The sequence below is a fragment of the Crinia signifera genome, chromosome 4 (assembly GCF_055691185.1).
Source record: "Crinia signifera chromosome 4, ASM5569118v1, whole genome shotgun sequence".
NCBI lineage: Eukaryota > Metazoa > Chordata > Amphibia > Anura > Myobatrachidae > Crinia > Crinia signifera.
In genome coordinates, this window is record NC_139220.1 from 210,972,879 (window position 1) to 211,117,057 (window position 144,179).

The 144,179-nt window shown below is 44.0% G+C and overlaps 1 protein-coding gene and 1 long non-coding RNA gene across 2 annotated transcripts; both read right to left on the reverse strand.

Moving 5' to 3' along the window:
- Positions 1–59,162: 59,162 nt before the first annotated feature.
- Positions 59,163–78,935, reverse strand: RBPMS2 (RNA binding protein, mRNA processing factor 2). Its single transcript, XM_083183710.1, has 8 exons — positions 78,514–78,935; positions 66,824–66,901; positions 65,633–65,671; positions 65,480–65,542; positions 64,905–65,055; positions 63,643–63,785; positions 60,492–60,565; positions 59,163–60,083 (listed from the first exon to the last, which is right to left on the reverse strand). Exons 1-7 carry the CDS (start codon positions 78,562–78,564, stop codon positions 60,503–60,505), a joined length of 588 nt encoding a protein of 195 aa, XP_083039836.1. The 5' UTR covers positions 78,565–78,935; the 3' UTR covers positions 59,163–60,083; positions 60,492–60,502.
- Positions 78,936–88,153: 9,218 nt separating this feature from the next.
- Positions 88,154–111,302, reverse strand: LOC146072524 (uncharacterized). The gene is made up of 3 exons (XR_014473167.1): positions 111,168–111,302; positions 110,741–110,917; positions 88,154–88,466 (listed from the first exon to the last, which is right to left on the reverse strand). It is a non-coding gene; the product is annotated as an uncharacterized LOC146072524 (long non-coding RNA).
- Positions 111,303–144,179: the final 32,877 nt, after the last annotated feature.

Here is a 144,179-nt window from a genome sequence, read left to right on the forward strand (position 1 = left end):
GTGAGTCGTACTCCCACATCCCCCTCCCCCTGGAGCCCGCCCCTGGGTCAGCGGTAATCCACCCCAGCAACCGCAGTGTCACCCAGCACCAAACCCCCCCCCTCGTGGAGTGAAACGGCCGCATCCCCCCCCCCGGACCGTGAGCACCGGGGCGCCACCCCCCTCCCCCCGCCTGGGGTGCTCCGGTGCATTGAACCGGCCCTGCTGGTGGGCATTCTAATGTGGTACAGTGTGAACTAGGGATGTGCGATTTCGGATTGGGGGAATCCGGACACCCCCCAATCCGAACTGCTTTCCAAGCCTGTTTGGGTATTCCAGCCGAGACTAGGAGCACGGATCTCCGGACCTCGCAAGATCCCGCTGTCGGATCTCGCGAGATCCTGACCCTTTAAAAGGGAAGGCAACCGGATACCATCTTCACTCCAGACACGGAGAGTGAAGAGGCAGCGTGTCCTGGCCGTTCAGTCCAGTGATAGTGCTGTCAAGTCCAGTGATACTGGAGGTTATTCTGATCGTAGCGGCCAAACGTGCGTACGTTCGCTATTAACGTACGCTATCCGTACGCGGCCGTTGGGGTTAAGTCCACCCACAACTCAGCCGCATTCGTACGGCCAGAAACATCGGCAAAGGGGAGTGGCGTACAATTGAGCGTACACCAACGTACACGGACGGGCCAGCCCTTACACTCCGACAACTGGCGTACAATTGAGCGTACACCACTGTTTACGGACGTCTCTCGGCCGTCTTCCCACCGACTTCTTGCGGCTATCTGAGCGTACGCCAGCTTGCACGGACGGGTCCCTATTGTTTTCAATAGAAAAGTCAGCTTATGTCACCGCTCGTGAGAGTGAGCGTACGTCCGTGTACGCTGACATACCCTTCACATATATGGACCTGCAAATCTTGCCTTTCAACTATAATTATGAAAATTAATTAATTGATTGAATTAATTAATGTGCAAAATAGTGGCCATGGGCTTAAAACATTGCTGAAACATCCTTTGTAGGTGTTAGATGTGGTTTATGTTATTGTATCATAAATACAAAACCTATGTTTGTATTAGAGTGAACACGTTGACACATGTCGACTTGTGTAGATTGAGTGTGCTACTGTGTAAAGTCTATGAAAGCACGTAGTGAATGTGTATAACTGTTTAACAAATACCTACCTTAGCATATATAAGCAGGTCTTACAAAGATTCTTACCTTAAATTAAACAAACCTTTAAATGTAGAGAAGTATAGAAAGATAAGCTTCCAATGTGTTTGAGTGCTGTGTGTGGCTTGCAGGTAGTGAAATCATGGTTTGGACTTAATAGACTGTAGCATTGGTTATTACATTCAGGTGTATGTGTTTGGTAGTAATCAGCGTAAATTAGCTAACCCAGGCGCACGCTGGCATGCGATATCTGTAGGGGTGGTTTGAGATGGCGGTTGGCGGCCGCCTGTTTTGTGTCCGAAATGAACGGTGCTTTAGTCGATCGTGCCGTAGTAGCACCGATCATTTTTGGTGCACACCCCCGTGTACACCCATATTTACGCCCATTTTCCCTCATTATTTCGGCCGCTCCCCTCATCACGCCCCTATGCCGCCCCCAATGCCCGTACACTCGCGTACAGGTTTTTTCGCACGTAGAGACCCGTCCGTAAGCGTTGTGGAGTGTTCGCGCCTGCGCATTAGCGAATGTACGCATGCGCAGATCATTAAAACCCCCGGGACATACGCGTACGGCCCGGCCGCACCAACCAGAATAAGGCCCACTGTGTTTTTACTCCACACAGTCCAGTTATACGACTGGTGCATAATTCCAATCCAGTTATACTACTGGTGCATAATTCCAGTCCAGTAATACAGCTGTAATTCCAGTCCAGTGATACAGCGGGATACGGTCATAGGTCTACAACTAGGTCGACAAGCATTGGGTCCTTGACCTTGGACCTTGACCCATGTCGACCTTGACCCATGTCGAGCTTGCTGCCTGTCGACCTAGTGGTGTCAACCCAAATCTTGTCGACCTAGTTGGTGTAGACCAAACGATCCACACCCGATACAGCTGCATAATTCCAGTCCAGTGATACTACTGGTGTATAATTCCAGTACAGTAATACTACTTTTGCATAATTCCAGTCCAGTGATACAGCTGCATAATTCCAGTCCAGTGATACAGCTGCGTAATTCTAGTCCAGTGATATCACTGGTACATACTTCCAGTACATCTATACTACCTGTGCATAATTCCAGTCCAGTTATACTACTGGTGCATAATTCCAGTCCAGTAATACTACTGGTGCACAATTCCAGTCCAGTAATACTACTGGTGCATAATTCCAATCCAGTTATACCACTGGTGCATAATTCCAGTCCAGTAATACAGCTGTAATTCCAGTCCAGTGATACAGCTGCATAATTCCTGTCCAGTATTACTACTGGAGCACACTGTAATTCCAGTCCAGGTATATTACTGGTACATAATTCCAATCCAGTAATACAGCTGTAATTGCTGTCCAGTGATACAGTTGAGTAATTCCAATCCAGTGATACTACTGGTGCAAAATTACAATCCAGTTATACTACTGGTGCATAACTGACAGCTATGTTGGTGTTAGATGTGTGCGTCCGGTGTCCTCCATCAATGGAGTGGGATGTGGATGATTGATGGAGGTATTATGCCCGGGTACCAAATCACATCTAGATTTCACTTCGCTAGGCAGGTGATTCAGGTGATACCCAGGATGTACAGAGACATCCAAAAAAAATTCCTCAATGTCCTGAATAATGGCGTTGTACCCACTGTCAACTTAACCATGGACATGTGGACAAGTGGCACAGGGCAAACTAAGAACTATATGACTGTGACAGCCCACTGGGTGGATGCAACAGCAGCAGCATCTCCAAAACGCCAGCTCTTTCCAAGGCAGGCTATGCAGTGTATCACCGATTTCAGTAAGAAGCACAATGCCTACAACCTCTTAGAGAAACTGAAGGAAGCCATTACGCAATGGCTTAGACTCTTCAGCGGATTTGTGGTATCGGACAATGCCAGTAACATTGTGCGGGCATTACATCATACCCTCCAACAGGGGGCATGGCCTCATGTAAAGGAGGTGTGGCATCACAAAAGGGACGTGGTATTAAGCATTATACCACACATTGTATTGCCCATTACACATTTAGTAAACGCTGTAATGCCAATTACACATAAGGCCACACACCGTAATGCCTAGTAAACATTGTGCCACACATCATGATGCACATTACATACTATATAACAAACAATAATGACCATTACATACTTGACAACTAAATGCTGCTTACCTACATGCTCATTGCTAGGCGGTTCTTTCTTGATGCCAGGGGTTTCATCATGTTCGATGCCAGGGGCATCATGTTTCATGCAAAGGGGGCTTCATGGTTGTTGTCAAGGGGGGGGGGGGGGTAGTGCTCATTGTCAATGGGGAGGGAATTGCTAATTTCAGAGGGGTGGGAGTTGCTTGTTGTCAAGGGGGAGGGAATTGCTCATTTTAAAGGGGTGGGGGTTGCTCATTGTTAAGGGGGAGCCGACGGACTCACACAGTTGAAAGAAATGGCAGCCGGGCAGAGAGTGCACTGCTGTCTGTGCGCTGCCTGGCTGTATAGTCAAAGCAGCAGCCTGGTCCGTATCTATTTTCAATTCTCCCGCCGCTGGACGGTCACAAGCCAATAGGAGCTCGTGATCCGGCAGCCGCTCCTGATTGGCTGCCGGACCGCAAGCTCCTATTGGCTCGCGGCCGTCCAGACTAGGAAGAATTGAGGTACTTGTGTATTATCACGGCGCCCATCGCATCGCATACCACTAATTAAGGTATGCAATGGCATGCGATGGACCCGATTTCAGCCTTTTCCCGGGCTGAGTATACAATTTTAAAATCGCATCACATCACATGCCATTACAATGGCATGCGATGCGATTTCCCATTGAGTCCCATGTTAAATGGCACCCCCAGACCCGATTTCTAATTGTATACCCACCCTGATGGGTAATAAATATTTTTAATTGCCCCCACATTGTTAACTAACCCCCACTATCAACGCCAACCCGAAGCGTGGCGAGCGCAGCGAGCCCGCGAGGGGCAGCGGTACGCGTCTTCCGACCTTTTCATACCCCCACTATCCACGTCGTCGTGGAGTTGATTTTATAAAGTGTGGTGAGCGCAGCGAGCCACCGAGCCCGAAGCGTGGCGAGCACAGCCAGCCCCACGAGGGGATGCGCATTACTTCACAGGTATACTTTGGGCTCGGTGGCTCGCTGCCAGTGGCGTAACTATAGAGGGTGCAGGGGATGCAATTGCTATGGGGTCCGGGGCTTGGGGGGGCCCGGGCCCCAGCAGGCTATCCCCTGCACCCCCTTGATCTTCTTTTCACTAGTTCATTTTAATATTGCAGCGCGGGCAGTTGCCGCGCTGCCCTCTTGTACGTAATTCAGAGGGGCTGGGGAAGCAGTGGAGCTCAGAGCCAAGAAGCAACATATATTGGCTCTGTCCAGGGAGCAGTGGAGCCCGGCGCCGCCTGTGACTCTGGAGAAGTAAAGGTCGCCTCCCGTGGAGCAATATAGAACGGCGCCTCTCGGGGAGCAGTAAATCCCGGCGCTGCCGCCACCCAGGAAGCAGTAAAGCTTGGCTCAGTGTCACGGAGGGGAGCAGAGGACCGCGGTGCTGTGGAAATGGTACAGCCCAGCACAGAAGAGCAGGAGAGCCCAGCAGTGAAAGGAGCAGCTGGTGAGTGCATTTGCAGACCTGCCACTACCATGGGGAAGCCTTTCAAAACCTGCCCCCCCCCCCCTTTATCCCCGCCATGTTCTATCTCCCCCACCCCCTGCTCTCCTCCCCCTGTCCCCTCTTTCTCTCAACCCTCTCTCACTCCTCCACTGTCTCACATCTCTTTTTCTCTCTCTGCCCCTTGTCTCTTTCACCTCTATCTCTCTTCTACCCACATCTTTTCCCTCTCCATTCCTCCCTCTCAGTCTCACTCTTTCTTTCTCCCCCCTATCTATACACTTGGCTCTGTCTCTCTCTCTCTACCTGACACCCTCTCCCCGTCTCTCCTCCTTTCTCTCCCTGACACTCTAACTCTTTTCTTCCTCTCTCCTGCTCACACTCCTCCCTTTCTGTACCCTTTCTTCCCTGGTACCCTTTACCTCTCCCTCTACCCACTCTTTCTTCTGTGGCATTGTAGTGACAATGGAGGGGGGGCCCTTCCAGGATTTTGCTATGGGGCCCACGATGTTGTAGTTATGCCTCAGCTCGCTGTGCTCGCCACACTTTATAAAATCAACTCCACGCCGACGTGGATAGTGGGGGTATGAAAAGGTCAGAGGATGCGTACCGCTGCGCTCGCCACGCTTCGGGTTGGCGTTCATAGTGGGGTGGCGTTAACAATGGGGGGCATTTCACATACTCATGACCCACGAGGGTGGGTATACAATTAAAAATTGGGTCTGGGGGGGCATTTAACATGGTAATAAGGCATCTGGGTGCCTGTACAATTAAAAATCGGGTGAAATCGCGTTGCATTGCATCGCATGCGATCATATCGCATGCGGTTTTTCATTGTACAATGCCCTGCGATGGAAATCATGGGCGCCGTGATAATACACAAGTACCGTAATTGATAATAGCGACGAAGCTGGGCACAAGGCTGCTGCTGATTTAACTAAATGGTACAGACGAGATCCAGACGGGCAGCGCGCACAGACAGCGCTCTCTGCCCGGCTGTCAATTCTTAAAAAGACCGGTACATTCGGTACAGGTTGAATTTGCCGGTACAGACCGTTAAAAAACGGTACTGTACCGGCAAATTCGGTACTGTTGGAGGGTATGTTACATATGGGCAAATTCCTACATGTTTTGCTTACAGCATTTCCTTAAAAGTGACAGAAGTGTGCAGGAGATGCTTGCGGTGGCCCGAAAAATTGCGGAACACTTTCGCAATTCTGCCGCCTGCCATCAAAATCTTCTGAACCTGTCCAGCCATCACCTCAAACAAGAGGGTGTGAGGCACTGTAACTCCACCCTCTACATGCTGCAGAGGATGGAGGAGCAGCAAAAGGCCATTCAAGCCTACACAGCACCTGACTCAAGCACAGTGGAGACTGATTTCCATGTTGTGCAAGGTTCTCCAGCCATTTGAACATGCCACACATGGAGTCAGTTCTGACACTGCCAGCGTGAGTCAGGTCATTCCCCTGATAAGGCTGTTGAAGAAGTAGCTGAGAAAGTGAAGGAGAGCTAAAGCATTGCGATTTCACAAAGGATGTAGCCAGTGGCATAAGTTTGTCCCGGTTACCCGGAGGCAAGATATACATACCCTCCAACATTTGAGGGGCAGAATTCGGTACACATTTAGGAAGGGGGCGCGGCCATGAGTAAAGGGGGCGTGGTCACAGGTAACGTGGGCGTTTCCGAATGTGTGTTGGGCAGTTTTTTCCCCCACATTTATAGTTTACCCCTCCCCGCCCAGCACCTGATGCAGCTCATGTCACATGGAGGCTTGGTGGGCTGCTGGCATATTAAAATAAATAAGTATATTTAATATACTTATTTAATAAATAAGTATATTAAATATACTTATTTAATATACCAGCAGCCCACCAAGCCACCATGTGACATGAGCTGCAGGCCAACAGGTGCAACACGATGCTGGATATAGCAGACACAGCTGGAGTGATTTAGTGCACCTACTTGCTGCACTCTGGATGAGATCTCTGATGTGACATTCAATGTGTGGCAGACTCCGGACGGAAACCTGTAGATGGCCTCCTGGAGATCATCCCCCATGCGTGCCGGGGCTGGCCACCGCACCCCTCTCTCCCTCACAGAGATTTGCGCCCTCAGTTCTCTGCCTGCGCATGCGCAGACAGTGATGGCACAGAGACATCCTTCCCTTGAGTGCGCAGGGTGCGTTGCGGTGCTGGTGCCTGACATCATGGCGCCATGCCCGCAATGCACTCATGAGAATGGAGGGGGAGAGCCGGCGCAGGGCAGCACGCACAGGAACTCTGACAGCCAGGAGCGGAGGAGGAATGATTTGCAAAAAAAGGTACATTCGGTACAAACTGATTTTGCCGGTACCGTTAAAAAACGGAACTGTACCGGCAAAATCGGTACAGTTGGAGGGTATGGATATATATATTGGTGCCCACCCCCCCTCTTCCACACACCCCAAACCTTAAATAATATATGAAATATATGTGTTCTATATATATGTGTAGCTATATATATTTAGAGAGAGAGAGAGAACATATATTTCAGAACTCAGCTACAAAGGCCATATTGACGGTTTTCAATTAACTGATTTAGCAGGGTAGGAGTGGTGCCCCCTTGGGAGCAGGAGCCCGGCGGCAGATGACTCCATTGCCTCCCAGAGTTCTGCCACTGGATGTAGCTCTTGTAGATGAATCCTTTCATATGTTTTGCCAGGATACGAGGGTGGTCAGTCTATTAAAGTCAAAGAAATACATTCTGGCCACCGTGCTCGATTCTCGGTTTAGAGGGTATGCTGTGTTTACGTTTCGGGCACACACAAGTCTACAGCGGTGCAAAGACCTGCTGGTCAGGATATTGTCATTTGAAGCGGACTATGACAAGGCAACAACTCCTCCTTCATTTTCTCCCACACCTGTGGCTGCGAGGAAACAGCTAAAATTTCCTACCTGACCTGCTAGCGGTGATGCAGAACAGGCAGGAGATATTTTGCACATCTGATCTGGACTGAAGGACCTGCCAATGATTGCTGACACGTCTACTATCGCTGCATGTGATGCTGTCACCATTGAAAAATTGTTGGAGGATTACATTGGTGACAGCATTCAAGTAGGCATCTCAGACAGTCCTGTACCTGTACTGGCAGGTAAAAGAGTCAACTTGGAAGGCCCTGTACAAACTGGCTCTATTTTACCTGTGTTGTCCCCACTCAAGTGTGTACTCCGAAAGAGTTTTTAGTGCAGCCGGGAACCTGGTCAGCGAGCTACGTAGGAGGTTGCTTCCGCAAAATGTGGAGAAGAAATTATTCATCAAAATAACTGATAAATTCTTCAAGGAAGACCAGCAATTGGTTCCAGAGACTACAGAGGGACCTAGTGGGACAAATTGATAATCTGTGAGGATGAGGAAGTACACACTGAAGGGGGTGAGGAATCGGATGAGGATGAGGATGACATCTTGCCTCTGTATAGATGGTTTGTACAGGAAGAGAGATGAATTGCTTTTTTTTTGTGGGGGCCCAAACAAACCAATCATCACAGTCATGTGGCAGAGCCTGACGCTGAAATGATTGGTTTGTTAAAGACAGTGTGCATGGCCTATTTACGCAACATAAGGGTGGGTGAGAGGGCCCAAGGACAATTCCATCTTGCACCTCCTTTATTTGTCATTATGTGCTCTTTGGGGCCTAGTCTTCAAACTGCCATCCTGTCTACTGCTACAGTGCCACTTCTAGATTGGCCACGTGTTTGTGCTACCCACTTGTGTCGCTTAGCATAGTCATCCATCTACCTCTGTGCAACCTTTTGGCCTAAAAACAACATTGTGAGGTGTGAGGTATTCAGGATAGACTGGAAATTAATGTTATTGGGGTCAACAATAGCGTAGGCGCAACAAAAAACTATTTCCGCGAATTTAGAGGTTTTAATGTTTTTTTAAAAGAAAATACAGATCCAAAACATGAAACACAAACACGAAACATGGAAGGTCGGTGTTTTGGAACAGATCCAGACCCAAAACATGGCCGGAGAAACAGACCCAAAACACGAAACACAAAAAGTGTCCGGTGCACACCCCTAATGTGAACAGGGGGCACTATATGAACTGTATGTTATAATGTGAGATGTGTGGAATAATGTGTACTGGCAGACCTACAATATCCTGTCATGTAGACTAGGGACAATGATTGCTATTGGCCATAAAATGAATAACTGCTATGGAAAAGTGTCTCTCAAGAAGCATTTGGATAGGGGCCCCTTATTTATTTATTTACAGTTTCTTATATAGTGCAGCAGATTCCGTTGCGCTTTACAATAGTAGACAGTGATAAAACAAACTGGGTAACAACAGACAGACCCTTGAAATTGTTGTAGGGCCCACAAACTTTGGTTATGCCCCTGCTCCCAAGTATGACTGACATGACAAGAACATGATAGGTAATAAGCTTTATACAGGCAAACAGATTGTATTGCATATGTGGATCTCCACACCGTCCCACTATGATTGTTAATATTTATTTTTCTTTTCTTTTACAAAAAAGTATTCAGGTGAGCATTCCGTAAAAATAAATATATATATATATATATATATATATATATATATATATATATATATATATTATATATATTGTTAAAGTTCTTTAAAAAATATTTAATAAGACTTAATGAGTATTAAATTATAGTTCCCTTAGTTCAAACTATAACACACAGTGGCCCTGTTCATATTATGCCACATTGTGGTACCTTCAGTTAACAATATGCCACATAGTGCCTCCAAGTTAGTATTTTGCCCCACAAGTGCCTCCATTTTACAATATACCACAGTGGCCCAGTTTATAATATGCTTTAGTATGAGCAGTTCACAATGTGCCTAAGTGCAATATGCCACAATGTTTCCAGTTCATATTGTGGCACCATGCCCCCTTTAACTTTTGTCTTACTTCTATTTGCATCTCTGCTTTTAGATTTTTGTTTCTTTCTTCTATCCTTAGTTTTCTTTCCAAACAAGCTTGCTTTATCACTGGAACCGCTTCTGCACTTGAAGTATCGCAAGGAGTGGGACAAGGTATCAAAATATTATGGTGCCTTGTGCACTGCGAGAAAAGCATCTGAGAAGATACAGTAGGTAAGCATATCTCATAGCAGATTTCAACGCTATTAGTTAAAATGTTTCGGCAGTACAGACAGGATTTGAAAAGTTCACAATAAAGAAAGCATCCTACATTTCTATTTCTCCCATACAGTATTATAATTTATGAAAAATGTAAAATTGACAATAATGAGGAGATTTTTTAATATTGTTATCTGGGTCGTACCGGGATGCATGGGGCAAAAGATCCCTATAGAACAAGGCAGTGAAGCGGCAGATTAATTGTATATCATTATACTTAAATCAATATTGGAATAATCCAGGGTTGCCGACCCTCCCGGAATTTCCGGGAGTCTCCCGAAAATCCGGCCCCCCGGAAGGGTGGGCAACCCTCCCGGATTCAGGGGGGACCCACGCTGACCCCCGGATCGCGGCATTAAAATGCTGCAATCCTCGGGTCTCAGAGGAGGGGGCAGAGCTAAAATGTCACAATCGCGTCATTTTAGCCCCGCCCCCTCCACGGAGATCCATGAATTAGCTGCTTTAACAGCATGAGGCGGGGCTTAGTGATGTCACGCGCAAGCCCCGCCCCCTGAGTGGCTGCTGAATCTCTCCTCTCCGGGCTTCTCCCGGAGAGGAGAATCTTAAAGTCAGCAACCCTGGAATAATCTGTATAATGTATATGATATAATAGGTTATATAATACTATATGGACTGATGAAACCATACGTTAAACCTTTGACTGCAAAGTGAATTTTTCAAAATTGGTGTGAAACTTGGCAAGCAAACATTTTTATTCATCATAATCACCTGTAATGTTTACCTTATATAGGAAATATAAACTTTTTTTCCACAACATTTTTTATTTGAATTTATAGGTACTTATGTATTATCTGGACTCCCATGTTAAATGCACCCCATTTTTTCATACCCCTACTATCCAACTACGCATGGAGATGATTTTATATAGTGTGGCGAGCGCAGCGAGCCACCGTGCCCGAAGCGTGGCGAGCGCAGCGAGCCCCGCGAGGGGACGGGGTCTCATAAGAAAAACGGGAGCCCAGATATTACATAAGTACCAATTTATATAACAAATGTGAGCGACACTGGCATTTTTACTGGATATTTTGTATATCGCTCCCAAAGATATTGACATTTGTGTGCTCATCTCACAGAGACGCTGGCATTTTTAGCAGATAACTCAAAGGGTCAGTACTTGCACCCAAGAGTTTTCTTTTCATCCAAGTCAACATAGAATAAATGTTATTCATGCATACAATTTAGGAAACAGCACCCAGGTAGAGTTTTCACGGTGGATGAATAAGCTGTCGTTAATGCTGCCTGTCTTACTGATGCTAACTAAGTTGGATGCATACATAATACTATACTAATGGTGCTTATAAAAAAATGTTTTTTTTTTTTTTTTTTTTTTTTTTTAATTGTGCTAAAGGCCCTAATTCAGCATGGATCACTAATCAGAGAATTTGCAAATTAAGCGATCATCGAATGACTGGGCATGCGTACTGTATGCATTGCACATATACGATGGGAAATAGCTACTTAAAATGCGTATGGATTGCAAACGCAATGAGAGCACAGTTTGACTGATAGGAAACTGTAGTCTAAGGGTGGAAACCTGATATTTTCTGTGTGCGTCTGAAAAAATGTATACGTGCCCAAGCATTTTTGAGGAGGGTCTATGACGTTAAAAATGACCACTTCCAGCCTGTCTCTGTTGCATATTAGTGGAAGCCTCAGACCTACTCACAATTGCACAGATGGCAAAACTCTTTGATGATTCAGGAATTGTGCATGGATTTGTGAATGGATAGCGATTAGCGAACCATTCACAAGTGAGCAAGGGGCGTTTTCTCTTTCTGTCTGGCGGCAGCTTTCTCCTTGTAGTCCACTGTGTAATTCTCACATTAGCAATTCATGATGAATTAGGCCCAAACATCTATGTGCAGTTGGATGGTACTATTTGTTGATCTCTAATGTGACCAGAAGATGGCACCGTTAGACTTAGAGTTGGAATGCTTATACAGGAAAAATAAAAGTGTACTTCAGTCTTTTCTATAACAGGAAAAAAAAATCTATAAATATAAAATAACCAATGAAAGAGTTATTTTTTCATATTGCCCTCTGTACATAGTATGTTCTTCATAGGCTCTATTTGTAGTTTAGTGAAGAGTCCATTTTTTGGGGGCAAAATCTCTGTAAAATAGCCTTTTAACTGTGTATTGCTGTTGGAGAAGTCGCTAGGTAGTGCCATTTTGAGATGGCATTATCTGTACTTGGCAACGTGGACTAGCGACTCCAAGTTATACAATTGTATCCATAAAACATTTCACATTAACCCTTTGCTGGCAACATTAGGCTGACAGAAAAAAAAGACGGTCATCTGTTTTGGTTACATATTTGTGATTTCTATCCTTGTGTATATGACACGTCATTGCACCCTATATTGTTCGTGAACAGGGTAATGGCACTTGCACAATTATTACTAGCACTACTGTGTGACATACTGTCATACACATTCATTACTCTGTATCATGCTAATGATACAACTATGATTGAGGTAGAGAGAGCTTCTATAAAAGTCAATAGAACATTCCCCTATAGGTAGAAGGCAGCTATGTTGAAGTGCACAAAATAGTAGCCTCTGTCAAATCTGTGAAGCATGACTGCCATTTAGTGATACCTGTGGTCACGGTGAACATACCTGTAAGGAGTGCAGAATACACAATCAAAAAGAGCTATGGCTCTATAGGAATAAGCATCAGACAAGAGGGCAGCATCTAATGCACGGGTGTCAAACACAAGGCCCGTGGGCCAAATCCGGCCCGACAGACCTCGTCATGTGGCCCGCGCAGCCGCCGCCAGCCTTCACCTTTTATTCTCTTTTTTTAGATCTTTTTTGAGAGTTTTTTTTTGCACTGCCGGCGGCCATGTTTCTGTGGTCTTTTAAGATGTCTGCGGCCACAGGAACATAGCCGCCGGCCTCCACGGCTACGTGGAGGAGGGCCCGGCAGCCTGTTCCCTCTTATCGAGGCAGTGGCAGACGCTGGGTGAGGACGTCATGACGATGACGCCTCCCACCCACGCGTCTGCAGAGAGGAAGGAAGGCAGGCCAAGTCGGGGGGCCGCAGCAGGGCAGGCCACGGCGCAGAGAGTGGAATTGAAATTACTGGAGCCGCATCAGCAGCAGCAGTAAAGGAGCCTGAGGGATAAAATACAGTAAGTTACATAAAAAAACAATATATCTGGTGGTGGTGTCATGGCATTACTTTTATATTATACAGGGGGAGCAGCTTGTGGTGTCATTATTATTGTACAGGGGGAGCAGCCTGTGGTGTCATGGCATTATGCCATGACACCACAGGCTGCTCCCCCTGTATAATAATAATGCCATGACACCACAGGCTGCTCCCCCTGTATAATATAAAAGTAATGCCATGACACCACAGGCTGCTCCCTCTGTATAATAATAATGCAATGACACGACAGGCTGCTCCCCCTGTATAATAATTTGTGTCATGGCATTACTATTGTTATATTATACAGTGGGAGCAGCCTGTGCTGTCATTGCATTATTATTATACAGCGGGAGCAGCCTGTGGTGTCATTGCATTATTATTATACAGCGGGAGCAGCCTGTGGTGTCATTGCATTATTATTATACAGCGGGAGCAGCCTGTGGTGTCATTGCATTATTATTATACAGCGGCCCTTTGAGGGTGACCAAACTGCTGATGCGGCCCCCGATGAATTTGAGTTTGACACCCATGATCTAATGGATTATCCCAATCCAAGGGAGGCAGAAATAATATAACCATACTGGTGTAATATTGGGCCTGTAGAAAAGCTGAAGTACAGGATTGTAAATATTCATATTTTGTAAAGGACTGCTCAAACCTTAACAGACTTGTAAGTGAGGAATCAACTAAATGTTTGATAGTGCAGAGGCCTTGGGCATTCCATATTCGGAAACATTCTGGAAATTGGAATTACCCAGCAAAGGTAGGTGTAATGAATAGGAAGCAGGTATAGTAAACTTGTTTGTTGTTGACCAGGTTGACATTAAAACTGAATCGTCAAGCAGATGAGTCGGGATATTGTGTTTGGTCATACAGTATGTGAAAAGCAAAAGCAAATTACATCCAAACCAGAAAATAATTTTTTTTCTAATGTATAATTAGCAATGAAATCTCTGTGCAAGATCCAGTCTTTGATGTATCTACAGATTGCAGCATGATTATGAAGGAGAATGCAAGGGAAGTCGATTCTCCCCTCTTCCTTTGTACAGTACGTTGGAGAATTTTCAGACTCAGGGCGAAATGTAATAGGGACCGAGCATAACCAGCACGGGGCTCTTGAACCGATCCTGGTTCCAAAAATAGGAGGACAACATTTTTTAAGGGTCCCCTATATTTTGGAACAGCACTGGGCTCCAACTGGCTGTTCCCACAGCCAGGGGTCACTTTTTATACAAGTTCCCCCAGCCGTACCATTCAAACCCTGGCTGGACAGCCCTGGACGGGGTAACTGTAGTAGTGTTGACCCTCCCCCAAAAAAAGGGTCTCACCAGGCTACATCCATCCAGGGCTGAAGTCCGGGGCTGTCCCCGCCACCCGTGGTCTGTGGGTGGTTGGCTGATTGTTAAGTGTTAATATTAGAATAAGAAATTCTGCAGGAGAAGAGGACAGACAAGCGTTGCAGTCGGGGAGGAAGTGAGTATGTATGTTTGCGTATGTGAATGTATGTTAATAAAGCTCTACTTTTCTGGTTGTCAGTGTGTATTATTGTAACATTGGGCATGCTGTCAAATCCCAAATCCCATCAGGCCCTTTAATGCCCTCATGCTGGGACTTGTGGTTCTCCAAGTCCCTGTACAACCCAATTCTATTTTTTATTCTATTTTTAACACTCAACAATCAGCCCCATTTGTTAGCATTTTTTTGTCATGATAGGTGACCCTATTACATTTGTGGGTTTTATGTTTTCTATGGGAAAACATCTGGATGTGATTTTGCTAATTTTTGGTCACAGCAAAACGTGATTTTTGCTGCAAATCGCACACTACTACATGCAGGATTTTTGATAAACTGGAAATTCTGCAGTTTTTTTAACAAAAATTTGAATGTTCAAAAAAGATCGGAAATATGATCCTGAAATCTTGGAAATGTCTGACTAGGAAGTATCATTCCTGTATAAGGATCATACTGTCAGTTTGGTAATATAATGGCTTTTTTCTGTTGGTGTGCTAATACTACCAGTTTTACTGTACTTACATGTACTAACACTTCTAAAAATGAAAAAGGGTTATTTTGCCCATAGAAATCAATCAGATTATGGCTATTATTTCTCTATTGCATCCTAGAAAATGATGGACAAAATCTGATTGTTTGCGATGGACAACATAACCTGTTTTCATTTTAGAAGCTTTAGTAAATTTGCCCTATTGTTGTAGTATCAAAAAGGGTCCAGGGTCTCTCAAACTATTTTGCTTGCTCGTCAGACAATAAACATGATTACAGGGCCCCAAAAAGTTACCGTAGAATGACCGCCATGCATCTAATCAGCAGACCACACATGCATGGCAGCATTGCGCAGGCACAAAACAGAAGTGAAGTCACTGCTAATGGAATCACTTAATATCTTTCACAATTGCAGAGATCAGCTCCTTTCGGAGTCCCTGCCCTGCATAAATATTTTAATATAGTCATGTGAAATTGTAAAGCTTATACCTGCTACAAAAGCTTTAGGGATGTCAGGGAGGCATTGGGTGAAAATAGGAAGCTGGTGGGTGACAGGGGGAGGCAGTGGGTGACAGGAAGTCTGTCCGATGACTCCTCAGATCTCTAAGCCAGTGATGCCAGAAGTCAATTAGTAAATTAGTCAATCAAGAAGTAACAGACAAATCATCTGAGTTTTCAGACTTCTCTGGCTGAGATCAGAGAATTCATCAGCCTGAAGGTCAGCAACATTAAGTCGCAACCACATACTGAGAAGGTCGTGACCCACTTTGGGGTCAGGTCCCACAGTTTGAGAACCGCTGGTCTAAACTAACACTTTAAAAAGCCCGTTATTGATACTGGGCCTGATTCAGCCCTGATTGCAAGTCTGCGAATTAACACAGCAGGTGATTATCGAGACATGTGTATGGCCCATAGTATGTATGCATGAGGCCATCCTGTGCTGAAGTCCTGCAACTTTTTCCGTATGAATGCTGTATGCAAGGTGTAGACGTCATGAGGAAATTATCATGGGAACACCAAGCGGTTGCATGGGAACGACCATGAAACACTGGGTGTTCCCATGGGCACAGCCCGTCGCTGCCGCCCCACGTCCCCCGCCCGCACAAACAAGCAATTCGCCTTGCCGCTCGCACCAAGTGGCTGCACATGAACATAAAAGTATATGCAAATGCTCATTCATAAAACATACGCAGGGGTGCGAAAGGATCAGAATAAGGTTCTATGTGTATAAGCGGCACTACTACTGTGGGAATTATGAATAAGTGGTGGTACTAAATTGGCCATTATTTGTAAGCTGCACTAATATTATGGGCATTATGGGCCTAATTCAGACCTGATTGCAGGAAATTTTTATCTCAAAATGGGGAAAACCATGTGCTCTGCAGGTGAGGCAAATGAGCAGAGAGAGTTAGATTTAGGTGAGTTATTTTGTTTCTGTACAGAGTAAATACTGTCTGCTTTATTTTTACATTGCAATTTAGATTGTAGTTTCAACACACCCCACCCAAATCTCTGCACATGTTACATCTGCCCCACCTGCAGTGCACATGGTTTTGCCCATTTGGGAATTATGTGTAAGTGGTGTTACTCCTATAGTCACTATGGGTCTGATTGTGTTTGACTGGGTAAGCTGCGAAGATCGCAGTTTACTGAGTGCCAGAAAGCCCTCCCCCGCCAAAAATCTGCCCCCCCCCATGCCGTTTCCCCTCACAACCATGCAAGGGGATGTGTACCGAAGGCACATCCCCTCGCATGCCCCTCCTGCAGGAGATCATGTGATGTCAGCCGCCCATCCCTGTCAGCCATCGACCCGCTCATGTACCCATGGGCGTTCCCATGAAAACGCTGGGCATTCCCATGGGTTCCCATGGCCCAGTGCCACCACCACCCCATCCTTCCCTCCCCTCTGCGAACTGCCGGTGACTCGCTGCAGCCGTTCACAGTCAGGGTTTGCACATGCGAAAAGTGCATGCGCAAACCACAAACATTGGGGCAGGGGCCGAATTGGGATCACTGCGTGTGATCCAGAATTGGCCCCTAATTGTGTAAGTGGTGCTAATACTGTGGGAATTATGTGCACAAATGCACAAGTTCTTGCAAGTAAAGCAGGACCTCACATGCAGCCTAGATCCGGCAGCCGCCACAGCCAGGGACATTACTGTACCTGCTGCAGTGAATGGGCAACAACACTGTCAAAATCAATATCAACAGTTGTTGGAAGCGGTCATTGCTACTGACAGCTCATACCTTGCCCTGCAGATCGATGTGCTAAGCACACATCCCTGAATTCTTACAGTACATGGGGGAGAAGTGGTATTAGTGCAGATGGTGCTTCTCCCTTATTACAAACCTTCATACATCTACCCCCTTGTTTGCTACATAATAAGGTAGAATTTTAATTGCATGTATGTGGTTATGCAGATTTATACAATAAACAGATACAGCGATATCACAGCAGCACAAGTGATTACAGATTGAACGCAAACAGTGAATTCCCACCATAGCCCTAACTGTGCAGAGTTTGTATATTCTCCCCGTACTTGCGTGGGTTTCTTCCGGGTACTCCGGTTTCCTCCCACAATCCAAAAATATACTGGTAGGTTATTTGTCTCCTAACAAAATTAACCCTAGAATGAATATGTGTGCATGTGATAAGGAATATAGATTGTAAGCTCCACTGGGGCAGGGACTGATGTGAATGTTCAAATATTCTCTGTAAAGCGCTGCGGAATATGTGTGCGCCATATAAGAAACTGTTAATAAATAAAGTCAATGAAAAGTAAACATGTAGGGAGGAATCCTACTTCCTGCGAATGGTGCAAGTTGCTTTGCCCCTTCATATTTTGTACACTTTTTCACTGCGGCTACATTGCCTCCAGTACACTGGGTACCCTAAAGTGAATTGCCTTATAATGTCCCCATCTACTCATATCATTAGGCCAATCAGTGGGATGGGAAAGAATATCCTCCTTTTCTGGATTCCGAAAGAATGTCACAACAAAGAGTCTCCCAACATTGTGGTAGAGAAGGGAAGTATGCCTTATTCCACACACTCTTCTCCTCCAGTTTAAAAAAATGATATTATGTACAATTGACCCCAAATTTTACTTACAGTCCTCCAATGTGGCAAGATATAGGATAAATTGTTTTTATTCTGTTTTTTTTTTCACCTGCATCAGATCTCATTAGTAACTAAAGAGGTGACAGTTATCCGAAGATGTCTGTAATAATGTAAGAAGTTAATACAATTTATGTCAGTTAAATCAGCCACATTGAACCTGTTAAGTTGAGCTAGGCGTATTATTTTCATGCTTCATGTCTGAAAGTATCATTGTGTAGTCATTAGCTAATGGCTAATGCATGTTTCTAGAAGCACTGTTACATAAAATGTTTGGAGCTGTTTTGCCTAGATACCGTCTCCATTTTCAGCCAGTAGGTTACATTTGACTGAATTATTCTACCATAACGGGACAGATTTGCGAGTCAGGCCAGAGTAGTGGATAGTGTAAGGCCTACATCCTCTTACATCATTCCATTGCTTCAGGTGCTTTAATTGTTCCTGTACTGTGACTTTGAAACTCAGCACTTACTAAGTCTGCAACTCTTAATCTTTAACTTTGTAAACTAACTGAGTAATTTAATAACTTGTCACTATAGAAACATCCATTAAAAACAATATCCTTCACTTGCTTTAAATGACAGAAAATCCGGTACTCTTTACCTAGAACGGCGCCCGCGATTAGAATCGCGGGCGTCGGGGGTAAAAAATCGCGGGCATCGCGGGTACATAAAAAACGGGTGCGACGCGATGCCCGCGATGCCCGTGATTTTCCCATAGGGATCAATGTTAAAAGTCAGATTGGTCGCGATTTTAGTGTTAACCCCTTCCCGACAGAGCCTGTTTTTGCCTTCCTGACAGAGCCCTTTTTTTCAATTCTGACATGTCTCACTTAAGTGGGGATAACTTTTTTTTGCTTTTACTTATCCCAGTGATTTTGAGATTGTTTTTTCGTGACACATTGTACTTCAAGTTAGTGGTAAATTTTCGTCGATACAGTCTGTGTTTTTTTGTGAAAAATACCAAAATATCGTGAAAAAATGGAAAATTTTGCGATTTGCAAAATGTTAAATTTTCTGCTTGTGAGACAAATAATCTTACCACTCAAAATAGTGAATAACTAACATAGACCATATGTCTACTTTATGTTGCCATCATTATTTCAACCTCATTTTCATTTTTTTGGACACTAGGAGGCTTAAAATATGAATAGCAAATTCTCAAATTTTCAAGAAAATTTCAAACACTGATTTTTTTAGGGACCAGGTCAGTTATGATGTGACTTTGAGGGACTTGTATGTGAGACACCCCCATAAATGATGCCATTTCAAAAACTGCACCCCTCACAGTATTCAAAACAGCATTTTGGAAGTTTGTTAACCCTTTAGGTGTTTCACAGGAATTAAAACAAAGTGTAGGTGAAATTTCAAAATTTCATTTTTTTTCGGATTTTCAATTTTAATACATTTTTCTAAGGAACACAGTAGATTTTACTAGAGAAATGTGACTAAAAATTGATTCCCCCAATTCTTTGGTTTTCATAAATATCCTATATGTGGCCCTAGTATGCACGGTGACCAAACCACAGGCTTCATAATAGAAGGAGCACCTACTTGATTTTGGAGCCTCCTTTTTATGAGATTATTTTTTAGGCACCATGTAGGTTTCTAGGCACCATAAAATGCTAAAAGTTAGGTACCCCCCCACAAGTGACCCCATTTTGCAAACTACACCCTTCAGGGAATTCATCAAGGGGTATAGTGTACATTTCAAACCCCCAGGGGTTTCACCAATTGTGGTACAACTGGGCAGTGAAAATGAAAAAAATAAATTTTTCATTTTCACAGCTCAGTTGTATCAAAATTGGTGAAACCCCGGGGGGTTTGAAATGTACACTATACCCCTTGATGAATTCCCTGAAGGGTGTAGTTTGCAAAATGGGGTCACTTGTGGGGGGGTTCCACTGTATGGGTGTTTCGGGGGTCATTCAACCAGAATCTGTGCTGCAAAATCCAAAAATCACTCCTTCCCTTCTGAGTCCTGCCATGCACCCAACTGGTATTTTTTGGTCACATGTGAGGCATTGCCGTACTCGGGAGAAATTGGGGCACAGATTTTGGGGTGCTTTTTCTCCTTCATACCTTGTAAAAATTAAAAATTTTGAGCCAGAACTGCATTTTTCTGTAAAAAAATGTAATTTTTTACAGAAAAATGCAGTTCTGGCTCAAAATTTTTAATTTTCACAAGGAATGAAGGAGACAAAGCACCCCAAAATCTGTGCCCCAATTTCTCCCGAGTACGGCAATGCCTCACATGTGACCAAAAAATGCCAGTTGGGTGCATGGCAGGACTCAGAAGGGAAGGAGTGATTTTTGGTGGTGGAATGAATGGTGGGTGCTATGTCGCATTAGCAAGACCCCCGAAGCACCAATACAGTGGAACCCCCCCACAAGTGACCCCATTTTGGTCACCAGCTTTGGGATGGGGGCTGGCGCTGCGGCTGGCGGGGGGGTGGGAGCGGTGCTGGCGCTGCGGCAGCCGGGTGGGTGGGAGGGAGGGGGGCTGCCGGGTGGGAGGGGGGGGGGGCTGGCGATCGGTGGTGATCGGTGCTGTACAGCACCGATCACTGTGTTACCGAGCGGCTTAGCCGCCGGTAACACAGAAAACGCTGCAATTGGCTGTTCACATTTGAACAGCCAATCGCAGCGATCGCCGCGAGGGGGGATGTCTGCTGTCAGGGACAGCAGACATCTCCAAACTGTCACCGCGTCTATAGACGCGGTGACAGTAAAACCATGACGTATATATACGTCTTCGGTCGGGAAGTACCTCCCGACCATGACGTATATATACGTCATATGTCGGGAATATCTATGTATATATATGTGTGTGTGTGTGTGTGTGTGTGTGTATGTATATGTATATATGTGTATATATGTGTGTGTATATATATATGTATATATATATATATATATATATATATATATATATACACACATATATATATATATATATATATATATGTGTGTGTATATATATATATATATATATATATATACACACACACACATATACACATGTGTATATATATATATATATATATATATATATATATATATATATATAAAATTCAGCTGATTTCATTTTATTTTATTTTTAGCAGCTCATGCTGCTGCTGCTGCTGCTGCTGTGGGTACGGGGGTGGGCGGGGCTGCGACTGCCGGGTGCTGCTGCCCTGGACGGTGAGCTGCCGGGGGGGTGGGAGGGGGTGTCTGCGGATCGGTGGTGATCGGTGCTGCACCGATCACCACCGATTTCTGTGTTACCGAGCGGCATAGCCGCCGGTAACACGGAAATAGCTGTGATTGGCTGTTCACATTTGAACAGCCAATCACAGCGATCGCCGACCGGGGGGGGCACCCCTGCCCCCCCTGGGCGACGAGGGGGGATGTCTGCTGTCAGGGACAGCAGACATCACCTAACTGTCACTGCGTCTCTAGACGCAGTGACAGTTTAAACACATGACGTACATTTATGCCATGTGTCGGGAAGTACTTCCCGACCATGACGTAAATGTACGTCCAATGTCGGGAAGGGGTTAAATGCCTCAATGCCCGCGATTTTTACATAGAAAACAATGTTAAATGGGCCACAGAGCCCTAATAGTCCCCCTGAAGTCTTAAATGGCCCCCACAATTTTTAACGCCACCCCACGATCAACGTGAACCGTGGCGAGCGCAGCGAGCCCGTGAGGGGCGGCGGTACGTGTCCTCCGACCTTTTCATACCCCCACTATCCACGTCGGCGTGGAGTTGAGAATAGAATAGTGTGGCGAGCGCAGCGAGCCACCGAGCCCGAAGCGTGGCGAGCGCAGCGAGCCCCGCGAGCGGACGCGGATACTTTCACAGTTATATGCGTCCCCTCACGGGCTTCACAGGTGTCCGTGGCGACGCGTTTACCTGTGAAGCCCGCGAGGGGACGCGTTTACCTGTGAAGGTATCCGCGTCCCCTCGCGGGGCTCGCTGCGCTCGCCACGCTTCGGGCTCGGTGGCTCGCTGCGCTCGCCACACTATTCTATTCTCAACTCCACGCCGACGTGGATAGTGGGGGTATGAAAAGGTCAGAGGACGCGTACCGCCGCCCCTCGCGGGCTCGCTGCGCTCGCCACGCTTCGGGTTGACGTTGATCGTGGGGTGCCGTTAAAAATTTTGGGGGCCATTTCAGACTTCAGGGGGACTATTAGGGCTCTGTGGCCCATTTAACATTGATTCCTATGGAAAAATCGCGGGCATTGAGGCATTGAACACTAAAATCGCGTCCAATCTGACTTTTAACATTGGTCCCTATGGGAAATCGCGGCCATCGCGGGCATCGCATCGCACCCGTTTTTTAGTGCATTCGATGGTCGCGATGGTCGCGATGGGCGCCGTTCTAGGTAAAGAGTACCGAAAATCCTTTAGGAAACAAATACTGACATTAAAATAATGTTGAGCGGGAATGTGTAATTTTATGTCAGATTTAGGATTGATAGTGATTACACAATTGCTATAAGTTGGCCATTGTCACTGTTTCAAGACCACTAGAATGAAGGTGGGGTATAATGTAGCACTGCACCTTTACTTAGTACAGTGCAGGTTGAGAGGAAAAGCGACGGAACATTTTTTTTGATTACTATTATTAAGTAGAACCTTTCTGCATACTGTATGTGACAGATGTTTCCATTGAAACATGTCATCATTGTGATACTTATAACCCTCATCGTTACATAACAATGAATTGAATCATTCACATACATCAAGACGTGCAGCTTATACGATTCGCAGCATCATGTATATTTTGGAAACTTATACAAAAACCAAGCTGAAATACAGCTGTACACATTATTGCATAAACGGCCTTCCTAAGAATGAATAGATCTTGGTAGAGAATCCGGTACTTATGCATTAGCAGGGCGCCCTATTTGCATACGTAGGGCACCGTAGGAAAATCGCATCGCATGCGGTTTTTTGCATGCAATGGGATTTTCCTATGTCATTTATTCACTGCTTTCTCCCCTCAGACCGTGCGATGTGATCGCATAGCATCTCACACAAAAAGTGCATGCGATCGCATGCGATTTTATAGGGTGCGATCCCACTATATACATCTATGAGATGCAATGAGATTTACGCACCCCCTCAATATCCTCATCCCCCCGAAGCGTGGCGAGTGCAGCAAGCCCCACGAAGGGCAGCGGACCGTGTCCTCCCGACCTTTTTATACCCCCACTATCCACGTCCACTGAGCCCAAAGCGTGGTGAGCGGACGTGGATTACGTTAAAAATATTCCGCGTCCCCTCGCGGGGCTCGCCACGCTTCGGGCTCGGTGGCTCGCTGCGTTAGCCACACTATATAAAATTAACTCCACGCCAACGTGGATAGTGGGGATATGAAAAGGTCAGGAGGGCGTGTTCTGCCGCTGCTCGCAACGTTTTGGGGTGCCGTGGATAGTGGGGGGTGCGTTAATCTCATTGCAACTCATAGAAATGTATAGTAAAGTAAATGGGATCGCACCCTATAAAATCGCATGCGATCGCATGCGATTTTGTCGGAGGTGCGATGAGATCGCATCGCACTACCCGAGGGGAGAAAGCAGTGAATAAATTACATAGGAAAAGCGCATCACATGCGATCGCATCACATGTGATGCGATCTCCTTACACAGAATTTGCTTAGTGGGCGCCCTGCTAATACATAAGTATCGAGAATCCAAATGGATTCACTATAGTTGGAATGATAGTTCACTGTAGTTGGAAAGGTAATCTTAATTTAAAAAGCTGGATCTGCCTGGTTGGCCAGTGTACAAGTGTAAAGACATTTTACAACAAAAAAAGTTATTTTTAAACCAATGGTTGCTAAGCAAAGCAAGCCACCAGCTGAAAAATTAACAATCTCTCTGGATTTTATCACTGACCTCCCCAGAAAACAATCCAAGTGCTAATTGATTGAATTGTGTCTTCAAGCATGTCTAGTTAATGGCCTTGGATAACCTGTTGGCATTCCAATTTACACAGATTTACCAACAAATTTTCTGCTGCACACATTTGTATATTGAGTAAACCAGTGATCCAGTTAGTGGTTACCTTTCGGAGGGCCTCTTTCAAGGATATGTGAATTTCACCTCAATTCTCATATGGGTACCATTCCCAGTCAAATGATGTAGCATGCTAATCCCTTGATAGATTTCTACACTGTTTTTCAAGGATACCCAGGACAATTGGCCTCAATTGCTTGCATATACTGTGCTATCATGGTACAAAATGAGAAAGGACTCCATGGGGTTTTCCCACTATACCTCAACCATGGTTTCTAACATCCTGTTTGCAGGGGTTGCGGTCAGGATGCTGGTGTTCACTATTCCAACACTGGCACCGGACACATCCATTTTGGTGCTGGAATCCGGACTTCCGGGATGCCAAGCATAAGCATGCCAGGTGGGCTTGGGTTAGGCCGGAGTAGGGGGGGTTGAGGGTTAGGTTTCTGTACTAGTGGAGGAGCTTAGAGTTATGTGGTGGGGGGAGGGGGGGGGGGGTTAAACTGTGGTGAGAGAGGGTTAATCTCTTAGAAGGGTGGGTTAGGCTGTGTGGAGAAGGGGTTAGGTTTAGGAACAGGGTATAGAAAATAGCAGAGATGGGGTGCGATGGCCTTATCATTAGGAAATAAAAGTGAGTTCCTTTGCAAGCAACTTCCCCCTGAAGAAATCCTCATTCAAATGGGTCCTACGTACATCTAAGTTCAGTCTGGATCATCCTATATTTTACGTCTTCTTTCTCTTACGAGAATAAAGACTTTGGGCCTAATTCAGCATGGATCGCTAGATACAGAAACAGCAGCTGCCTGTGGTCAAAAAGTCACCACCCAGACAGAAAGAATAATATCTCTTGCAAAAGTAAAAATGCATCACAAATAGGGATGCTTTCGCAGATCCATTTGCAAAAACTGGACCATTGAACAAATTTTTCTACTTGAGTAAGTCTAGGGTTTCCACTAATCTGCTAATGAACCAGGATGGAAGTAGTCATCTCTGACATCAGAGACAGACCCAAAAAAGGCCTGGGCATGCTTGTGTTTTTAAAAACACCCCCAGAAAACACCATGTTTCCACCCCTGTTAATCAAACTGCAACTTCTATGCAACTGCTATGCCTACAGATATTTATTGGCTAATTACCACCGCATATGCACAATGCTAATGCTGCGCACATGCAGTTGTTCAATAATCAAATGGATGACAAATTGTGATTAGCGATCCACTCTGCTTTAGGTCCTTTTGAACTTGACATTTCACAAAGATCTGCCTATAAAATTATAGGTAGATCATTATAATTATATCAAGAGATGTTAGTAGAATCAGATAGGCCCTAAAATGAAGATGTATCTCAAACAGAAGATAGATATTATTTTATTTTACATTTATCTTCTTTTTAGTGTGTGGATATTGATTTTATTTTTTTTCAGAGTGCCCAAAGTAATATTTTTCCACACCTGCATTTGATGAAAAGAAAGAAAACCACTCTTGATACACATTTATCATATTCAAGTAAATTAAGTTAAACATATTTAAGTACTTTGGGACAGATTCTCTAAGCTTAAAAGTGATAAAATGGAGAGTGATAAACAGCCAGCCAACCAGCTCCTACCTGCCATGTCACAGACTGTGTTTGAAAAATACAAAAGAATAGATTTTCCAAACTTTCTATGGCGCAATCAGTCTGAGAGTTCTCCGACCGTCAAGAATGTTAATGTTGTTCAATCTTGCTGTTGATTTGATGATTTTTCTCAAAAATAAAGATGAAAAGGATCATTGGTTAGATGCGAACTCAGTCAAAAAGTGATCAAGTTTCTTATTATAGGGAGTGAAGCTGGAGGGTATAGATGAGCGTACCCTACTCACAGTATCACTGGCGATGTAAAGACACGTAGCGGGTACTTGTTCTGCTTACAGGTCCTCAATAGCCTCCTTCTTGACTCCCAGTGCAGCGGATATCATAAAAGATAAGGGTAAATAGCAATGTGTGATTTCTATAAGGATAACCAAATCTTTTAAAGTGTACTTTGAAGTACGATGGAGGGCATGAATGAGCGTACCCTACTCACAGTGTGACTGGTAACGTATGAGCACGTAGCGGGTACTTGTCCTGTCAACAGGTTCTCAATAGCCTTCCTCTCGACTCCCAAGTATCGTGTATATCGTGAAGAAATGCAGAAGATAATAATGTGTGATTTATTTGTTAATGATCAAATATCACAATGTGTTTTGAAGTGGGAGGGCATAGGCAAGCGTACCCTACTCACAGTATTACTAGCGATGTACAGGCACGTAGCGGGTACTTGTCCTGCTGTTGGATCCTCTATGGTCTCCCACTCAACTCCCGGTGCAGTGTGTACCGTGAAAAATACAAAGATAAATTCCAATGTGTGACTCTATTTACTTGTGAACAAATGGCGATGTGATTTTGTGGGCGCACCTCACTCACTTTATCTCAAGGGTGAGGCACATATATAACGGTTTCTTTAACACAATACTGTGACAGTGTGGAAGAAAAAGTAGGCGTACCCCACTCACGGTTAGTCTGGGGAATTCCAGGCCCGTAGCGGTTTCTTTGCCTCTGTTATAGTGCGTGATTTTATTCGGACAATCTCCGTCCCAAGTGTATATACAAAAAGAAATAAAGTACAACAATGTGTAGTTGTGTAACGAATATAATCCTCTGTGTTAACTATGAACACATGGGAAGAACAATTTATTCGGTCAGGGGAATCGTGATGGACTTGATAAATTTTCGTACCAAGACTCACACTAGATGGTGTTTTTTAAAGGTGCATAAAGGTATCTTTCAAGGTGTTTTTTTTTTTTGGACCTCTTCCACCTTCACCAAATAAGAAGTTTGTGTCCCAGGAAGACAGAGTAGATGCAAATTGTAATGCTGGCGTACCCTAACTTACGGTTAGGCAGATCTTTATACTCCCATAGCGGTTTCTTTGGCTCTGTACTGCTGGTCATCTATTTTGGGGATTTTTTCTCCCAGATGTGTACCCGGCATATACAGAGTAAAAAGAAAATGGATCTCAGAGGGGTGCCCCGTAACCAAAAGGGCCTTTTCACAACAGTTTCAATGTAGACTTATTTTCTCCATAAAAAATTTTATTACCACTTTAAAAACCTTCCATCACCATGATGGTTGGATACCACAGGTAAAAACAGTTCATGAGACCCACCGTGGTCAAAATACAATAGTTGAAACACATCCGGAAAGATACAAAAATACAAAAATACAAAAATTCTTAAAAAGTTAAAATTTCATACATACATCCAATGTTGGGCATAAAGATGTGATGGCTGCTCACTCTCCACACTGGCTGTCGACGCGTTTCGGTGCGGACACCTTTATCAAGACATGCCAGAGGAGAGTGAGAGGCCATACCTTTATACCATGAGCAGCCAATGATTATCAAACAGGAAATGATGTCATCAAAAAATTCCCGATTATTAAACTTTAGTTAAAAATGAATATTAAAACACACAATTCATATTGCCTTATTATGTGTCTCCAGATATTGCACACAGGGTTAGCTTTCTTGCATTTTATATATTAAACAGTCCGTTTTTCGTTTCCGGGAGGCAGCGGTTGTCATGGCAACTGCCTACATACATCCGGTTTAAGTGGTGTGCCTGCCGCATCATATATTCTGCTTTAAAGGGAGCTTGAATGGTGGGCGGTTTAGCTGGAGAGGTACACCGGAGTGTGGTTACCGGCTCCTGTTGCCGGCATCCATCTACCGATCGTTATCTGACTGCGGCGTGTATGGTCCGGGTGACGCTTAGTGGTCCCGGCCTGACGTAGCTTCCGGTTGCTGGAACGCAACTACGGAAGCCTGGTAGGGTCAGGTACAGGAACATAGTTGTCCGACTGTGACTCGCAGACGGAGGCGACCATTTGTATATATGCCGTTGCCATGACTCCACGCCGTTCTAGATAATAGAGAATGGTCGCCTCCGTCTGCGAGTCACAGTCGGACAACTATGTTCCTGTACCTGACCCTACCAGGCTTCCGTAGTTGCGTTCCAGCAACCGGAAGCTACGTCAGGCCGGGACCACTAAGCGTCACCCGGACCATACACGCCGCAGTCAGATAACGATCGGTAGATGGATGCCGGCAACAGGAGCCGGTAACCACACTCCGGTGTACCTCTCCAGCTAAACCGCCCACCATTCAAGCTCCCTTTAAAGCAGAATATATGATGCGGCAGGCACACCACTTAAACCGGATGTATGTAGGCAGTTGCCATGACAACCGCTGCCTCCCGGAAACGAAAAACGGACTGTTTAATATATAAAATGCAAGAAAGCTAACCCTGTGTGCAATATCTGGAGACACATAATAAGGCAATATGAATTGTGTGTTTTAATATTCATTTTTAACTAAAGTTTAATAATCGGGAATTTTTTGATGACATCATTTCCTGTTTGATAATCATTGGCTGCTCATGGTATAAAGGTATGGCCTCTCACTCTCCTCTGGCATGTCTTGATAAAGGTGTCCGCACCGAAACGCGTCGACAGCCAGTGTGGAGAGTGAGCAGCCATCACATCTTTATGCCCAACATTGGATGTATGTATGAAATTTTAACTTTTTAAGAATTTTTGTATTTTTGTATTTTTGTATCTTTCCGGATGTGTTTCAACTATTGTATTTTGACCACGGTGGGTCTCATGAACTGTTTTTACCTGTGGTATCCAACCATCATGGTGATGGAAGGTTTTTAAAGTGGTAATAAAATTTTTTATGGAGAAAATAAGTCTACATTGAAACTGTTGTGAAAAGGCCCTTTTGGTTACGGGGCACCCCTCTGAGATCCATTTTCTTTTTACTCTGTATATGCCGGGTACACATCTGGGAGAAAAAATCCCCAAAATAGATGACCAGCAGTACAGAGCCAAAGAAACCGCTATGGGAGTATAAAGATCTGCCTAACCGTAAGTTAGGGTACGCCAGCATTACAATTTGCATCTACTCTGTCTTCCTGGGACACAAACTTCTTATTTGGTGAAGGTGGAAGAGGTCCAAAAAAAAACACCTTGAAAGATACCTTTATGCACCTTTAAAAAACACCATCTAGTGTGAGTCTTGGTACGAAAATTTATCAAGTCCATCACGATTCCCCTGACCGAATAAATTGTTCTTCCCATGTGTTCATAGTTAACACAGAGGATTATATTCGTTACACAACTACACATTGTTGTACTTTATTTCTTTTTGTATATACACTTGGGACGGAGATTGTCCGAATAAAATCACGCACTATAACAGAGGCAAAGAAACCGCTACGGGCCTGGAATTCCCCAGACTAACCGTGAGTGGGGTACGCCTACTTTTTCTTCCACACTGTCACAGTATTGTGTTAAAGAAACCGTTATATATGTGCCTCACCCTTGAGATAAAGTGAGTGAGGTGCGCCCACAAAATCACATCTCTATTTCAAATCACTGTGCCATTTGTTCACAAGTAAATAGAGTCACACATTGGAATTTATCTTTGTATTTTTCACGGTACACACTGCACCGGGAGTTGAGTGGGAGACCATAGAGGATCCAACAGCAGGACAAGTACCCGCTACGTGCCTGTACATCGCTAGTAATACTGTGAGTAGGGTACGCTTGCCTATGCCCTCCCACTTCAAAACACATTGTGATATTTGATCATTAACAAATAAATCACACATTATTATCTTCTGCATTTCTTCACGATATACACGATACTTGGGAGTCGAGAGGAAGGCTATTGAGAACCTGTTGACAGGACAAGTACCCGCTACGTGCTCATACGTTACCAGTCACACTGTGAGTAGGGTACGCTCATTCATGCCCTCCATCGTACTTCAAAGTACACTTTAAAAGATTTGGTTATCCTTATAGAAATCACACATTGCTATTTACCCTTATCTTTTATGATATCCGCTGCACTGGGAGTCAAGAAGGAGGCTATTGAGGACCTGTAAGCAGAACAAGTACCCGCTACGTGTCTTTACATCGCCAGTGATACTGTGAGTAGGGTACGCTCATCTATACCCTCCAGCTTCACTCCCTATAATAAGAAACTTGATCACTTTTTGACTGAGTTCGCATCTAACCAATGATCCTTTTCATCTTTATTTTTGAGAAAAATCATCAAATCAACAGCAAGATTGAACAACATTAACATTCTTGACGGTCGGAGAACTCTCAGACTGATTGCGCCATAGAAAGTTTGGAAAATCTATTCTTTTGTATTTCTCTGTTTTTTTGGTTATTGGGTGATAACCAGAGATTAGTACGAACTGTAGGCAGCACTGCGCCATAGAAAGGTCTTATCCTATATTTGTCTTGTGTTTGAAAAATGTCAAACAGGAGCTGATTGGCTGGCAGTTTATCACTCTTCACTTTATCACTTTGAAGCTTAGAGAATCTGGCCCTTTAACACTCTGAAACAAAAGCCCATTCCACTGTTATATTGCACACAACAAACTTTATATTTAGAATACCCTGAGATAAGATTAGTGATTAATGTGGAACTGTGTGCAAAGCAAGGGTAAAGGTGGCCATACACACGCAGATTTATCTTCAGATCTGGCTGGTTGGAACAAAAACATGGTTATGGATGAGAGCAAATGACAGTTGACCATTTGCTTGGAAATGCTAGAAGACAAACTATCACTCATCCATAACCATGTTTTTGTTCCAGCCAGCCAGATCTGAAGATAAATCTTACTAGTGTATGGGCACCTTTAGACTTAAGATATAAATGACTAGTGATGCAGAGAGAGGGGGGTAAGGGGTACTAATTACCTTGGCCATACCTCCCAACTCCTGTGAAGGCGGAGGCGGGACGGTGTGCGCGCCAAAGGTGCGCGTCAAAATTTTTTTGGGCCGTGGCCTACCGAAAAGGGGGCGTGACCTATACTCGCGATGCTCCAGTGAGGCCGCGCCCCCGTTTTCCGCCGTGGTGGGGGCATGTCTAGCAGCTCTGTGAGCTGCTGGCCAGCCCCCAGACCCTCTGCCTGCAAGAATACACAGCGTCTATTCACGGACTACAGGGGGGGACTCCCAACTGCCCCCCCCTGCCGCGGGACACTGCCGGCGACGGGAGGGACAGTTGGGCCTTGGCACAGGTCTGATGGAGGGGCCCAATGGGGCCCTTGTTACCTGGCAGCAGCTCTTCTCAACCCAGAACATGCTTCTGTGTGCTGGGCTGCAGTGTTACCAGGAAAATGGTAAAAGTACAATTTTTCTGTGTTTTATTCTCAGGGTGCATAGCCACACCTCTCACAAAAAAAAGAGAAGAAACTTGATTATGCCACAAAAAGGATCAGCTACCAGAAAGTATGTTTGCACAGAGACAGTTTACTCTCGATCATGGGCATAACTACCATATGTGCACAGTGCTGTCATAGTTACTTGTAATATCAGTGGTTCCCAAACGTGGTTCTCAAGGCATCCGGAGAGTCCAGCTTAAATATATCTATGCACAGGTGACATAATTTGTACCTCTGATTGTTTGTTTTATTTATTTATTTATTTACAGTTTCTTATATAGCGCAGCAGATTCCGTTGCACTTTACAATTGTAGACAGGGATAAAACAAACTGGGTAGCAACAGACAGACTAGGAGGTAAGAGGGCCCTGCTGCATGCTTACAATCTATAGGGACATAGGAGGGAAACACAAGGACAGGCACCAGTAATAGCATAGCAGTCCCACCACGTTGCAAGTCCAGAAGAAAAGCTATTTAATACACAAGTGCCTCAGGGGGTTATGCATTTGGAACTTAAATATGATAGGCTTGCCCGAGGAGGCTAGTTTTCAGGGAACGCTTGAACATTTGGAGGCTAGTGGAAGTTTGTGCGTGGAAGAGCATTCCATAGGATGCGCGCAACCCAATGAAAGCCCTGTAATAGTGAATGGGAGCTAGTGATCCGTGCACAAGAGAGACGCAGATCTTGTGCACAGCAGAGTGGTCGAATTGAGAGATATTTTGAGATAAGTAAAGAGCTATATCCTGGTGTAGTTTGGTTGATAGCTTAATATGTGAGTAGAAGTATTTTATATTGAGTACTGTAAAATACAGGCATCCAATCTAGGGACTGGCAGAGCGGATCAGCAGACAATGAGCGTCTTGCTAGGAAGATCAGCCTAGCAGCAGCATTTAAAATGTATTGCAGTGGCGAGAGTCTGTTCTGGGGAAGACCAGTTAGGGGACTATTGCAATAATCAATGTGGGATATAATGAGTGCATGGATAAGAGATTTAGTAGTGTCTTATTTAAGATAGGGTTTATTTTGGATATGTTTTTTAGATGCATGTAACATGAGTTGGAGACAGATTGAATGTGGGATAAAAGGACAGTTCAGAGTCGAGGGAGTAAACCCACAACCACTTGGTACAACTCTGGGGTTGATAGATGGATTTGTGTATCATCAGCGTACAAGTGATACTGAAATCCTAAAAAAAAACTGATAGTTTGCCAAGAGATGAGGTATAGATTGAGAAAAGCAGAGGACCTAAAACCGAGCCTTGCAAAACTCTGACTGACAGAGGTAGTGAAGAGGAGGTAGTCAGAGAAGCGAACACTTAAAGAGAGATACCTAGGGAGTGTAGTGTTTGTATGAGAAGAGTGTGATAAAGAGTGTCAAATGCAGAAGAACGATCTAGAAGAATAAGTAGTGAATAGTGGCCTTTAGACTTAGCAGGGACCAGATCATTCACCACTTTAGTCAGTGCTGTCTCAGTGGAATGTTGGGAATGAAAGCCTTGACTGAAGTGGGTCTAATAGGGTGTGAGAGTTAAGAAAGCGTGTGATGCGAGAGTAGACAAGTCTCTCGAGTAGCTTGGAGAGGCATGGGAGCTGAGAGATAGGAATGTAGTTAGAGAGAGAGTTCGGGTCAGATATTTTTTTTTCAGAATGAGAGTAATCACTGCATGTTTGAACAGAGAAGGAAAAGTACCAGTAGAAAGAAAGATTGTATATTTTAGTTAAGGATGGTATAAGCACAGGAGATAGAGTTTTATTGACTTGTCCAAGTATAGGATCAAGAGTAGAAGTAGTGGAATAGGAGGATAAGAAGAGTGTGGATACTTCCTTTTGAGTTGTGGGCTCAAATGAAGAGAAAGTGTCAGAGGGTTCAGGTGGGGAGGTAAGTAGATTAGAGTTTGCAGAAGAGAATACCATTTAATCTCAGATGTTATCAATCTTGTCCTTAAAGTAGGAGGCAAGATCTTGTGCACTGGTGGTCGCTGGTGGAGGAGAAGGGTGAGTATACAGAAGAGACTTAAATGTGTTAAAAAGTTGCTTAGGGTTGGTGGCATGAGAAGAGATGAGAGATTGGAAGTATGTTTGTTTGGCAGTGTCCAAAACAATGCAGTAGGAGTGGTAGATAGTCTTGGAAATCACTCAGATTACAAAATGTACGCCAATGGCATTCCACTTTATGTGACTAATTTCATAGTTGTCCTGTTATTTTGGAGACCCACGGCTGGCATCTAAGCCTACGTGAGGTGTATGGGAAGCTGGAGCCACTTAATCAAGGGCTGTTTTTAAGAGCCTGGTACATGTGGGAAACAGCAGAGTCAGGATAAGTAAATGTAGAAATTAGTGAGAGCTGTTGTTGCAGAGAGCTGGAAAGTTGTGGGAAATTAATAGCATTAGTATTTCTGCGGGTTAGAGTAGGCTTGCATGATTTCTGTGTCAATGAGCTTTGGGTAATGGAGGAGAGCGAGAGGTTAATGAGATTGTGATCTGAGAGAGGGAAGGGGGTGTTAGTAAAATCTGAGACTGAGCAAAGCCTGGTGAAAACAAGGTCAAGATAGCGGCCTTCCTCATAAGCAGAGGAGTCAGACCACTGGGAGAGGACAAGAGAGGAGCTTATAGGAGTTTGGAAGCATTCGGAGATAGTGGACTATCAATAGCGATATTGAAGTCACCCAGGACGATGGTGGAGATGTCAGAGCATTACAAGTGGGGGAGACACGCATGGAAATCTCCCAAATTGAGGTTTGTGAAGCCCAGGTGGCAGAATCACGCAGACAGAAAGGGGAAAATGTCCTAATAAATTGAACTTCAAATTATATGAATGTGAGTGAAGGAACTGGTGGTAGAACTGAGTATGCGAAGGATTGGGACAGTAATATACCAACCCCACCTCCTTTACAGTTACCAGGACTGGAGGTGTGAGTGAAGTGGAAACCACCATGAGACAGTGCTGCAGACGAGGCTGTGTCTGATTGTGTGAGCCAGGTGTCTGTAATAGCCAGCAAGTTGAAGTTGCGAGAGATGAAAAAGTCGTGGATGGATGTTAATTTGATTCAATAGGGCACATTTCAGTTGTTTGGTGTGTGGTGGGAGGCATGTGATATTTATGAGGTTAGCTGAATTTCTGTAAGGCTTGGAACCAGTTAAATCTGAGTGGGGCATTTGGTTGGGACCTGGGTTTGGTGATATGTCACCAGCTAATAAGATTTGAAGGGAGAGATAGATATAGGTCAGGGCTGGGCAACACCGGCCCTCCAGATGTTGATGAACTACACATCCCAGGATGCTTTGCATTCGTTTTGCTATGTGGCCATGCTGAAACTGATGCAAGGCATGCTGGGATGTGTAGTTCATCAACATCTGGAGGGCCGGTGTTGCCCAGCCCTGATATAGGTGGATGTTTGTGTTTTTTTTTGTATTGGTGGTTGGGTGTGGATGTGAAAGTACAAGTAGAGAAGTAAGTAAAAAGCTCATGATGCATGAAGTTTGGTGAGAATTCCATGTAATTATATGAGACGTTGTAGTTTGGTGAGCATGATATGATTGTGTGTATGTTAGAAACAAGGTTATGTAGAAAGGATATGTGTAGTAATGAAGTATAAAAATAATTAAATATACTTTCTTGACAGATATCCTTAAAATATGGACTGTTAGCATACATTGCGGAACACTTTTTGGAACCACTGTGTTATACTGATTTTTTTTTGTGCCATGAAGCTTATATTTGGTAGTACATAGAGGCCCTTACAACTGTCTGCCTTTTGTCTTGGGGTTTACAATATATCTCGCTATGTTTTTGCTCATTATAATGTCATATTAAATGATACATATATCAGACCCTAATAAATATCACTTTTGTATATGCTCTATATATGCTCTATATATGCTCTATATATGCTCTATATATATATATATATATATATATATATATATATATATATATATATATATAGAAGACTTGCGGTGGGGCACTCGTGGCAATTGTAGAGAAGCAAAAAGATTTGCCAGCTGGTTTTCAAGCAGCAACGTTTCAATTTATTGTTCAAATTGTCGTCAGGTTACGACAATTTGAACAATAAATTGAAACGTTGCTGCTTGAAAACCAGCTGGCAAATCTTTTTGCTTCTCTACAATTGCCACGAGTGCCCCACCGCAAGTCTTCTATATCTGTTTTGTGCTGGCACCGGCGTAGCTGTATTTTTGTCACAAGGAGTGCCAAACCCCTGCTCTCTCTCTCTCTCTCTCTCTCTCTCTCTATATATATATATATATATATATATATATATATATAAATAAAACCAGATATGGGGGGTCCCATTTCTGCGCTCAAGTACTGAAGAGCAGCACCTCTGAGGGATCCTCTGTTAGGTAGGATCCAGGGAATTGAAATGAAAAAAGAGTGGGGTTTCAGAGGGCGCTAAAGTAACATGTCAATTTCACTAAAAGAATGGTATTTAATACAACCACAGTTAAAATTTGACATAAAAGTCACCCACTTGGGTGTTGCAATTACATGTAATCACAAATTATACCGTTCTGGTGAATTAATGCATATAATCACAATTGGATCAATAACACTGGTGGATTGATCAGTTCAGAACGGAAGGCCCAACGCGTTTCATCATGTTCATGACTTCATCAGGGGCAGTGGAACAATTAAAACAACTGTGAATCATAGTACAAAAAATGAAATTAACATTCCAGATAAAAATAATTTTTTTGCAGATAAAAACAGAAGCAGAAACAGGTTTCAGAGCAAGGAGGAGAAGGAAAAGACAACACTGGTCTATGAACAAAGATGTCACCATTAAACTCATATTGGATAGGATCACCAGTATGAGAAGGAGTGGAATTAAGTGGATAATGAGAACACATACCTATGTTATTCTGAAAAAAGTATCCAGAGTAAATTTCTCAATAATACCCAGAAAGACAATTGTTCAATAGAAAAAAGAGGGACCAACCAAGGTTGGTGTGGAGCGCTTGCCAGGGGTGGTTTAATCAAATACAGCAGCTGCTTAAGGGAGTAGTCAGCTCCCAGATAGGAAAAAGGTTTAAATAAAAAGTGAAGCAGCGCTGATACTACAATGTAGCAAATTTATTTCACAATAAAAACAAGAATAAAATACATTAAAATGAACCAGATGGTGCAAAAATTGACAAATATATGTAAAGACTGGACCCAATATTATAGTCACCAATGGTGGAGGGTGGTGGGACCTGCTCTGATCCAGAGGAATTGGAGGGAGTCCTTTACGGCCACTTGAATGGTGTCCTGAAGCGAAGATGTTATTATGGACTACAACCGATGGCAAGAGTGGAATTAGCCTGATCGGGAGTCCCGCTGATGTAGATGGTCAGGTATCCAGACAAGGAATCTTGGCTTGAGACTCTCAGAATGGTGGGCTTTGGATCAGAAATTTTTAGCAGGTGGAGCAATCCTTAGTGCAGGTGGAGATCTTAGAGGTGATGAGGGTCCAGGCAAGGGGTGTCACCAACGCGTTTCGCAGTTCTCAGACTGCTTTGTCAAGGTGTCTGTTTGGGTCAATGGGAGCCATTTTTATACCTGACTTCCCATGTGTTGATATGCATACCACATTGGTTCAAAGTACAAAAATACATAAAACATTAAATAGAGTTACTCGGAGACAAAAGGCATTAAACATAATTATATATTAATAATTAGGTGGCTGTTTTAATTTGAATATAAGTCAGAAAACGTGTTTATAAAGCAGGGAGTATATAAAGCACTTCCGGGTTAGTGCTCGATCGTCACTGGTGCAATAACTTCCGGTTTAGCGCTGATCACTTAGAGAAACCTATTATTAGGACATAGGATAGTGATGTAACTTATAGTGTGTTTATTTGGAAAAGTGGCTAATACACAAGGTAGTGGCCCAGTTACTAACACATATCCTGTCACTGTAAAGACGTGATGTTTGTTTAGATTGCAAAAACCGGAAGTGACGTTACGCCCGGCTTTAGTCGGTGCGTACGTCACATCCGGTCTTATAGTGTACCAGTCTGGTTGCCATGGGTACCTGGCTGGATCGGAAATGACGCTACGCCAGACTTCGGCGCGCACGTCATATCCGGTCTCGTTATATTACAGCCTGATGGTAGTACATCTTTCCGGCTAGCTGGAACGCAGAATGCGTGTCACATTAAGCGCTCATCATATCCGGATGTCAATTCTCGCGTGTGTGTTGTCTTGGTAACACTTGCAAGTTTCTGAGTACATATTGCGTCCGGAGTGTGGCGCTTTGGTGAACGTTGTCATGGCAACTAACGGGGAATAGTGAGGCACATATCGTTTTTATATGTCAGACATATGATTGTTTAATAGAAGCTACACACAAATTAACAAAACATGAGTATAAAAGCCGTTTGTAAATATTGAATTTAAACGCATTCATAATTGAAGTCCAATTACATACCCAAAAGGCTTGATATTCTCCAGCAATATGCGATAGTGGGCTCAACGAAAAAAGGCCCGTACAATCTAATAATGGAATCAATAGCTGAATTTTAGCTTAATAGAAAAATAAAAATCGATACAGACAACTATAATGATCCTGGGAAAAAGTTTCATACAATCTAATCGTTGAATAATTTTATAGTATCATTGAAAAAACCGCAATCATTAAATATAGCATGATTTTTTTTTAAATTCAATAATTTTTATTATTATTTTTGCATATAACAAAGAAACCCCCCCACATATAAAAAGGATTGGATGACAGATGGAATTGCAAGTCCAATTATACAGCAAACAGAGTAGTAGTGGAACAAAAAGCATAGCCGAAATGGACATTCTAAAAAGGTACACTGCTGCGACGTGGTACAGGATATATGTATAAACCCGAGGGCGCCTACTCGGGTAGAGATTAAGGTGATACCTTATATGAAGCAATCATGCTCACTAGAGGGGAGCATTTAGTTTGTAGCAGAAATTAACCTACAGCTATTTTATTAGTTACGAAGCAAAGCCATCCATCACGGTTACCAGAACACTAAAACAAATCGCACCCCCCAAAATGCCCAAATCAAACCACCCCTCATAACCCCCCACCCTGTACTACCCATCCCCAACTAGGGTGCACTTGGATCCCTAAACTATAGCCCCAGCCCAAACTTTAACTATCTATCTGACCCCTACCCCCCTCCCAGCTTACTATACTAACCCTCCCCCCCCTCCCCTGCTGATACAGGATCTTAAATTAAATTAACGTGGTGACTTGAGGGCAGTTCCCCCAGGCTCCAAAATCATCAATTCAATATTTGGCGTCCCCACTAGATATATGTCTACTTTTCCCATTCTAAACTGGCATATATAATGGAACATTTTGTGCAAAAGGGTACACGGGAACAGTTAGAGCAGGCCTAACAAAAAACAAATTTACATGAGGGCATATCGGTACGAAACGGTTATAGCCTAGTTATAAGGGTACATATTAATTAAGTCAGAACCAAGAGAGTTGCAAAGACATTGTATTTTTCCAAGTAGCATGCGGATCTAGTCGTGCCAACTCAGCAGTCCCAAAAAAGGATCTGTATATATCGATGCGAAGCTAATCGGGCCAGTTCTTCAGTCCCAGGAAGGATCTATATGTGGCATATAGTAGGTGATTTGGCATCCACTTGTAGACTGGAGTGGGATCGAGACTCTTGTAAAGCATAGTCCAGAATTTCAAAACTTCTCTGAGAGGTAGCAGGTATATAAACGGATGTTTAATCGTAGCGTCAGGATCTATAAGGGTGAAGCATGGTATAGAAGCAGATCCAGAGAGGTGCAGCAGGCTGTTGGGAGTCACAGAATCTTCAAATATTGTTACAGGATAGTGAGGAGACGGAAACATATCCACACAAACTGTTCCCAGCACGTGCTCCATCACAGGATACATAGAGGCTGTATCAGAATGAGTCAGAGACATAGAGTCCATGGACATGGAGTATTCCCCTCGAGTATGTAGAGCCTCATCCTTACCCACAGAAGCAACAGGAGCAAGGTCCTGGGGCGCATTGGCAGTAAATGCAATAGGAGGGTTCTCATAAGCATATGGAGTACCCAGGGCACAGTCATGTAGTACAGACAGCTCCCGACACAGCCTGTCAGCAGTATCATTTATAGCCTGTAGTATACAATGTAAAAGGCTCACCATTTTAGCGTCAGGATTGTACAGATCTTAGTCCAGATGTAATACTCAGTCCACTTGTCAGGTAAGGGAGACCTTTAATCAGATTTGCAGGCTCAGAAGAAGTGATGAGCGCTCTTGGATCCCAGTCTGCGTGTAAGTCGCGTCACAGATGTATCCCAGGTCAGGGGCGAGACGACCAGTGCTGCACCCGCACCTCCAGCCAGCCAAGCAGCGCACCTCAACAGAGGCGTCCCCCGCTCACCGCTGTGAATTCACTGGAGGGTTGCCGGCCACCACCCCCCGCCAGACCGCCGGACCAGGCACCTGCGCCGCTTAGATGAGAGGGCGCGCTCCTGGGTCTCCAGAGCCGCCAGCGGATCCAATATGGCGCCCGCACCAGGAGGATAGAACAGCCAGTCAGGCCTGCACCGTCGTTCAGCTCTTTGTGTGCCGCCCAGACAGGAGAAAAACAACACGGGGGATCATGAGCAGCTCCGGAGCCTGTGGGGGGTGCTTTGAAGGTTGCTGGGACCACGGGGAAGGATATTTAATGAGGATCTGAACGGAGCTCTAGCTCCCCGCGTCCGCTCGTGTTGCCGGCCAAGCCACGCCCCCAAATATAGCATGATTACCGCTAAGATTACATATTCAATTGAATATTAAGAGTGCTTCAACTTCATTAAAGCCAACCGGTAAGGGCAAAAAAATAATGCTTAAACAGAAGTCCTGGGGTAAATGTCCCAGCTTATATTGCATGTAAGCTTAACAGAGAAGAAATTCACAATTGCATTAGGGCTATACTTACAATAGAGTCCAATGAGGATGTGCGCACAGCATGAATCCACCACAGTGAATGAATGGGTCTCACTCAGTGCGGGCTTATATGGTACTAAGTAATGACATCACTTCCTGTATTCTCAGATTAGATATCCTTAATATATATAGCTAATAAATTAATTAGTTCATAATGACCGGGTTATAATAAACCCCGCAGTCTATGTAAACTACTATGTGTAGTGACAAAAAGTGCAGCCTAAAGCTGGTGGAGAACAGCGCTAATTAATGCAGGTGGAACGCATCTAAGCAGTGGCGTGCGTTCCACTTGGCGGCCATTTTCTTCCGGTCAGCTATCTCTAATGTTCGGCGTGACGTCGGTGGAACGCACGCCTCACTTCCCTGCGTTCCATCTGGTGGCCATATTGAAATAGAGCGCACTGAAACGGTTTCTGTCCTGAAGACGGGCTCCGGCCCGAAACACTGTAGACATTTTACAGTAAAATTCGGTTCACAAGTACCTGGAGTGACACTATTCATTGTCCATTATATTCATGCACTGGATCTTCCAGCTGACAGCGGGCACCCAGGCCAAGGTTCTAAGTGGAGCAGGAGCCAGTGGGGAGTGATGGACTTTACTGCACTATATATATATATATATATATATAATTTTCGATTGGTCCGGCACTCCCTTAGCTGCAAAATATACCTTGCTTATGGTGCCTTCAGTTTGCCTGTAACACAGGCTGGATATATGGTGGTTACACAGCGGCACTCAGAAGTCTTGAAAAAGGTGTAATAAAAGTCCTTTATTGCGCCCAACGGCGTTTCGGGGATCTCTCCCCCGTCTTCAGGGGCTTAGTGGCTTAAAAACAGTGTTCACATACAGAGTATATATAGCAGGAACAATGAACATACATTTAAAAACAATTGATCTCACCTGTCCGGCGTCGCCGCCCTCTCCGGAAGTCTCCCACGTGGGTATCTCCGTCAATGGTGTTGGACGGCGGCGCCGGGCTGTGACATCATCACACAACAAGATCTGGTTGCCGAGCAACTCTCTGCAGCCGGCTGTTAATGAAAACAACATAACGGACTTAGCGCATATACTACCAAAATTGATATAAACCTTGCTGTGGCAAACATTAAAAGTACATATAATAAAAACATGAATTAAAAACTTTGTTATGCTGCCATATAGCGAGTCCCCATGTTGCAGTATAACATATAATAAGGTACCGCTAATTTATGCAGTAAATCTGCATTGTCTAAAACATAAAATTATGTATATCTGACTGCACATGGGGCGCTACTGGAGAGCATAGGTACATGACAAGAAATGCATAACTATAAATTCCTACAAGAAGCATTGTAAGCCCAGGGCTTCATTTAACCCTTTGGGTGCCAAGGTGTTTAATGTAAAGATCCATCTGCTTTCCCTCTGTAACAGGATTTTATCCCTGTTACCCCCTCTCAGTGTCAAAGGAACATGGTCAATGATTATGGCCCTAATGCTGGGCACTGAATGTTTATTCTGTGCCCAGTGTCTGGCCACAGGTTGATCGCTGTGCCCGCTGGCTAGTGCCTGTTTTATCGCACTACGATGTTGTGCCATGCGTTCACGAAATTGCCTCTGTGTCTTGCCCACATAGGACAAGCCACACGGACATGTCAACATGTAAATAATATAGGTGGTGGTACATGTCACCGAGTGTAAGATTTTAATCCTTTTGCCAGTTTGGGGGTGGTTGAATGTTTTACTTGGAATTAAGGTATTGCAGGTAGTACACCCTAGACATCTGTGACAACCTATTTTCTGGGTTAAGAAATGGGTATGCTGTTTCTTTAATAGTGGGGTTATGTCTAATTTCACCACTTGATCCCTTATATTTCTACCCCTGGTGTAACTGGGTAAGAGTCTATTGTTTTGCAATAAGGGTAAGTCTTGATCCTGACTAATCATCGGCCACCATCGTTTGGCTTTCTTGATGGTTGGTACCGTATCAGTGGTGAATTTGTTGACCCATGGAATTACTTTACCCATGTTTTTGCTAGGTCTAGCTTCCATGGTTTTTTGTCGGGGTATGTCCAATACCTTCCTTTTTAAGTGACCCAATTCTGTCCTGTCATACCCTCTCTCTACGAATTTATCGACCATCTGCTCTAACGCTATCTCAGTCTGGGCTGGATCAGATGTTATGCGTCGGACTCTGAGCAGCTGAGAATATGGGAGTCCTTTTTTGAGAGAGGGGGGATGGAAACTATTAGATTTTAAAATAGTATTCCTATCTGTGGGTTTCACAAAAATGGACGTGGATATAATACCATTAGTTTTGTCAATATTTATATCCAAAAAGTGAATGTTGTTATCACTAACATCATAGGTCAATTTAATCACACTATCTGTGCGATTGTGGGCATCCAATAAAGAACATAACTCCTCTTTAGCACCTTCCCAAAAAATGATGAGGTCATCGATAAATCGGAGGTATAAGCGAACCTCTGGTATTAGGGTGCCTCCGATATAAAACATGTCTTGCTCCACTGCATACATGAATGCGTTGGCGTACGATGGGGCCACCGAGGACCCCATCGCACACCCCGCTATCTGCAAGTAATACCTGCCATTGTAGGTAAAGTAGTTATGCATCAAAACCATCATTAGCAGCTCTAAAAACAACTGTATCGGGGGTCCCACATAATGAGCATTGTTGGTAACAAGTCGACGGACTGCCTCCACACCTGCCCCATGGGGGATGCAGGTGTAGAGGCTAGTCACGTCGGCTGTGCACATGAGAGTCTGTGTCGACAGTTGGCCCAACTCTTCAAGTGCATGTAGGACTGTTGTAGTGTCCTTAATATAAGAAGGGATTTTCTGTATACATGGATTAAGGATAGCGTCCAAGTAGACAGCTACTGGTTGATATAGGGAGCCTACTGCCGACACTATAGGTCTACCCGGAGGTCTGATAAGTGTCTTATGGACCTTGGGGACCGTATAGAACAATGGGACACGTGGATGTTCCACCTTCAAAGCTGAGCATAACTCACTTGTAATGTGTCCTGCTTGTCTGGCAGTGTCCAATGTCGCTTCCAAATCCTTCTTATAAATGTTGGTGGGATCCTTAGAGAGGGGACGGTAGGTGGTTGGGTCAGCGAGCTGTCTAGTGCATTCCTGGTGATAGTCCGCAATGTCCTGCACTACTACTGACCCTCCCTTATCTGCCCCTCGAATTACTATGTCAGTCCTTTCAGACAGAGCTTTAAGTGCCAGTTGTTCGCTTTTATCCAAATTGGAATGTACAGTACTGTGATGAGATGTTGACGGTGATGTGGAAGAATCATCAAGGATCTTGATATATGACTTAATCGTGTGGTTGAAACTTTGAGGATCAAATCTTGATCTTGGCAGTATTTTCTTTAATTGCGGTGGTATATCCGTTTCTGTCTGTGTCGACATCTGTGTCGACTTGCCGAAGTGTTCCTTTAATTTCAGCGTTCTATTCAGCTTGAACACTTCAACCTTATGCTGAAACGGGTCTGCCCTGGTGGTCGGAACAAACGACAGACCGTGTGATAACACTTTTGTTTCCAATGATGACAGTTGTTTTGTTGAAAGGTTAAATACCAGGTCAGATTTATCTAATTGTGATACCTTCTGCCTTTCCTGCCTCCGCCATTGTTGCGCCCGCCGCGTCCTCTTGTTGTTGTGGGGACTTGCGTTGTGCGGGCGCCAACCCCTAAAGGGGGAATACCTTGTCTTGACGTGGTGGTTTGGCTATCAGACTCACTGTAGGAGGTACTTGAGTCCTCTCTTGGTTGTCTGCGAAATCTCTGACGCTGGTTTCTTGCAGGATAATGGCGTTCCTGGCGTGGTTGACTGTTATTCAGCCAGGCATATACTTTCCTTTGCTCGTAATCCTGCTGTACCTTCTTTAATTTTTCTTTCTTATAATCAATCAATTCACGTTTATATTGGGTCATTTGAGACTCCAATTTCTGTATCCATTGGTTACTGGTGTCGTCAAACAGTGTCTGTTTGTGTGCCACCTCAAAGGTAGTCAATTGTTCCTTGATGTTATTGAGTTCACGTGTTGATTCTTCAATGACTAATAATAGCAGATCCATCGAGCACTTATTAAGTATCGCTACCCACCGTCGGCAGAAGTTGACATTGTATCTGCCGATGGTGGGCATATTGTGGACCCTAAATCCACGCGGTATCTGATTGTTGCGATAATAGTCGGATAAGCTGATGCCGTGATATTGGAAATCGCATTCCTTCTGTTTTAATTTTAACCACTGTTTATATAGTTGGTCACTTGTGGGTGGAACAGCGTCATCCTCCAATCTTTGTTGTACCAATATGGTACGTGCATCAACATCAGAAAAATTTAGACGTTCACTGGCATCTGATTGGATAAGTTCCAATATGTGGTCTGCATCAAGGTTGGAAGTCATGTCCCTGCTGATCGCAGTAGTGCGCCGGTTGCGCTGTCACTTTAAATGCGCCAAATGGTAGCGCTGGGGTTGCAGATATGGCAGCAAAACAAAAGTAGATGAACTGTTCAATACCCCGATATTGAGGGTTCAAATGTCCATTGCCACTTATGCTGGAAACAACTGCAGAGTGGGTGCCTTGGCTGTCCTCCCCTTGGTGCCTCCAATGCACCTGGGCAGGAAATACAATTTTCGATTGGTCCGGCACTCCCTTAGCTGCAAAATATACCTTGCTTATGGTGCCTTCAGTTTGCCTGTAACACAGGCTGGATATATGGTGGTTACACAGCGGCACTCAGAAGTCTTGAAAAAGGTGTAATAAAAGTCCTTTATTGCGCCCAACGGCGTTTCGGGGATCTCTCCCCCGTCTTCAGGGGCTTAGTGGCTTAAAAACAGTGTTCACATACAGAGTATATATAGCAGGAACAATGAACATACATTTAAAAACAATTGATCTCACCTGTCCGGCGTCGCCGCCCTCTCCGGAAGTCTCCCACGTGGGTATCTCCGTCAATGGTGTTGGACGGCGGCGCCGGGCTGTGACATCATCACACAACAAGATCTGGTTGCCGAGCAACTCTCTGCAGCCGGCTGTTAATGAAAACAACATAACGGACTTAGCGCATATACTACCAAAATTGATATAAACCTTGCTGTGGCAAACATTAAAAGTACATATAATAAAAACATGAATTAAAAACTTTGTTATGCTGCCATATAGCGAGTCCCCATGTTGCAGTATAACATATAATAAGGTACCGCTAATTTATGCAGTAAATCTGCATTGTCTAAAACATAAAATTATGTATATCTGACTGCACATGGGGCGCTACTGGAGAGCATAGGTACATGACAAGAAATGCATAACTATAAATTCCTACAAGAAGCATTGTAAGCCCAGGGCTTCATTTAACCCTTTGGGTGCCAAGGTGTTTAATGTAAAGATCCATCTGCTTTCCCTCTGTAACAGGATTTTATCCCTGTTACCCCCTCTCAGTGTCAAAGGAACATGGTCAATGATTATGGCCCTAATGCTGGGCACTGAATGTTTATTCTGTGCCCAGTGTCTGGCCACAGGTTGATCGCTGTGCCCGCTGGCTAGTGCCTGTTTTATCGCACTACGATGTTGTGCCATGCGTTCACGAAATTGCCTCTGTGTCTTGCCCACATAGGACAAGCCACACGGACATGTCAACATGTAAATAATATAGGTGGTGGTACATGTCACCGAGTGTAAGATTTTAATCCTTTTGCCAGTTTGGGGGTGGTTGAATGTTTTACTTGGAATTAAGGTATTGCAGGTAGTACACCCTAGACATCTGTGACAACCTATTTTCTGGGTTAAGAAATGGGTATGCTGTTTCTTTAATAGTGGGGTTATGTCTAATTTCACCACTTGATCCCTTATATTTCTACCCCTGGTGTAACTGGGTAAGAGTCTATTGTTTTGCAATAAGGGTAAGTCTTGATCCTGACTAATCATCGGCCACCACTGCCAGACAAGCAGGACACATTACAAGTGAGTTATGCTCAGCTTTGAAGGTGGAACATCCACGTGTCCCATTGTTCTATACGGTCCCCAAGGTCCATAAGACACTTATCAGACCTCCGGGTAGACCTATAGTGTCGGCAGTAGGCTCCCTATATCAACCAGTAGCTGTCTACTTGGACGCTATCCTTAATCACGGACCACTGTTGACATGTCCGTGTGGCTTGTCCTATGTGGGCAAGACACAGAGGCAATTTCGTGAACGCATGGCACAACATCGTAGTGCGATAAAACAGGCACTAGCCAGCGGGCACAGCGATCAACCTGTGGCCAGACACTGGGCACAGAATAAACATTCAGTGCCCAGCATTAGGGCCATAATCATTGACCATGTTCCTTTGACACTGAGAGGGGGTAACAGGGATAAAATCCTGTTACAGAGGGAAAGCAGATGGATCTTTACATTAAACACCTTGGCACCCAAAGGGTTAAATGAAGCCCTGGGCTTACAATGCTTCTTGTAGGAATTTATAGTTATGCATTTCTTGTCATGTACCTATGCTCTCCAGTAGCGCCCCATGTGCAGTCAGATATACATAATTTTATGTTTTAGACAATGCAGATTTACTGCATAAATTAGCGGTACCTTATTATATGTTATACTGCAACATGGGGACTCGCTATATGGCAGCATAACAAAGTTTTTAATTCATGTTTTTATTATATGTACTTTTAATGTTTGCCACAGCAAGGTTTATATCAATTTTGGTAGTATATGCGCTAAGTCCGTTATGTTGTTTTCATTAACAGCCGGCTGCAGAGAGTTGCTCGGCAACCAGATCTTGTTGTGTGATGATGTCACAGCCCGGCGCCACCGTCCAACACCATTGACGGAGATACCCACGTGGGAGACTTCCGGAGAGGGCGGCGACGCCGGACAGGTGAGATCAATTGTTTTTAAATGTATGTTCATTGTTCCTGCTATATATACTCTGTATGTGAACACTGTTTTTAAGCCACTAAGCCCCTGAAGACGGGGGAGAGATCCCCGAAACGCCGTTGGGCGCAATAAAGGACTTTTATTACACCTTTTTCAAGACTTCTGAGTGCCGCTGTGTAACCACCATATATCCAGCCTGTGTTACAGGCAAACTGAAGGCACCATAAGCAAGGTATATTTTGCAGCTAAGGGAGTGCCGGACCAATCGAAAATTGTATTTCCTGCCCAGGTGCATTGGAGGCACCAAGGGGAGGACAGCCAAGGCACCCACTCTGCAGTTGTTTCCAGCATAAGTGGCAATGGACATTTGAACCCTCAATATCGGGGTATTGAACAGTTCATCTACTTTTGTTTTGCTGCCATATCTGCAACCCCAGCGCTACCATTTGGCGCATTTAAAGTGACAGCGCAACCGGCGCACTACTGCGATCAGCAGGGACATGACTTCCAACCTTGATGCAGACCACATATTGGAACTTATCCAATCAGATGCCAGTGAACGTCTAAATTTTTCTGATGTTGATGCACGTACCATATTGGTACAACAAAGATTGGAGGATGACGCTGTTCCACCCACAAGTGACCAACTATATAAACAGTGGTTAAAATTAAAACAGAAGGAATGCGATTTCCAATATCACGGCATCAGCTTATCCGACTATTATCGCAACAATCAGATACCGCGTGGATTTAGGGTCCACAATATGCCCACCATCGGCAGATACAATGTCAACTTCTGCCGACGGTGGGTAGCGATACTTAATAAGTGCTCGATGGATCTGCTATTATTAGTCATTGAAGAATCAACACGTGAACTCAATAACATCAAGGAACAATTGACTACCTTTGAGGTGGCACACAAACAGACACTGTTTGACGACACCAGTAACCAATGGATACAGAAATTGGAGTCTCAAATGACCCAATATAAACGTGAATTGATTGATTATAAGAAAGAAAAATTAAAGAAGGTACAGCAGGATTACGAGCAAAGGAAAGTATATGCCTGGCTGAATAACAGTCAACCACGCCAGGAACGCCATTATCCTGCAAGAAACCAGCGTCAGAGATTTCGCAGACAACCAAGAGAGGACTCAAGTACCTCCTACAGTGAGTCTGATAGCCAAACCACCACGTCAAGACAAGGTATTCCCCCTTTAGGGGTTGGCGCCCGCACAACGCAAGTCCCCACAACAACAAGAGGACGCGGCGGGCGCAACAATGGCGGAGGCAGGAAAGGCAGAAGGTATCACAATTAGATAAATCTGACCTGGTATTTAACCTTTCAACAAAACAACTGTCATCATTGGAAACAAAAGTGTTATCACACGGTCTGTCGTTTGTTCCGACCACCAGGGCAGACCCGTTTCAGCATAAGGTTGAAGTGTTCAAGCTGAATAGAACGCTGAAATTAAAGGAACACTTCGGCAAGTCGACACAGATGTCGACACAGACAGAAACGGATATACCACCGCAATTAAAGAAAATACTGCCAAGATAAAGATTTGATCCTCAAAGTTTCAACCACACGATTAAGTCATATATCAAGATCCTTGATGATTCTTCCACATCACCGTCAACATCTCATCACAGTACTGTACATTCCAATTTGGATAAAAGCGAACAACTGGCACTTAAAGCTCTGTCTGAAAGGACTGACATAGTAATTCGAGGGGCAGATAAGGGAGGGTCAGTAGTAGTGCAGGACATTGCGGACTATCACCAGGAATGCACTAGACAGCTCGCTGACCCAACCACCTACCGTCCCCTCTCTAAGGATCCCACCAACATTTATAAGAAGGATTTGGAAGCGACATTGGACACTGCCAGACAAGCAGGACACATTACAAGTGAGTTATGCTCAGCTTTGAAGGTGGAACATCCACGTGTCCCATTGTTCTATACGGTCCCCAAGGTCCATAAGACACTTATCAGACCTCCGGGTAGACCTATAGTGTCGGCAGTAGGCTCCCTATATCAACCAGTAGCTGTCTACTTGGACGCTATCCTTAATCCATGTATACAGAAAATCCCTTCTTATATTAAGGACACTACAACAGTCCTACATGCACTTGAAGAGTTGGGCCAACTGTCGACACAGACTCTCATGTGCACAGCCGACGTGACTAGCCTCTACACCTGCATCCCCCATGGGGCAGGTGTGGAGGCAGTCCGTCGACTTGTTACCAACAATGCTCATTATGTGGGACCCCCGATACAGTTGTTTTTAGAGCTGCTAATGATGGTTTTGATGCATAACTACTTTACCTACAATGGCAGGTATTACTTGCAGATAGCGGGGTGTGCGATGGGGTCCTCGGTGGCCCCATCGTACGCCAACGCATTCATGTATGCAGTGGAGCAAGACATGTTTTATATCGGAGGCACCCTAATACCAGAGGTTCGCTTATACCTCCGATTTATCGATGACCTCATCATTTTTTGGGAAGGTGCTAAAGAGGAGTTATGTTCTTTATTGGATGCCCACAATCGCACAGATAGTGTGATTAAATTGACCTATGATGTTAGTGATAACAACATTCACTTTTTGGATATAAATATTGACAAAACTAATGGTATTATATCCACGTCCATTTTTGTGAAACCCACAGATAGGAATACTATTTTAAAATCTAATAGTTTCCATCCCCCCTCTCTCAAAAAAGGACTCCCATATTCTCAGCTGCTCAGAGTCCGACGCATAACATCTGATCCAGCCCAGACTGAGATAGCGTTAGAGCAGATGGTCGATAAATTCGTAGAGAGAGTGTATGACAGGACAGAATTGGGTCACTTAAAAAGGAAGGTATTGGACATACCCCGACAAAAAACCATGGAAGCTAGACCTAGCAAAAACATGGGTAAAGTAATTCCATGGGTCAACAAATTCACCACTGATACGGTACCAACCATCAAGAAAGCCAAACGATGGTGGCCGATGATTAGTCAGGATCAAGACTTACCCTTATTGCAAAACAATAGACTCTTACCCAGTTACACCAGGGGTAGAAATATAAGGGATCAAGTGGTGAAATTAGACATAACCCCACTATTAAAGAAACAGCATACCCATTTCTTAACCCAGAAAATAGGTTGTCACAGATGTCTAGGGTGTACTACCTGCAATACCTTAATTCCAAGTAAAACATTCAACCACCCCCAAACTGGCAAAAGGATTAAAATCTTACACTCGGTGACATGTACCACCACCTATATTATTTACATGTTGACATGTCCGTGTGGCTTGTCCTATGTGGGCAAGACACAGAGGCAATTTCGTGAACGCATGGCACAACATCGTAGTGCGATAAAACAGGCACTAGCCAGCGGGCACAGCGATCAACCTGTGGCCAGACACTGGGCACAGAATAAACATTCAGTGCCCAGCATTAGGGCCATAATCATTGACCATGTTCCTTTGACACTGAGAGGGGGTAACAGGGATAAAATCCTGTTACAGAGGGAAAGCAGATGGATCTTTACATTAAACACCTTGGCACCCAAAGGGTTAAATGAAGCCCTGGGCTTACAATGCTTCTTGTAGGAATTTATAGTTATGCATTTCTTGTCATGTACCTATGCTCTCCAGTAGCGCCCCATGTGCAGTCAGATATACATAATTTTATGTTTTAGACAATGCAGATTTACTGCATAAATTAGCGGTACCTTATTATATGTTATACTGCAACATGGGGACTCGCTATATGGCAGCATAACAAAGTTTTTAATTCATGTTTTTATTATATGTACTTTTAATGTTTGCCACAGCAAGGTTTATATCAATTTTGGTAGTATATGCGCTAAGTCCGTTATGTTGTTTTCATTAACAGCCGGCTGCAGAGAGTTGCTCGGCAACCAGATCTTGTTGTGTGATGATGTCACAGCCCGGCGCCGCCGTCCAACACCATTGACGGAGATACCCACGTGGGAGACTTCCGGAGAGGGCGGCGACGCCGGACAGGTGAGATCAATTGTTTTTAAATGTATGTTCATTGTTCCTGCTATATATACTCTGTATGTGAACACTGTTTTTAAGCCACTAAGCCCCTGAAGACGGGGGAGAGATCCCCGAAACGCCGTTGGGCGCAATAAAGGACTTTTATTACACCTTTTTCAAGACTTCTGAGTGCCGCTGTGTAACCACCATATATATATATATATATATATATGGTGGATGGGTCCCCGGAGATCCCTAAGAAGTAGACCCCCAAAAAGACCAGGCGGCACTCTGCAGGCTATGGATGATATCCACTTTTTTTTATGAAGTTATAAAGAAATCATACAGAGGTGTCAGGTCGACGTTTCAAAGCCGTGTCGGCTTTTTCATCAGGACGTAGAGTTCACAAACAGTGCATAAGGTGCTGTGAAAAAAGAATATATATATATATATATATATATATATATATATTTATTGTTCTGTTCTAACCTGGTGGTACCAGAATTAGGAAGACAGGCAGCACTTCTCGGTATTAAAGATGCAAAAACATAGATGACACTAAATGCAAAAGTCAGCATGACGTTTCAAGGCTCCATAACCTTTTCATCAGAACTTCAGGCAAGAGTTTGTAACTCCCCCAAACCACCTGCCACATAAATGGGCATTACTGATTGGCTGAGAGAGCTCTCTCAGCGACTGCCCATTCATTTGAATAGGAGTTTTGAAATCTCCTGCCTGCCACTACCAAAACTCTATTCATATCAATTGGTGGCTGCTGATTGGCTGAGAGAGTTTTGAAATCTCCTGCCTGCCGCTGGCTTCTCTCTCCATCTGCCAGCAGTGGAGGTGTGGAGTGGGAGATGCTACTGCCATGGCCACATCATTCATCATGTCTACACATGGAACAATGTAGCCAAATCCAGCACTACAGGCCGTTCATCTTTCTGCCTGCTGAAGGTATCAGCAGGCTTGATGAACGACACGCAATCACCTGCAATGGATCATCATCATGGCCACACATAGTAATGCTGTGTACACACAGTGAAATTTATCATTCAGTTTTAGTCAAAATTGAATAGGTATCGCATAGACGTGGAATGGAGATCAAACATGGTTTTAAGCTTTCGATGCCGATGCATGCTCCTGCTGAAATTGAAAAGCCAAATAGATAGTGCAGCAATGAAGAAAGAGAAAAAGCTAGGATACAGTGCTGGGGTTTTCCTGAAAATAATTTATTACAATATATATTCAATGAATAGAAAAAATGAATAAAAATAGCACACATATTACAATAAACATGAGAATTCTCAATTGATATAAAATCAAAGATATTAAAAAGGGATGATTAGGATTATTCCAGCTAACATTCAAGTTTGTGGAGGATTAACTTTTGTAACCGAATCAACACCTGTGTATAGTTACCATGCGGTATGAATATCCTTGTTTGAAGGTGAGTATCAGATGCCCGGAAAATTACCCAGTTTAAGGATTCCCAAAGCTCACACGATGAAAAGATGAAGCCATTCTTAAGGTATGGCAATACCTAGCTTAGTAGCTGCAGAATGTGGCTCAATATGGGGATCCAAGATGGTGGAATATGGACTGGTCCGGATGAAGTTGAATAAGGACTTCCAAAGATTTGTAGCTGGAACTGGTGAGAGATGGTGTACTCTCCAATGTTAGACTGGAATCAAACTGCTTGTTGGCTCAACGCATTTCGGCGTGTTCACACGCCTTCATCAGGAGCTAAAGTGTCTTAGTATGGCCAAGGATGACCTTTATATACCATGAATTCATTGGGAAACCAATCACAGGTGTGATGGAAATTCACTGGTAAGTACTCAATAAAGCACATATCTCAAATCTAAATATATACAATTTATCTATATGTAACAAATGCACAGAAGGAATCAAGAATTATTTAATATTAATAATGCAAATAGGAAAAAAAAACACATTTTTGTGTAGACACATTTCAATAAGGTTGTAGGGTTTTGGGATCATGTGACCTCCGTGGGTCACATGGTCCGGAAGTCCCCAGATATGTAGTGAGACAATTCATGGTGTACAAAAATCGGTTTCTAAATAAAGTGATCAGAGGTTTATACATAGTAGGGGATAAAGTGCCTGTTGATACTGTGAGACGCTAAATCTATGATCTCCGCCATTAGGAGATAGTTGCGTCCTATGTTAATTATTGGGCGTAAGTGACATAGCGCCCTGAATCAGTAAGGGCGGAAGTGGTCATATTCCGTCACTCAAATCTGTGTATGCTCCGTTGTTCGGACGGAGTTGCGTTCTGTGTAAAGATCTGGGCGGAGGTGACATCACGCCCAGGACGCATGAGGGCGGAAATAGTAATAATCCATCCCCTAAATATGTAGGTATATGATAACAGGCATGAATAGTGTCCCATTCAGGATAGGGACTGGAAATGGTCATGAAACTCAATACAACAAGACAGACACAATAATGCACATAATGGATGGCTGAAGTCCGCCTCCTTTATACCGATGGTTGGCAATTGACTAACCTTATAAGTAATACACCATGAACTGTATCGCCAAATATGTATAAATTATTGATGAATTATTAGCATCTATATTATGCTCATATACAGGACCTTCATAAAAGGATAATGAAGGTCATATAGAGGACCTTTATAAAAATTAATAAAATAATAATGACATTCAGATGATCTTAAACAAAAATAAAATAAGACATGATCAAGGGTTTTGGGAGTATGATGATAATAATGGTAATAATAATGAGGATGGGCAGACATCATAAGAAAATATTAGTAGTAATAGGTAATATATATTATTTCTCATGACTCTACGAGGAATTAGTGTATGATATAATCAATTTGTCTATGAATGCCGAAAAATATATATGTCTATATATATATATATATATATAAGATTATGAATATGAAAATTATACAATAACAAAAAATTAAAAAATACATATGAAATCTTTATGTTTTTATTTTGTATTTTAAATTTGAATGATTAAAATGTAAAATACAAAATAAAAATATAAAGATTTCATATGTATTTTTTGTTATTGTATAATTTTCATATTCAGAATCTAATATATAGACATATATATTTTTCGTCATTCATTTACAAATTGATTATATCATACACTAATTCCTCGTAGAGTCATGAGAAATAATACATATTACCTATTACTACTAATATTTTCTTTTGATACCTTAAAAACTTTTGTTATGGGGCCAACATGTATCTAGTTACGCCACTGACCCAACCCCTCTCCTTTGGGACACTATTATACTTACACACTTGATCTAAAAAGCACTGCTAATAAGGATGCAGATTATTAGCTTTTTGACAAAATAAGCCTTTCTATACCCAAGCAATAACCATAACAGCATTCACGGGTTATTTAGCTGGACTTTTTATGGGATATGTTGCCTTTCATATTGAATATCATTTTAGTTTATAATTGCCAAGAGCAGAGCCGGCGCTACCCGCTCAGCAGAGGATGCAAAGCAGGTCCCTGCTTTGCATCACCAGCAACTGGTGTGGGGATTATGTATAGGCAGCGCTACTAATGTCGCCAACTGGTGTGGGCACGTGTATAGGCGGTGCTACTGCTGTTGGCAACTGGTGTGGGCATGTGGTTACACAGTGCTACTAATGTAAGCAACTGGTGTGGGCATATGGTTACACAGTGCTACTAATGTCGGCAACTGGTGTGAGCACTATGTATAAGCAGAGCAACTACCGTATATACTCGAGTATAAGTTGACCCGAATATAAGCTGAGGCACCTAATTTTACAACAAAAAACCTGGGAAAACTTTGACTAAAGTAGGACCCTCACTCGAGTATAAGCCGAGGGGGGCTTTTTCAGCATTAAAAATGTTCTGAAAAAGTAGGCTTATACTCAAGTATATATGGTACTTTTGGCAACTGGTGTGGGTGTTATGAATAAGCAGCCCTTCAAATGTGGGCCTATCCAGGAGTACTCGGGGCATAATGTGTGTCAATGTCATACGGGCATTATGGTGCATGGCATATTTTGTAAGGGGCATTACGGTGTGTGACAGAATTTGCAATAGGCATTATGGTGTGCTGCATATTGTGTAAGGGGCATCATGATGTGGCATAATGTATAATTTGCATTACTGTGTGGTGCAACGGGCATTGAGGTGTGAAGCATAGTGTTATGGGGATTATGGTGTAATTGGTATTTTTATGTAGTCACGCTCCTACATTTTTGCATTCTCCTACGGCGCAAACTCCCTGTTTTTTTAACTCATGGCACCAAAATGGCTGGTTACAGCTGTGTAAGGTGAAATATATTGTGCTAACTATGTGGTGTCTTTGGAGTAGGAGTACTATTGTGTGGCCATTCCCCTTACTTGTGAGATCACACGTTTTTCTTTTGGTGTGCGCTGTCCCTTTGTAAAGCTTGGGTGAGCGCAAATTTATAGTTTGCAGGAGGGCATTAAACCCCCTAGCCAAACGTCACTGACCAAGAGTGAAATTGTAACTTATCATAAAGTACGATTTAGTGAATAAATATATCTATAATCCATTTTGACATCATTGTTTTATGTGCCCCCTTGGTGATATTACCTTTTCCTTTACTGAATTGTAGCAATATACACAGTGTTGCTAACTTGGGGGCTGCATTTTTAGATTAGTGGCCCTTTATAATTCTGGTAATAATGTAGGTGGACAGGCTTTGTTTCTTTTGTGCAAACTGACTATCAGAGGAGGTGCCGGACGGCTCCCCGACAGTCATTCCTCAGACGTCGGAATCCAGACTGCTCCCTCGTGGGGGTCCACGACCCCCATAGAGGGAGAATAAAATAGGTGGCGAGCCCGCAAGGGGCTTCATTGCGATCCCCACACTGTGCAGTCAGGATTCCGACGTCTGACTAATGACTGTCGGGCTACTATACCACACCCATCAGAGGGATCTATGAGGAAAGTTGGCAAGCTGGAAACAAAAAATTATATATTCCAAAGTTCTAGCGCACATGTCTTCAACCTGTGGCCCTCCAGATGTTGTAGAACTACATGTCCCAGCATGCCCTGACAGTTTTGACATGCTCTCATAGGAAAAAATGTGGCAATGCATGTTGGAACATGTAGTTTCACAACATCTGGAGGGCCACAGGTTGAAGACCCATGTTCTAGCGTGTCTCCCAGGAGTCCCGGATAGAACAGAGAGCGGCACTTAAACGGATTTTGAGAAATCAAGGTTTAATTTTCAAGGTGGTAAAGGTGGCATCACATGGGCATCATCATCGTTTCAAGGCGGTGAGCCTTTTCATCAGGATGCGCTTAAAGTTTATATAGTGCTGTAGTGTCACACACTACAGCACTATATGCACTTTGAGCGCATCCTGATGAAAAGGCTCACCGCCTTGAAACATCGATGATGATGCCCATGTGATGCCACCTTTACCACCTTGAAAATTAAACCTTGATTTCTCAAAATCTGTTTGAGTGCCGCTCTGTTCTATCCGGGACTCCTGGGAGACACGCTAGAACTTTGGACTATATTATCTGATTGAGGGCACCACGGTAGCTGGCTTTATCGTCCGGAGTGCCGAGCAACACCAGGAAACACATTATATATATATATATATATATACACATACATACATATATACACACTGCCAAAGGATAAGATACATGAGCAACTTCACATATGCAATCCTCCCAGAATCCACTCCTGGTGGTCTTGTTTAAAAACTATGTTATTACTTGAACAAGGGCCTAAAATTTGAATCAACCAATAGTTTGATCTTCACCTATTCCTCAACCCAAATCCATTTTTTTTTTTTAAATGTATGGAAAATAGAGTCTAGTATTGATTACGTCCTTCCCATCATTGACACTGGCAAAATCAGATCTTCTACATTAGGAGTTCTTATACTACAGGACCCAATTAAACAATGCCAAGGGAGGCGACGAGGGAAAGAAAACTCTGGGTGGGGGCACCCTTATCTTACAGATCAGCGTATGTTGTACAATGTTAAGATATAGCTTTTATTAAATATGCTTTAAAAATAGTGGGTTCCTGTACTGGGAAAAGATATTTTTATAAAAAAGCGCAGCAAAAATATATAGATAATAATGTGGAGACTGACACTGGTCAGGGCCAGGGCATCAGAAATCCTCATTAATCCCCACCAAGTTGTGGTCTGTTGTGTTGGGGTAGGTATTTAAATCATAGGATTTTATCCTGGACCAGTTCTGTCTCACAGCGCGGCAGGGATTGCAGCAGTGTGCTGTGCAGCCATGTTGAATAATGTACCGAATTGCGGGAGCATATAAAAAGTGTGGCATAAAGGTACAGCAGGTAATGAGAAGATGAAAAAAAAATTGTCGACCAGTGGTTACCTGAAAGACCCCACCGGTATGGTAATGGAAAGCCGGAATGAGGTCTGCTGCTGTGCCGGGTATGTATGCGCTCGCTGCTGGCGTCCCTGCCTGGAGTGAGCCGGTCACGTGTGTGCACCACGTGTCCCGGCTGAGTCCTCTGACGTACGTTTCGCTACGCTTGGTCACAGAGGTGTGTAAACTACAGGACCCAGTCAGACAAACATTACAGCCTTTCACAGTGCCGTAACTAGATGGTCACAGGCCCCATAGCAAAAGGTCGTAAGGGCACCCTATTTAGCAGCTGATGGTGATAAATGTATGTAAAACATATTACAAAGTAAAGATGGGCCCCATTGCAGCTGTACTCCTTGCACCAATGGTAGTTAAGCCCTTTCAGCAAGTTATCGCAACATAGTCTCCACACATGGAGAAGCAGCTGGCAACATGTAGATGCAAGCTGCTGGACAGAGAGCCCAAAGATCTGCCCGCCATCTCCATAGAATCAATGGCACAGATCTAAGCTAGTGATTTAAGGAGTCTAAAAGCAACTGATTCAGATTTCTTGGATCACCAACCAATCAGAAGTATCAGTCTAACTGTCAGCAACATTGAGTTTAAGTAAAAGTTTGTGGAATAACTGCACCATCTACTAATTTAAAGTTACTTTAGAACCTGCCACAGTACACACATTTCTTTAAAATTTAAATACATCTAGAATAAACCTACCAATTATAAAGCGGACACTTCATGTTTCTAGATGCATACACTATCTCTTCAAAATAGGTACAGTATGGCCAGTAAGCTTTTTGGGGTGTTTGAGTGCAAAGAGAGTTGGGCAGTTAGGGGCAGCATGCAAAACATGTGCATTCACCCCTTAGCCATCTGTGCACTCTGGTTAGATGGCATCTCCTGACTGAGACAATGCATGTCAGGTGCTCAGTTTTTAACACCTATATTGTCTTTGGTAGTGGTTATGCCACTGTGGCAAGCCCAAGGATTGGATAAACGTCTGGTACATTCTTTAGTGTACCCATGATATATTAAATAAAAAAAAAGGTGTTCTTACTTTGTGATCCCATTGGGCATAGAGGGGGAGGGGAGACATGCTACATCAATTTAAGTCCATGTGAACCCAGACACCAAAACATGAAGACTCGTGTCAAGATTTTGTCATTGTCGACCCATTGACTGTCTAGGCCAGACTTAGGCAACTGGTGATTCTCCAGCTATTGTGAAACTAGAAGTCCCAGCATGCCTTGCCATAGTTTTGCTCTTAGGGAGTGCTTAAACTGTGGCACAGCAAGATGGGACTTTTAACATCACCACAGCTGGACCCACAGTTTGCCTACGCCTGGCCTAGACAACGTAGACTTTTTAATCCACTTTTGCTTTCATTGATTATATAGAACAGAATCCGTAAATTCTGGATGCTTAAGAAATTAAAAAATGTTCAAAGAAAGGCAAAATTAGAGAGGTAGTCAATAAAATAAGACTTCATTTTTCAATAACTTTAATTGGTCAGAAACATTCAAACATTTCTTAAATAGTTTATATTTTATCCAGTATCACATTCTCATTGGATTATTAGAGAAACTTCTCTACACAAGGCAGAGACATTTCATAATACTGAAAAACCATCATCGATACCATGCAGCAGACTGCAGGAAAACAAAATTGCACAATTGTTCATAGAGTACAGTAGACAAACCATACAGAATCTGAGCTCTTTAACTGAACAATAACTTATGACAGATTAATATATTCTTTTAATACCACACAAAACAAAAACATGATGCATAAATATTTCCTTATTAAACAAGTTACAAAAATACTGGTACTATTATTACTCTGTTTCCCCATAAGGTTGCATTATTTGGCAAGAACAGACTCTCCAATGAAAACGTAGGAACAGAATAGGTAACATTTCTGTTCATAGGCTTGCAAACTGCATTTGAGGTGGTGGAATGAACAGCACATTAGAAGCTGGGAAAAAACCCAACAGGTCTCAAGACAGGCCTGCAGAAACTGGTACACAATAGATTAAACACACTGCAACAGTAAATTCATGCCAGAAAAAAAAACAAAAAACATGCATTAAGGATGAAGATCCTTGTACTACAGAAGCAGAACATGGCTGGGCCATGTTGTGTTCAAACAGTTTCAGAAGTCACATGATTGTTGCTTCATTTAGACCTAGTTACCATGTTACCCATATAGGATCTTGTTCTTTCCACAGAAAGGGACGTTTTATTAGTTCTTTATAGTTGAAGGAATTGGCATGACAACTCCATGTTTAAGTATCGGTCCAAACACAGAGGCATTATGTGCTACGAACACTTGCTCATGTCTGGTGCACCACTTCATGGAGAAACCAAAAGGAGCAGAAAAAAAAAGCAGCAAAAGCAAAAAGAAACCTAAAAAAAAAAAAAAAAAAAAAAGGTTTAGAAGCAGCTTCACATACATGGTCAGTTATTATATATCAGCAAAAGGTTAAACATTCATCCAGCAGTTAATAGAAGTAGACTGTGAATGAGTGTTGACTTAGGTCTTCTAATCAGTGCTCTGGTCTGTAGATAATAGGCCATAACTAACCTAGAATGAACTGCTTTTGCCATGTAATAGAGTTTCTCAACTTTTTCCCTTAAGCACCACACACTGGTACTGCATCTATGACTAATCATGCACAGGTGAGTTTGCTGGGTTAAAGAACCACAAAACATCACCCATTATGGATACTTGCAGACTGGAGAGGAGAACCATTGGACTAAATGGAATACTATAGTCAGACTTTGAAAAGCCTATGGCCACAGTTCAACCCTCACCTAAAGAGCCTTTAGCAGAATTGGCGAGACTTCCATCCTTGCTGGGTGGCTTCAGATGGTGGATACCAGCGCATCTGTAAGAAGAACATTTCATGTTAAATAGATTCAGGACAGTCATTTTTTGCATGTTCAAACCCAATTTCTCTGGCTTGGGTGGCATAAATGAGTACATGGAACCTACACAAGTACAGAGAATGTGCGGATGTGACAGTTAGGACCATGGCCTCAGAACTGTATTGCTGTAATTTCAACCATTACACCATATGTACTGGCCAAAAAAAAGCAAAACCCCACATACAGTACATTAAGATTGCACTTAAGTTAATGCTGCCTACACGGAGGTTCTCAATATAGTCAGTACTTCCGACTACAGACAACCCATGTGGAACTAATTGTGTAACATCTTCATGAGAACAGGAAATAATAATTTGTTACTATGTAATGCTTTCATCTCAGTTATGTGCCCTCTATGGGAGTTTGTTACACTCAGAAGTCATAAAACTAGTTATGTGCAGGTCACTTCAGACCACAAAGCATCAATGCTTACATGTATTCCATGAAGAAGCTTTGACAGTTTCATCTTAACCGTTTAGCTGCTTGATTAGGTACAAAGCAAGAATTTGGTTAACCCCTTCTCATTTGATAGAGACTCCCTTTATTTTGTTGTGAGTTTTAAATACATGAAATGAAAATCAGCATAGTATCTTGTGCATAGTCCAAATATCACCCTACAACTCCCTGGAAAGATCTTCAACCCTGGGGATGTGTGTTAAAAAAGCAAACTAAGATATTACACAACTATCCATAGACCTATTCAAACAGATGTTTTTGTTCAGTCTGTTAGCAAGGGGAGGGAACAGGAGATAGTGTTCCATTGCTAAGGAACATATTAGGAACAAGTTTACCTTAAGAATGAAGTTAAAAAATAATAAAAAAGTACTTTGAGAAAAGCCAGTAGAAGCTGGAAAGCCTGATTTGTTAATTATATATGAACAAATCAGGCTTTCCAGCTTCTACAATACAGATTTAATTGTACTATGTATAGAGATCATATACATCCAAGCGACCTACAGTATAGTAGTGGCATATTTACCCCCAGTTAAATCTGCAAGAATGAGTCAGTTGGAGTCGGTCAGTGTAGCAAGTTCCTGCTGGAAATACTACCTGCCAGTCTCATTTGGAGATAGATTTGACAGTCCTGAAGGGAGGGACTGACAGATTTGCAGTGAGCTGGCTTCCGGTACGAAGCCAGTCCCTGCCTGATGGGGCAGTCCTAGCTGGATTCTATGGAGTGCCACTTCATCCAGGAATCCCCCCATTTGAGGAAGATCTGTCAATAGGTCACTTAAATTTCTCAACCTTCACTTACCAACCCACGTTGACTGACTGGGAATAGTAACCTGTGCTGAGTGCAGTAGTAGTGGAGCAAGACCACTTGCCAAGAATATCAGAACACTTGTTCACACTTTTGAAGCTTTTAACTAATTTCACACATCTTATAAAAATTGTAGCTGTATAATGACATTTCAAGGCTCTAAGGCCTTTATTATAAAATTACACATGAAAGATTGTGGCAGGGTTAGATTTATGAAGCAGTGATAAGGTATGAGAAGTGAGCCAGAGGAGAAGGGGCCGTTGGCAACCAATCAGCTGCTTTGTATAATGTTATATTATGCAAGTTATAGACGTTACTTCAGTGCAGATTGGTTGCCATGGGCCACTACTCCCATATACTCCTATGTATTTACTCATTTAGCTATAACACTATTAGGGAACAAGTACTGGGTGAGGAACTTTCATCTGATCAGCAACAATTCAAAGCTTGTGTGAGCTATAAACCACCATATGAATATACGAGAGACTTTAAGGTCTTAACAAAAGAGTCAAAATTTTTGGTACACCACACTGGTATATGCCACAGACCAAGTAAAATTGTTTCAATGCTGTATGTGGACTTGAAGCTGCCATATGTAAAGTGCAATGCTTCTAATAACAGAAGAGCATCATGTTTTACCATTACAAGCTTTGCATTTAAAGCAGCTTAGACACTGGAGTGATGTCAGCATCATTTGCTGCTTCAGAACAGCATATACACAGCTGTGGTTTCTAGCATCAGACTTAGTTTGAGGCAAAACCAATCCAACCTAACCTAGTTGGTCAAAGGTTCATACTTAAGCAATTACCCAAAACATACGCCAAGGCTATGTCACAGCTACAGTACATGCCAAGAAAAAGAAAACTAGTCTTACAATCATGGAAGGCCCAGCAGCCTACAAACTTAAATAAATGTGTCCATCTTTGCTTTTCTAGTCTTACTTTCCATCCTATTCTACTTTGGCCAATCTATAGGGACAGAAAATTAGATTTTGCTTTGAGAATCAGCTACTAGCTCTCAGTGTTTGCTCCAGGCTGCTCAAAGTTTAACCCCCTTTGAGTGCCAACATCTGAGACATTGGCATTTTTTGTGTGGATATTTTGCACATATTAAACCTTAAATTAAAGAAAATCAAAATGTATGCTTGACAAATTCACTTGGCACTCAAAGGGTTAACTGATAAAAAAAAAAAAACTCAGTAGGTTATTCTGGATTGCACCTCACAACTGCTATACTGTATTCCATTTCTAGATAAACCAGATTAAGAATTAATGTATAAGAAACCTTCGCTTGGTCTCCAGTTAAGCGTCTAAGCAGTCTTGGGTCACTAGGTGAATTTAATGTTTAACTACACAGAACAGATTAGTAAACCATTCACTTACATGGCAACATGTGAATGCAATTGGGACTTTCTGAAGAGAGCCAAGAGTCTTTATGCAATGCGTACAATTCAGCCACATAAGGGAATATACTATGCCCATGATGTGCCTATTTTAAGTGGCAGACAGTTTGAAATCTCCTCTGGTCTGTGATTCAGCAAGATGCAGAAGTCTGCAGAGTGGTCACAGCTAGGATGGAAATACAGTACCACAAATGTTGCTATGATTTGCCCTGTATCAAGCACCTCCACCTCTGCTACAGAATGGAACAAAATTACTGCCATAAGTAGGTAGAGTACTGCACAAACACCAACAGGATGAAAAAAGGATAGAACCATTTACACAGGAGCCATTGTGACTTCTGTCCTGGATATGCGATACCATGTAGAAAGCTTACCTGTGCATGGAGTGCTGCAGCTGCCGCAGCAGCAGCTGGGTATGCAAAATGAGGGATTGCTGGTGCCAGCTCTGTAGTGTACAGTGGATAGGGAGACCATGCTTCTGGTGAGGCTGGGATTAGTGCAGCACCGGTTAGGTCATCTTTAAACAGAAAAAGGAAACCCATTTAACATTTATCCACACAAAACTACCTGTCCAACTGCACCATAGTAACTGGAATCTACAGTTGATAACTTAATCACCCTTCCTATTGTTTTACAAGCACATTATTGAATTATATACAGTACATCTAGCCTCAATACACCACATACTGAGCAATGCCGGTCAAAGGAGCCAGCAGTTTTGCTAACCCCAGGTGTCCTTATGCATTCTCACCAAAATATGTATCGCGCATCACTATGAAAAGACACAAGCAAACTGCTTTTAAGAGGATATGCAACATTCCTATATTTGGCGCGACTCCTCTGCATATGAAATACTATGCTAGTGTTTATCACAGCAAGACATAACATAGCAGAAACAGCCGCAGACCGAATATTATGCTGGAAACTGTAGAGTCTGCTTGTGTTTATTTGTAGAGCAATGTAAATAAAACACATTTTTGGTACTCAAGGGGCAGTGTAACGTGACTGCAGCAAGGACGTTAATGGGGGTGGGGGGGGGGTACATCTGTAGATAGAGAGCATCCTCTCATTTTTGCCAGGTCTTACACCCTACCACTGGCCCTGACTATGCCTAATCGGGAGGAATTAAGTGGCCGAGGGAAATTAGTTCTCTCCTTCTCCCTCCGGATAGGTCCAAGAGGACACCCCTATATTTGAGTCACATTCACTCCTGCACCCAACTAAACCTAAAGTGAATATACATACACAAATCATGTGGTGGGCTAGTAAATGCAGTCAAATTGGACATCTGACTGAACAAGGTACAATTAGGCTTGTTCGGTTACTACTGCAGACTTCCACTCACTTGACTGGGGAGAACCTCTGCTTTTGTTTATACACAATTGGGTTGTCAGTCTGCCCTACATAGGTTACGAATGGTTACATAACCTGAACTTGCAAGCATGTAGCAATTCATAAGAACCAGGCCTCACGAATATTTGACAGCTGGAGACTAAGGGTGCCACCAGTTTCTACTTGAATATAAGTAGAGATAGACCATCCATCTGTTTAGGCATTAGGTCCTAATGTACCTTTAAAGTGCATGGAATGTTTTCAATCCTCACCATATCTAGGAATGTAAAGGACCAGAACTTACATGGATCACGTGCAATGAAATGTGCTCCAAGTGCAGGGTGGAGGTTTGTGGGGTTAGGTGTAGCCATTAATTTGTTCTTTGCCATCTTTGTGTTCGCCTTGGCAAACTCTAATCTTAAGGTCTGTGGGTTCTCTGGGTCAAAACGGATACCCTAAATAATGAATACCAAAAGGGAAAGTCTTACAGGAACCATCAGCACAGCAATTAACAAATACATTTTGTATTAAGTAGCCCTTAAAATCTATCTATTTTTTTACTAGATTACCTATCCCCATTCTATGAAGAGGTACACACACACCACAGCCTTGAAACAAAATTAACTCTGCAGACATAGGAGGAAATAGATATAGTTTGAATACCTCAACCATATTGTTGCAATATTGTGGTTTAACAGTATGGAACATAAGAAAACCCCCACACAAGACTAAAAAGCAGAAGACATTTTAAGGTGGAGATTGGTTTATGAGCGAGTTAAAGTTTTAAGAAAATAGCTAAAGACACTGCACTACTACAGTAGAAAATAAATTTCCCTGTTTTTTTATATATTAATAGTAAACATAAATATGGTTACTTACATTTAAGGCATTCTTTGCCGCCTCAGCACCAGCCCTATTATCAAAGGTAACAAAGCCTACAGGCTGAAAAAAAAAAAAAAAAAAAATTGTGTTAAGAAAAATATAAAATCTATAGATCTAATTTATATTAGCTTCTTAAAACATTAAGCTTACCTGTTTTGAAGTTAGCTTAATCAGTGATCCTTCATAACCCTAGAAGCAGAAGATACATTAAAATGACCGGCTTCAGAAGTCAAGTGAAGCCTGTAGTGTTACTGCAGCATTGGGAAGTGGATGTGCTGGACACTAGGAAAAGGGTAGATCTGCATGGCTTATTAGGGACAGCAGTGACAAGCTGCAGAGGGGGTGTAACTCCACCCTCTGCCATGGGGTGGTGCTGTGGTCCCAAGTAGCAGAACTGAAGTGGTACCCATAACTCCCAGCAGTGCTTAAGGCTGTGCTCTGTCAGTGTGGAATTTTGTGCATATGCTGTGCAATTTATTGAAGGATGAGATTGAAATACATTGACATGGGCATATAGACTTTAAAATGTCAGTTTACACTCCCTTGTGAGTTAGATTTTAGGAGTGCCTATAGGAGCAACAGAACATTAGGCAACACTGAAGTACATTTTAAAGTGTAAAATCCAAGTCAATTTTGCCCATCATTTGATCTATGTACAGTGGCAGAGTGGTGGAATCTGAAATGGTACCTTTCACTGTAGTAAGACCCCCAAGTTCAGGCAAAGAAGGGAAGAGAAAAATAAACCAGTTACCTTTTTTTTTTTTTAGAACTAAGGGATTTTTAGCCACACCCAGCATCTAATTACCTCCCACTTGAAAAGCCTTTTTGCTATAGACTGGGTCCCAAAAAAACGGTCACTACATACTTAGATTTTAAAAATGTAGTAGACTTCATATGGCTTTGCATCTAGTTGCGACACAGTCTTCTAGTCAGAGAATTTTTTGACTTTATATCCTGGTTCAGGATTTAGAAGTCAAAATGGAAAGCGACCAACAGTCTAACTTCATGGCCCTCTCATATGGTCTAATGACAAAAGTAGTCTCATTAAGCAGTTTTCTACAGCCCAAATCTGTAGAACAATTTACCATAGCCTTTACTTTAAAAAAAAAAACAAAAAAAAAAAAACCACACAAACCTAACCCTTCAAAAGCCTAAATGAGAAGGGGAGGGAGAAGCCGCTCCTATAAGTGGAGATCTACAACATTGAAACTGCATTTGGTTTTTCAAAATAAGTCACAGAATGCAGCTACAAAAGCAACGTTATTTATATTTGTTGTTCAAACAAGATTACAGTATGTATTAGAGAGGCTTGGTAACAATGAAAAAATCCAGTCAACCTACCTTAAATGGTCGAAACAGTAAGTACAATTCTCTGGGCTTAATGTCTATTGGAAGACCACTGACAAAGAGGGTTCTGACCTGTAGGTTAGGAAATAAGGAGTTACAGGTCAGACATTTTGTTGTCCAGTCATAGAAAACTTTGCAAACCAAGTCACGCTAGCTACACATTTAGTTAATGCAAAAACTATCACCCCATTTAACACAAGTGTATATTTAAGGTCTACAATTTTTACCATGATTGCATAATAGATACCAGAATCTACATAGTACTCCCATGTATAGTTAATTATAGGCTATTGGAACTAAATGTGCACTGTTTTAATACAGTACAAACCAAAGCGAAGAAACCCCCCCACCCAAAATGCTGCTTTCCATTTAAAGCTATCCCATAGTGCCCATTATAATGTTTGAAAGCCATTTTTGTTAATATATATATATATATATATATAAAAATAAAAAACCCGTCCACTGGGAATTAAGTAGTTTGTTTTTGGGAGTCTATCTAGATTTAAACAGGCCATTTAGACACAAATCAATTGTTTGGGTACACATGCATATCATGCCAACCAGACCGCGTTTAGCCATGTTGAATTGAGAGCACTTTTTCTCATGAGAGTCTGGGGGTATTTCTTATTCATGGGTCAGCGGCATACCTATAACATGCTCCCCCTATTTCTCCAGTGATCTGCACATGTGCTGTGGAGTCTGAGCACTCTAGTGCTCAGACTCCATAATACTGCAATGGTTTGCGCATGAGCAGTAGAGTCTGAGTGCTCAGACCCTACTGCTCCTGGAAGTAGTGAAAGATCTTTATGCACATGAATCTTAAATATTTTGTCTGCACAGACAGTCCTATTGGGACTGTATTTGAGATATTACATAAAAAAAATGGTTCAACATACTGTACTATACACCTGCCAGCATTGTAAGTGGCTGCAGTTCCAGACTAGCCCACGTCTTTCCTGCTTACTTGAAGAGTGGCAAATTACTTATCTGCACCACTGTCCACCCATATGTCCATTTGCCACCTCTTGCTATTGGTCTGTATGCCCTCTTTAATCTGCCTTATGGCCAGAATTTCTATATAATTTATCTGCAGAACCTACTTAAAGGGATGATTTCGATGAGCCCGATTCCCAGTACAATACACAAGTTAATGGAGGGAGCAATACTCATTAGCAAACACTGCCGACATCGCAGGTGACCACATGTGTGCAAGTCACACACACTAGGCGATTTAGAACAATTTGTTATGAAACTGCAATCATCCTAATATTGCTACAGTGCATACCCAGCTTTACACTTGTAGAAATGTGTGGCTGAAGAGTTTAAAGCTCTAGAGGAAAATCCTGTGGGCCTAAAAGTTTATATTTTGAATATACATTCAATTTAGAATCACATACCAAGTCAGTATGACCAATACAGAACTTCAAAATATCTGTTAAAGATAAAGCAAACCAGGAAATCTAGCAGTTTACAGTATTCTGTTTTAGAGGCCTAAAAGGTGGCTACACACTGAGCGATCGGTCATCTGATAGTGATGACTGTAGAGGAAACAATGTATACACAGGTTCCAATCTGTCGGCGAGACATCACTTGTGTGCCACCACTTTACTTGTGGATCCAGCCACTAATGGGGACCATATATTGGCTTCCACAGACTCCAGCTAAAGTAATGACAGTTAACATGGTATTCCTCAAGTGCTACTTGTTCTGTGGAACACTCCCCAGACCCTTCACGTATTGAAAGCCAAACTGTAACATTATGCTAAATCAAATCAGTTTCTTTAAGTGGCTACCCCCGCCAACAGTAGTACCACTGAATTAATCAATGCATCATGATTTTACTGCCGATGGTCATTTAATTTTGTATATACAGGCTACATACTCTGAAGCCCATTAACTCTGTAGTTAATATATGCCAATTTGTTCATAAGCGGTCAGGAAAAAAAACACTTAGCCTGGGGGAGGGGTTCTTTGTACAGTGATGTTTAACTTTCTTGCTTTAATAAATTAACAGATTCATTGCTTTTCCAAAACATGGGCAACAGTGGCATTCTTCCTTCCACCTGTCATAGGTTTTTATTTCCAGACATGTCAGCAGCGCACTTATTAAAGCCACCAGGGATGTTTTCTGTCTGAGCGACACAAAAATCTACATCAGCACCATACTCTAAGCTATGAAATATTTATCTTTTCAAAGAAAGCATGGAAGGGGAGGGGGAATGACTGGGCTTAGAGGTGGATATGCCCTATTGGTTATGCATGATTGCTTGGGCACCACATCTGCCCAGGAATCAAGCCTTAAGATTTCAGCCACACATGCAGATCCCATGTTTTTTTTTTATTCTAGTACTGCATGGATAGAACACAGGCATAAGGAAAAAGTATAATGTAAACAAAAAAACAATTTAAGCTGATTCCAAAGCCAACATTTCAAATACTAGAAGATGAAGTGATTTTTAGATGTATGCTGGTTTTGAGTATTTACCATCTGATAGGGGTTTATGAAGACTGAGATGTGGAAAGAGTCATTCCCATCCCAACTAGTACTGGTTCTAGAAATACTGTGCTTGTCAACTACATAATAGATACAACAGGAACATAAGTAATTTCATAGCCAATAGCAGACCCTGGTGAGGAGTACAGCGTCACACCAACAACTTAGGTTTCTAATACAGCCAATGTATCAGACTGCTGTGACATCCCAGTAACATGATAGTTGATTGGAGTGGTCCGTCGCCAAGCAGTAATGGTATACTGTAGGACTGCAGCTTTAATTTTATTTGCTGCACCAACTAAAGCATCAAGCACTGTACGTTAAATGGAAGGCAAGTGGTATAGTAGCTTCAAATTGGCATCTAAATGGCTGGCAGGCAATGATTACATCAGTCTATAGGTAAAAACTATTTTTATTTTTGGGACAGTCTTAAGCCGTGTACACCTGCATCAATTTTGCTTATATGAGCAAAATCAAATCCTAAACTAAATAGAATGGTTTGTGTCACTTTGCGCTCCCATTTTTTTCACAAAATCGAACAGAAATCTACTGTGCAGCCAAGGAAATATTGAATTTGATCTAGTAAAACAAGTGTACAATGTACAGTACCATGAATGTATATTGAATTCGATATCTAATGCAAAAGTACAGATCTAATGCCAAATCAAATCAAAACGAAGTGTGTGTACATAGCTATACTTTAACATTCACATGAACTCTAATTGGGAAAGTGTGGCAAGCACAGTGGTAGCTCAGCGAGGAACCTGGGCTGAAAGCCATGCAAGGATATACAGAACACGAATTGTGTTTCAAAGTAGACACCCGGGCAAAGATCAAAGTGAACTGTGGACATGTCAACCTATTGACTGCCTAGACACGGAGTTGATCTACACCCTGCATGTGGAATTTGTGAGCCAATGGCGGCATTTGTGGATGCTCAACACAATTGTTGTTCTAATGCATAGAAAGGTACCCCAATACATAGGAGGGGTGTGTGTGTGTGTGTGTATACACATCTCAGATTCTGATCCAGGTGCTTTACCTCATGATACACTAGAAAGAATTGTTCTAAACCCCTCCTATCACTTTCTGGAGAGCAGTGGCAGAAAGCCATATTCCATGACCATCAAGCTACAGTTAAGGCTGACTGAAGCCAGATGGAATGTTATGATGCGTTTAAAAACCAAGAAGAGTGCTTATAAGGTTTTAGCAACACTGGTGATGTTCAGTGTAGAACAGCTCCAGCGACAAGGAACTGATAAGCCATTATATTATACAGCAGTGACATGGGGGTTAATTTAGCCATTCTATGTTAACTGGGGGATGACTGAGGGCAGATTAGCCTAAAGCTATTTCATTTACAAAGTAAAATTGTTTTTATGAAGAAAGCTTAATATTGCATGGGAGGTAGATTTTAGTCTGGCAAATCTGCAAGTATAAATGTGGGGAGTTTACTGCAAAACACGTTACCACAGCACACCTTAGTGATAAATGGACCTACAAGCAGAATGTTTGTAAACAGGAAGTTGCTTAAAGCAGAAAAAACACCAATTTAATGCGCAAAAGGACTAATGCAAGGAGAGCAGATTTTAGCAGTTAAAAAATACAGTACACTAATGTTAGATCACAGAACCAAGTCTGCATCATCACGTATCCAAAATCAGTAAACAGGAGTTTTGCGATAATACAGCATCTTCACAGGCATACTGTGTTAGTCCTTCACCTGTACACATACCTGTATGTGTCATGCTGTAAGACTAAGTTAAGCTGGTTGCAGGAACCGCCAATGACATCACAACTGCACAAGCAAATTTAAATGCCTTCCTAGTTGCAATGCCTTGCCAGACATATTTTAAAGCAGAGTTGAAAGTGTATAGGACTGTTCATGTGTAAATTTAAGATTACACTCATCAGAACTATTAGACTGAGCATCAGGAGATAAGGCAAGACTTTAGGTAGGCATAAAATAATGTCCAAGAGACAATCCCCTGGTTTATCGGTTTAAATGGCTGGTGGAATTCTACAATACTGTTGGATCAGCATTATCCATTCCATTAGTGCCGTTTTTCATATTCTTTAAGCATAAAGCCACACTTAGATGGCACTCCGTTTTTGAATATCTGACAGGAAGCTCTGCAATGCCCGGATTATTAGATTTAAAACACCCAAGCATAACTCACAGGGATACTGGATAGCTGTAGCAACATCTGAAGATTGGTTAGACCAGAGGTTTTCAAACTCTGCCATTACAGTCCAGAGTTTAATATTCATGCATGGGCGTAGGTGCCTTTATTAGTACCACTATGGACTGGTTTTAACAAGCTGGAATCAGCATAGATGTACTGTAAACCTTGAATATAATTATTTAAGAACCTCTGGTGTAAACTAATTGGGCAATATCTATGATTTTTAGAAATCTCCTGCATTATGCAGTTATGTACCATTATGGACTCAATTTTACAGAACCTACTATTCCTACATACAGTACTTTGTATGTCCCTTCATTTTAATAATCTGAGAAAGCAATTAGCCCCATCCAATAATATTCATATCTTCCTGTCTGTTGTCACTGGATCACTCTCTGCCTATGCTTTGAGAAAAATAAAATGGACTTTTGACAAAGACGTCTACCCAGCAATAACGAGTGCTTACACTTGGGAGTTATGGCTGCGGCCATTCTGCAGCATGGCCCTTGTTAGAGTTGACCTCCTGCATTTACAGAGGATTGAGATAATGCATTGTCAGCAACATTGCTGGTATACACTGGACGAATAGTTAAACTGTTAAAGTAGCTCAATTGTTCAAAATATGGTCTAGTGTGTACTCCACATTAACAAATATATTATGGACTGTAGTGTCCTGGGGGAGGGCAACCTTCATCTTTTAAATCAGATCAGGGATACTTCCACCCCATCCAACAATTCTATCCTCAATATGCCTTACCCTTTATTTTTCTGAAACCACTCTGTACGTCTACAAGTCTTAGTGTAAGCAGATGACACATTTTAGTAAATCCATAATTGCATGTGAAGGCTACTAGAAAAATCGATCACTTAGGAGGATTATACTTCTGTCATCATGGATGCCACTAGTTTCATATGAATACACTAGCTAAGCCCACTCGAAGCAAAAGCTAGTCTGCTACTGTGTGATTGCCTCGGTTTCTGTATGTTTGAAAGATTTATTTCTACTCGCTACCAGAGTCAAGTTCATTGCCCTCTCAACTGGCTGAGACTTTGTATTCTATACCTGCAAGTTTAATGAGGGGGGGGGGGGGGGTAGACACATACAGAAGAGACCACCAGCACCATGTTAACTATTGCTTAACAAGCTATTTTGTTTAGCGGGAAGCAGACAAGCAACTCCCAATGCTTGTCAAATTACACTTTTCTGGATACCTTTGACTTTCCAAGCTCTTCAACGGCCAAGGTCCTGCAAGACTACACAGTTGTCCACATATCAAAGCTGGATAGGCAGTCAACTCTACCTGACAAGCTGTGAGGACAGTCCCTGCAGCCAATGTATGGCTAGTCAGTAGGGCATACACCGGCTTACTACAGGGCTGACTGGATATCCGATATATATGTTCGGACAGAGCTATAGTCAATGTATATATCACACCCAATCTCCCATCTAAAGTGATAGGAGATAGTAAATTGAGGTTTCTTTGTGTGTCATTTGCTCTCATTAAGGAGAGATTTAGACACGCATAGCTGCTATACCCAAGCAAACCAATGTGCATGCAGCGAAAAGTCCAGTTTCAGTGCTAAAATGGGCGACATTGCACATTTCAACTTGCCACACCCAGGGGTGTGATCAGAGAGCCGACTCCGGCAGCACCTGAACTAAGCTACATTGGGCACCTTCTAGTGGCTACTGGTGTGAATACATTTAAACTCTACGAACTGACTACAGGTATTGTTATTGGCTGTAGTGTTGAATGGCTGATATATCTATGGACCATCGGCCAGTGAAAGCCATTCAGATATATCTATGGTACACAGATATTTTGCATTGGCTGTGCAAAACACCTGACGCCTGATAGATCTAAAGATATGATGCATAATTTTGTGCAATGCACCAATTGCCTGTACAGCCACCTCTGCTGATTGACAGCTCATTTGCATGTAGAAATTAAAGTCTTGTCGGATCAGGCTATATGTATGGAGAATACGCTGTCCGGCCAGTCTGTAGATATCTACTAGTGTGTACCCAGCTTAAGACAATCACACCCAATCTGCGCTTGAAATGCAACATGATATCTACTAGTGTGTACCCAGCTTAAGACAATCACACCCAATCTGCGCTTGAAATGCAACATTTAGTTTGAACAGAGTTCTCCACAGGAAAAGTCTTTGACAATTATGTTAACCTGCAAGAGTTTCCCCCAAAAAATATTAAATTAGGGAGGGTTATTGTCAAATGAAAAGTTGTAGTAATGCACAGCACCTAGATCAGTGTAACCCCGTGGGTTTACACAGAGGCGCAGAGAGAAAAGGGGTGTACCCCCCCCCCCCCCCATCATCATCATCCAGCAGCAGCCGTCGACCCAGTACATGCTGCAGCGTAGCTATGGAAGTGCTTAGTCTTCTGTATTTTATGCTAAGGCTGCATGACTGATTAAACCATACCCTTGAAAAGAAACTTGGCCTAGTCCGGCTTTATTACCCTGGGTGCACGAGACCCCCTTGCACTAGTAGAGTGCTTTAAATGCCTCTAGCCATTTGTGACCGCCTACTTTTCAACATCATTGCATATTAAAAAAAAAAAAAAAAAAAAAAAAAGCATAGAAGCCATTTGGATGCAGCAAACAGGCCTGTGGCCATTTTTAAATAACATTTACAGCATTATTGATCATATCCAGGACACTAGCAAAGTGTGTATTGCATAATATGTTTGAGGAACCTTTTTGTTTCTTACTTTGACTAACCGAAGTCAACGCAAATCTTTCATATACCAACTGAAGAGCTAGCCAATACAAGCAAGACATTTTTACAAACCACTTGTAATGCCCTCTAGTCAGAGTGTGGTGTACAGTAACTTATGTAGAAATCGGATGACAAACATCAAAAACAAGCAGTAGACAATTTAGAAGCCAGCTAAATTCTGGTAAATAAACCCCTCAAAGAATCAAAAACAAGCAGTAGACAATTTAGAAGCCAGCTAAATTCTGGTAAATAAACCCCTCAAAGAATCAAAAACAAGCAGTAGACAATTTAGAAGCCAGCTAAATTCTGGTAAATAAACCCCTCAAAGAATGAAAATAGATTCAACTGCAGAAACCTGTATATTTTATTTAAATAAGGGACATTGCTATTAAGACTAGAATATTTACTTATATTATGTACATTTTAAGTCAATACTCCTTCTGCATCCACACCATTGCATTCTTATTTTTCATTGGTCAAATTCACACGGTAGTCAGATTTCTCGATCACTCCATTGTTTTCAACATTACCTAAGTAATGGAGGCAAAACTGATTCCCTTGAATACCCAATTAGCTTTAGGGATAAGAAAATAAATCAGTGCCAAGTCTCAGTGTATAAAGAGTGTTGTGATGAGGTTATGGCATTATTTAAATGGCATCTTTTCTAACAGTTCTTAAGTACTGGCATAGTTTGGAGGCACACAGATCTCATAGGTAGAGCTGTTAAGCTATGAAGTTTCTGGTGTAGGAATCAGGGTGTCTACTCTACAACAGTAGGACAGATTCTTAGAACTAACAATATGGAGCATAGTTTTGCCACATACCAGGAAGCCATAGTCTCTAAACTATGAACACTATCCCATTATAGTCATAGCCACTGGTACACTTCAATCAAAACTATACAATCCAACATGGATTATAAGATTCACCCCAAGCGGAAGAGTAAAGAAGGGCATAAAGCATCTCTTGGCCTCTGGTAACCTAAAGACTAAAAGGTGCCCATACACGTTACAATTATTGTATACAATATCGCATCTCATCGCATCTCTGTTTTGCGATGAGATCAGATAAGATGAGTACAAAAAGTATATGCTGCACATACTTTTTAGTACTAGATCTCATCGCAAAACTGAGATCGGATGAGATGCAATATTGTATACAATAATTGTAACGTGTATGGGCACCTTAACAACTCTATCCAGCTAGGAGCTAGCTCCAACAGATGTGTCCTTAGTCATACGTACAGAGTTGTGGCACACCAGGCACATGAAACCCACCATTTCCTGTGCAACTCAGCCAGCACCAGGCTTCTTTATTAACCAAAAATGAATCTTATTCTCAACGCTATGCTAAGAAGCATAAACAAAGTCTGGAATATACATGCTATATCACTTTAATTACCAGTGTGTACCTTATTTGAATGCCAATGCTAGCAAGATTCTCTGACTTAGTCAACATGCTCACAACTAGAATGTATGTAAACATCTGGTCAGGAAAAAGTTGACAGCATCAAACATTGTAACAGAATTTACAATTCTCCAAAACTAACAGAGGTGCCAGATAGCCACCTACTGCTATAATTATGCCAGTTAGCTAATCCTTGACCAGTACATGGAGCGGACAATTAGTAAAACATGACAGATTAGCTGAAGACGTGAGGAGTGCTGTAGAATATTAGTCAATCCAGACGATGTTTACTGGGTTAGAATTTAGACCAGGCATGTCCAACGTTGGCCCTCCAGATGTTTTGAAACTACACATCCCAGCATGCTTTGCAATAGTTTTAGCATTCTCTAATAGCAAAACTGTGGCAAAGCATGCTGGGATGTGTAGTTTCAAAACATCTGGAAGGCCAACGTTGGACATGCCTGATTTAGACACATGAATTCCGAATGCTGGGGAATGTTAGAGTTAGTTTGAGTACCCCGTCAGAATTTTAGTTAGTCGGGATGCTGGTGTCGCTTCTGACCACTGGCATCTCATACCCAGCCTGTTCTAAGGAGAATATGGTATACAGCAAATGCAGTGTATGCAGAGTTTGATCAATTGTATCCAAGTACCACCACCTCAGCTACATTTAGGTAAACCGATCCTAGAACGATAGTTGTTTGGTGATAATAAAAAAGACATCAGATGGTCATCATTTCAGTGGTCAAAGAAAAACAAAACTGTTAAATCACTCTGATCTGTCAGGTGTGTACCGAGCTTAATATTAGCAAACTTTAAACGTGGTCTTTCTTGGCAAACGCAAGAACGTGAATGTTTAGGTATAACAATGCCTACAATGAAACTAGCAGTTATGACGTGTGCATAGAAGAGATATTCTGATCATCCACAGGGTTTTATGCAACATAGTACTATGGTTATACAGACAGCTTTGCTTAAGGAAGCAAATACAGCGTTGGACAAATTTCAAATCTTATTAATTGTACAGACTGCTAAACTGTTCATAATTGCTGGCCACAGGAACCACTGAAAATGCCATCACTGCCTGCATGATCTTCTGGCCAGGCAAAGCATGGCCAATTAGCAAGTCTTTATACACTACATTATTAGTGTGCATCGTTAACAAAATCCTTACAGCCGTTCCATTGTGTACACCGCATAACACATTGGGGGAAATTTACTAAGATGTGTATTCTACTTCACATGTAGTGTTGCTATGGGCAACCAATCAGATCCTGTCTACTATCTTCTAGAGCAGTGATCGTCAACCTTTTTACCTTGCGGCACACTAAATAAGATTTTAAAATTGCCAAGGCACACCATGAGATCCCCACAGGGCAAAACACATTGGCCCCCACAGGAAAAAAAAAAAAAACTATTGGCTCCCATATAAAAGACAATCACACTGGTCCCCACAGGAAACTAAAATAAAATACATTGGCCCTTTACATGAAAAGAAGAGACCAGTAAATAATATGTTAAACTGGTGGTGGCTGTAAACTAGTTTGGGCATCTCTAGATCTGGGGGCACACTTGAGAACAGCTCAAGGCACACTAGTGTGCCACGGCACAGTGGTTGAAAAACACTGTTTTAGAGGGTGCTAAATAAAAGTAGATTCCGATTTGCCCATAGCAACATCACAAGTGAAGTAGAATACACATCTTCCCCCCCCCCCCCCCCCCCCATTATGTCAAGGTCATTTGGGCAAGGGATTCTAATCCTTTGGCCATAAGCGCCAGCAAGTCAGATATGCCAGTTTTAGGAGAAATCTTGCACAGGAGATTCATTTTGGATAAAGCCAGTGAAAGTCAAAAATCAAAGCCTGAATTGTAGTGAATGAAATGTATACAGGTTTTAGTGAACATGGGGAGGTAAACAGAAGAGATTGGGATATTTTACCCAGGATTTAAGAACAATCCTTGGAAGATTAAGGAAACATACATATTTAGAGTGAATTCTACCGCACACCTGCCTGTAAGATTGTTTTGTGCGCACAAAACAAAGATACATACTCGACTTTCTGCAACAAAGCTTCTTGCACAGATGAACATGGAAATGCTTCATCCACAACAATGGTGGATCAATACTAGAAGTTGACACTCGCAACAAGCAGCAACAACGGCTAATACACAGGATGTTTATAGCCTATTAGATTAGCTGTTTGTACTTCATACTTGCAGTGTCAGAATTAACATTACTATCTGAAAAAGTTACTCTTCACATTAATGCTTGACAATTTACACAGTACTAAGTGACATTTGCAGTAGTTTTTAAAGCTACTTTTGGGGGGGGGGTGCCACAAAATAGTTAACATTCTGGAAACTTCAGTATAAACAATTTGGTATTATGGGATTTATTGCTTTAGTTTGATTCATTTAAAAAAAGGTGGTAGTGTGGAAGAAAATGGGCCGAAAACCACTATCAAGAGTAATGATTTCCCCTCCCCAAGTACCACAGAAGAAAAAACTGGTAACCTTGGCAAATAAATTTATAGGATTACACACTGACCATAAATAAGGTTATCCTGAGAACTGGGGAAACCAAAAACCCCACCTCTGATTAAATACATACATACAATATAAGTAAATAAAATTTGCAAGTCACTAATCTCAGAGCCCATAGGACATTGATACCATAACAGTAATTAAAATGCAGGATTGACAATAATAGACAGCGCAACAGGACTCAGTCTTCAAAGAGTCTTAACTTTAACTTGAAAGAAAGACGGATCATTAAAACATTTTACAATGGGAGATGCATACATTATGGAGAAAGGGGGGTGTAACATGGAAGCAGACAGAAAACATCCACTTACCTCTTCCTCTATATTATTACTGTGTTCACTATCTGTCTTTAGAGTACTCATGGTGTACAAACCAACAGCTGATTCCTCTGCCGAGTCCACGGTTGCTGATTTCTGGGTTCCCTGTTGCTAGAGAATGTACCCCTGTACTGCAAGTACTGTGTTAAATGGAGATGGAGCTGAAGTCGGGGATAGTCTGGACCCAACTATGGGAAAGTTGAATTTTCATGTGATGTATCGGTGCCCAGTGAAGGTGCTAGATATGTTTGCGGTGGTAAGAGGTGTATGTGTGAGTGCTAAGGTGGGAGAGTGCAGAAGAACAAGGGCGGGATGTTGGCTCTTTATACCACCCCTTCCTGAAGTGAAAACTTAATTAAGGAGGGGTAGGATGAAGAAGGGGGAGTGAGGTTATGCAGAAGCCCAGAGACTCATCTAGCTTGTTCATCAATTAAACTTAAAGAGAGGAGGAAAGGGTGGGAGGCGTGGAGGGCTGTGCCCTATTATGCTGCTAGTGGGATCAGCTGAGTGTCCTCCTCCCTGCGTGTGTCCTGCTGCTGGGAGAATGAGAACAATCCCCCAATCACATCATGCGGCCCGGCTGTTCTTATAGTAACGAAAAAAAAAGTTATTTCTACTTTGATGAAGTTACTTTGTTGTAGTTTCATTTCTACAGGACAACGGATTGGAGCTGCTATGGCGCCCCCAGAGACAGCCGCGCTGCTGGGCAGAATTGTCCCATAACCAAGCTCATAACGTATAGAAAAAAGTGTATTGTATTAACTTACTAGAACGAAGGCTCGTGCGTTTTCCAGAATCCCATTGTGTAACTTCTCTACCTGTCACAGAGTTATGTACTGTATCTTTGAGTTAAGCTGTGAGATATGTGCTCAAATAAATACAACAGAGGCTTGACCTTCCTGTCAGTTTTCTGAAGGACTTTACTGAGTGTTTTCCATTGCAGTATGGCATAGGTTATAATAAATAAGATGTCATATTTTTCAATGTATGTTGCTGTTTTTGAATAATTTTCTACTGAATACATTTTACTAAAGCACATTAAATAAATACTAGTCACCAGCCCATCAAAATACCAGAACACAACAGTAATGTTGCCGCCGCCGGCTGTGCGCTGCCAAACCGAGAAACACTTGAATTGCTCAGTCAGGCGTCATCTAGTGGCCGCCTATGTGCAAAACACTTGAATTCACCCCACAGAGGTGAGGAGCAGTGTAGCCTTTTATTACGTAGGCCAGTGGTTCCCAATCTTTTTTGTATCACGGCACCCTAGAGTATCAGAATTTTTCCACAGCACCCCTAGGTGTAGAAAAATAAATATATAGTAGAGTTTATATGTGATTCTGCGGTTCAGTTATATGGTAAAGAGCAGGATTTGCTTCTGTTTGTACACATATTTTTTGATTGGCAGCCACCTATAAAGCCCCGTACACACGGGGGAGATATATTGCTCAGCCATATATTGCTAGCAAAATATGGCTGAGCAATATATTGCTCAGTTTCTCCTTTTCATCAGCGACCAGAGATGGTCGCTGATGAAAGGGAACCTCTGCCGGCGGTGCCGCAGAGGTAATCAGCTGGTCGCAGGGCAAGCTCCTGCAACCAGCGATTAGAATGGGGCTGAAAACGGGAACGCGCACCCGGCGATTTATCGCCGGGCCACACTCCCATCACTGGCAATATGGTCGCCTGCGACCATATTTCCAGCGGTTTCAGCCCCAATCGCCCCCGTGTGTACACAGCTTATGTCTTGTCTATAAATAATTGATCATAAATAAATTGAATTGGTGCTGGACCACCAACCCTTGGTACCCCAGGGAGCCACGGCACACAGTTTGGGAGCCACTGATGTAGGCTATGAACTAAATATTAGAGCATCGAAAGTTTTATACAAATAATGTATTATTTTGAATAATTTATTTATTTATTTATTTATTAACAGTTTCTTATATAGCACAGCATATTCCGTTGCGCTTTACAATAGCAGACAGTGATACAACAAAACAGGGTATTTACAGACAGTCAAAATGTAGGAGGGCCCTGCTCGCAAGCTTACAATCTATAGGGAAATAGGCATTGATACATAAGGATAGATACTGTATTATTTATTGCATCGATTCCACCAGAACACAAGGTTCTATGACTGGTTCTAGAATTTGATAAGCTTGCCTGAAGAGATGAGTCTTCAGGGAACGCTTATAGGTTTGGAGACTGGAGGAGAGTCTTATTGTGCTTGGGAGGGCATTCCACAGAGTGGGTGCAGCCCGAAGAAAGTCCTGCAGTCGGGAATGGGAGCGGGTAATGAGTGTGGATGAGAGACGCAGATCTTGGGAGGAGCGTAGAGGTCGTGTTGGATGATATTTTGAGATAAGAGAAGGGTACTTGTTTCCTAGCACGGCCACACCGATTTAGATCGGGGTGGTCGTGTCGGAAAAATCGGGTCGATCGCATCGCATGCGATTTGGTCGCATGCGATGCGATCGACGCGACCGACCGATTTTGGACCCGATTTTTTTCATTGAATCCAATGTAAATTGGGTCCCTGGGACCCAATTTTACATTGGATTCAATGAAAAAAATTCCCAACCCCCCCAAATGTAAGCGCGTAAACTCCAGCCCACGATAGACGACAACCCGAAGCGTGGCGAGCGCAGCGAGCCCGCGAGGGGCGGCGGTACGCGTCCTCCGACCTTTTCATGCCCTACTATCCACTAGGGCGTGGAGTGAGAATAGAATAGTGTGGCGAGCGCAGCGAGCCACCGAGCCCGAAGCGTGGCGAGCGCAGCGAGCCCCGCGAGGGGACGCGGATACCTTCACAGGTAAACGCGTCCCTTCGCGGGCTTCACAGGTGTCCGCATCGCCACGGACACCTGTGAAGCCCGCAAGGGGACGCGTATAACTGTGAAGGTATCCGCGTCCCCTCGCGGGGCTCGCTGCGCTCGCCACGCTTCGGGCTCGGTGGCTCGCTGCGCTCGCCACACTATTATATTCTCACTCCGCGCCCTAGTGGATAGTAGGGCATGAAAAGGTCGGAGGACGCGTACCGCCGCCCCTCGCGGGCTCGCTGCGCTCGCCACGCTTCGGGTTGGCGTCTATCGTGGGGTGACGACGGGGACATCTATAATGTGAAATGGGTCATATTGGCCCATTTCACATTTTTTCACATTTTTTCACCATTTCAATGTTAAAAAATATTTTAACATTGAAGCCTATGCAAAAATCGGGGGCATCGCGTCGCATCGCGTCGGGACCAATGTTAATGGTCCCGACCGACGCGATGCCCCCGATATTTTAACTCCCGACAAGATTTCAATGTTAAAATATTTTTTAACATTGAAGCCTATGGAAATATCGGGGGCATCGCGTCGGTCGCGTCGGGACCAATGTTAATGGTCCCGACCGACGCGATGCCCCCGATATTGTATCCTAGCCGGCAAAATGGACCTGATTTCAAAAGAAATCGGGTCCATCGGGGGTAATCGTGTCCCTTAAGTAAGGGACACGATTACTCCAGATTGTGGCCGTGCTAGGAAACAAGTACCAAGAGAAGATATGTATGTTGGTGTAGTTTGGTTTATGGCTTTGTGTGTAAGTAGAAGAATTTTGTATTGAATACGGTAGAATACAGGTAACCAATGAAGTGACTGACAGAGTAGCTTTGCAGACGATAAACGTCTGGCTAGGAAGATTAGCCCTGCAGCTGCATTCATAATGGACTGTAGTGGTGAGAGTCTGTATTGGGGAAGGCCAATAAGGAGACTATTGCAATAATCAATGCGTGAGATGATGAGAGCATGATTAGAGTTTTTGCAGTGTCTTGTGTAAGGTAAGGGCGAATTTTAAATATGTTTTATAATAAAACAAAAGTTAAAAATAAAATATATATATAGACATAGTTTTATGTAATTATTGGAGGATATGTTCTAGAAATAATTATATACAGGTGAGGTGACTCAATATAGACAAACATCCATTTGCATGCTGCAAGTGACCATCGAATGATGTGGAAAATGCACACAAATGTAAGGTTGCTCTGAACAACCTTACATATGCATGCACCCTTGGGAGGAAATGGGAGGGCAGCTGCCCCCCCCCCCCCACACACACACACACACGCCCGCACCCAATGAAACGCTGGGCATTCCCACATTGTAATGGGTTCTGGCCCACAACCCCTCTTCACCCGCTGTCCTGGTTGTGTGCACACAGCGATCCCACTATTCGCAGTTGGTGCAGGACCGTCGGTCAGGCTGCAAACGTATTCTGGTTGATAAAGGTCAGTCTGAACCAAAACTGAGGGACAAATGGATGCCATTATTTAGAAGTGTAAAAACAATACATTTAATATTTGTTGTGTTTCTGCTTTTCTGCTTGAAACCCACTGTCGATGTCAGTCATATTGAAGTTTTAAATGCTTTTTATTTAACATGTTTTTTTTTTTAACATGTATTTAAAAACTGATGACAATAGAAAGTAATAAACCAATGGCAAAGCCCCTTGAATAGAAGCACTTCAAATCTCTGTATGGTATTTGCAGGCTTCATTGGGTTAAAAAGAAAATATAGGTGTATAATGTGTGGGATCCCTCCAAAAAATATGGTACTGCAAAACTGGTAGAAAGCGGCTGCAATCCTGTTGTATAAAGTGTGCTATATAAATCAAACTTACTAACAGTGAGTCACTGTTACTGCAAGTATCTGGTGGCAAAGTTCACTGATCACACTTAAAATAAACTACAGCTCCCAACAGGCCTTGTTGCCAGTGGCACAGAGACCCGGGACAGGCATAAGTGTAGTGCACACAAAAAGTATCGCAGACTACATCCTTAAAGTGACCAGGTTCAATATCCTGCAGACGTCCCTTTGAAAAATCGGATACAATCATATGGGTTACAGCTATATCCCTAATTCATCCATACTGAAAAGGAGAGTCGTCACAAGGGAATCCTGAGCCTTTGAAATTATAAGGCACCACAGAACCACCGCTGTCATGGACTCTGGATACAAAATCTGCCAGACAAATTGGATGGTAATATTGCATCAGTCAGCTTTATACAATCCCCTATTTCGGGACTTTACACTTGTATGAGAATATTCTCAAGTGATATATTAATGATTCACCAGTACTCAAAATATTTTTATTTCCATATTTATTTTTATTTTTCATATTGAATGTATGTATGTATTTTATATGTTATTTTTTATTAAATAATTATTTTTAGAGAACCATGTAATTATTGAAACAGCAAGCGCTGGCACACATCTTTCTTTTTTCTGCTCTAAAATTAGGGCCTGACAAGCCCTGTGCCAGCAGCTATTGATTGCGCAACACACACAATCCATTTTCTTTTTTATAAGTGCTGATTCTGTGGGTGATCCCGGGTCTGCAGTGTGACGTGCTGACGGGCCATGTTAAGCACCCACGAGTCCCGTCAGCATGTCAGACTTCAGACAAGAGTACAGCACAGCGCCGGAGGGAGCGCGGCGGGCGGAAGGGAGCATGTGCTGATGTCAAACTGCGCAGAAGTACAGCCTGTACAGGGCAGAGTGCGGCGGGACTTCGGGATGGAGGAAGCTGACCTCACACCACAGGCAGAAGTACTGGGCAGAGTACGGCAGGAGATATATCACTATATATGCATTCACTATATCAGAAGTGTCTCACAGTCGCAGTGGCGACTTACCCACGGGGCGACAGGGGCGGTCGCCCCGGGGCCCCCACACATTCTAGGCCCCCCACACCCGCCACCCCACTGCTGCGGCAGTGGCGGGTGGGTGTCAGGCAGCAGGTAGGTGCCAGGCAGCGGGGCGGGCAGCGTGTTCCTGCGGTGTATGTGAGGTCTGCCGCGGGGTTCCTGCGGTGGATGGGAACTAGTAGTTCCCATCTGCAGCAGGGGTCCCTGCGGTGGATGTGAAGTCCGCAGCGGGGTCCTTGCAGCGGACGGGAACTAGTAGTTCCCATCTGCCGCATGGACCCCTGCTGCTGACCTCACATCCACCGCAGGGACCCAGCGCAGCACCGATCCCCTCTGTCTGAGGACTGTGCCTCTGTCCGACCAACTGGCCGGGCCAGGGGGGTGGAGTGGAGTGTGTGTGGGGGCACAAACCTTGTGTTGTCCAGGGCCCCAACAAACCTTAATCTGGCCCTGCACAATCCTACTGGTGTAGGAATGTGCATTTGGTCTGTGATGTACAGTATGGTCATGTGAGTATTAAGACTAAATCATTTTGGTGGCATCGATTACTTTCAATGCATTTCATGGTGTGTATCTTTGCCTTGTGCCGTAATGTATAAAAAGGGGGACTCTGCTGCTGTAATGTGTAAAAAGGGGAACTCTGCTGCCGTAATTTGAATATTGGAGACAACTGTGCTGCATAATATAAATTGGTATTATTTTGTGGCCACGCCCCTTCTCTATGAAGCCACTCCCCTATATTTTTGACTTGAGCACCCACCAGCAAAAACATAAATCGGCACCTACAGTATGGAGCCAGGGTCTGTTGGAGGGGACCGATGGGGGCTTAGGGCCCACTACCCCCACCCCCGTTGCAGAAGCCGGGCACAGAGGGCCAAATGTATTAAGCATTAACAAGTGATATAAAGTGGAGAGTGATAAAGAACCAGCCAACCAGCCCTTATCTGTCACTTCTCAAAACGGCCTGCAGTGCACATGGTTTTGTCCATCTAAGAAGGATTTTGTCAGAAAGAGTGAACTAGAATAAGGCCCATTGTGCTGATTTAGCGGTAGATAAAGACGAGAATGGGTCAGGAGTTCTGTGTGACTCATCTTCATGAAAATGGAATATAAAATTGTTGGCTTCTAACAGGACATTGTGGAGAATTGACAAGGGCAACTATCATCATTGAAGAAGTCTTCATTTATAGCATTAATATGTACACTTTAAAAAAAAAACATATTGAATGATAAAGCAATGAGAATCACTACAAAATTAATAGTTAAATTTGAGAGCTGCTGCTTGACTTATCTACAGCAGGCCCAATTAACTTTGGTAAACACATATTTGACATCATCCTTGCAGCGGTCACCACAGTAAAGTATGTTTATATAAGTGAGATACATCTTGTATGCGCAAATAATTCTGGTGGATTTTGTTGTCTAAATAGTCAACTTTAGTTTGCAGGCATCTCAGCTCAGCTTCTAGCAAAGACATCAACTTCTTAAGTCTATTGTGGTGTTTGGGCTGATTCAGAGTCAGCTGTAATTTAGCAAAACTTCACAGAATCACACTGGCCAGGTACCTCCATGCGATGTGCCCTCAAAATATTTTGCCGGCACATCATTATGGCCCTTATTCTGATTCGCGCGGTACGGCCCGCGTGCGGCCGTACCGCCGATGTTTTCCGTCTGCACATGCGCAGAGGTCAATCTGCGCATGTGCAGGCGAATTCGCCGCACATAACGTTACTACGCCGCAAAGGGGGCGTATAGGGGAGTGAGGGGCTTCATGCCCTCATTTCCCTATGTATACGCCCCGCGTTTCATGGGCGTTCCCATGCAAACGCGGGGCGTACGCATGCTAATGAGGGCATGACGCAACTCATGGGGGCGGAAAGCTGACGTCGCCGGATGTCAGCTTTCAGCCCCCATACAAGCTACCACACGGACGATTGTCCGTGTGGTCTCAGCTTGCGGGAGCTGCCGCGGCGTGCGGACCTGCCTTCGATGGTCGACGACCATCGAATGCAGGGGGCAGCTCCCACCATGGTGGAGGCGTAGCCTCCACCATTTTTATGCGGATCGCCAGCCGTCCGTGTACGGACGGCCGTGGCGATCCGTAGGGTGGGCGGGGATTCGTCTGGTGCGGTCGGAGCCGCATATGCGGCTCGACCGCACCAACCAGAATAAGGGCCTAAGTCTGTATACTGTACTTTGAAACACAGAGAAGCAGTCGCACATAACCAGATGTTTTGGGTCGCAGCAGCTGTAATTGATTTCAAGCAGATGCCACATGCCCTCCCCTCAAGACCACTCTTACAAAATCTTTAGTTGCTTCCCCTGCCGTAGTGTTTTTGCTGCCCCGACGCAGTCATCACCTGACTGTGAAACTCACGCATGCATGCTCGATCCACATGCATGTGCAGAAGTGCAGAAATCATAGAATAGCAATTTCCGCATTTCGGCACATGGGTCTGAATCAGGCCCCTTGTCTGAAGATTCCTCACTCTCCTCCAATGCTGACAGTCTGGCCGTTAGACACGCCATCTTGTAAGACAATTAACTAATTCCTTTCGTACCATCTCTTGTAGTTTCAACCTGAAAGTTTAAAACTCTTGATCTGCATGGTTTTAAGGACTTACAGAATGATGTTATCATTATCCAATCAGGGTGTCTGCTGTTTGTTTGTATGTATGTATGTTTGTATGTATGTATGTATGTATGTATGTATGTATGTATGTATGTATGAGCTTCTTCTCACTTTCTGTTACTACAATCTCCTTATTCTTTATCTCTGAGTGAAAGCCTAATGGACAGAGGAAATAATTATTTTGCTTTTCATTTTCAAAGTTTCAGATCTGCAAATTTCGATGTTTCTTGGAAGAGGAAGGTTGCAGGGGTGCTGATTTTTTTGGGTAGTCCCCCTAAAAAGCAGGGGTGGGGAACCTTTTTTTGTTCCAAGGGCCATTTGTAATGGGAAAAAATCCTTCGGGGGCCATATATAAAAATGACACTTATAAATTTCCCTGCTGCAGCCGTCCCACGCTCCGGCGGCTGCTACTGAATAGGACTCCCAGTCTGCGGCTGCTGCTGAATAAGAGGCATCTCGTGAGAACACCCACTTACTTGACTCCTGATCAAGCCGCCTGGCAGGTGGACGGGCTAATCAGACTGGCTACGGGAGCCGTTTAAGGACGGAGGTTCCCCACCCCTGCCCTAAAGAGTAAGTTCTCTTCCCGCATTCCTCACTTCCCTGCAACTCACCAGAATGTGGAGAAAACTGCTTGAAATTCGGGTCCGAGCAGTAGGGCAGAGCTAAAAGATGCAAATCACAGCATTTTGTCACAACAGGGCGGTGCTTAATTATGTCACTGCCCCTGAATTCTTCTTCCTCTGGGCTTCTGCCGTATAGGAACTTTTAAAAGTATTTAAGTATGCAGTGAAACCATGAGGCCCATATCTATCTGGCAGGATGTAAGGCCACAATTATTTATTAACAGTTTCTTATATAGCACATACATATTCCGCAGTGCTTTACAGAGTAAACATTCACATCAGTCCCTGCCCCAGTGGAGCTTACAATCTATATTCCACATGTACACGCACACACAGACATTCTAGGGTTAATTTTGTTGGAATCCAATTGACCTACCAGTATATTTTGGGATTGTGGGAGGAAATCGGAGAACCCAGAGTAAACCCACGCAAACACAGGGAGAATATACAAACTCCACACAGTCAGGGCCATGGTGGGTATCGAACCCATGACCTCAGCACTGTGAGGCAGTAATGCTAACCATTACACCATCCGTACTGCCTACAGTCTTTTAGAGCTACTTATCAGGTGCATTATTCACATTGTAGTATGTGTGTTGTCTGCCGCTAACAACGAATTGCACTAGGTAAGCAAAGCCGACACACTTGCAAAGCTTTGACATGATCTTGCCATGCTGCCTCGTGTATTTCTAATATGCATGATACAGAAATATTTTACATGTGATAAACCATGAAAACCTAATAGTTTATAGAACTCAAATAGGAGGCCCACCTGGAGTTTTCAAGGGGCCTCCAAGCATTTAGTTATGCCACTACAGTATATCTATAATGGATGCAGGGTGACTGTTGAATGTACGGTAGAGACGTCCCTTGGAATAAAGCGCAATGTTCCATAGACCTGCACATGTTCAGTAGAATGTGGACAGTGACACTGCCAGAGAGCTAGGGGCCCGCACAGAACCCTCTCCTCTCTTCATCCGCCCCTGCTCACTGCCACCTGTAAACAAAACAAAAGATACAAGTGTAAATTCATTTACAACAGGTTGTTTGTAACCGGTTTTACCAAGTTTAGTAGTGTTGTGCTGTAGGAAACTAATCAAGATTAATGATGGAACCTTAGCTAAAGTAATACGTTTATTGCGCTTATCGAGATTAACATATGTATCAGGGAAATGCTAAATATGCCTCTTGCCTTTAGCAAGGCTCACCTAACATACAAAATAGAATATTCTTTTCTTAAATATTTGTTTTAGAGCATGGATAAATAAATGGGTATGAGCAATCTGTACAAAATATCTTTGTAAGTACAAGCCACTATTTAACAAAAAAACAGGGGTCAAAGGTGGGGGACAAGGTGTAACCACCAGCATTGGTAATATATATATATATATATATATATATATATATATATAAATATATATATATATATATATATATATATTATTTATTTTGGGGGTGGGGGAAGAGTAGAGCCACAAATCCAATAATTTATCATTTGGAGCACATTAAATTTTGTTTTACAGATGAAGGAAAGCTATGTCAGATAATGGACCTGACAAGTTAATCCTTCTTTACCCCAGAGAATCTGAAAAATGTCTTTATGGTTACCTTATATACAACACTTCTATTCTAACAGACAACAATTGATGCACAGGATCCAGTTGTTACCGAGTAGTCACTCTGTGATGCATTTACAAAAAGCAGGAAAGAAAAAGTGTGAACAATATATTAAGTTCCTATAAAAATGGCATATGTTCTAAAAAATAAGAATTTATAAGATGTTCTACAAACCATATCCATATTTATATGGCAAGAGTAAAGATGGGTAGACACTGGAACTACGGGGATTTGTTCCTACATCAAAACAAATCCCTGTAAGCTCAGCGCTGATTGGATGTAGTTGTCTCTATAGAGATGCCTACATCCATTTAGGGCTGACCTCCTCTGGAGCTGAGCCCTGATTGGTTTAGGGGAAACCCAGTAATGGATATTACTGGTATTCCCTTAGGGATCAAGAGAGGATCCGGGGGTATGGGTCATGCATTTTTTTCACCCTGGACCCTCTACTGGAGAGCGGATGTGCGTGTGTGCATGCATGTGAATAAAGTTGTACTTTTCGTGGTGTGTGTACATTTATATGTACATTGGATGTGCAGTGGGACTACATGCCCCACATGCTGAAACTTGTGGTTCTCCAAGTCTCAGCATGCAGGGGAGGCTTTCTGGAACTTATAGTTTCATTGCATAACTCAATGTAATTTTTACATTCTATTTTTTGTAACACAAACACCTTTAGCCTGCCAACCACTGTGCATGGGAGTGCCAGCATTGCTGTGAGAGATCCTCAAAATATCTGCTAAAAATTCCAGCATCGCTCACAGCAACTGTTCTTTTAGTATAAAGAAATACTGATACAGTCTAGTTAAATATTGCACCAAAAAAAAGAACAGTTTTTGCATTTTTAGCATATATGCCAATATTGGACTACATCAACCCCCCCTCCCCCTTTATTTGGGAAGGAAGAACCAGCTCAATGAGTCTGGGGCTGGTTATGATCAAAAAGGGGGAGGGGGGGGGCACCCCGCACCTTTTTTTATTTTACCCAAAAATTCCTGTTACTTAAAAATCACCAGAAATCGTAAGTGATTTCTGACTTTGTCTAAAAATTCTCACGCTGTTACATGTCCGATTCTTACACGAAAATAGCTCATCTCACAAGTGCTATATCGTGTGATTTTTTTTAGCTGTCTAATGACATCTCGAACATAATCTGCAAATGAATAGCAAAAAGGAGAAAGTAATACATTTGATTTATAATATAAGTACAAACATGTTATTGAGAATTCCTTTGTCATATAACACTGTGGGGGAAATTTACTAAAGGAAATTTGTAAAAAAAAATAGGTGTATTTGTATCCAGAAATACACTTATTTTTGACATTTACTATCCCGAAAATACGGCAATTCGTATTCGTATTGATGTGCTATCAATATGAATTGCCGTATTTTCGGATAGAATGTCGCCCAGTGTTCCAGGTGTTGTCACAACATCCTCTGTCGCCTGTACATGCAGGAAGATGGAGGATATCACTACAACTTGCCACCAGGCCCTGTTTCGCTAGATGTTGCTGGGTACACACATCCTCCAGTGTGTACCAAGCTTTATTGTGATTCTACTATACTGACTAGAAAGAGATTCTCAATATAGGTCAGTCAAGACTGACTTATATTTGCGAACAGGGGAAAAATCATTTGATAGTCGATGACCATCTGATGATTTCGCCCCCGTACACTCCCTTGTGAATGAATGTTTATGCAAAACATCCATTCGCAAAGTTGCGGGGATGTTGGGATGGTGGCGGGGGGATGGGCATTCGCTCGCCTGGAGGGCGGCGTTAGTTGGCTCACCAAGCAGTGAAATTATGCTGCTTTGCAAGTCCATCCAGAATCAGGCCCCATGTTCCTTACAATCCTCCTATGTACATCTCCTTGTGATTGGATGGAATACAACTTTACATCTTACATCTTAAGATCTATCAGCAAGTCTGTTGTCAGACCATACACACACGTGTGGCAAAATGTGCACAATACCGTTACCACATTTAATCTGAACTTTTAAGCATGCTTGAAGATCCAGTCATGTTTTGAGACTTATTTCCCTGACATAAATGGACATTACACATGCATACACATTATACAATTCTCTGGCTGATCTCAACTTTCTCAGCTCATCTCTCTTATTGTTTATTATTATTATTATTTATTAACAGTTTCTTATACAGCGCATATATATTCCGCAGCGCTTTACAGAGAATATTTGAACATTCATATCAGTATTGTTCCCAGTACAGTATATTGCTATTAGAACATTGAGGTACTGGAATTCCTAAGAAGAAGTATATACACCGGAGGAGGCATGTATAGAGTCAGTGAGAGAGGGGGATATAGGGAGCGTGAGAGAAGAAGACGAGATGTGTGTGGGAGTGGAGTCAGGGGGTCTGGGAAAGGAAAGACAGAATTTGGGAAGAGGCACAGGGAGGGGAATGTGATGATGACACAGGAAACCATACAGAAATGTTATAATGTACACATGTCATTATCACCTAATCTACGCCATGGCCTGCTGTGCGTGCTAATATGTGATTTATGTCTAATTTACTTTTATTTCTGGCTATGAATACATTGATGCCATTTGATATATTATTATAAAGTTGATACCTATTTCAGACCCTTTTTCACTGAGGAAAAGACCCTTTAGATCTGATATCGCTGGGGCAACCTGGGTCCCTTGAATAGGGGCAACCCCAGTTAAATTTACATAGACATTAACAGAGTCCAACCCTGGATAATCCTTTCAGACCAACACATGACGTGGCCTAACTGGCAATATCCTTTGTCCATGGGGCAGTATGAAAGGGGTGTTATTTGTATTTTGTTACTTCTTTATATATAGAAATTAAACATTATTAATAATTATCTAAGTGTTTCGCAAACCAAATCTTAAGGAACCCTGATTTTTATTCAGTTTGTATTCAGGAATCAGCTATAGCTGTGTACACACAGCCAGAATCACTCTGCTGATTGGGTAAGTGCTCCAGATCAGCAGAGCATTGTGCCCCCAGCTTGACCTCCTGTCAGCCTCCTTGCAGCCCAGTACACACTGACACTGTGCTGAAGTAGCTTGTGTACAGGGTTCTATGGTATTAACCCCTTCCCGACATTTGACGTACATTTACGTCATGGCCGGGAGGTACTTCCCGACACATGGCATAAATGTACGTCATGAGTTTAAACTGTCACTGCGTCTCGAGACGCAGTGACAGAGGGACGATGTCTGCTGTCCCTGACAGCAGACATGTCCCTGCATGCGATTTTTACAGAAAAGAGAATGGATTGTCATATGGTGGTGCACCATTTATAGAAAAGAGTCATAAAATTTACCTTTTATTATTTTTATTTTAAAAGTGAAGAACACGAAATATGACAAACAACAAATAACATTAACACAAGTGAAAACAGTGTGCTATTAAAAGGCACGTGCGAGTTCCTGGAGCAAATTCCCTCTATTCAATATTATCAATTACACTACTAGCTTTCTCCTTCTTGACCTTTGAACAATTGTTTGAGGAGAGAAGTGTGTCAATCTTAAATAGGTTTGTGTTCTATATACAAATGTAACAGCCTATATGTTAGCTACTTTGATGCGGTGTTTGGTACTCAATTGGTTGAGATTGAATTAATTAGCTCAATTAATTACCAGTTTATCTGGCATGGTGCTGTTTGTATTATTTGTATATTGATAATACAATTGAGCTGTGTGTTATCACAGAAATGCAGTAATATCACTAATCGGTTACCCCTTTCCGTCTGAGGTCACTATTAAATCAGTGCTTACAGAGCGGGTTTTTAGGGTGATGCAGCACCTCTATTATATGTATGGGTTACTGCTAGTGAATCAATTCAATGCCCGGATAAACATTGCTACCTGGGCTAGGGTTATTAATTAGGCTGATGGTGTGGAGTTATTTCCTTACGCCGTTTATTGAGAATATAGCTTATAGTTGCGGTCGCAGGGAGACTCTTTAACCAGTACAGCTTAAACCTGCCCTATATGGACGGTATGCAATGATTCCCCCAAAAGGAGAGGCTGGTGGTAACGGTAACAATAGTATCACAGGTACTAGGTAGAACCCCGTGCTGTCGACCTGATACTATGGTCGCGTACAGCTAGCAGGGAGCCGTCCGTTCTCCGTATAACAGGTAGCTATCGGCGCGCACTCCCTGTCCTAGGGACAAGTGCCGCAAACAGGATTTCAGTTGCCGTATGTCTTTAAGTCCAACCCTGTGCCACTGTCAGCTCGTACTGCTGCTGGTGTGGTCTTAGGGTGACTAGTGACAAGAGGCTGCTAATACATTAGAGTCCTGAAAAGGACTAATAAATACATTTCATAGAACACAAAAAAAGGGGGGTAGGGAATTGCTGGAGGAACGTGCGCACGGCTGGGTCGGCCGGCGTACGCTTCGTGGGTCTTCCTCAGGGCAACTGAGGAAGACCCACGAAGCGTACGCCGGCCGACCCAGCCGTGCGCACGTTCCTCCAGCAATTCCCTACCCCCCTTTTTTTGTGTTCTATAAAAAAAAAAAAGGTTGCCCTGAGGAAGACCCACGAAGCGTACGCCGGCCGACCCAGCCGTGCGCACGTTCCTCCAGCAATTCCCTACCCCCCTTTTTTTGTGTTCTATGAAATGTATTTATTAGTCCTTTTCAGGACTCTAATGTATTAGCAGCCTCTTGTCACTAGTCACCCTAAGACCACACCAGCAGCAGTACGAGCTGACAGTGGCACAGGGTTGGACTTAAAGACATACGGCAACTGAAATCCTGTTTGCGGCACTTGTCCCTAGGACAGGGAGTGCGCGCCGATAGCTACCTGTTATACGGAGAACGGACGGCTCCCTGCTAGCTGTACGCGACCATAGTATCAGGTCGACAGCACGGGGTTCTACCTAGTACCTGTGATACTATTGTTACCGTTACCACCAGCCTCTCCTTTTGGGGGAATCATTGCATACCGTCCATATAGGGCAGGTTTAAGCTGTACTGGTTAAAGAGTCTCCCTGCGACCGCAACTATAAGCTATATTCTCAATAAACGGCGTAAGGAAATAACTCCACACCATCAGCCTAATTAATAACCCTAGCCCAGGTAGCAATGTTTATCCGGGCATTGAATTGATTCACTAGCAGTAACCCATACATATAATAGAGGTGCTGCATCACCCTAAAAACCCGCTCTGTAAGCACTGATTTAATAGTGACCTCAGACGGAAAGGGGTAACCGATTAGTGATATTACTGCATTTCTGTGATAACACACAGCTCAATTGTATTATCAATATACAAATAATACAAACAGCACCATGCCAGATAAACTGGTAATTAATTGAGCTAATTAATTCAATCTCAACCAATTGAGTACCAAACACCGCATCAAAGTAGCTAACATATAGGCTGTTACATTTGTATATAGAACACAAACCTATTTAAGATTGACACACTTCTCTCCTCAAACAATTGTTCAAAGGTCAAGAAGGAGAAAGCTAGTAGTGTAATTGATAATATTGAATAGAGGGAATTTGCTCCAGGAACTCGCACGTGCCTTTTAATAGCACACTGTTTTCACTTGTGTTAATGTTATTTGTTGTTTGTCATATTTCGTGTTCTTCACTTTTAAAATAAAAATAATAAAAGGTAAATTTTATGACTCTTTTCTATAAATGGTGCACCACCATATGACAATCCATTCTCTTTTCTGTAAAAATCTCATTAAATAAATTGTCGGTGGGAGCACACCCCTGGATCTAATAGAAACTGAATAAACTTGACCAGAGGGGGCCAATTGAATAAATTAAAAAACTATTCTGATATCCATCTCCCTTCCTGTGCAACTGATCACCAAAAGCTCCTACATACATGTCCCTGCATGCCCAGGGGGGGCTGCGATGTCGCCCCCCCCGTCGGCGATCGCTGTGATTGGCTGTTCAGTGTGAACAGCCATTCACAGCGTTTTCCTGTGTTACCAGCGAATCGGACGCTCGGTAACACAGGTGTCAATCACCGCCGGGCGTCAGGGGGCATGAGGGGGTCATCGGTGACGATGACACCTCACCCCACCCTCACCCCACCTGCCCCCAAGGCTGTGATTGGTCCGTGGGACCCACGGACCAATCACAGCCAAGGCGCGACATTTAAACTGACGGTGACTGCGCTGCAGACGCCATTCCGGTCTGGAATAGCGTGCAGAACGGTCACCGTGCCTGCCTGCCGTGAATACCGACCTGATCCTTGCTAATACTTACCTGATCCTTGCAAATACCTTACCTGATCACCTTATCACTGCTTGTAGCGTGCTGGACGCTTCCTGGATCTGACTTCCTGAGACTTCCTGCTGCTGCTGCAGTGTGATAGATAGAGAGAGAGATAGAGAGAGATAGAGAGAGATAGAGAGATAGTGACAGAGAGAGCTATATTTTGTGTCTGCTACCCCCCCTTTTTGGGGGTGCAGGGGTTTTCTATATATATATAACTGTCAGTGCTGCTGCTGCAGTGTCATACAGTGATAGATAGTGATAGATAGTGATAGATAGTGAGAGGTAGAGAGATAGAGAGATTTGTGTCTGCTACCCCCCCTTTTTGGGGGTGCAGGGGTTTTATTTTATATATATAACTGTCAGTGCTGCTGCTGCAGTGTCATAGAGTGATAGATAGTGATAGATAGTGAGAGATAGAGAGATAGAGAGAGATAGTGATAGAGAGTGTATATTTTGTGTCTGCTACCCCCCCTTTTTGGGGGTGCAGTTTTTTTTTATACATATAACTGTCAGTGCTGCTGCTGCAGTGTCCTAGAGTGATAGATAGTGAGAGATAGTGAGAGATAGAGAGATAGAGAGAGATAGTGACAGAGAGTGATAGAGAGTGTATATTTTGTGTCTGCTACCCCCCCTTTTGTGCTGATCAGTATATCTGTGCTGATCAGCAACTTTTTGGGGGCGCAGAGGTTTTTTTTTTATATATATACCTGTCAGTTGCTGCCAGTTGCACTGTCAGTTGCACCAAAGGTTGTGCACCTGCTGTCCCTCACTGGTAATCAGTGTCGCATCACTGATCACCTTTTTTTTTTTTTGTGAGTGCTGTGGGGTCTTTTTTAAATTTTTTTTTTACACACACTCATTTTGTGGGTGTCCTGTGGCCACTGTGCGCCGATCAGTGACGTACATCACTGATCAGCTTTTTCGGCACAGGGTTGATCAATTTTTTTTTTTTTTTTGATCAGATTCCTGTTGCCTTTGAGCGCTGTTCAGTGACAGACGTTACTGACCAACATCTGTGCTCAATTTTTGGCGCAGGACCTTTTTTTTTTTTTTTTAACCCCTTCAATTTTTTATTTTTAACCCCTTCATTTTTTTTTTTTTTTATTGGTATAAAGTATTTTTTTTTTCTGCACCACATACACACTACATACCCCCCGGATTGAAATAAAGTTTGTACCCCCCTACACTATACACGTGTTGAAACATTTCACTACCAGTAACACAAAAATAAAAATGGCATCCCAAATGTCCTCCCAAATGTCCTCCCAAATGTCCTCCCAGTCATCCAGGAGAATGTATTCAGTGGAGGAGGCATATGCCATGCTTGCCTCTGACTCTGACACAGGCAGTGATGCAAGCGGGGAATTTGAAGGATTCGTCTTAAGCTCTTCTTCCTCCTCTGGTGATGAGGGACCCCCTCAAAGACGCCCCCGTAGATCAGCTGAGATTCCCCCCCCAATAATTGATCTAGTATGGACCCCACCACCAGACAATTTTGAGCCCCAGGTTCCTGAGTTTTTGGCCATGCCAGGAATCCAATTTGATTCCACAGGTCTCAGAGAAATTGACTTTTTCAAATTATTTTTCTCTGATGATTTTATAAATTTAATGGTGGACCAAACTAATTTATATGCCCAGCAGTTTATTGCTCAAAACCCCACGTCATCATTTGCTAGGTGGACCCCTGTAGATGCAGTAGAGATGATGACGTTTTGGGGTCTGGTGTTTCATATGGGCATAGTAAAAAAGCCAGAAATTAGGCAATATTGGAGTACAGATGTTCTGTACAGTACTCCATTTTACCGTATGGCCATGCCCCGGACTCGATTTGAGACAATTCTTAAATTTATACATTACACCGATAATGCACAGTGCCCACCCAGAGATGATCCCACCTTTGACCGGCTATTCAAAGTCAGGCCGGTCATTGATCATTTCAGTGCCAAATTTGAAGAGGTGTACATCCCTGAAAAATGTATTTGTATCGACGAGTCCCTTATACATTTTAAAGGAAGGGTTAAATTCCGCCAGTACCTTCCCAGTAAGAGGGCAAGGTATGGCATAAAAATGTATAAACTGTGTGAAAGCACCTCAGGGTACACCCACAGGTTTAGGGTTTATGAAGGGAAGGATTCAAGAATTCAACCGCCAGAATGCCCCCCCTCCCTCGTAGGTGTTAGTGGGAAAATTGTCTGGGATTTAGTGCACCCCTTCCTGGATAAAGGTTATCACCTCTATGTGGATAACTTTTACACTAGCATCCCCCTGTTTAAGGCCCTTGGTTCAAGAGGTACAGCAGCTTGCGGTACTGTGCGCAAGAACCAAAGAGGCCTCCCAAAAACGCACATTGCCCAAGTAATGAGAAGGGGTGAAAGCAGGGGAATATGCAACGAAAATATGTTGTTGGTCAAATATAAGGACAAGAGGGATGTCCTTATACTGACAACAATTCACGGAGACAGTACCACCTCCGTCCCTGTACGAGGTACCAGTACCCACACCTCCAAACCTAATTGTATCCTGGATTACAATAGGTACATGGGCGGAGTGGATCTTTCAGATCAGGTACTGAAGCCGTACAGTGCCCTGCGGAAAACAAAAATCTGGTACAAGAAGGTGGCCGTGTATATCATCCAGATGGCACTGTATAACGCTTACGTGCTATTCCGTTCTACCGGCCAGAGGGGGACATTTATGCACTTTCAAGAGGAAGTCATAAAGGGCCTAATATTTGGGAACCAGCAGGCAGAGGGCCCCAGTACTTCTAGTACTGGCCCCCGTATTGTACCAGGGCAGCATTTTCCTGATGAAATCCCCTCCACTGGAAAAAAGGGCAGGACACAAAAAAGGTGCAAAGTTTGCTATAAAAAGGGAATAAGAAAGCAAACTATTTTCCAGTGTGACACTTGCCCCGACAAACCCGGCCTATGTATAAAGGAGTGTTTTAAAATATACCACACATCTATGGAATATTAGGTTCATAATTTCACCGTGCTTCGGGGGTCTTGCTAATGCCACATAGCACCCACCATTCATTCCACCAGAATCTGAGCCGCAAAATCCAAAAATCACTCCTTCCCTTCTGAGTCCTGCCATGCACCCAACTGGTATTTTTTGGTCACATGTGAGGCATTGCCGTACTCGGGAGAAATTGGGGCACAGATTTTGGGGTGCTTTGTCTCCTTCATTCCTTGTGAAAATGAAAAATTTTGAGCCAGAACTGCATTTTTGTGTAAAAAAATGTAATTTTTCATGTTCACTGCCCAGTTTTATCAAAATTGGTGAAACCCCTGGGGGTTTGAAATGTACACTATACCCCTAGATGAATTCCTCGAGGGGTGTAGTTTGCAAAATGGGGTCACTTGTGGGGGGGTTCCACTGTATTGGTGCTTTGGGGGTCTTGCTAATGCGACATAGCACCCACCATCATTCCACCAGAATTTGTGCTGCAAAATCCAAATATCACTCCTTCCCTTCTGAGTCCTGCCACTTTTTGGTCACACATGAGGCATTGCCGTACTCTGGAGAAATTGGGGCACAGATTTTGGGGTGCTTTGTCTCCTTCATTCCTTCTGAAAATGAAAAATTTTGAGCCAGAACTGCATTTTTGTGTAAAAAAATGTAATTTTTCATTTTCACTGCCCACTTGTATCAAAATTGGTGAAACCCCTGGGGGTTTGAAATGTACACTATACCCCTAGATGAATTCCCTGAGGGGTGTAGTTTGCAAAATGGGGTGACTTGTGGGGGGGTTCCACTGTATTGGTGCAACATAGCACCCACCATTCATTCCACCAGAATCTGTGCTGCAAAATCCAAAAATCACTCCTTCCCTTCTGAGTCCTGCCATGCACCCAACTGGTATTTTTTGGTCACATGTGAGGCATTGCCGTACTCGGGAGAAATTGGGGCACAGATTTTGGGGTGCTTTTTCTCCTTCATACCTTCTGAAAATGAAAAATTTTGAGCCAGAACTGCATTTTTGTGTAAAAAATGTAATTTTTCATGTTCACTGCCCACTTGTATCAAAATTGGTGAAACCCCTGGGGGTTTTAAATGTACACTATACCCCTAGATGAATTCCCTGAGGGGTGTAGTTTGCAAAATGGGGTCACTTGTGGGGGGGTTCCACTGTATTGGTGCTTGGGGGGTCTTGCTAATGCGACATAGCACCCACCAAAATTCCACCAGAATCTGAGCTGCAAAATCCAAAAATCACTCCTTCCCTTTTGAGTCCTGCCATGCACCCAACTGGTATTTTTTGGTCACATGTGAGGCATTGCCGTACTCGGGAGAAATTGGGGCACAGATTTTGGGGTGCTTTTTCTCCTTCATACCTTCTGAAAATGAAAAATTTTGAGCCAGAACTGCATTTTTGTGTAAAAAAATGTAATTTTTCATTTTCACTGCCCACTTGTATCAAAATTGGTGAAACCCCTGGGGGTTTGAAATGTACACTATACCCCTAGATGAATTCCCTGAGGGGTGTACTTTGCAAAATGGGGTGACTTGTGGGGGGGTTCCACTGTATTGGTGCAACATAGCACCCACCATTCATTCCACCAAAATCTGTGCTGCAAAATCCAAAAATCACTCCTTCCCTTCTGAGTCCTGCCATGCACCCAACTGGTATTTTTTGGTCACATGTGAGGCATTGCCGTACTCGGGAGAAATTGGGGCACAGATTTTGGGGTGCTTTTTCTCCTTCATTCCTTCTGAAAATGAAAAATTTTGAGCCAGAACTGCATTTTTGTGTAAAAAAATGTAATTTTTCATTTTCACTGCCCACTTGTATCAAAATTGGTGAAACCCCTGGGGGTTTGAAATGTACACTATACCCCTAGATGAATTCCCTGAGGGGTGTAGTTTTCAAAATGGGGTGACTTGTGGGGGGGTTCCACTGTATTGGTGCTTGGGGGGTCTTGCTAATGCGACATAGCACCCACCAAAATTCCACCAGAATCTGAGCTGCAAAATCCAAAAATCACTCCTTCCGTTCTGAGTCCTGCCATGCACCCAACTGGTATTTTTTGGTCACATGTGAGGCATTGCCGTACTCGGGAGAAATTGGGGCACAGATTTTGGGGTGCTTTTTCTCCTTCATACCTTCTGAAAATGAAAAATTTCGAGCCAGAACTGCATTTTTGTGTAAAAAATGTAATTTTTCATTTTCACTGCCCACTTGTATCAAAATTGGTGAAACCCCTGGGGGTTTGAAATGTACACTATACCCCTAGATGAATTCCCTGAGGGGTGTAGTTTTCAAAATGGGGTGACTTGTGGGGGGGTTCCACTGTATTGGTGCTTGGGGGGTCTTGCTAATGCGACATAGCACCCACCAAAATTCCACCAGAATCTGAGCCGCAAAATCCAAAAATCACTCCTTCTGTTCTGAGTCCTGCCATGCACCCAACTGGTATTTTTTGGTCACATGTGAGGCATTTCCGTACTCGGGAGAAATTGGGGCACATATTTTGGGGTGCTTTTTCTCCTTCATACCTTCTGAAAATGAAAAATTTTGAGCCAGAACTGCATTTTTGTGTAAAAAAATGTAATTTTTCATTTTCACTGCCCACTTGTATCAAAATTGGTGAAACCCCTGGGGGTTTGAAATGTACACTATACCCCTAGATGAATTCCCTGAGGGGTGTACTTTGCAAAATGGGGTGACTTGTGGGGGGGTTCCACTGTATTGGTGCAACATAGCACCCACCATTCATTCCACCAGAATCTGTGCTGCAAAATCCAAAAATCACTCCTTCCCTTCTGAGTCCTGCCATGCACCCAACTGGTATTTTTTGGTCACATGTGAGGCAGTGCCGTACTCGGGAGAAATTGGGGCACAGATTTTGGGGTGCTTTTTCTCCTTCATACCTTCTGAAAATGAAAAATTTTGAGCCAGAACTGCATTTTTGTGTAAAAAAATGTAATTTTTCATTTTCACTGCCCACTTGTATCAAAATTGGTGAAACCCCTGGGGGTTTGAAATGTACACTATACCCCTAGATGAATTCCCTGAGGGGTGTAGTTTTCAAAATGGGGTGACTTGTGGGGGGGTTCCACTGTATTGGTGCTTTGGGGGTCTTGCTAATGCGACATAGCACCCACCAAAATTCCACCAGAATCTGAGCTGCAAAATCCAAAAATCACTCCTTCCCTTCTGAGTCCTGCCATGCACCCAACTGGTATTTTTTGGTCACATGTGAGGCATTGCCGTACTCGGGAGAAATTGGGGCACAGATTTTGGGGTGCTTTGTCTCCTTCATACCTTCTGAAAATGACAAATTTGGAGCCAGAACTGTATTTTTGTGTAAAAAAAATAATTTTTCATTTTCACTGCCCAGTTGTACCACAATTGGTGAAACCCCTGGGGGTTTGAAATGTACACTATACCCCTAGATGAATTCCCTGAGGGGTGTAGTTTGCAAAATGGGGTCACTTGTGGGGGGGTTCCTAACTTTTAGCATCTTATGGTGCCTAGAAACCTACATGGTGCCTAAAAAATAATCTCATAAAAAGGAGGCTCCAAAATCAAGTAGGTGCTCCTTCTATTATGAAGCCTGTGGTTTGGTCACCGTGCACACTAGGGCCACATATAGGATATTTATGAAAACAAAAGAATTGGGGGAATCAATTTTCAGTCACATTTCTCTAGTAAAATGTACTGTGTTCCTTAGAAAAATGTATTAAAATTGCAAATCTGCAAAAAAAAAGAAATTTTGAAATTTCACCTACACTTTGTTTTAATTCCTGTGAAACACCTAAAGGGTTAACAAACTTCCAAAATGCTGTTTTGAATACTGTGAGGGGTGCAGTTTTTGAAATGGCATCATTTATGGGGGTGTCTCACATACAAGTCCCTCAAAGTCACATCAGAACTGAACTGGTCCCTAAAAAAATCAGTGTTTGAAATTTTCTTGAAAATTTGAGAATTTGCTATTCATATTGTAAGCCTCCTAGTGTCCCAAAAAATTAAAAGGAAGTTGAAATAATGATGTCAACATAAAGTAGACATATGGTCTATGTTAGTTATTCACTATTTTGAGTGGTAAGATTATTTGTCTCACAAGCAGAAAATTTAACATTTTGCAAATCGCTAAATTTTCCATTTTTTCACGATATTTTGGTATTTTTCACAAAAAAACACAGACTGTATCGACCCAAATTTACCACTAATTTGAAGTACAATGTGTCACGAAAAAACAATCTCAAAATCACTGGGATAAGTAAAAGCAAAAAAAAGTTATCCCCACTTAAGTGAGACATGTCAGATTTGAAAAAAAGGGCTCTGTCAGGAACGCAAAAACTGGCTCTGTCAGGAAGGGGTTAAAAGGCAGCCCCATAAACATTAAACAGTATATGTGACCTCAGAAATTTTGGGGCTGATTCAGATCCGTTCATACGGGTTTGAATTATTCCTCCGTTTCTTCGGTGGGGGACTGCGCATGCGCATGTATGCCGAGGCATTCGCACGGGTAGGAATGGGGACAGGCAGGGGGCCCCTGAGAGTGCAAGTGTTGCGAGGATGGAATGATTTCACTCCCCTTCGGCTGCATGCAAGGTGATGTGTTTGGCGTACGGGGTGTGTGTGTGTGTGTGTCAAGCAGGCAGTCAGGGGGGGGGGGGGGGCGTCCGGCGCTGAATCTGAAACGAATGCCCTTTTTTGCATACCTCCCAACAGTCCCGAAAACCACGGGAATGTCCCTGTTTTCAGGGACATTCCCGCATCCCTCCCGCGGCCGGCAGTGTCCTGCGGCGAGGGGAGGGCTGTTGGGAGTCCCCCCTGTCGGCTGCACAGCTACTATTCCCGCAGCCAGGGGGCTGGGGGCATGGCTAATAAATATTATAAATGGGTGCAGTGTATGTGTGTGTTGTAGGCCCCCCTGGGACTCAGGGGCCCATTGCACCCATTATAAGTACGCCACTGGGACCTGGCTGCTAACTCCCTCCAGGCATCTCATTCAGCATGGCGTATTGAGGCTAGATGTATGAGGATGCATCTATACACATTGCCTTGCAAGTCCTTAGGCTCTCTGGTACAAAATGCTTTATTTCACTGTCACTGCCTGTATGCTTCTGCAGTATTATAGAAACATAGAATTTGCCGGAAGATACTGTAAGAATGATTTGGCCTATCTAGTCTGTTCATTTAGGGCGTGGTTACTAGAGTTAGGGGTTTGGGTTAGAAGTTTGGTTATGGTATTATCAGAGGCATAGCGAGGACGGAGCCGGTGGAGCACACGCTCCCGGCGCCGGAAGATAGCATGGCGCCGGAGCTTTCCTGGCACCGCCAGCCTGCTCGCTCCCCTGCCCGCTGTGTCTGGACTCCAGGAGAGAGACGTGCTGCTATGTAACATTCACATCTCACGCTGGACCGCTAGCAAATGGGCGCTTGCGGTCCAGCAGCCAATCAACTGGTGGCTGCTGGACCGCGAGCGCCTATTGGCTAGCGGTCCAGCGGGAGATATGAATTTTACATAGCAGCACGTCTCTCTCCTGGAATCCGGACACAGCGGGCATGGGAGCAGGGAGCGGGGAACAGCCCAGCACAGCCCAGGACAGGACAGGATGCAGTACAGGCAGGGGAGGGGGAGACTCAGACGCACACTGGCAGGGGGGAGGTGGGAGGTGAGCGGCTAACCCTGCTGCACACCACTGCATCCACCCTCCCACCCTGCTGCACGCTACTGCACCCACCATGCTGCACCCACCATCGCACCCTACTGCACCCACCCACCCTGCTGCACCCGCCCTACCACCCTGCTGCACACTACTGCACCCACTCTCCCACCCTGCTGCACCCTACTGCAGCTGCATCCTACTGCACCCACCCTCCCGCACCCTATTGCCATCACCCTCCCACCCTGCTGCACCCTACTGCCCCCACCCTGCTGCACCCACCCACCTGCTGCACACTACTGCACCACCTACCCTGCTGCACACTACCGCTCCCACCCTCTCTCCCTGCTGCACACTACCACTCCCACCCTCTCTCCCTCCTGCACACTACTGGCGGTGCATTGAATTGAATTGAAAATAGCGGCAGGGAGCCGGAAGCGGGCCGCTGCACAGTTCTGTCCCCCTTGGCAATGAGCAAATTCAGTCCCCCTTGGCATTGAGCATGAATTACCTTGGCATCGAGCATGAAGCCCCTTGGCATCGAGCATAAAGCCCCTTGGCATTGAGCATGAAGCCCCTGGCATTGAGCATGTAGGTAATGGGCATTATGGTGTGTTATATAGTATGTAATGGGCATTACTGTGTGTTGTATAGTATGTAATGGGCATTACGGTGTGTTATATAGTATGTAATGGGCATTGCAGAGTGTTATATAGTATGTCATGTGCATTGCGGAGTGTTATATAGTATGTAATGGGCATTGCAGATTGTTATATAGTATGTCATGGGCATTACGGTGTGTTATATAGTATGTCATGGGCATTACGGTGTGTTATATAGTATGTCATGGGCATTGCGGAGTGTTATATAGTAAGTAATGGGCATTACGGTGTGTTATATAGTATGTCATGGGCATTGCGGAGCGTTATATAGTATGTCATGGGCATTGCGGAGTGTTATATAGTAAGTAATGGGCATTACGGTGTGTTATATAGTATGTCATGGGCATTGCGGAGTGTTATATAGTATGTCATGGGCATTGCGGAGTGTTATATAGTATGTCATGGGCATTGCGGAGTGTTATATAGTATGCAATGGGCATCATGTGTGGGCTTATGTGTAATTGGAATTACAAAGTTCACTAAAATGTGCAATGGGCATTACGGTGTGTGGTATAATGTTGGTCCGTGCCAACTTTTCACTGCGCAGGAGCCTCACCTACTACAAATGGGGGGGGGGTGCGAAACATGCCCTTGCTCCGGGCGCCGTGACACCTAGCTACACCACTGGGTATTATACATGCATTGCATATATAATACCATATATATGTCTGCGCAGGGGATTGATGGTGAATGACTGCGCATGCACATATACTTTTATGCATGTGCAGCCGCTTGGTGCGAGCGGGCGTGGCAAACTGCTTGTTCGCTATTCCATTTGCACCTAGCAGTGCGGGTGCAGGGAGTGGGCCGGCGGAGAGGGTCTGCGCCCATGGGAATGCCCAGCGTTTCGTGGGTGTCCCCACGAAAACGCTGGGCGTTCCCATGTAAATTTGCCCATGACACTGGTCAGCGGGTGTCAGCTGCCCGCCCGCGTCCCATACAGGTTGCCCGCAGATCTAAGACACCAAAAATGGTGTCTTACATCTGCGAGCTCCTGCAAAATCATCAGTGACCATCAAATGATTTTGTCCGTGCATGCAAGGCTGCGAATGGATGTTTATGCTATACACCATTTGCATGCCTGCGGGGATATTCGGTGTGCGGGGTAGGGGGGCTTTCATGCGGGTGGAGGGCGGCGTTAAAATGACACGCAAAGCTGTGAATTTTGCAGCTTTGCGTGTCAACCAGAATGACCTCCTTAGTGTTAGGTTATCAAGATCCTTTACTAAAAAGAAGAAATACAGTAGATATTTTATTTAGTGCCAGTAGGTTAACAATGAACAGTAAGAAAGTCAGTCAGTTAAGGTTTTATCAACATGTCAGTCAATAAGTAATCAGTAGTTATGGACATGGATATTTTGGTTGATAGAGCAGAAAGAGCAGAGTTTAAGGAGTATTAAGCAGGATAAATAGAAAAAAAGAATAAAAGACAGGCTCCAAAAAATGCAAAATCCACCTGGTCTTAACTGTGCGCATGCGTACAGTGTCTATTCACTGCTGCTTTCCTAGGCAGAGCAGCGGGTGGCAGGGGGGCCCTGGGTGGGACAATCCTACAAAAATCGTAACAGTTGGGAGTTATGCCCAGAGTCAGGTTTGATGTGCAGCACACTTCCTGCCATAGGGCCTTATTCTGGTTCACTCTTTCTGGCAAATTCCTTCTTAGATGGACAAAACCATGTGCACTGCAGGTGGGGCAGATTTTACTTGTGCATAGAGAGTTATATTTGGGTGGGATGTACTTCAAAGTGAGATCTATATTGCAGCGTAAAACTAAAGCAGTCAGTATTTACCCTGCACAGAAACAAAATAACTCACCCAAATCTAACTCTCTCTGCACATGTTACATCTGCCCCCCTGCAGTGCACATGGTTTTGTTCATCTAAGAAGGAATTTGCCAGTAGGAGTGAACCAAAATAAGGCCCATAGTGCTTAATCAATGCTGCTCAGGCAGCCTGACAGCAACCCAACACTACAGATGCAGAGGAGCAGCCTGCGGGGAAATGTAAAGTTGCGATGTCTCAATGGTCAGATCGTCAACACCACCAGTAGGGGCGGATTGGGAGCGGGGGGATGACGGCCCGGGGAGGGGGGGGGGGTGTTGGCGGCAGTATGTATGCCCGGGGGGGCCCTTGGGGCAGCGGCGGCATGTACGCCCAGGGGGGCGGCGGCATGTACGCCCGGGGGGGGCGCGTTGTGGCGGCGGCGACGGTATGTACGGGGGTTCGATATACAATAATGGGGGGGAGGGGGTGGTCGGCTCACCTGCTGCTGGCCGGGTGGAGGGGGTACGGGAACTGGGAGTCTGGGAGGTGCTGTGCGCGCATGCGCAGCAGCTCTCCAGCTCCTTTTTGGAAGTGGGCAAAGTGCTGCGGCCGCTGCCCGCAACCCAGCCAGCCCAGGAGGGAGCGCGGCCGGCCCCCTTTTGATGACTTTTGGGCCGGCCCACCGGGAAATGGCCCAGTTTCCCGGTGGGTCAATCCGCCCCTGACCACCAGCATTCATCCACAAAATCAACCGATTGTCCTGAGTATAGTCTACAATTCTGGGTAAAAATCTGGGATTATTGGTGAAATGTAATTGGGTGAGAGAATCAGTAAGAGAGAGATTTGGTAAGAATTGGTAAAAAGCGGCAATCATTTACACGGCAAAATCAAACTGGTTTTGCAGTGTAAATGATTGCCGCTTTAAAAAAAAAAAACTGGAGATTTCTTACCGAAAAAAATAAATAAATGGAGATTTCTTACCAAATCTCTCACTTTCTGATTCTCTCACCCTATTGCCTTTAACTTTATGTTTTATTTTTATTAAATAACTCACTTGGGGCCTAATTCAGGTTGGTATGCAAAAGCAAACTCATTCTTTAATGGACAAAACCATGTCCACTGCAGGTGGCGCAGATGTAACATGTAGTAGATGTATTTTAACACTCAACTGCACAATATAACAAACAGCAAGCAAATACAAAGAATAATAGCCAATTATTAGCAAATTACCCTGAGCTCCAAGAGCCAGTGTCATTTGGCTATTCAGCACAAATACTGCAGCTGCCAGCAAGGCAATGATCTAGCCCAAGTCACCGGCTTTCTGCAAGCACAAAGTAGAGGAAGAAACTTCAGAAATGATTCCCAGAAACATATGATTCCACTGATCTGTGCATAGCAAATTCAGCAGCCTTTTTTTTTTTTTACAATTTTTAGTCATGTTTATGGTGTAATTTTTAAAAACCGTACCCTATTACATGTGTGATTTTGATGTTTTCTATGAGAAAACATCTGGATGTGATTTTGAATGTGCGATTTTTTTGAGTTGCACCAAAACATGTGATTTTTACTGCCAATTGCACCCTACTATTTTCAGTAAATGTGCGATTTTGGCATTATTAGACACTTTTTTAGGCATTTTTAGTTTTTACACACATTGCTAAAAATTTGCTCCTATTACATTTCACCCATGTTTGCATCATAAGCTTATAATTCCTGATGATCAGAAATGTGGAACAGAGGTGGGTAAGCACAGGTTCATAACCAGAATTTGGTTGGGCACTGCAGCAACATATTGAAGGGGCCTCTGTCCCAATGCTTCTTGAGACACACCTCCTCTCAGAAGATGTTAATTTTATGCCCCAATTATCTGAACTATAGTAATGCCTCAGTTAATATTATATTACAGGTACACCACCGATTTTCCGGCAACCGTTTGTCCGGAACCTCTTTTAATCCGGACACTTTTGATTTGTCCGGATTAAAGGAGTTTAGGGACCTCCTTTAATCCGGACAAAGCAAAATTGTAAATTGTCTGGATTAAAAGAGGTTGATGAACCTGAGCCACTGGGTACTGCTTCCAAGGACACTGCAGGTGACACAGCAGGCAGCAGTGGGGCTGATATGGCATCCAAGGTCCCAGCAAGACTTTCATTCATACTGCACTTACTGTTAATGGTTGTTCAAAATATACCTGATACCTGTTTTGCTTATACAGCACATAGTACACTGTAATAAACAGTTTTGCATACACTACTGTGTTTATTCATTCATTAATATTATGCTGTAGCATATATTTGACTATTTATTGCTTTAGAAATGTACTGAAGGTGCAAATTTAGTAAAAACTAGAAATCCTTCTGTAATCCGGCAAAATCGATAATCCGGCATGGCATTGGAACCAATCATGCCGAAAATCGGTGGTGTACCTGTATTATAATGTGAGAGCATGAGAGGTTATAAACAATACTTCCCTTTTATTGGTATTTTCACCCTCGGTGGGTCTCCAGTATGTTAAAACATGGAAAAATGTAGACAATATAATAGTGTATTACGTTCACAACACAGTTTTACTTTCCATAAGACACACTTATACTAATTGCCCATAAGTTATGGGATAACAGCATCAATAAAAAATGACGATTTCAATTAAAGAAGATGGGGACTTTTTTTTAATAGAGTAATTTTATTGTTTTAGAGATAGGCATTTACATTTCATAAATTACTGATAATCATAGATAGCAAAGATAATTATCACATACAAAAATAAATGTAATAATAACAATGAACCATATTACAGTAAAAACCCAATTATGGGGACTACCCATCCTGCTTCACTGCAGATTCGAATCTCCGGATGATGAGACTACCAGGGCAGATTCGCTTTGGTGGTTAGGACTCCAATAAAAGTGATCAGAATCCCTTCTGCATCTGCAACATGTTTGGGATCCTACCTGGATCCTTTATCAAGCAGTGATGCAGGATGGGATAGATCCCAGATATTGCCTGGATGGGAATCACTTCCGGGTAATCATTCAGTAATGGGGCAGGCGCATCATCCGGAGATTCGAATCTGCCAAAGTACAACCCGAGGAGCCTCTCTTTCTCATCTTTCTGGTAAAAGTCCCCATCTTATTTCATTGAAATCGTAATTTTTTATTGATGCTATTATCCCATAACTTATGGGTAATTAGTTTTATATAAGTGTGTCTTATGGAAAATAAAACTGTGTTTTGTTGTCTTTTTCTCAGATATGTGGTTAATGGTGTTTGTTAGGCAATAAGCATACCTAACTTACACATGTATGTAGTATAGGACACATTTAAAGGTTTCTTTATGGTGAAATGTAGGGTGCCAACGCATTCGAGATGGTCTCTTTATAAAGGCCTTGATAAAGAAACCATCTTGAATCGCGAAGGGAGACGAGGGAGCCAAGGGAGTCTCCAGCTGGAGAAGTGGTGTGTTGGATGACCCTGGTTGAAGGTATGATCTATTAATTACCATCTACTGTATTTACTGTATACCGGTATCACACTATAAGTTCTAAGCTTGAAACCTGGACCACCACCACCCTTCAAACTGCGTTTTTATTGTGATGTATTTTATGTATTTTTGCCTGACCAATTAAATATAACCTTTAAACAAGTGACAAACTACTTTCAAAGATACCTTTTGAGGAGTATTTACAACATTGATATCATGAGTATGGGTACGCACCCTTAATTTTAACATAAATAAACCTGTAAATGTGTCCTATACTACAGTAAGTTACTGTAGGTACGTTTATTGACTAACAGACACCATTAACCACATATCTGAGAAAAAGACAACACTACACATTGGTTGTATATATTTTTATTTTTCTTATCTGAGAACCACATCACCAAGCACTCAAGGCAGAGAAAGAGAGGAAGAGCCTGTGAAGTGGAATTTGCAAGATAAGTATATATGTATCATCTCATTCTAATTTCTCAGCGCCTTTTACATATATCCCTCAGCGATGCCAGTCCTTGTCTAGCAGCATATACGTACAGGAGTAATGAGCGGCACTCGGAGACTTGCAATACTGTGAAACTCTGTGGTTTTAATTAGCGACGTTTCAGGGCTCTCACCCCTTTCGGTATGTGCATATATATATATATATATATATATATATATATATATATATATATAAATACATAATGCCAAAGCTAAAATCTACTACACTAACAGGCTGATGTGTTAGATTTCATGCTGGGATATATGGGTGGCTGGTTTTGTGAGAGTTGCGGGCCCAGCTCAGTTATAATAGTTTGATGTTCAACACTGAAGTACAGTACAATAGGCATAATATCTTCATACTCAATACAAATGAAAAATACTTCTTTGTCTGCAGACTATGGAGACGATAGCCTAAAAATATTTGAGTTTTCTGCTGGTGGTGTCTGCAGGCTGCTGTTCATTCAAGCGGGTAATGAGAGGGATTTAGTGGAGTAGAGTCGGATCAGGAGGGAAATGAAGCATGGTCCTGGAAGAGGTTACTGTATTGATTGGGAGAGCTGAAGATGAAAGAAGGAAGCATGTGAGAGAGCCGTTGAGTTACATTAGGTGAGAAGATGTGAGGAGTAAAAAGCATTAGAAATTGACCTTGTTTAAAGAGAAAGGAAAAAGGGAAAAAGCAAGATGAGCTGACAGTAAAAATGGAACAATGTGGAAGGAATGTGACCCCCTCCATCCCCCATAACCCCATGAAAAGAAAGGATTTTCTATTATTACTACTGTGACTTCCAATAGAACAGTATTATTTACATGTAGTGCAAATAGTGGCAGAAGTTCTTGTTGCGACCCACCGTCATGGCTTGTCTCCCTGTTGGGTCCAGGTAGTTGGGACACAGTCACTGCACCATCCAGGCACAAGGCCTGACAGTTGTACTGGTTGCTAGGCAACTTGGATGCCAGGCAGCTGCCCTGGACACGGGGGCTGCATTCGCCTAGCAGCCAGGACAATATTGGCTACTTACAGCTGTACAACTGACAGGGGCATAAGTACATCCTAGTTGCCTGAAGGCAAAATAAATACTGGAGCACCCCACACACCATACTTGCCTACTATTGAAAACTAGTTTCAGGGAGATTATAGTTGGTAGTAGCATTTTGCACAGCGCCCCATTGAGGGGGCGTGTCATGCTCCACCCAAAGGGCGTGTCTACAGGGCCGGCCTTAGGCATAGGCCAACTAGGCAATTGCCTAGGGCATTTGGAATGCATAGGGGCATCAGCAGCTTCTGCTGATTAAATTGATATGCAGCATGCCTATATTCTGTGTGTGAGTGAGGCTGTACCTGCATATGAAATAGTGTATTCATGAAAATAACTGTAACATAGCATTCCGTATGCAGGTACAGCTACAGTCGCTCACAGAATATAGGCATGCCACATATCATTTTAATAATTAGAAGCTCCTTGTGTGTGCTGGTCATAACGATGCAAATAAGACGAATTTTCAGCAAAAAATGCACCCAACGTTAGCAGAACTGGCCAGGAGCTGCATGGCCTATTGAGTCAAGATGTATGAGGAAACATCTGTATCCAAGCAGAGGCAGAGTACACAGTGTTAGTGGCTGTGCGAGTGCTGTCTGCGGGTGGGTTGGTTGTACAGTAGTGTTCGGCATATGTGTAAGGGGCATTATGTGCATTAATAATGTGCAACATATGTGTAACAGGCGTTATGTGTGTCATGTGTATAAGGGCATTAATAATGTGCAACATATGTGTAAGGGACATTATGTGTGTCATTATGTGTATGAAGGGCATTAATAAAGGTTGGCATATTGTGTAGGGGCATTATGGTTATAAGGACATTAATAATGTGTGTCATGTGTAAGGCGCATTACTGTGTGGTATTATCAGGGGTGCAGAGAGAAAGGGGTAGGGGGTACAAATTACCCAGGCCAAAGTCTGATGGAAGGGCCCAGTGGGGGCCCCGGAGTCCCTCCCCTTAAGTGACAGCAGCAGCTGCAGCTCTTCTCCTCTGCCCAGCACACACTGCTTTGTGCTGAGTTGCAGTGTGACAATGGAGGTGCTTAAAATACAATATTTTCTCAGGATTTTTTTCTTAGGGTATAATGTGAATAATGTGAGGAGTAATGTATATAAGGTAAAGTGGTGCTACTGTGTGATGTAACGTGAATAAGGGACACCATCGCATGATATAATGTGAATAAAGTTGCACTACTGTGTGGCATAATTTGAATTGGGGGTACTATTGTGTGGCCATGCCCCTTCCCAGCAAGAACACACCCCTGTTTGGGCTGCGCACCGATTGTGTGCACTGTTTCTATTTAAAATAATGCAGGTAGGAGCACCAAAATGATGACTGCTATGATGAGGGTTGATGGTGCTGGGAAAGGGGAGCAGGGTCAGAGGCGGAACTAGTGGCGGTGCTAGGGGGCAACAGACAAAATCTTGCCTAGGGCATCATTTAGGCTAGGGCCGGCTCTGCGTGTCTAGTTCCATATATGGAGAGATTGTGAAAAGAGATTGTGGCCGTGGAACCTAGAAGCGTGGGTGTGTCCTGCTACATCTGAGAGGAATCTTTTAAAATAACTTCTATCCAAATGTAGATGAGCCCCAAAGCAGTTAGTAAGAGATACTATACTTGCTAAAGAAAGTCACTGATATGTGTCAGGTAATGTTCCTTTTTAAAAGCCACAAGAAATGCATGTAGCCTTCATTGTGAGATCATTGTGTTGTATCACCAATGCTAGGAAATGGTGCTGATGATTCAATGTAACTGTATCTATATCTCATTCCTTTATTTCCCAAAATCGAAACAGTGTAATGTGGGCTAGGTGAAATGAGGGAGATTGCTAGACTAATGAGGAAGAGAGGTAGATTGCTGCTATTTCAGGGAGTCTCCTGCAGAATACAGGAGCATACCTCCCAACTGTCACGATTACAGCGGGACAGTCCCGATTTTCGGGTCCTGTCCCGCTGTCCCACCCGCGGCAGGCATTGTCCCGCTGCGGGGGGTGGCAGTTGGGAGACCTCCCAATCTAATAGAATAGACGCTGTGCGCATGCGCACAGCGTCTATTCTCGGATGAAAATGAGGTTGCGACTAATTAGCATAAGCCGTGCCCTCATTTGCATACGCCCGCCCCCTTTTCGGGCGAAGCCGCGCGAGTGTCCCTATTTCCCCAACACAGAAGTTGGGAGGTATGCAGGAGGGTAGGCAACTATGCCACACACACACACACACACACACACACCACCACCGCCACCACCACCACCACCACTACCACCATCACCACCACCACCACCACCACCATTATATAAATATATATAGGCATACAGTATGTATGTGTGTATAATACAGGGTATGACACTTGCAAAAATTATGTTTAGAATAAAGAGTGTGACGTATATTGTCCTGCTAGGAGGGGGAGACAGCTACAGGAGTAATACAGTTTACACCTTTGACAGCTGCAGAGGATTTTTCATTAGAGGGACTTTGTTTCCCACTCTGGCTTTGCTGATCGGTGTAATTTCTTGTTAAAGGAGAGTCAGTCCTGTCCCAGTTATAGCTTATACTGTCATGTAAGTCACTGGTCTGTTTCTTGAATTCCAGAATCCTGCTATGTTCCTGCAAGGACCCTGCCATGTCAGGATTTATAGAAGTGGAGGCAAACTTTCCAGAGCCTGTGCCCGATAGACAATGCTATGTGGACTATAGAAGCCTATGAGCTTCTTAATGCAGAATTCCCTCAGAGAGGTTTGCTCATGCAAAGGCCGAGGGTGGCAAAGGGCCAGATTCACACCTGTATGCAAGGAGTCAATTTTTGCAGATGGACAAAACCATGCAGCACTGCAGGCGGGGCAAATGTGCATAGAGAGTTATATTTAGGGGATTTATTTTGTTTCTGTGCAGGGTAAATACTGTCTGCTTTATTTTTACACTTCAATTTAGATTTCCATATGAACACACCCCAAGTCTAAAGGCCTCCACCCAATAGTGCGATTTGGGCCCTTTTCATCCGATTCAGAGGCATTGGGCTGAGGAAACGAATGAAAAAGGCCTAAAACACATGTGTTTAACCTCCGATTCTAATCTGATGCGCGTTCCCATATGCGTCAGATCGGAGCCGGAGATCATCACTGCTGCACCAAGGATTAATTAGATCATGCAGCCAGGAAATGATCACCTACATACATTATGCGAAAGGACCGCGAATGCTGAATCGGAGTGAGATGACGGGGTATCACATGCAAGGTACGGCATGCAATGCCACGCATAAGTGGAATGAGGCCCTATCTTTCTCTGCACATGTTACATCTGCCTCCCCTGCAGTGCAGCATGGTTTGATCAATCTGTAAAGATTACAGTCTTGCTAATAGACCCAAAGACTTCACCATGCAAAAGACAACGTATCAGAAGATCTGTTCTTTGCATTTTTTTAAATGCAACCTGTGTAACTAAATGCAGCTTTACATGCAGTAAAGGTTGCAAATGCTTGCATGCAATATGCAATGCATGATACATCCCTGTAGTGAGGGGAGAAAGACAAAGATGGGGTGGGGAGTTGGAAGAAGAGAGGAGCGGAGGCAGACAGCAGTGGCGTAACTATTTTTAGCGCCCCCCGCCGGAAATTTTTGAGCGCCCCCCCTCCCTTGCAATAACGCCTCCTCTAGCATCCTCAAAAAGTGTCTGCTGTTAGGGGGCGTCCATTTTTTGAGGGTCATTTTCATTAAGCCTGCCAGGAGGAGAGCCGCCCGGGACCGCAGACAAGAGATAAGTAACATATGTTGGTCCCGGTGGCAGCGGCGGCGAACAGAGGTTGAGCATGATAGCCCCGCAGACCCCCGGCGCCCACACTTAATCAGCGCCTCCCCGCGACCGCGGGGTCTGCGGGGCTATTGTTACACCACTGGCAGACAGAACTACAGGGTGGGGGAAGAAAAGGAACGGGAGGGGCAACAGAAAGAAAACAGAGGGTGGGACTTCTGCAATGTTAGCTAGCAACAAAGGCATATGGTACGTGTAAAATACTAGGACAGAATAACCTTGGTACTGTATATCGCACAAACCTAATAACGTCACTGGCATGACATGTTGTGTATGTGATCCATATTTCTTGGTTTTCAGAGAATAAGGACAGGACTGTTTCCATAAACTGCTCTCAGTGGATCCTATCTCTCTACTGTGTGATTTATATCTGCTTACCCCTGCTTTTAACTGGATAGTTATTTTTAAGTATGAGGGAGGAGAGGTCCTGTGTTTTGTTTAAATTTTCTTGATAACACTTGCCTTAAATAGCCATTGAGAGCTAAGCAGAGAGTAGAAGGAGAGATCTGGGAAGTGTTGGTGGCTTACAAGTGTCTATAACATATGGACAGCCTCAGAGAAAGCCATTATTTACATTTTGCACTGCAGCCTATACATGAATGCACAGAGGCATCATACAATAAATACATGTATTTTGTATTATTTGTAAGTTTTTTTTAACTATAGAAAGCATGGCCTTGTGAATAATCTATTCTATGTGATTAGTTATAGCCCAGCTATGGTGCTCCAATGAGAATAACTAATTTTTTCTATTTATTTTTGGTCTAGTTTACCAAATTGGCCTGTGTAATTTTTAGCAACTTTTGGCAGTGTGGATTGATTTTTTTTTGTGCGAGTTCAGATTGGGGGAATCTGGACACCCCCAATCCAAACTCGTGCTCCAAGCCCATTCGGGAATTCCCGCCCAGACTCGGAGCGAAGGTCTCCGGACCTTGCAAGATCCCGCCGGCGTATCTCATGAGATCCGGACCCTTTGAAGGGGCTGGTGACCAACACCATCTTGACTCCAGTCTAGGAGAGTGAAGAGGCAGCACATCCTGACTGCCTGCCTGCTTGCTCGCCTGCCGTCCAGTCCAGTGAAAGTGCTGTCTTGTCCAGTGACTCCAGTAGTGCTGTCTTGTCCAGTGACTCCAGTAGTGCTGTCTTGTCCAGTCCACTGACAGTGCTGTCTGCTGTTCAGGGGCGGGCTAGGCCGGGGGGCAGGGTGCCATGTGCAGCCTGGGTGCCATGCGCCGGAGCCCTGCACTGAGGAGATGACGCCAAATACATCCACCCCTGTCTGATGTGTGGGGATTAGTCGGGGGGGGGGGGGCAGAGATAAGCGGGAGTTGCAGCAGCACAGACCCGGAGGAGACAGGTGACACTCGTTATCTAAATTATCTAAATTAACAAATATATAATATTTCTGCCATTTACAGCTTGTAGTGTCCTCCAGTTATTATAAATGGGGTGCAGCCTGTGGTGTTCTGTTCTTTTTATACAGGGGAGCAGCCTGTGTTGTCCTCCTGTTATTATGCAGGATGAGCAGCCTGTGGTGTCCTGATATTATGCAGCGGGAGCAGCCTGTGGTGTCCTGGTATTATGCCAGGGGAGCAGCCTGTGGTGTCCTGGTATTATGCAGGAGGAGCACCTGTGGTGTCCTATTATCATTATTATTTTTATACAGGGGGAGCGGGGAGTTTTCCTAGCCCTTAGCAGCCCCCGCCCCCCCTCACCTCTGATGGAGCAAATGTTTGAAAAAATTTTTGGTCTGATCATGCAATGCGATCGTAGCTCCGCTCTCGCAGTCTTATTGAATTATTCTCTTCCCACCTGTGGGGCGGATTTTATGTGCCAGTGCTCTGGACTTGCCCCCTATCTAAAAGTTGCCAGCCAGCCCCTGTTGCTGTACTAGTGCAGTACAGTGAAAGTACTGTATAGTCCAGTCCAGGGCCAGTGATACTGCTGTATAGACCAGCTCAGTGAAAGTGTTGTATAGTCCAGTCTAGTGATGCTGTGTGTACATAGTTACATAGTAGATAAGGCTGAATAAAGACTTGCGTCCATCTAGTTCAGGGGTGGCCAAAGAGTCGATCGCGATCTACCGGTCGATCGCGGAGCTTTTGCCGGTAGATCGCGGACGGTTCCTAAAGTATTAGCCCTATAACCCCTTTAGTGCTAATACCTTCTGAAGCCCCTGCTGGCTTCAGCCGTGGTCTCAGGGATGCTTAGCGCGGGTGCTTGGTGCGCGCTTGACGTCATCGTGCACCCGCGCACTTGCGTAGCACAAGCAGTCAGAATTGAGCGGCGTCTAGCAAGAAGGCTAGAAGGCAGCAGCGGGAAGGCTAAGCTGCGGTGGCTGCCAGACATGAAGCGGGATGAAACAAAGTAAGATGGACTAGATTTTTTGGTTTTAATGTATGATTAACTGCTATGGAGGAGGAGGCGGAATGGGGAATGGAGCTTTTTGGCCCCTATTTAAAAAAAATAATAATCTGTATCTGCATATTATAGGATAAGATGTTGGGACTTTAAAGTAGGGACATGAACTGCATGGGGGGGGGGGGGGGTTTCTATAAGCTGTTATGTGGGGGAAGGGGGTCTCTTCACAAGTGTAAGGTTTTCCCAGTTGCTGCCTGTGATGAAGTACCCCCCTTCTGTTTAAAGTGTATATATATATATATATATATATATATATATATATATATATATATAGTTGTGGTAGTAATCCCGGCACTCAGTTCCAATAGTATAATAACGTCTTTGGCGGTGCCTTCCCCTGGACAATCGTCCCAATATACCTGAAGTAACAGGCGGCACTCGCTGCAATAAATGACTGAGACCACTCAGCGGTTCGTTATAAACGTTTTCGGTTTATGCAACCTTCATCTGATGAAGGTTGCATAAACCGAAAACGTTTATAACGAACCGCTGAGTGGTCTCAGTCATTTATTGCAGCGAGTGCCGCCTGTTACTTCAGGTATATATATATATATATATATATATATATATATATATATTTATTTAAAAAAATGTTTTTTAAGAGGGCACAAAAAAACTGCACCACAGGCAGCAACTTGTGTGAACATTTGGGAAGAGACCCCCCTGCCCCTGCATACCAGAATTTTGCATCATTCTATGTGGCATAACATGGATTTTGGCTCGTTCCTTGTGGTGGAAAGTGAATTTTGGAGCATTTCTGTGGCATAATGTCAATTTCGGCACATTCTGTTTGGCATAATGTGAATTTCGGTACATTCCATGTGGAATATTGTGAATTTTGGCTCATATTGCTTTGCATAATGTGAATTTCGTCTCATTCCTTGTGGCATCATGTGAATTTTGGCTCATACCCTGTGTCAGAATGGGAAATTCGGCTCATTCCCTTTGTCAGAATGTGAATTTCGGGCTCATTCCCTGTGTCCGAATGTGAATTTCGACTCATTCCCTGTGTCAGGATGTGAATTTCCGTCTCATTCCCTGTGTCAGAATGTGAATTTTGCTCATTCCCTGTGTCAGGATGTGAATTTTGGCTCATTCCCTGTGTCAGGATGTGAATTTCGGCTCATTCCCTGTGTCAGAATTTGAATTTCGGCTCATTCCCTGTGTCAGGATGTGAATTGTGGCTTATTCCCTGTGTCAGGATGTGAATTTTGGTTAAATCCCTGTGTCAAAATGTGAATTTTGAGCTCATTACCTGTGTCAAAATGTGAATTTCGGCTCATTCCCTTTGTCCTAATGTTAAATTTTAGCTCAAAACATGTGGCCTAATGTGAATTTTCGCATAAACCTGTGTCCTAATGTTAAATTTTGGCTCAAAACCTGTGCCCTTATATGAATTTTGGCTCAAAACCTGTATCCTAATGTGAATTTTTGCTCATTTCGTGTGTCCTAATGCAAATTTTGACCTATTCTGTGTGGCATAATGTGTAAGGGGCGTATTGCACTGGAAAGGGAATATTTTTGGACATGGGGAAATGCCGGTAGATCACCGGTAAGTAAGTGTTCAAAAAGTAGATCCCGGGTTACAAAAGTCCGGCCACCCCTGATCTAGTTCAACCTAGGTTATTATAGTGTATAATCCATTCAAATGAAAGTGCTGTATAGTCCAGTCCAGTGAAAATGCTGTATAGTCCAGTCCAGTTATACTGCGTGTATAGTCCAGTCCAGTGATATAGCTGCATAAGTCCAGTCCAGTAGCACTGATATTAAAGTCCATTGGTACTGCTGCATAAAGTCCAGTGATACTGCCCTTAAAGTAATACTGCCCTTAAAGTCCAGTGATACTACTACATAAGTCCAGTCCAGTGATAGTGCTGCATAATTCCAGTCCAGTGATACTCCTGAAAGATAATTGAGAACCAAAATTTGGAGGATAAAATAGTGAAAGAACAAGAACCACTTACTCCTAGTGCTGAACTGCTGCCACTAGTCAAGACATATAATATGAAATGCCAGCAATGTCATCTGCCAATGCCCAATGTTATCGTAGAGGGTATTTAAAAATCCAAATTGGCAAAGTTCAGTAACTTGAAGAAAAAAAATATCTATAAATCGTTTGAGGAGAAATGTACGGTAAGTTTGCCAAAATGCCTTTTAGGACACGGAGTGGCAAGGAACTAGGGGTTCAGCTTCACATGATGATCTAAGCCAGGCATATCCAACCTATGGCCCTCCAACTGTTGTGAAACTACAAGTCCCATCATGCCTTGCCACAGTTTTACTATTGGGGAGTGCTAAAACTATGGCAAGGCATGCTGGAATGTGTAGTTTCACAACAGCTGGAGGGCCACAGTTTGGACATGCCTGATCTAAGCCCTCCTCCTTTCCACCCTAGAAACATTAAGAGAGTTTAGCGGTCATCAAAAACATAGCAAACAACTGTGCCTTCTAAAGACATGTTATCACAAATCCCCAAGAAGAGTCCAATGATGTTGGTGGTTCCGATGCCTGACCTTCCCTTCACTGTACAGGAAGAGGTGGCTCCTTCCACCATTTGCATTTTCATATGCTGGAAGGATCACCCACAGTCCTGTTCCTGATTTTGAGAATGAAGGTGTCAATGTTTTACACCAGGAGGAGGATATTGATGTAGCTGGTGCTGAGGAAGAAGTTGACAAGGAGGATGCTGCTGATGGTGATGTGGTTTGCTTAAATGAGGCACCAGGCGAGACAGTTGTTGTCCGTGGAATGCAAAAGGCCATCCCCATGCCTGGACAGAAGACCAAAAAATCCACCTCTTTGGTCTGGAATTATTTTTATCCTGACCCGACAACAATTGTCTTGCCATATGTAGCTTATGTAAAGCTGCTATAAGCAGGGGGTAAGACTATTGGCCACCTAGGGACATCCTCACTTATGTGTCACCTGAAGTTCCTTCATAAGTCACTGTTTAGTTCAGAAACTGTGGCTAGGACCGTAAGCAGTCCAGGGATACCTAAATCGGCACAACTGACTCCTCTTCTATCCGGGATTCCTCCGGAGGACCCTGCAGCGCTACACCCACTGCTGCCGCTGCTGTTACTGCTGGGAGTTGTTCATCATCCCAGAGAGGGAGTTGGGACACCGATACGTCTTTTACTAAGCAATTTACCGTCCAACTGTGGTTTGCGATAAGGACGAAGTATGACAGCAGTCATCCTATGGCAAAGTGGATAACTGCGGCCTTGACAGCTATGTTGGTGTTAAACGTGCATCCGGAGTCCGCCATTAGTGAAGTGGGAATTAAACAATTGATGGAGGTATTGTGTCCCCAGTACTAAATCCCATCTAGATTCCACTTCACTAGGAAGGATGTACAGAGACGTCCAAAAAAGTGTACTCAGTGCCTTGATAAATGCAGTTGTACAGACTGTCCACTTAACCACGTACATGTGGACGAGTGATACAGGGTAACTAAGGACTATATGACTGTGACAGCCCACTGGATAGATGCATCGCCTTCCGCAGCAGCATCTCCGAAATGGCAGCTCCTTCCAAGGAAGGCTACGCTGTGTATCACCGGTTTCAGTAAGCAGCACAACGCCAACAAACTCTTAGAGAAACTGAGGGAAATCAGTAGCTTACCCCACTTAGACTCTCCTGGGGATTTGTGGTATCGTACAATGCCAGTAACATTGTGCGGGCATTACATATGGGCAATTTCCAACACGTGCCATGTTTTGCCCATACAATAAATTTGGTGGTGCAGCATTTTCTTAAAAGTGACAGTGCAGCATTTTCTTAAAAGTGACAGGGGTGTGCAGGAGATTCTTGCGGTGGCCCGCAAAATTGTGGGACACTTTTGCCATTCTGCCACTGGCTGCCGAAGACTGGAGCGCCATCAAAAACACCTGAACCTGCCCTGCCATCACCTCAAACAAGAGGTTGTAATACACTGGAATTCCACCCTCTATATGCTGCAGAGGATGAAGGAGCAGGAAAAGGCCATTCAAGCCTACACAGTCACCTATGACATAGGCAAAGGAGCGGGGATGCATCTGACTCAAGCGCAGTGGAGACTAAAAGCATTGCGATTCCACAAAGCACATAGCTCTTGTGGATAAAGCCCTTCATATGCTTTGCCAGTATACAAGGGTGGTCAGTCTATTAAAGTCAGAGAAATACATTCTGGCCACCGTGCTCAATCCTCGGGAATGAGGATGATGTCTTGCCTCTGTAGAGCTGGTTTGTACAGGGAGAGATGAATTGCTTCTTTTTTTGTGGGGGCCCAAACAAACCAATCTTTTCAGCCACATTTTGGGCATTATGTGCTCTTTGGAGGCCTAGTTTTTCAAACTGCCATCCTGTCTACCGCTGCAGTGCCACTCCTAGATGGGCCAAGTGTTTGTGCCACCCATTTGTGTCACCTAGCATAGTCATCCAGCTACCAAAGACAGCCGGCACACAGGGACAGTGAAAGCAGGCACACATGGACAATGAAAGCAGGCACACAGGGAGAGTGACTACAGGGACAGAGATAGTTACAGAAAGGAAAGGACAGAGAGAGTGACAGCAATGACATAGGGCACAGGGACAGTGACGACAGGAAGAGTGACCACAGGGACAAGGAGAGTGACAGCGGGGACAGGCAGAGTGACAGTGTGGACACAGGGAAAGTTGCAGGGACACAAGGACAGTGACACTGACAGTAGAGACAGGGTGATTAACAACGGGGACAAGGAGAGTGATAGCAGGGGTACAGGGACATGGAGAATGACAGCGGGGGAACAGGGATAAGATGAGTGATGGTATGTACACGGGCACAAGGAGAATGACAGCAGGGGACTGGGAGAGTGACAGCAGGGGACAGGCAGAGTGACAGGGAGAGTGATAGCAGTGCATGTTTGTTATGTGAACATATAAGTTACTTTGGATAGTAGTCTAGCCTCATTTACAGCAAGTTAACATGGGACTGGTCAGCAAGTAGTGCAAATGGAGCATCACAATTTCTGAGACCAGTGGTCTAGTTTAGGGCCTCACAGAAAAGAATGAAGCAGTGTGGGACAGACCAATGAATGAAGAGGTGGTGAGAGGGTGATATGTGCTATGGGGGTACTGAGTAATGTAAAAATATTCCTCTGAGGTGCGTATAGGAGTAAATGTGAACTCACCAATGTAAATGTACAGCAGGTATCTGAAAAGGAGTCCAGTTTGGCTCAATGAGTAAAGACTCAGCAGGGGCCCTACAAGAATTAGCAGCCGACAGTGCCATGGACTTTCTAAGCCCAGCCACTGGTTAGCCACACTGAGGCCCAGATGCACTAAGCTTCAAAAGTGATAAAAATGGAGAGTAATAAACAACCAACCAATCAGCTCCTGTCTGACATTTTTCAAACCCAGCCTGTGACATGGCAGGTAGGAGCTGATTGGCTGGTTGTTTATCACTCTCCATTTTATCACTTTTGAATCTTAGTACATCTGGCCCTGAAAGAGGTAGGAAAAGGTCCAGAGGCTCAGGAATGAGAGTTGGTGACACCCCATGTGGGTGGCCGACAGCAGCAGAGAGACTAGGTTAATCGGAAGCAGTGAGGAGTGGTCCAGCGGTGGCAGGGAGGAGAAGTGAGTACACCCCTGGTGGGCACCCAGAAATGGCAGGGAGAGGAATAGCGGCGGAAGTGACTGGAGGGGACGGGATCAGTGGTATCGCACAGGACACCTATGCAGTGTAGCAGGCACTTTCCCGCTTCTATACGCACTTCCGGGTCAATGGAAATTACCAACTTCAACCACTGACTGTTGCTGATAGTGTTGCCAGCTGTGGGCCCCCTGACTGCCGTGGGCCTCGGCGCAAAGCCCCACCCTTGCCGGTGGTAGTTCTGCCCCTGCTGGGTACACACACAAAGATCTATCTGTCCAATCTGTCTGGTGGGAACAAAAATCTAGAAATGTGTGGGAGAAAATGACAATTGATCAATTGCTCCCAAACACTGGAAAATTAATAAAAACGATTGTTCGGTTTAATTTGATAAATTAAAAGACTTTAACCAATTTATCTGAATTACTATATATTCTCCAGAATTTGGGAGCAAATGGTTGAGTCTCATATGCTCCATTACATTGCCATATTTTTGTAACCCACAAGATAGATTCAACAGATAAATCTGTAGGTGTAAGCAGGGCAGGCGACAGAGGGGTCAAGGGGGACAAGTGTGACGGGCCCCAGAGATCTGAAGGGCCCCAGAGTTTCCATACCCCAGCACGGCCACTGCCTGTTGTAGCTGGCCTGTCAGTGACCCTTGCGGCCCGGCCGTCTACTGTGCACCATCTGTTTTTGGCTGACTGACTCACTGTGTGCCACTGCTGTCTACTGTGTGTGCGCCCTGCCACTTGGAGCGCAGAGCCATCTACTATGTGTGTGCGCACGTCCTGGGGCCGCAGGCGCACAGCAATACCCCCCGCAGGTGCTGTGGCCTCAGTCTCTGGCTCCTGTACTTTTACTGCGCATGCACGGGTCGTCTGTTCCGCACCCTGCTCGTAGTGCTCAGCATTCTTTTGTGAAAGTGACAGACCAGCAGCAGCTGGAGCCAGCAGGAAGCAGCAGCCAGGAGCCAAGCCAGCAGGACTGAGAACGAGAGAAGTCCGCACCTGAAAGCCGGATCTGGAGCAGCAAAAGGTTAAATGAGGCTCATGCGGAAGAGCGTTGTGTGGATTTGGGATTAGGTATGGGGGCCCCAGAAATATCATTGTACAGGGCCCCAAGATTTCTGTTGCCGGCCCTGGGTGTAAGGCACACTTAAGCCGGGGGCGACTTCTGTGCTTAGCGATGTAGTTTAGCACAGATCACTCAGCACACATCGCTATACACACATGCTATGTAACAACGGTGTGGTGATGAGTGATCTGTGCTAACTCACTTTCTTGAACAACATGCAGCACAATCTAACTAGATCTTGACTAAATGGGACTGTGCAATGCTGTCGCTAGGGACACACACACAGAGTGATCCATGGTTAAATTAATGGAAATAAGGTTATAATCACCCTGTGTGTGTAAGCACCATTAGAGGGCACATTTTAGTCATTTAGTGTTATCCAGGCATCAGCTGTAGTGTTATCCAGGCTTCGGCTCAGATGGTTAACCTTTTGAGTGGTGGGTTTTCCTGGGGCAGGACAAACCTACCAGGGCAGAAGTTGTTGAGGAAACTGTGAGTACCTTGAAACTCCAATGCATTTCAACCTGGTTCTCAAATGGTCCACAACAATGGCATCAAACATTACATAACCATGCACAGTGCCGTTTTTCAAAAAAGATTGGTTCAGGATTTCTTGAGCCACATTCTTTTTGGCTAAATATGACAAAATGTTAAATTAAAATAACGTACAAGTATAGGAATACATAATATAGATATATTCAATCCCACACATCATTCAATATCAACTAGACTGACACATATGCCACTCAGACCTTCCCACATGCCTCCATATACCACTCAGACTACCCAACATGCCACTTTGACAAACTCACATGCCTTTACACACTTACCATTGAAGCCACCCACATCGCATTCTGACATCCCCATATGCCGCCCTCCACGTGCCATTCAGAACATCACACATGCTTCTCTTGCCTCCACATACCATCCCGCATGCCACTCTGACCTGCTTACATGTTTCCAAATCCCGGGATAGAAAAAATGACCCGGGATTGGCATCCCTAATTGTCACATTTTGTATTTGTACCTGTGCTGCTTAGTTCATGAGCAACATTCTGGATTGCGTCACTGTTACATACTCAACAAATATCAGCAGTTGCATTTTTGTTACCTATAAAGGATTTTGAAGGATATTAAAACATAAACACATACATAAAAACTAGGGTTCTAGGCTGACCATCTTTTAAGTATAGTTCCAAGCTATAACTGATTTCATGCAAAGAAGGAGGTTCCACAAATGATAGTCAGCTCTTAACTTCCATGTTACCGGCTGTGTTTGAAAAATGGCAGTTATGAGCTGGTTGGTTGGTACTTTATCACTATTGAAGGCTTAGTACATAGTCTACATAGTCTACATGTATGCCTATAAATACTGTAAATGTCTCCATGGGCTTACGAATCTTTGGTCAGAAGATGTAAAATGTTAGTTTTATAAATCAGTTTACAAATAAAACCATTGAAATAGAGTGTGAAGATCTGAGGGCTGCCCTGATGTAAAAACACTTACATCCATTAAAATGTTTTATCATAGACCAATCTGAGACTTAGATTTTTACTTTAAGCATTAGCGTTCCATGAACGGCATCACATGGCGATTACTGTCAAAATGGATAAGATTGGTCTGGGACATTAATACCTTTAGGCTTTTAGAAACATGATAACATCAATTTGAGGCCGTATTTCCAAAAAAGGAGCTAGAGGATACCTAGTTAAATCCTGCAAACTCTCATATTGTAAGCTTCCCTTCTCACATACTAATCCCCGTGGAATTAAAGTAAATAGAATCAAGTAAGTGTCAGCTGTTACCATCTCAGAAGTGTGGACTGTATGTGTAGACTAAGGGCGACATTTAATAGGATGCGGGTTTGTTTTTGCGTTTTTTTTTCCGCAAATACTGCCGTTTTTGTCCGTTTTCCGAAAAGCACACATTTTATAGAATGTGAATTGCTGCAAAAATATCAAATTTTTTGCCGCGACTGCACTTTCTGAAGTGGCGATTTTTAGTCACACTTCAATTGTCATCCAGATGTTTTCCCATTTTAAAGTATGCAACTCGCAAATTTAATGGGATGTGATTTTTGGTAAATGTTACTAAAAATCACCAAACAAATAGACCAGGTTCTGACAGGCAAATTTGACAGAACCATGCACAGATCATTGTGATCTGTGCATGGTTCTTTACAAAAAAGGGGTCCCCCCTCCTGAGCATAACCAGCTCCGGTCTCAAAAATCTGGGAAATCCCAATGGCGGACCATGATTGGCTGCTGGGCGGGCCTAACTCCCAGTCAGGGGGCAGAGCCCCACAAGTAAACAAAAGACCGGATCGTGGCTACAGCAGTGCATGGGTCCCAGAGAAGCCCCGAAGATGTCTAGTGAGTATGTTTTCTTTCAACAGGTACCCCACATGGATACTAATGGACAAGGGGAATGATGCTTCATGTCAACATAGGTGAGCATTGTATGAATGGGCTCCGTGTGTAATAAAGTTTTCATGTAAGTATGCGTGTGTATTTAACTATTTGTACCTTTTATTGCCCCACCTACTGGGACTTGTGGTTCTCCAAGTCCCTGCATGCGGTGCAGGCTTGCTGGGACTTGTAGTTCTACAGCAATACACAATAGGTTCTTCTATTTTTACACCAATTATCTATTTTTACACCCAATGCCCAGGGGCATCGGCAACAGCCCTGGGCTTCAGCATGGGCAGGTAAGTTCTGGAGGGGGGACCACTTCTTTGGGGGAGGACCCAATTTCCCCAGGACCCCTGCCCATGCTGACTGGTTGGGGGATGATGCTTTGGCCGGGGGGACTTGCATAAAAAAGTTTCCCCCCAGTTGTGCCATTACACTGCTGGTTGGTTGGGCGCAGTGCTGGTTCTTGGGACCAGAGCCACCGAGAGGGGGGGGGGAGCGGGTACTAATTACCCGGGCCCAGGCTTGCTGGAGGGGCCCAGCGGGGACCCCGGTCCGACCCCCTTCTCCCTCCATCTCTCAATGGCAGCAGCAGCAGCAGCACACATATACAGCATGTGCTGCTGCTTGGGGGGGCGACAGTAACACTCCCCCTTGACTTTAAAGTATGTTTTCACCCCCCTAAACATTTTGGGGTGTGGCCTAATTGTGGGAGGTGGCCACATCTCCCACAATTAGGCCACGCCCCTAACATTTTACCACGGCCCGGCATACCTCTCGGCTGCCCTGCTTGGGACCCTACTAATTTTGTCCCCTGTATTTTGGGAACCAGGATCGGCCCTTGAGCCCGGGCTGGTTATGCTCAGAAGGGGGGTTTTCTCACCTTTTTTTTTTTTTACACAAAATCGTTACACATGTCTGAAAACATTTTCATGACTAAAACTCGCATATTTTCATGACAAAAAATCGCACCATATCGCACTTATTTGTCGCAAATTCACATTTTATTAAATATGCGAATACCGGGCTAAAAATTGCAGGTACTTGTTTCTTATCACAACCACAATCGCAGGCATCATGTGCCTTAACTTTAAGGCACACGATGCGACGCGATGCCCACGATTTCCCCATAGGCTTCAATGTTAAAATATTTAACATTGAAGCCTATGCGATGGACCCGATTTGTCCATAGGCTTCAATGTTAAATTATTTTAACATTGAAACTGAGTCCATTTAACATATTAAAAAATGGGAAAAGGCCGAATAAGGGCCATTTCTCATATGCTATGGCCCCGTCATGTGTGTAAAAAATAATGGCCCCCCATTGTGGCCGCCACCCCCACAATTAACGCGAACCCGAAGCGTGGCGAGCGCAGCGAGCCTGCGAGGGGCGGCAGTGCGCGTCCTCCGACCTTTTCATTCCCCTACTATCCACGTCAGCGTGGAGTTGAGAATAGATTAGTGTGGCGAGCGCAGCGAGCCACCGAGCCCGAAGCGTGGCGAGCGCAGCGAGCCCCGCGAGGGGACGCTGATACCTGTAATGCCCGCGACGGGACGCAGGGATCTGTGAAGGTATCAGCGTCCCCTCGCGGGGCTCGCTGCGCTCGCCACGCTTCGGGCTCGGTGGCTTGCTGCGCTCGCCACACTAATCTATTCTCAACTCCACGCCGACGTGGATAGTAGGGGAATGAAAAGGTCGGAGGACGCGCACCGCCGCCCCTCGCGGGCTCGCGGCGCTCGCCACGCTTCGGGTTCGGGTCAATCCTGGGGGTAGTGGACACAATGGGGGGCCATTATTTTTTACACACATGACGGGGCCATACCCAATGAGAAATGGCCCATATTGGCCCTTTTAGCATTTTTTACTATGTTAAATGGACTCAGTTTCAATGTTAAAAAAATTTAACATTGAAGCCTATGGACACGATGGACCCGATTTCTCCATAGGCTTCAATGTTAAAATAATTTAACATTGAAGCCTATGGAGAAATCGGGTACATCGCGTCGGTCGAGTCGTGTGCGTTTTGGTATGCACCCGACGCGACCGACACAATTTTTTCCGACACGACCACCACGATAGAAATCGTGGTGGCCGTGCTAGGAAACAAGTACCAAATTGCATTTTGAAAAATGCAATATGGTGCGATTTTGGAAATGTAAAAAAAAAAAAAAAATCAGCTCCTATTAAATGTCACCTATGAGTCTGGTACAGAAAAATCCGATGTTCATTGGCTCTTATGTGTGTTTGTTTCTATGACCCATTACAGTGAGAGGACATAGATGTATTGCAAGCGGCAAATATTTTAACTTCATTCACTTGCAAAAATGCAGTGCTCTGTGTGATATCTGCATTTATATGTGCAGCATTTATGCTTAGGTCAGGCATTACTTAACTGTGGCCCTCCAGCTGTTGTAAAACTACACATCCCAGCATGTCATGTTTTAGCATTCCCTAATAGCAAAACTGTGGTAAAGCATGATGGGACTTGTAGTTTCACAACAACTGGAGGGCCAGAGTTTGGACATGTTTAGCTTAGGTGGAGCAAAGCAAACGTGTAATTGCCACTGTATACAGATGCTAGATCTAAAGTAAACTGATAGACAGTCAATAGGTTGACACCATATTGTTGACAAAAAGAGAGAGGGTAGGACACCAAGTGTCCAATGAAGGCCCCTGGGGAGGAGTGGGATTGCTAAACTGCAGTTAAATAATATGGGGTGTCAGACCCAAAAAAGAAATGCTAACAAAAAAAGAGAATGTATAGCTGCGCTATACATAAACATGCAACAGGTGTCTCGGAAAAAGTAAAACAATTTTTTTCTAAAAATATTATATATTTTCATAATAAAATCAGCGGTACCATATATATTAATGGATATATGAATATAGTCACCCAGTGTCCAGAAGGAGTCCGTTCCTAGGATACCTTCCTTTTAATTCCCAAATAGAGAATCTAGTGGATTATAGAGTCCCAGTTTTGTGGAACCGGCTGGTCCAATCTTGGCACAAGTGTGGCTGCAGAGTGGCTGCAGAGAGGGAGGAAGGCTGCAGAGATGGGCAAAATGGGTCACTAAGATGAGTCGGGCCCCAACGAATCACTCTGTGAAAAGATCCAGATCTTTCAGACGGATCCTCGGCTTGCTTTGAAAAAAGGGCTAATTTGATAATAAGCATAATTTGTTTTACAATCATTTATTGCCATTTTTTGAAAGCTTTTTTTTTAAAACAGTGAGCTGAACAAATAAGAACATACATGACTGAGTAAAACACTGATCGATGGCTGGGTGCAGAATCGCCATCGATGGCATCTGCACCGATGGCCATCCCTAGTAGCAGCAGCCTTGTTATTCTTTCTTTCACTTGCAGTCGCAACACTGAACTCAGTCTCCGGAGTCAGTACATCTCAGCTGCCACAGGTGGCAGTGCTGAGCTCAGGCAAATGCATTGTAATGAAAAACGAAACTGAAAGTAAAAGAACGACGGTTCACCATTTTTTTTGGGGGGGGGGGGGGTCGGCGGCTCACTCACTCATTTATGGGATCCGTCCAAAAGATCTGCTTCGTTCGCGAACCGCCCATCTTTAGAAGGCTGGTCCGGTTATGGCAGTCCGTGTATCTAATTGTAATCCAAATGGTTTCAGATAGAAGTCACCAACGTTTTTCGCTTAGAAGAAAAAGCTTCTAAGCGAAACGCGTTGGTGCCTTCTATCTGGACCCCACCATTTGGATTACAATTAGATACACGGACTGCCATAAGTGGACCAGCCTTCCCCCCTCTCTACAGCCACACTTGTGCCAGGATTGGACCAGCCGGCTTCACAAAACTGGGACTCTATAATCAGACACCCCTTCGGCTGGAGAGCGCAGTCTCTCCTCAGAAACAATCTATCCACTGGCTTCTCTATTTGGGAATTAAAGGGAAGGGTATCCTAGGAACGGACATTGGCATCCACTCTATCTGGACACTGGGGTGACTATATTCATATATACCCATTAATATATATAGTATCACTGATTTTATTATGAAAATTCCTAATATGTTTTAATAAATTGGTTTTACGTTTTCCGAGACACCTGTTGCCTGTTTAGGTATAGCGCAGTTATACATTCTCTTTTTTTGTTTGCATACCATATTGTTGACACTTTTTTTTTTCTCCAAATATATTTTATTGAGCCTCAATAAGCAAAAACAATACATCCAACAGTGGATGATGATATATAGAATATTGAATAAGGATCAAAAACCATTTTCAACATTTTTTAAACAAATAACACCATAGAATTGATTAAATAGTTATCTCCTATCCAAATGAAATAAGGACGGGAGGTGCTTTCCACAGCTCCTAAGAAGCTAGAAGGAAAAAATATCTCTGAACAGTATATTCAGCATGAGCATACAAACACTATGGTGTTAAAATAAAAATGAAAACATAATAAAATAAATGAAAATATATAAAAAGGTAAGTAACCTGGTCAAAAGTAGCAAGAGTAACTTACAAAATAGTAGAACAACATACTTGCCCAACAACCGACCCGGGCCCCAGGCCCATCCATGGACAGATCCAGCCAATCAGCAGGAGTTAGGAATAGGGAAGACAGGGAGTATGGAGTAAGTAGGGAAAGTGAGGGAAAGGGACAGAGTGGAAGCTAGATGTAAAATATTATTTGGAAATCCAATTGCATAGTAATAGGAGTGTTTTGTAGAAGTTGAAGGGAGTACCATGATGTATTTTTGAAGCAACACCGAAATATGGGATGTTTCTATGGGCAACCAATTAGGATCTACTTCTTATATATTTAGCACATTCTAGAAGATACTAGTTAAAATCTGATTGGTTGCCCATAGCAACATTGTATCTTCTATAGAGCTCCAATCTTAGTAAATAAACCCCTCATATGGCAGACAACATTTTTTTTTCAACTTTTTACTATATTACAATCCGCCTGAACTATGACTGGGAATTGTAACCTGTGCTGAGCACAGTGCTAGTGGAGTGAGGAACCTTTCTCGAAGCAGGGGGATGCAGTACAGTAACTGGGATTACATGTGGTTAAACATAGAAAATGACACCAAAAAATGTAAAAAAGCCTTTGTCGATTATTTCCATATTAACCTTTTGGTACTTTTGATCTTTTTGTACCTGTCAACGTTTTCAGGTGTCTTTTGACGCTGTTGACCTTTTGCATGTTTACCACTTTGAGTCAATTTTGACTTGACTATGAGTTTCCTATAGATCAAATGAACCAAACCAAGCTGCTACTGTAGCAAGAGGTGAAGCATCCACAGGGTTGACAGCTAGGTCTCCTCTGTCAAAACCTCATCTGCACATTTTTACAATATCTTGCTATAGAGGCAGAGGCGGTATGGCAGGGGTGTAACTTCCAGGGGCAATGAAGATGCCTGCCTCCGGGCTCCAAGCCCTAAAGGGGCATCTGCATATACTGTATAGCAGCACTTGTGTGGTTCATAGGAGATTTGAAGCAGACCTGCTGCTGCTGCTGCTGCTGCATATTTAGGTGGCTCTATCCCAGGAACCCTCCCAATACCTGCAATTGTGGGAAAGAATGGCTCCTGTCAGGTATTGCTCAGCCTGCATTGCAGCAAGCAATGGTGCACCTACTGCTGCTGCTGGGCTGTGGGATGAGTCCCACTGATGAACACTGATTCATGCTGCAAACCATTGAGTCTTGTTAATGTGACCCACCAGCTGTTGTCACAACCATTCGCATGGCCATTTCAATTAAACACATGGTCATTTCAAGAAATCTTTTTACAGCTACACTATAATGTTTGAGAAATGTAACTGTGACAAGTGCTCCATAGAAGAATGTCAGGCCTCACTAGAAGAGGGGGAGCTACCATTGGCACAACAGGTGCAGTTCACCAGGGCCCCTGAGGACTAAGGTGCCCACTGTGGCCCCTGCCATCCACTGGTTTCCCTGTCACACTCTGCCTCCCTGTCACCCTCTGCCTATCCCTGTCACCCACTGATGTGTTGAATATTGTTAACTTGGGTTGGGGTGGACCAGGGGGGCCAAAACTATATTTTTGCACCTAGGCCCACCACCCACAAGGTCCGCCACTGCTCACTAACTATTATTCATACAGTCATTCTCCTTGCTTAGGATACAGTAAAGATGGTGTCAGAGACAAGGTATCCTACACATGACTTGCATTATTGGGATTATCTAGGCCTAAAGGTAACTGGCTTTCTGCATCCAAGTGGTTGGCTTCTTACTTGGGACAAGTTTCCAATTGACTTTAATAAGCATCAAAACTCTGGTTCTTCCCCTCATATATCCACATTATCCTTCACCTCTTCACACAGGTTTTTGCTTCTACCCACCAGTCTTAAGGGGCCTTACACAGGGAGATTTTGCTGAGCGATCTGAGCAATATAGATTCCTCGGGAAGATTGCTTAGCACACAGCGCCGACAGGCAATTTAACTAGATTAATTCAGCATACTGGATATTAATTGCCAGGCAATAGCGAGAGCGGGGCCATGTATCGCTATCGCTTTGGCCTCTACGCACGGAGTGATGTTGGGGCATATAAAGTGGCCTAAAATCGCCCTGTGTGTAGGCACCAATAACATTAAGGGTGAAATTTACTAAGATGTGAAATACACTTCACAGGTCATGTTGCTATGGGCAACCAATCAGAAGCTACTTCTTAATTATTTAACACCCTCTAGAAGATAGTAGACAGGATGTGATTGGTTGCCCATAGCAACATGACCTGCGAAGTGTATTTCTTAGTAAATTTCACCGTAATTATGAGATTACTCCAACAACGCCTTGGATTTTTCTAGTAATTGATTTTAATGCAAGTTCTCAAGTTCCCTGTGTAGTTTAACTACATGAAGAGAGATTACGTTATTTTACCCACACACTATGTATAATAAATGAATGCTTGTTTAATGTACCCACATCTTTGCAATATCTGCAGTGCATTCTCTGTATAGAAATGGAGGTGTTAAGCACTTAGCTGCTGTCTCAGATGCTCCCCACACTCCCACGTTCTGCAAGCTCTCATACATTTGGGACCTGACCTATCAAAATCTCTTAAAATCAGCACTGAGTATGGCACGTGCTTCAGCTTTTCCTGGGGCCATGCAATAAAATATTTACGGCGTGTTAGTGTGCTTTGGTGTCCTCATCCGAGAACACTTATGAATATTTGAAACTTCTTAAAACATTGGCATTTGGGCAGCATTATATTACTAAAACCCAGATTGTCCCAGAGTTTTTTTAACTGTTTCCCCCCCCCGTAGCTTATTTGGACATAGAAACAAAGTATTTTGTTGTACCTTCCATCAGCCCAATTTAATTAATTCTTGTATTTACCCCTGAATTCTAAACAAAAGTGGTAGAAAGCTGATCATCTAGAAGTACAATCCTCAAGTAGAGAAATCTAATATGTTAACTTTCTTATTGGGTAATATCAATATTTTAGTTTTGCAACTTTTCTTAGACAAGTTACACATAGGGGGTTATTCTAATCAGGGCTGAAACTAGGGTTTCCGGCGCCCGGGCCAAGGCAGTCATTTGGTGCCCCCAGTTACATAACTCCTGTGTGCAGCCAGCGGGGGTCCGGGGACAGGCAGCGGGGTTCCGGGGACTGCCGCTGTAGCAAGGCTTGACTCCGTCCGTCCCTACTACTAGTGTGGCGCGGGAAGTGCTGGTGATGACTTTGAAAAGACTTGCTTCCCGCCGCCGCGCTAGTAGGAGAGAGAAGAGATGGACAGAGTCAAGCTGCCGCTACAGCGGCTACCCAGGACCCCGCTGCCTTTCACCGGACCTCCGCTGGCTGTCCCCGGACCTGACAGCGCCCCCCTCCAGCGCCTGGTGCGCGTGACCCCCCAGCCCTCCCTAGTTACGGCCCTGTTCTAATTGGTTCTCTACCCCACGCATTGGCATTGCTTGTGATGTCCGCAAACCCCTGCCCATACAGATGATGAAGTATTTCGCTGACGATGCGCGGGACTGTACATACACATTGCACGATTTGAATGGTTTCTACTTACGAACCATCGGAATCAGCAAAACTGATAGTCCAGTGTGTACCTAGCTTAACACTTATTCATATTGATCGCAATTTGCTGTTATTTTCATTTTCTTTTGACATCCATTAAGATTTTGTGCTGAATTTAGGATTATGCCCAGCCCTGACAGAATACATGACTGAAGTGCATGGTCTGTGTTATTGGTTATGGATCATTGGATAGACAGACATTAGGTCTACAAGCATTAGGTCGACCACTAAAGGTCAACATGCATGAAGGTCGACATGACTGAAGGTTAACATGGGTTAGATCAACAGGGCCATTAGGTCCACATGGGGAAGGTTAACAGTCAAAAGGTCGGCATGGGGTTTTTCACTTTTTTTGTCCCGAATGTCGACAGGGACACTAAAAATGTGCACCGCATCCCTTTTGGGCATGTTGCCTCGCTACGCTCGGCACACTATTTTATTCTCCCACCACGCCCTAGACATGGGTCTTCAACCTGTGGCCATAGGCGTGCGCACAGGGGGTGCGGGGGGTGCACAGGCACCTACTAATGAGTGGCACCCCCCCTCCCCCCGCACTATTGCAGCACGTCCTGGAGACCGCTGGTATAGGAGTAAGCCCCAAGTCCTCACAACAAGGCTGCAGCCGCTCAGAGGTGGAGAGTTCCGCGATTCGCGGGTATTAAGGGGGCGGGGCTTAATGCCGCGAAATGCCCGCCCGCAACAGATACCTTGGCTGGAGCCTGGATCAGGTAGTGTGCTGGCCCCCCTGCCCCCTCTCCCTAACACTCTCCAGTGCACAACACGGTCACAGACTGGTCTGTGCGCTCCACTCACTTGGGTGAGGAGACTTCGTGGAGGTGTCTGGGAGGTGTAGTCCCACGAAGTCTCCTCACCCAAATGAGTGGAGCGCACTGACCACTCTGTGATGTGCACGGCACCCGGAAGCACAGAGAGATGCTGTCAGTGGGGAAAGAGGATGGCATCCCAGTAAATGGCTTCCTTTCATCTGCCTGTTACCAGAAAGCTGTACCTGCACATCCATACCCTCCAACATTTGAAGGGCCAAAATCGGTACACATTTAGGAAGGGGCGTGGTCATGGGTGTGGCCTTTGGTAAAGTGGGCGTGGTTACATCCCCAAGCACCCTGACATACTTTGTGACTAGACTGTCAGTGACTCACAGAGACAGTGTCTCTGGATGATCTGATCCCTGTCTGCAGAGCTTGTCAACTTACTTAGGCAGCGCTGCAGGGCTGAGCTCCGGGTCAGGTCACTCACTCCAGATCCCCCTCATACGCGCCCCGGCTCTGGCGGCCACCGGGCACTGACTCCTGCCTCTGCCTCACTGTCCTTTCGCTTCCTGAGTCTACGCATGCGCAGACAGTGAGGCAGGGCAGTACAGACGGGTCTCTCATCCGTCCCCTGAACGCACAGACAGTGCGTAGGGTGCGGCGCTGGTGCGGCAGTGACGTCATGACGTCATGCAATGCCCGCCGGCGCCCCGCAAAGGACACTTGGGAACGGAACCAGGGAGGAGAAAGCCGGGCACCGCAGAAGACACTGGAAAAATCGGTACTTCGGTACAAAATGATTTTGCCGGTACAGTACTGTTAAAAAACGGTACTGTACCGGCAAAATCGGTACAGTTGGAGGGTATGTGCACATCCACACACGCCTGTGCACTACAGCAGGATTGAGCTGACCACAGCAACAAGGGCTAGAGGTAAGAAGTGGGACGCCACTGCTTACCCCAACCCAGATCATCCAACCCTGGTTTTTGCCCTCTGTATCTGTCAACTACCACAGACGTTAGTTACTCACTGACCCAACTGCACACAGGGAGGTACATAAGTACCCCCATTCCCAACAGGGCCCTCCCTGCACACAGTACAGGTCAATCAAACCATACCGCATATTGACTATTGTGTCCCCAGGTTTAGGACCTCCTCCTCACACCCCTTTTCCCCGAGTGAGCGACGTGGTGGTATCCTACCTGTGGGTCACACTGAGACTTACCAGACCTTTCCTCTCAAGAGGACATTCCCCACTCCCTTATCCCACTTAGCATTAATACATTTCTATCATGATTACACCTTTTCCATGACATTTTTTTACATACACACTGTACAATCCACAGGTTGTTAGACATATATTTTCAGATTTAAAAAGGTGAGCGCAGAGTTTAAATACTACCAGCACTATTATACCTTTGAGTTTGGATCACTTATCCAAGTACACTTTGATTACACTTATCTTGAGCACTGACATACCGTCTTTCTACAAGATGTAATAGGCATAATGATGTGTGGCATAATGTGTAATGGGCATTACTGTGTGCTGCGTAATGTGTAATGGGCATCATGGTGCGTGGTGGAATGTGTAATGGCATCACGGTGTTAGGTGTAATATGTAATAGGAATTCCGGTCTGAGGCGTAATGGGCATCACAGTGTGAAGCGCAACGTGTAATGAGCATCACGGTGAGGCACAACATGTAATAGGCATAACGATGTGTGGCGTAATGTGTAATGGTCATTACTGTGTGTGGCATGTGTGATGGGCATTATGGTGTATGGCATTATGTGCAATGGTCATTATGTTGGGTGGCATTATGTGTAATGGTCAATTTTTGCAGCACGCCTTCGGTTCACACTGTCCCTATTTCTAGTATGTGTTGAGGGAAATGATTCATTCTGAAGTGCATATACATAAATACAGTAAGTCACCTTCTATTTATTTATTTGCATTGATGCCCAATAGGCATTGATGGACACGCCCAGTAGGCTGTGATGGACACGCCCAAAAGGCATGATGAACACGCCCCTCCAATGGTGCACCCCCTAAGAAAATGGGCTGTGCACGCCTATGCCTGTGGCCCTCCAGATGTTGTGAAACTACATGTTCCAGCATGCATTACCACATTGTTTCCTATAAGAGCATGCCAAAAAATCTCAGGGCATGCTGGGACATGTAGTTCCACAACATCTGGAGGGCCACAGGTTGAAGACATGTGCCCTAGTAGATGGTAAGACACTCATGTCCAAACTATGGCCCTCCAGCTGTTGTGAAACTACAACTCCCATCATGCCTTGCCATAGTTTTGCTATTAGGGAATACTTAAAATATGGCAAAGCATGCTGGGATGTGTAGTTTCACAAGAGCTGGAGGGCCACAGTTTGGACATGCCTGTGGTAAGGCATGATATACCACCTGTCGGCACATGTACATTCAAAATAAATGAAAAAAAAAATCCCATGTCGACCTTTTCACTGTCAACCTTCCCCATGTCGACCTTCAGGCAGGTCGACCTTTATGCATTTTGACCTTCAGTGTTCGACATAATACTTGTCGACCCAATGCTTGCTGACGTAGTGACCATATCCCACGTTATTTATAGTTTGTACAATCATATTTATTTGTTAACCTCAGATTTTGCTAGCAAGTTTTTGATTGCATTACAGTATGCTGTACAGTGAGGGTATGTGTGTGTGGTTAGAGAGCCACATTTCCAGCAACCATGACTTATTTGTGTACCTGGTATGTGACTTCGCATGAGAAAAAGCACAATTCCTTAATAGGAGAAATAGCCTGTGCAGCAGCAGGAGAGAGGAGACATCATAGGCATTCACTTGTCAAAACACTTCTAAATTCGTTTCTACTGAAACATTTTCCAACGCACGTTTTGTCAGCTCATTGTGTTCTTTATAAACGACGTCAAGATGTCAGAGTTATGGAGTTGTGTGTGTATAATAAAGAGAGGAGGGAATTTACCACTATACCATATCACCTTATATAGGATACACATACTTCACATGATACACATGCATTGTAGGTCTCTGTAGGAATTGTGCATGCAAGCAAGACAATTGGAATTATTTGCTTTTCAGCCTGAACTTTTCAATATACAACCAAAATACTGTATTCTGATTATTCTGTTCCTTTCTGGAATTGCTATATATTGGACCTTATTCTGGTTGACTTGCAAGGCAGCAAATTTCGCCCACACGGCCGTGCCCCCCCTCGCATGGCACAATGCTCTGCAGACATGCAAATGGATGATTTGCAAAATCATCCATTCACAGCCTGAGCGGGAAGTGGGCTGACGTCAGCTGCACGCCCCCCACATTCACGTCATTGGGGAATAAAACGCTGGGTGTTCCCATGGGCGAATCCACCGGCCCACCACCCCCGCCCACGCTGTTGTGTATGAGCACCCAGTGAATATTCTATTCACCCTGGCTGCTCTCAAACAGCGGCTGCACATGTGCATAAATGACTATGCGCAGTCGCAAAACATAGCTCCCCTGCGCCAACAATCAGGGGAGCGTATCAATCAGAATAAGGTCCATTGTTCAAACATATTTATTGGCCAAATCAATTTATTCACAGACACACAATCAGGCACAGGCCGCAGTTAATACTTATTACCTCAACCAAGCAGAAAGAAGTATAAGCTGCGGCCTCTTAGCTTTTTGCATGAAGACTGCAGGTCTGTAATTGAGTAGCTCCAGGCCATTTACTGTACACACTACGGCGTTATTGCCCGGTAACATAGACTGTGCAGTCGCAAGGCAATTTTGACTACGCCACACAGGCCTTATTCATATTACTTCGGTCCTCCGTGCATTCGAACGGAGGATTGATGTTGTGCATCTGCGCAGGTGCGTTTCTGTGCATGTGCAGACGTAGGGTGCATGCACCCACAGCAAACTTTCAGTACACGGCATATGGGTGCGAATAAGGGCGGGGGTGGCGGGTGTTCCCATCATCACATGGGAATGCCCAGCGTTTCATGGGCGTTTCCATGAGAACGCTGGGTGTTCTCATAGTAATGAGGCCGTGATGTGGGTGCGGGGGCAGGCAGCTGACATCACGTGATGTCAGCTGCCCGCCCATATCCATCCCAGCGTGCACGCATATGGAAGTGACTTGAGAGTCACTTTTATATGCGTGTAACCTCCACATCTTGGACATTCGTAACAGGCTCACCATCAAATGATTTTTACATGAGGCACAAGTCATGTGTAGTGTATCGATAATCGCATCTGTGCAAATTCGCAGCTTTGTGATCAGGTCTGAATCAGGCCCTTAGTTCAAATCGCTAATGGTCTAGTCAAAATCACCCATGCCTCGCACCGTGTGTAACCCCCTTAAGAGTTATGTTCCTGGCACAAATCACTTGCAAAGATATGCCCTATAACGTGTGAGGCGTAGCATTTTAAGATGTGTATAATATTTTTTTTATGCTAAAGAACCAATTTATTAATATATAAATTGCATCCAATAATCTAAACGCATTGTTTAGTAACAGGGCCATTTAACATAACGTTATCTCGATATCTGCAGCAGTCTATGGGATTATTCAGACCTGATCGCTGGGCTGCTAATTTGCAGAGCCCTGTGATCAGGTATACGCCACCGCACCAGAGTGAAATTCTGCCCCGTGCAAGCCTGCAATTTGCTTAGAATGGTTCGCGAAAATTACCTGGATCGGTGATTAGCTGCAAAACCATTTACAAGCTGCTCGCCATCGAATGATTTTTTTCAGTGCCTATCCCAGGACTTACTCAGTGATAGATGCAGTCGGATTGGGATTGACATCAGCATCCATCCCCTTCCACTAAACTGCACATCACTGTCTCTGCTCCATGCTTCTCCCGGAGAGGAGCACAAAATCCAGGTAAGTATGCTTCACTTTTCATTCAGCGTTGGCATTGGCTTTTATTGGAGCATCTGTATTGGCAAGAGAATGTTTCATACATATGGCAAAAATCAGTGATACTTAATAACAAAGGTAAGAAAAAGAACCTGTGAGTTCTATCAGAAGATGAATGATGTCTGTACGTGGGGCCCCACTGGACACTAAGGGTGTGATTCTGGTTTACTCGCAATATAGCGAGTTCAGCCTCATCCCAATATTTTGGGGACTGTGCATGCACATGGTCTATTGCATGGCAATGTTTGCATCGCATGGTAAAAATCGCAGCACAGTGTATGGTAGTGGGAGTGTGACTTCTGGGATCCAGTTGAGCACTGTTTACTCCATGTAGGGGAGCCAGCATGGGGTCTCCAGCAGGGAAGCCGGTAGCTATGCCTCTGCTTCCCTTAAATAGATAACATGGGCCCTTATTCTGATCGCTGCAGCCGGATCCGCTTATGCGGCCAGGACCGTGCGTGTGAAACCCCGCCTTCCATACGGATCGCCAACTCCGTCCGTACGCGGTAAGAAGCTGGCCGAACGGACCGCACGTGTATTTTTTACGGAATACGCCTCCTTCATCTAAGGGAACCTCCCCCATCATTCGATGGTCGCAGACCATCGAATGCAGGACCGAGTGCTCCACCAGCTCCCGCAACCTCAGACCACACGGACATTTTTCCGTGCAAAAGCCGGGATCTGGTCGGGCAGCTGACATCCGGCGATGTCATATGTCCGCCCCCTACACGTGCGTCACGGCCGCATTACCATACGTACGCCCAGCGTTTGCATGGGAACGCCCATGAAACGCGGGGCGTATGCATATGGTAATGAGCCCAAATAGCCCTTCACGCCCCTCTCCACCCCCTGTTCTGAGTGTTCACATATCATGCGGGATTTGGCCGTACGCCCCGCTCGCACATGCGCAGAGACGCCTCTGCACATGCGCAGACACAAAACATCGGCGGGCCGAACGCACGCGGATATATCTGCACCGACCAGAATAAGGGCCATGGTGACCATTGGGGGAGCCAACATATGCACTCTCCTGCTTGCCATGAGCTGAATGGGGAAGTGGATGCTGCTGGAGGTCAGGGCCATATTATCCTATGGGCTCAATGCTAGGGGCCTTTGGACTGGGATGCATCTACCTTCTGAGCTTCTTAGTAGTAGAAGTAGTTTGTTTATTTATAAGGCGCCACAAAATGTCCACAGCGCCGTAGATAGCAAACAAAAAAAACAAATTACAAGGTAACGTACAGGGTGTGTTGATAAAATACAGCATAAATAGGGGTATAGCTGGTAGAACTAAAATCAGCATCAGTTCTGAAGTTGGTGTCGAAATTGTCGAGGAAACTGAAGATGAAGTAGAGGAAGGGAAGAACAGGACAGGAGCACAGGTGTGGTAAAGAGGTAGGGTGAGTACGTGAGGAAGGAGGGCCCTACTCATAAGAGTTAACATAGTAAAAGGAGGTGGGTGGACGAACAAAAACAATAGGATAAGTAGGAACGGATGGAGGGGTAGGGTAGGCAGGAAAGGAGGAGCGCAAGAGGTTAGGAGGAGGAGGGATAGGCTAGTCGGAAGAAGTGGGTTTTGAGAGAGCGTTTGAAGGAGGTAAGGGAATCAGAAAGGCTGATGGGTGGTGGGAGGTTGTTCCAGTGCAGGGGGGCAGCGCGAGAGAAGTCTTGGACACAGAAGTGGGAGGAGGTGACTAGGTGAGAGGTCAGGCAGTGGTCGACGGCGGAGCGAAGAGGATGGGAGGGAGTTTGGATAGAGATCAGTGAAGAGAGGTAAGGAGCAGTGGAGAAGAAAAGAGCCTTGTAGGTGGTGGTGAGGAGTTTAAAGACAATTTGGAAAGGAATGGGGAGCCAGTGAAGAGATAGACAGAGGGGGGAGGTGGAGGTAGAGCGGCCTAGCAGCAGCGTTAGGAATGGATTGAAGAGGGGCGAGGCGGGGCAAAAGGTAGCCCAGAGAGAAGGATGATGCGCGAGATGTTGCGGAGGTGAAAGCGGCAAGACTGTGCGAGACCATGAATGTGGGGGTGAAAGAGAGGGAGGAGTCAATGATGACACCGAGGCAGCGCGTTTGGTCGGTGGAGGTGATCTTGGTTTCACCAATGCTGATGGAGATAGTGGGAGAAGAGGGGATGTTCGGGGATGAAAGATTGTTGCAGGCCAGAGTCAGCTGGCAGGCCGGAGTCAGCACAGCAGGCAGGCCGGCCGGGGGTAGCACAAGGCAGAGAGGCTCAATTTCGTGACTCCACACCACCACAGACAGTCGTCGTCTTACACGTGGTGGCAGCTCAGGAGGCAGCGTGGTGTGCACGCTGTATGTAGGCAGCCAGCAGTGGAGGGCGGAGGCTGGGCAAGCTGGGAGTCTGAGACATGTGCACTGTACATGTGCACATAATCACAGACCAGCGGTGGGCGGGCGGCGGCAGCGGCTGCAGGGCGATACTTGCAAGATGATGTCATCATCTCGTGAGCGCCTCTGTAAGGCTGCGGAGGCAGGCTTGGCAGGCGCAGCAGCCATTTCCGTGGTGGCAGGACTCTGGGGACGGGGGAGATACATAAATGGAGGGATGGAGGGTTTTTTAGACACCCGGTTTCCGGGAGAATGCCGGAATCCGGGAGACTGAAAAAGCCTCCTTGACAATCGGGACAATCCCGGAAATCCGGGAGAGGTGGCAACCCTAGCAGCCAGGCAGCATTCTCTTCCTGCTTCCCAGCCTGCAACCAGACCATGAATAGCTGTCAGCATGCTGATTGGTGGATGATTAGCTATTCGCCAGTCAGAAAGCCAGGGCCAGTGCAAGGGTCCATGGCACCCTAGGCAAAACCTCTGCCAGCCGCCCCCCCCCACAATTATTTATTTATTCCGTGAGGGGGGGGGGGCGCGCGCGCACGCGCACACACATTTTAACCCACTCCCCCAGGCAGTTAACCCCTTGAGTGGTGAGTTTTGCTGGGGCAGGACAAACCTACCAGGGCAGGTTTGTCCTGCCCCAGCAAAACCCACCACAGGAATTTGTAGGCTTCCCCCCTCACCTCTGCTCCGGCGTTAGTACGCCGGAGCTTCCATGCCGCCGCTGCGCTGTCCCCCTTGCTTTTGCCGGCGCCTGTCACTTTCAGCAGTGACGTCGGCTGCAGGCTGGGGGATGATTGCGGTGGCTCGGAAGGACTCGGGTGCCTGAGCGCTCCCGAGTCCCCCCGAGCCGCGCCGACCATCCCCGAGCCTGCCGCCGACGTCACTGTAATATGAGTGACAGGCGGCTAGCGGGACGGGCGGCTAGCGGGGCGGGCGGCAGGGGATCGCCAGACAAAAAGGTGATGGCGAGGACGGGGAGGGGGACAAGGTTTGTGGCGGGGGGTGGGCACTAGAGGTGCTGCGCCAGTGGTGCACACCTGGACACCACTGGCGCACACCTAGTGTATGAAGGTTAAGTGGCGCCCTCCAGCGGCCAGCGCCCTAGGCAGCTGCCTAATGCTGCCTAGTGGTAGCTCCGGCCCTGCAGAAAGCTGATATCCATTCACTGTATGGAAGCAAGTGGAGAGATGGCATGGGACCAGAAGGGGTGTGTTATGATTTTTTTCTTACATTTTTCCCATGAATGAGTATGGTGGGGTCCCACATGTATTGCTTTGCCCAGGACCTACAATTCTGTTAAAATGGCCCTGCTGGAGGTTGCACTCTATGGTGGCAGTGCCACAGTAAGCTACCTCCTGCAGCAACAATATAAA

Bases quoted from the DNA above. Each gene is read 5' to 3' on its own strand.
- RBPMS2 (XM_083183710.1), bottom strand. From the start codon at position 78,564: ATGAGTACTCTAAAGACAGATAGTGAACACAGTAATAATATAGAGGAA. The intron at 65,543-65,632 runs GTAAGCTTAATG...TTTTTTTTTCAG, and splicing joins TTAAGCTAACTTCAAAACAG to CCTGTAGGCTTTGTTACCTT. The intron at 65,056-65,479 runs GTAAGTAACCAT...TTCATTATTTAG, and splicing joins CGGCAAAGAATGCCTTAAAT to GGTATCCGTTTTGACCCAGA.